This window comes from Perissodus microlepis, chromosome 3 (assembly GCF_051167445.1).
Source record: "Perissodus microlepis isolate ML-2025 ecotype Zambia chromosome 3, ASM5116744v1, whole genome shotgun sequence".
NCBI lineage: Eukaryota > Metazoa > Chordata > Actinopteri > Cichliformes > Cichlidae > Perissodus > Perissodus microlepis.
Genome location: NC_140463.1, coordinates 6,221,759 through 6,364,426, shown reverse-complemented (window position 1 = coordinate 6,364,426; position 142,668 = coordinate 6,221,759). Strand labels below are relative to the sequence as shown.

The following is a 142,668-nucleotide window of genomic DNA, read 5'->3' as shown; positions in this document are numbered from 1 at the left end:
AGCCCATTACAATCATGGAGAAAAATACTTTGCGACTGTTTCCAGTAAGAATATTTTATAGCGCTTTAAAGTTCAATCTCTCAGGCCTGGATTAAAGAGCTGATTTGTTAAATCAGGAACTCACAAAATACCAAAATATCACCACCGGTGGATCACACCTCTCAGATGTTCTTATTTCAGTGCACTGTAACAAAAGCAAAAACAAACGTAACCAATAAAATACTAATAAAGTAACAAATACTGGGGCCCATTGCAAACATGTCCAAGCATAAAACCATCTTTCTCTCTCTTAGAGAAAGAAAACAATCCAAACCTCACTGATGAAATCAACCTAGTGTTAAGCAAAACCCAAAAATCAACCAAAACTTCACCAGAAAGTTTTTCTCCCTCCTGGAACAATTATTGTGTAGGAATACAGGGACCGTAACTCCTTTTTGCACTGACAAAAAACATGTTGGATTTACTTGATTCAATAGTGGACACTGGTTGCACACAAATGTTTTGCTTTGGCAGAAACTTAAACAACTGAGTTAAATCAACACAACCTTTTCATATTCAGTAAACCTGTGCATTTTGTGTTCATAAAACACGATTGAACCATGTTCAGATGGAGTAAGTTGAGCTCCTGGAATATTTTAATCCTTCACAATTCTGTCAGTTTATTTCAACACTATTCAGTAACTTTTATCCAACTACTACTTGGTCACTTAAATACTACATGTTGTCTTCATATCGCATACGGTTCAACAAAGTCTAGATCCTGGTTACCATAAAAACTGAATGGGTCTACAACAACTACCATCCTCCTATCTTTATCCTGGTTGCAGCAGGGCCGGGAAATAACCCTGAAGTAATAGGTTGCCAGGCAGGGTACACCCCGGACAGCTGACCAGTCTATCAGATAGAAACAAACAGCCATTCACACTCACAGTCATGGATAATTTAGAATCATCAATTAACCTAGCTCTAATAGCTGCATGACTTTTCACTGTGGCAGGAAACCAGAACACCCAGAGAGAAACCACTGCAAACTAGCCAGACTGTGGACCTGCACCCAGGACCTTCTTACTGTGGAGCAACAGCACTAACCAGCATGCCAACAATGTAGGAAATACAGGAAAGCTATGATTTCCTGTATTTGATGCAGAATTCTTTTGTTCTTGCCCTTGACAGGTTAATCCACAATAAATAGCAACAGCATGCATGTGGTGTGTGTGTCGCTGTCTGCCTCTTATAACTCCAGTGATTTTCCTGCAGTTTGAAATCTTATGCGGTGTTGTGAATTCCGTGAGTTGAGCAACTAACCACTCTTATTAGATTGTATCGTGTCATCTCAATGAGAACAAATTGAGTTGTTGAATTTCGTACAGATCTTTAAAGCCTGAGGCAATTGTGTTAAACACACGCAAGATGCTTATGTAAATCCAAGGGCTGGCCCCCTCTTTTTCTTTTTTTCCTTTTTTTTTTCCAGTGTGTTCCTCCTTCAACTAAATCTCAATCACAAAAAACGTGGCGCTCCGAAATAAAACTCACAACGTTAATTCATCATTTTCACTCTGTACCACTGCTCCTTATCAGGCTGTGTGAAGCACAGTAAACAATTCAGTCGAGGCCTTGAGCCATAAACAGACATCACGCACAGACATTGTTTTCATAACCAAACTGCTTTAGACCCTGTCCCCCAAATCTACACAAACGCCCTCTGGGTGACATGAAATGCATTTAACCAATAAACAATCAATGGCTTCTTGTTGTTGTAACAGATTCTGTATTTGGATGTTTGTGTGCAGCATTTTGCGTGTCAGCATAAGCATTTGTTAGTAAAGCATTCTTCATTGCATCAGCGTGTGTGTGCATCACTCTTCATTGCACAAGCGTGTGCATGTGTGTGTGTGTGGATCACTTCTCAGTGAATTGAATCAGCATTTCGATTTGTGTGCGCGTGTGTGTGTGTGTGTGTCAGTTCTCAGTGAATCAACTAGTGCATATGTGTTCATATGTGTGTTTCTCTTCATTCTGAGTCAGTGCTTGCAGATGTGTGTGTTTGTGTGTGTTTGTGTTCATCACTTTCCTGTTCTGGTGTTCTGGGTAAACCACGGCCTGAGGCGTGCCCTGGGGTCCTGCCCTCCTCCATTTCAGTCTGTTTGCATCCATTGGTGCTGCTGCTCAAAGTTCTGTCCATACTGGTTCTGGCCCCAATTGAGGCAGTCCTTTTCTCCAGTGTCCTGCATCTTCTCCTTGTCCAGCTCCTCCTTAACTTGACCCTTTTGCTTCTGTAGCTCCTTCAGGGCTTGCTCCTGCTGTTGGAGCTTCTTTTCCCGTCTGGTGACCTCCTGCTCCAGCAAGCTCCGGCCTGATTTCAAGTCCTGTGTCTGGGACTCCCAGCCTGACTGATGGGTTCGATTATCAGCCAGCTCCTCCTGAGCCATGCTCAGTTTCTGCTCTGATGCCTTGAGCTCTTACTGAGGGCAGAAACCTCAGAGTCTTTTCCGTACACGTCAGATTGAAGTCCATTGATGTTTTCCTTGCTTTGCTTCCACGGCCTTCTGCAGCTCTGCTGTTCGGCTCTTCTCAGAGGTCAGCTCCTGGCCGAGCCCCGACACCTGTGCCTTCAGCTTATTTTCTTCTTGTGCTTTTGTCCATTCTGAGGTGCCTCCTGACCTCAGTTACTCCTCCTGTCTCTGGCACGCCCTTTTTGCTGCCCGATCATCCGTGTTGGTCCGTCACTGTCCTGCACAGTTTTAATGCAGAGTTGTTAAGGTCAGCCTTCTTTTGCTCGTCCTCACTTTTCATCCGGGCTTAATGGGCGTCTCGTCACAGCTCTGTCAGCTGAAGCTGTCTGGAAATCTCCCCCGTGTAGTGAAACGGGCCTTGGATTTAACGCTCTCCGTCTCCGCTGCATGAGATCGCTTTCCTGCAGCACTGTTGACATTTTCAGGTTGTTGTTGTGGGTCCAGCTGCTGCAGCACTTGGTCAGGGTCACATCAAAGATGGTAGAGGAGAGAGCAAAGATGGTAGAGGGGAGAGCAAAGATGGTAGAGGGGAGAGCAGGAGTCCAGGTCAGCCTCGGCAAAGCAGCCTGTAATCAAGCATAAAGAGAAAAAACAAAACAAAACAAAAACAGACGAACAGGAAAATGATGTTGTGTTGGCTGTGTTATTCAGAGAGGGGAGAAACACCGGGCCAGGCCCTGTGTCAGCCTTCTCTCCCCCTTTTTTTGTTTTTTCTCACCATATAATCAACTCATAACCCACCAAGCTGACAGGACAACACAGGTACATGTTAAAATTCTTAAGATCATGTTTAAAAGCCCAAAAAAGGAATTTCTTTCATTCAGTAATCACTTGTATTAATCAATCAGCAGAAAACATGTCACAATTTGAATCTTCTAACCACTAAATTTGTCGTGTCATCACTGGTTGGTCAGACCAGTGTCTTTTTTTTTGAAGTTAAGTTGTTGTCCTGCAACCCAGAGAGTTTATTTGTTAGTTGTGGATAAACTTTATCATTCAACAACAGGTGTATGTTAAGTTTCGCTGCTTTAGCCTTGCTGGAAAATCTTCACGTGTTCATGAATGTAAGCTGTTTCTTCATTGCGTGTGTGTGCGTTTGCAGGTGGGTTAATTTAACTTTTTTTGTCAAACGAGGAATTTCTCTAACACGTGCCTTTCTCATATATTTCTTTGGTTGTGTGTGTGTTTTTATTTTGTTTCCCAAATTTTGATTTCCCACCTTAAATAACAGCATTTCATGTCTTCAGCCAGGAGTTAGAGCTTGCTTGTGAGATTCAGGGACACATGGTGCCAACAACAATTCAGTCAAAAACTTGCCTGAAAATTTCCAGTGATGGTAACCGATAACTGGAGGAGAAGATGTCCTTTAAGCTTCTTTTCCGTGTGGGGACAAAGCTGGGGTCAAGCTGTAAACTTTTGAGCCAAAGCTTGGCCTGTCTGTCGTCCCAATTCTGTTTATGCTTTTGCCGCTGTACTCAGGTTTCCAGGTTGAGAGAAATCCACCTGTATTCACACTAAAACATTCACTTACTATTTCTTTTCTGAAAACATTCACTTACTATTTCTTTTCTGAAAACATTCACTTACTATTTCTTTTCTGAAAACATCCATTCGCTTCATCTGCCTAGATTTTACTCTCTCTCTCTCTTGGTGCATACTTCACACAGTCAGGCCGTTGCCTTCTATGGGCATGCAAAGTTCCTGTCACACACACACAGCTGAAATTCGTGCTTGATCACACCCTATATTATGATCAAACCAACAGTAAATCAGATGTAACCGCTTATATTATTGAACTGAAACAAGGACCACTTAAAAAATCTTATAAATCCTGCTTCACACCACAAAACTGAAACAAATCACAGCTGTATTTATCACTCAATCTCACTCTGCCGACTGAAGTGTCGGTCTAAATCATGCACGATTTGTCTCTTCTATATCAAAACCCAGCCAAACATCAAACATTCACCCTAGTCATTCAAAACCTTATTTGTAATATTATAATCAGCAAAATCAGCGTTTCAATTACAGGCATGTGTCATTGTTTGCAAATCATAATTATAAAACTCAATAACACGCTAAACAGGAAGCAAAAGTCCTCTGTGTGCTTCACAGCAGCCACCTCATTTGCATGTTCACACACCGTCTAAAAATAGCTCGCAGCGCTGCAGCGCGCTGTCGTCACACACAGTCTCACACACAGCTCTATTATTTTATATTACAAAGACGTCTTATATTTACAATCACTCTCAGGCCTGACAGATTTAGCGCCTACACAATTTTGACAAATTTAAGTTAACGGGTCCAACCGAAGAAAGTCCAACTTTTTTGTGATCAATTAACCAGTATCTGTCCAACAGTCTCTGGCCTCATCTCTAAAGTCCCTAACTCAATTTAAAAGTGTCCAATACCCAAGGTCCAACCTTTTCTGCCCAAAAAAGCACAGATACCGTTCCAAACGGTAAGGAGCCTCTAACTCCTAGCTTATTCCAGGATGCCCTGTACCCCACAGTTAAGCCAAACTGAACTAACCCTGTCGCGCGTCCACGGCCAGGAGGGAGCGTAACCTCCGGGCTATGCGCTTCTTAGCAGTCCAACTGCCGTTCTCGAAAAATTTATAATACTTTGAAACAACAGTCAACACCCCAGAACAAGTGTATGACTGACGCAGGTCCAACCTGTCTGACCAATGGGGACTCTAACCCACAAAATGACCAATTCCCTATCAAACTAAATTCACTCAGCAGTCCAACTGCTTTAAATGCACTTTCAACGTTTCATTATCATTACTTCAGCTTCAGTTCTCATGAGATTTTTCATCAAAATCAAAACAGACATCTACCAGTAATTTCAGTGAGTAGACTTTTAATTTAATCATGTCCAATTTGGCACACTTTGGAAATAGATTCAACAGGTAGTGCCTTACCTTTGTATAAGCCGGCTTATGCCCACTCACGTCAGACCACTGGCTTCTGCCTGTCCGTTCGACAACCTCGGACCGTCCAAACCTCCAACTTCCACCCCAATACCACAGGACGAGCCCCCAAACTGTTACGGATTCAAATATTGGGGATGGATACAAGAGGAAAAACCACAATAACAACACTGGTCTGGCCGGGTTGAGTCAAACGATGATTTTAATGATCACACGCGTGGGAGATGGACACCGTACGCAGACAGCATCAGATCTCAAAATGGTGGAGCATTGATCAAACTCTTATAGCCTCTAGTGGCCCCCACCTAATCATAAAAGCCTAAACATTCACATTCTTTCTCTCACACAGTGCCTAAGCTACAACCTTGGCTCCCTGTTTATCTGCTCCTGCTGAGATGGGGCAGAAAACTCCAGTATGTTCTGTTCTCTTCTAATCAGACAAATAAGGCGATGACTTTCTGCAAACAGTATTTCTTATAACTCAGCAGTATAATGCATCATATAACAATATCATTCATTCACAATAAATCAGCAGTCTAATGTAATGCAAATCAGTTTAACAAATGCAATAGTTATCACCTTCTTCTAATTCAGGAGAATAATGCAAACTAAAACTACATAATAATTCACAATCTTTAATTAAGGGTCTAACATGGCATAAAATAATATTATAATCTCACAAAACCCTGACGAGAAGCCTGGGTTTGGGAGAGCTCGCGACAAGACATTATAGACATCTTTTCGGAACCATGATAACAGGGTTCTTGCTGATTGGCGCTGGCTTGGCCCTGGCTTATTGAAGAATAAAGAAAGCGGAAATGGCTGTTCAAATCCCCACAAGGCTGCCCGCTATGTTGATTGGAATGATTGAGCGAGCCGTGGCTTCTCAGAAAGAGCTCATCAGATGCAGCACAGATGACATCTTGGAGAAGCTTGCGGCTGCTGTGAGTACTGAGACTCTGACAATCCGACAACATCTGACAACATCTTGGACAGGCTCACAGCTGTCGTAAACACTCATGCTCTATGAGCAAACTGGATAACATCTCGGTATGGATGGATAACATTGTGGAGAGGCTCACAGCTCTCCAACGGGAATGGTGAGAGAGCAGTGACGGACATTGGACTGTAAAATTGACATGCAGTGGTTCGCACTAAAGAAAGAACACCACCATTATTTTATGCGGCTACCAGCTGCGGTCTCAAGGCTGGAACTGAACATAACAAATAATCTCTCTCTTGATAACAAACTGTGTTTACACTCTCCGTTCCAAACGCCTTCGTATGCTTATCTCCAAGGCCGAGTTGGACAGCGGGTCTGGGCCCAGCGCTGGCAGGACCTACACTGGCTCTCTCTTACCCTTACCCACCCCTGTTGCTTGTCTTGTGTTTCTATGGTGTATTGAAAGTCATGTGCTTTTGTGCTGGGATGTTTTTTCTGTTCTAAACTGTTCTCCCATTAGGAGCTCAGTCTGAGTGGAGCTTTTTTTTCTCCTCCTCTTGCCTCATGTTATATATTTTCATTGTTTTTTCCTATCAGCCTACCTCTCTGACATGTCTTCTCAATGTAATGTTTGTGTAAAGTTTGGTCAGAAGGTTCCTTTGTAAGTGTGCATGCGCCATTAGCATGCTGCCTGCTGTAACCCATTTTTTCCTTCGGGATTAATAAAGTATTCTAATTCTGATAAGAATCTGAGATGTTGCTTCAGACGTCAACTACACATGCACTTCTTGTTGTAGAAACAATTAAAAAATATTCAACTTAAGGTAAGTCAACCACTTCACTACAAATTAGTTTGGTTTGGTGGCATCCTAGTGTTCATGCAATGCGATACTTTTTAAGGTGCAATACTATGTTTTTCTGCCCAGCCGCTCGCAGGCGGGCACCGGCCTCTGGTGGAGGTGAGGCCGCTCTGCTCAGCCCGCTAACCTCGGGCTATGGTGGTGCGGACTCCCCTAGCACGGGCACCTCCGACTTATCCCGCGGCTTCTCCACCCCTCCCAGCTGGAGCAGCTCCCCGCACTGCGCCTCCACTGCTGCCTGCTCCTGCTGCGTGGCTGCCAGCTCGGCCACCATTCTCGAAAGCTCCTCCCTCTGCTGGCCCACTCCTGGATCTGCCGTGCCTCCCGTCCTGGGTTTCGGCACCACTGTAAACGACCACGGCAGACCTGGTGACATCAACATGCTTTGCAATCCTTTTATTGACACACGGTTGCTGTTTACAAGCCACACAGAGCTGCAGCTCTCCCGCTGCCAGCTCAACATAACGACCACAACAACAACGCCAACCACAAGACCCAGTACAATATTTAATTCGGCGGGTCGTGATTGCGGATGCCGTGCAGGTGCGTCCGCCTCCTCTGCACGGCACCGCAGGCCACGCCCACCACAGACACCCCGGATTTACACCAGCGGTCCCCAACCTTTTTCGCGCCACGGACCGGTTCATGCCCGACAATACTTTCACGGACCGGCCTCTAAGGTGTCGTGGATAAATACAACAAAAGAAAACTAGTACCGAAAAAAAGAAGATTTATTCATAACACACGTGAAATCACCAAGGAAAACCGAGTTAACGATAAAAACGATAACAAAATAACGCTAAAAAACGATAAAAATCCTGAAAACCATACATTTCACACCTGAGCCTCAACTCTCGCGGCCCGGTACCAAACAACTCACGGACCGGTACTGGTCCAAGGCCCAGGGGTGGAGTGTTAAGATATTCATTGTGTGTACTCATGTTGTACAGTGTTTAACTGCATTATGGTTACTGTGGTTTAACAGAGACAGTATTTTAGTTGTCACCACAAGGAGGCACTGTTTCATTGTAAGAGCACGGATGCTGCGTCATCACGCCCCTAAGAAGAAAAAAGTATACCACAACGAAAATGGCACCCATGAGGAAAGTTTTGCCGCGTGTTGATGTGGAATAAAGTTCCCAAAATATTAAGGACATTTTTGCCTCCGTCGTCATTTTCCTTCGAGTTGATCGCTGTCGATGCTGCAATACTGAACATGGAGGACTGCTGATTTACACTATAATAACCTGCCTGGAACATCAGCATCTGTCCTCTGGGAAGCAGGGAAAGCTGTGATGAGGTAAAATAATTTCATTTTATTTTACAAAGAAAAAAGAAAACAAAAATATTCAAGCATTGGAAAAAAAAAACATAAAATCCTTTAAAGAAGCCTATGTGTCCCACCAGGAACAGGAAATACTGAACAAAATACATAAAACAAAACTAAAATTAAATGAAATCACTAATTTGAGAAAAACACAATTCTTTGCACAAAGACTTTGCTTGCAAAATTTTGAACATGGTAACAAATCTCGTCAATTTCTAGCTAACCAGTTAAAAATAAATACTAAAAAACAACTATAAGCAGGGTTTCACATAAGTGGTCCGCAGGTGCGCATGCGCTGTCAAAATAAAAAATGTGCAACGCGCGTTGTGTACATAAGATTTTCTGGAGGAGGACAGACATTTGTTTAGAACTCTTAAAGATGTCGAAGAACCAAGCTCCTTTAAGCAATTACTTTGGTGTTCCTCCACCTCCAAAGAAATGTCAGAAGGAGTCCGAACCGCAAAAGAAGCGCCTATTCTCAGAAAATACGCCAAAGTAACTGCTGGTAATCTGGTGTGCGTTTTTTGTTTTGACAGTGCATGCGCACCTGCGTACCACTTATGTGCACCCCTGACTAAAAGTTCTGTTAAAGATTTATCTGGGAACACAGTGTGTGTGTGACCCTGAAAGAATGAACAACACTGTTAGGGATTTTTACAACTTCATATTCAATACAAAGTAAACAGACATTGAGCAATAACACTGGATTCACCGCTGATATCAGGTGAACTCCAGCAGGAATTAGACAACCTATAGTGATTGAGGGCTTAAGATGCAAGAATGTGGAACATAAAATCAGTCTTCAGGCAGATGATGTGTTACTTTTTCTCCCAAACTCCCAAACCTCTCTCTGGGGTAATTACATTAATAAACTCTAATTCATTGTTTTTTTTTCCAGATCATTCGATGAACTGCAGTGATGGGTCGATCACGACCGAAATTGCTCTTAGAGCCGGATCTTTGAAGTGAACGACAGGAGCCGGTTCCTTAATTGGAGCCATGTTTGTTTGTTCTTTCTCTTACTCTCTCACGCTGAGCCTTGTGTTTGCACTGAGCAGAGGGGGGAGGGGCAGTAGTTACACAGCAGCAGTAGCTGAGGAACAGACCAGGAGAGAAAGAGAGACAGGGGCAACAACAACAGACAACATCGACACATTAGAAAGGTATAGCAAAGAAAACAAGTGACACCAAGAAAAGATGCAAAATCTGGCACCATTTCAATTTTATTGACAAAACAAATGGCAGAGTGTAGAGTCTGCAAGAAAAGGAGCTGACATAGAGTAACTCCACAAACAACCTGCACTGACACCTGAGAACAGTCCACCCATCAGTGCACTGGGAAGATAAAACACAGTCAGTTATGTGTGATATGACAGAGAATGTGCATCACTGCGAGAGGGTTAAAAGAGCTACAGCAGTCTGTCTAACAACTGACAGCTGGACATCCCAAACCACCACATCCTTCTTGTCAGTTATGTGTCACTTTATTGAAAATTATAAAACAGAGTTCTGTCTTCTAGATTGTTTTGAGATCAGCAACAGACACACTTCTGAGAACTTAGCAGAACAGCTCAAAGTGGCAAAAGAGTGGGATGTGGAAAACAAAGTGGTTTTGCTGGTGGTTATAATATACTGCTGAATTTTGAAAAAACAAACATAAATAACTTTGAGACTTGTTATTTACCCTTTTTCAGTCATGTCACGGCCTCCAAATTGTTGTGCAAGGGTCTGCAGACAGTGAAGCTGAGCGTCAAACCAGAGTATCTACAGGAAAAGTGAAGTAGTTGGTGGATGCTCTCTGTGCACCATGGACAGAAAGTTCCACAGAATGGAATATAACGCTGTTCTCTCTGAAACCACCATTCTTGATCCAAGATTCAAGAAGCTGGTCTTTAATGACAACAGAGTGGTTGATGAAGCTCTTCAGAGAATAACTGCAGCAGCAAGATCCAGCAAACCAACTCCACTGCCAGGGGACCAAGAGGGAGAAGAGGGTAAACAGAAGGAGCAACAAGCATCTGCTCTTTGGAGGTTCTTTGAAGAACAAGCAAGTACAGACACTACCAGAAAGAATCCCTCAGCAAATGCAATACTGGAAGTGAGATCCTACATTGATGAGCCCCTTTGCCAGAGAAGTGCAGACCCACTGAGCTGGTGGGATACCAGGCTTCAATTTATCCAGGTTTTACCAAAGTGACGACACGGACACTGTGCATTGTGGCAACATCGATACCCTCTGAGAGAATCTTCTCCAAAACAGCATTTTATCTATTTATACTTGTATGTTTTGACAGTGCCCTTAGGACTATTGGGATGCTGATTGAAAGAATGTCAGTAAGTCGAATGCAGATTAAAGCCCAACTTAGGCATTCATTAAGTGGTTCCACAACTCACTGTTGCTGTATCACAGGACACTTTATTAAAGTGGATGAAACAGCAAAGCACAAAAAACAGCACTGCAATCAGTGAACTTGATTCTGAATGTAATGTGAGGTATTTTAAAAGCCAACTGTATAAAAAAAAGTGAAAATTAGAATGTTTTGATCATTGGATTGTAAAAGACAAGATGCCTCTAAAACCAACATCACACAATAAGAATGATTATACATGTGGTATGGGTTACCATACTGGGTCCTGCACTGGAATGGAAAATCCTTTTTATGTCCTTGGGTTGGCTGGTTGCACATTCTGCAAATGGGGAGGTTTTGCACCCATGACACTTCGGCTCCTACATCTGAGGGGTGAGCCCTCAGGTTACGCTTATACTGGGTTGCCCTTGTCCAGACTGAAGCCCTGCCTGCAGTGTCTAGATTGCTAATTGTGGGTGTTATGGCCACTGTGGAAGAGAGTGATGTAGGAGGGCCACAATCACCAGGGTTGGTCTGACTGCAGGATTTTTTTGGCAGTATGGAGGGTCCAACAGTCTCAGAGGTTGATGTACAAGCAGCCAGTGAAGACAAAGGTCTGGTGATTGTAGAGGTTGTGGGGCTTTTACCAAGTGGTGGTGGTGGGGGCGGTAGTGACACAGGTGGAAGAGGTGGCTGAGGCTAGGAGACTGGCATCAGCAAGTCTTTCCTTCCCCTCAAAACCTTGGTCCCTGCAGTGCTGGGTGTGGGCACATAATTCAACAGGGGGTAGTCTGAAGGACTGAGAACTGCTGGCTGGTGTGGTGCTGGAGGTAGGTGTGCAGATGAGATGGAGGTGATCTTGGTCAAAGTTGATGCATGTTTTGTTGCATGCAGATTAAGAATAGCTTCTTGCTGATGGTTGAAGTCCCGCATAGTCTTGATGTTCATTTTACAGAGAAATGCATATTCCACCAGAACCAATGTTCCCTCTAATTTTTCATGTGTCTGAGCAAACACACAAACTCCCTGAGCGATCCCTTGGACCACTGTGAGCGACATCAGACGTGTGCACTGTGGTCACGCCAGCATCTAATCCATCCAAGTTACATGGTTTATTAAGATAATCTAATTACAGCATTTACATTTATGTTAGACTACTTTTAATTAACTGCTTTAGCCCACTTACAATGAAAATGTAAAAGAAAAATGTAGTCATTGACCTGTGTAGTGTGTTAACACTATTGGAAGTAAAAATAACTTGAACTCCAATTTTGAAAACACTTTTTTTTTTTATAAAGCTCTGACTTGTATTATGAGTATGAGTCTGTGGTCTGGGAGAGAGTCCTGTAACTCTCTGTCTGCAAAATATAGTATATAATGACCAATGTTGGGCAATTAATTATATAGTTATTTCTTCAAAAAAGTAACTCAGTTTGGCAAACAACAAAGTTTTTTGCAGCTATTTTTTTTTTTAATGCAGCCAAGGCGTTTTAAGATAAACATTTCAAACTATTTACAGAACAATCAGGTGTTCTGCATCAAATTATTTGTGCCACTCCAAAAAATCATTTCTGTCCACTATGAGATAAAGGAGAACAACAGCCTGATACCTGCAGGCCTGTCAACAGCAGATGTATCACTGCTGTAACACCTGTAACATTCAGCAGTCGCCTCATTGTTCTGACACACACAACAAAACTATTGACACACTAACTACACAAGATTTGTGCTAAACGTCGCAAATCTCTCACATCTCAAAACACCGCCGTAACTCCTAAAACTTCCCCCCGTTTCTTAACAACTTGCCATATCATTTTTTGATTGGTCGACATGGTACTTTTTTCGACCAATAGGAAAGGGTGGGGGTGTTTTTGTTTTTTGCTCACAGGCGGAGAGTGCTTTCGAGCCTTTCTTCTTGTAAAACGTTTCGTCCCGCAGGAAATATAAACAACGACAGTATTCAGGAAGAAAACCAAACATTGCAGATATTTTTATCATAACTCTGGTTTTACGTGGCCTATCAACACAATTTAAAAACTGGTATAAAGTCCACACTTTTTCCGTCAATTGTTCCGTCTGTCCTGCTCACATCTCCAATGTTTGTACACGTTGTCATTATCGTGGCTTCACTCCACATCAGCCACGCCGCTTTGCTAAAACACCGGTGTCGGCACATAAGTACGCTGTCATAGCCTATCGACGACGTTGATTAGCTGCGTATATACGAATGTGAATCGCATTATTGGCTGGACTATGGAATAAGGTTGCATCGTTCTAATCCCATACGGGAAGCAGCCAGTCACTTACTGACTAACACTGCAAAACAGAATTGTTGAAGTTTTAATTTTAATTTCAATTCAAGTTAGATTTTTTCTTTGTGCGCAACGCAGATTTTCTGTGCGCAGAGACCATGCCAGCAGTGCGCAATTGCGCACGTGCGCAGCTTAGAGGGAACATTGACCAGAACCCAGTGCTGGATTCGCTCACAGGCCTTTAAATTGAATTTCTCTGGACTGTTGTGAGTACCCCGAGGTGAGCGGAACCACAAAAGCTTAACCAGAGTGTTGAGTTTTCTTCTTTGGCCATGTTCTCTCAATAATGCACACACTTGATTTGTTGCTTACTAGTCCCATTTCTTTTATTGTCAGCAACACCGGAGGGAAAACCATACATTAATTTTAGCAGTTTGCGCTTCACAACATACGGAACAGGAAGTGAAGTCACCTATAATCACCAAAATAAAATCATTACCAAAATAAAATGACAATCAGAAAACGTCTTTTTCAATATAAGATAAATTCATATATTTACTCATGAGAACACAAATCTACCCCCCCGTTCTCATGCTGGTTAAACCATAGCATCTTATGCAATTCTAAAGAACAATTTTTGAAACTTTCTGATCACTCTCGTAACTGGTTTTGTTAGTACCGACCGACCACAGTATGTGAGGACTCAGGGCTGTGTGTCGGACAGGGTCGTCTGCAGTACGGGGGCCCCACAGGGAACGGTTCTGGCTCCGTTCCTCTTCACCATCTACACTGCAGACTTCTCCCACAACTCCACCCAGTGCTTCCTGCAGAAGTTCTCTGATGACTCTGCAATAGTCGGCCTCATCACTGATGGGGACGACAAGGAGTACAGAGGACTGACTCAGGACTTTGTGGACTGGTGCCAGCTGAACTACCTCCAGATCAATGCCAGTAAAACCAAGGAGCTGGTGGTAGACTTCCGCAGGCACAAACATCCTCCACTGCAACCACTGAACATCCAAGGTATGGACATTGAGGCTGTGGACAGCTACAGGTACCTTGGTGTTCATCTGAACAGCAAACTGGACTGGACTCATAACTCAGACGCCCTCTACAGGAAAGGGCAGAGCAGGCTGTACCTGCTGCGGAGACTCAGGTCGTTTGGAGTGGAGGGCCCACTCCTGAAGACCTTCTATGACTCTGTGGTGGCCTCAGCCATCTTCTATGGTGTGGTCTGCTGGGGCGCAGCATCTCTGCTGGGGACAGGAAGAGACTGAACAGGCTGATCCGAAGGGCCAGCTCTGTTCTAGGATGCCCTCTGGACCCAGTGGAGGTGGTGAGTGACAGGAGAATGGTGGCTAAGCTGTCATCCCTGATGGACAACATCTCCCACCCCATGCATGAGACTGTGACAGCACTGAGCAGCTCCTTCAGTGGCAGGCTGCGGCACCCATGGTGTGGGACGGAGAGATTTCGCAGGTCTTTCCTCCCCACTGCTGTCAGACTCCACAACAAAGACTTTAACTGATCAAACACACACATCCACACATGTGCAATAACACTAATGTGAAATAATCTTTTCTGGCATCGTTGTATTTTTACTCAGTTGTATACAGCATTTGTATTCTATTTTTATCTTATTGTATATTTTATTCTATTTTATTCTACTGTATATAGTATTTAATTTTATTCTATTCTGTACAGTTGTGTACTGTATTTATTCTTATTTTATTTTATTCCAATTTTTGCTTCATAACTTTTGCACTGTCCACTTCCTGCTGTGACAAAACAAATTTCCCACGTGTGGGACTAATAAAGGTTATCTTATCTTATCTTATCTTATCTTATCTTAGTATGTCTGCAGCCATTTCTTCTGATGGACAGTGTTCAATGCGGATTTTCCCATCATTTACCACTTCACGAAGTGATATTTCACATCAATATGCTTTGACCTCTCTGTTCACTGGATTTTTACTTAAAGCAATGGCCCCTTGGTTGTCCCCAAGCAGTTTAGTACATGTGTACCTTATTCTGTCCATGCCGTTTAACAGTTGGGTTAAGTACATGCTTTCCTGAGTAGTGGTTGCAACGCCAATGTATTCAGCTTTGCATGTTGAGAGTGCCACTGTAGGCTGTTTCTTTGTTTTCCAAGATATTACTGGTCCCTCTTTAGTAAGTGCAAAACAGTAGCCTGTTGTACTGCGTCTGTCTTTTACAGAGGATGAACAGTCAGAGCCACTGTAAGCAATTAGATCTAGATCCTCACTGCTTTTCTTAAAGATCAGTTCAAAGTCATTTGTGCCTTTTAGGTATCTGAGGACTTGTTTTGCCGTTACTAAATCCTCTCTCGTGTGTTGAGCTAGTGTTTGAGATAGTCTCCTAACAACACAGCTTATATCTGGTCTCGTACACGTTATGGCATATATCAGACTGTCCACTATTTCTCTGTACTCTCTTGAGTTAACTGTCTCATTTGCATCACTTCCTCCACATGTAGTAGTGTCCGTTTTTAGTTCACACGGTGTGGATCTGGGTTTGCATTCTGACATCCCAAAGCGTTCCAACATTCTTTGAATGTACCTCTTCTGATTCATCCTGATTTCACTCTCTTTTTGTATAAACTGTATCCCAAGAAAACTGGATATTTTTCCCAGGTCTTTCATGTTAAACTTTGACCTCATTGTTTCTTTGAATGTGTTTAACAAGTTAGTATTGCTAGCCGCAATGATCAAGTCATCTACCCAGATGATAACCAGTAGTTTCATGTTCAATGTCCTTCCTGTATACACAGTGATCAGAAAGGTTTCTTTCAAAGTCATTTTGTTCAAGGTAGTCATTCAAGAGTTTGTACCAGTTTCTACCTGATTGTTTAACCCGTAAAGGGATTTCTTTAATTTGTACACCAAACTTTCTCCTGACTCTTGTGTTGATAGGACTTATGTGGGTTAGTTCAGCTTCACCACTAGGGGGCTGTCTAAACCAAATTGTGATATATACTGTGTCGTAGAAGCAGCGGCAGGTTATGTTTACATGCATGGATGTGAGCCACGTTAAAATAAAGAAGCTTGCTCACTACTACTGATGTTTTATTAAAACACGACAACTCCGTTTGCTCAAAACCTTCTGGTTGGTCCATGTATATTTCTTCCTCAATGGGAGCATGCAAATATGCAGTTTTAACATCTATTTGGTGGGTAATAAGATCATTCTGGACTGCTATTTGCATTAGGGTTCACACAGATGTCATGTTTGCTGTTTTATGCAAATGTCTCTTGGTAGTCTATTCCTTGTGTCTGGTTGTAACCTTTTGCTACAAACCTGGCTTTGAATATTTGTCCTTGTTCATTTTCCTTGAGGGCGTAGACCCATTTTCCTCCAATGGTATTTCTACCAGTAGGTAAAGTAGCCAGTTTGAATGTGTCATTCTCTTTCAGAGAGTTGATTTCTTCTGCTATTGCCTGTTTCCACCTTGGTGCCTCTGGTGACATCAGCGCCTCTTTATAGGTTTGGGGGATTCCACAGGTTGCTCTGTAACAATAATCAACACTTACAGAGGTTACATTAGCTAACTCTTTGCAGTTAGATATGTAATCCTCTAAATATTTAGGAGGTTTCCTTTCTCTGTTAGGATAGCGTTCAGTTTGGTTTTGCTCATCACCCTCATTTCTTTCTATGTCAGGGTTTGGTTCATTTGTGTTGGTTTCCTCTTCTCTAGGAGGTCTGTTCTCTGCTGCATTTTCATTTTGTTGTTCTGTACTTTCTTTTGAAGGCACTACATGCTCATCAATCTGAATTTCTGTGTCATATTCATCAGTCTGTGTTTGTTGTTCAACAGTGTTCTTCTTGATAAATCTCACGAGTCTGTGTTTTGACACTTTTCCTGTGTGGGGGTTATAAACCAGGTATGCTGGGCAATTTTTACTATAATCCACAAATATTCCCTTTTCACATCTGGGATCAAGTTTCTTGTGATCATGTATGTATGCATAACAGTCTGACCCAAATATCCACAGTTTTGAGAGATCTGGTCTTTTCCCTGTTAACATCTGATAGGGTGTACTTTTAGTCCTGCTACTGTAGCATCTCTTGTGGGTGTGTGCTGCATTTTGAATGGCATAAGGCCATAATCCTTTTGGCAGACATTTTTCTAGTAAAAGACACCTCCCCATTTCAAAGACAGTTCTCCATTGCCTCTCAGCTGTGTGTGTAACTGACACTGCCCCTGACAAATCATCTGTGAATAATATAGCATATTTATAACCACTTTGGCCACTTGGTTAAAGGGGGCTGGCTAGATCAGTGTGCACCAACTGTAATGGCTCACTCGCTTTTGGGTCGCTTTGTCTGTTTCTGTTGTTAGTGAATTTCCCTTCTGTGCACACATTACAATCTAACATGCCACTGCCTGTGATTTTCATGCCCTCTACAACATCAGGTAGCTTTAACACATCGCTAACATTACAATGTTACAATGTACATTACAATGAATGTAAAATTTCGTGCCATGTTTTCACATCACAAGTCAGGCTGACAAAAAGTCAGAGCTCTACTGAGCCAACCATCCCTTTAACGTTAACTAGTAATGACTTCATGAACTTCTTCACAAATAAAATTTTTATCATTAGAGAAAAAATTACCAATAATCATCCCACAGATGTAATATTATCTACAGCTACTTTTAGTACCATTGATGTTAAGTTAGACTCTTTTTCTCCAATTGATCTTTCTGAGTTAACTTCAATAATTAATTCCTCCAAACCATCAACGTGTCTTTTAGACCCCATTCCTACAAAACTGCTCAAAGAAGTCCTGCCATTAATTAATTCTTCAATCTTAAATATGATTGACCTATCTCTAATAATTGGCTATGTACCACAGGCCTTCAAGCTGGCTGTAGTTAAACCTTTACTCAAAAAGCATCTCTAGACCCAGCAGTCTTAGCTAATTATAGGCCAATCTCCAACCTTCCTTTCATATCAAAAATCCTTGAAAGAGTAGTTGTCAAACAGCTAACAGATCATCTGCAGAGGAATGGTTTATTTGAAGAGTTTCAGTCAGGTTTCAGAGCTCATCACAGCACAGAAACAGCTTTAGTGAAGGTTACAAACAGTGTTGGGACTAACGCGTTATTAAGTAACGCGTTACAGTAACTACGTTATTATTGTGGTAACGAGCACGGTAACTAGTTATTATGCCAAAACCAGGAACGCGTTACTCGTTACTGGGATTTAAATAGGCTCGTTATTCGTTACTTCGTGTGGTGGCATCGCGGAGCTTCCACAGATTCAATAACATTAGCAAGTGGTGGAGGCCAGCAGGTGGATGAAGGAAAAGGGGGCCAAGAGGAGAGACCCGAAGCAGCCGCCAGTCCGAGTATCAGGTGAACTGAACTTCAGGTAAGAAGTTATGACCTGCAGTGTATCTGAGTCACATATAAATCAAGTTTAGGTGGAGTTTATTTTCGTTATGCTGACTTTTTCGTACTGCGTACTAGCTAGCATGACGGAGTTTCTATACAGCTGGGTGGGTGCTATAGTACTGATGTTGAACTTTATTTTGTTCATAGGTTAATTATTAGAGTTGCCAACCGTCCCGTAAAAAACAGAATTGTCTGGTATTCAGAGAAAATATTAAGGGTTTCGTATTGAGGTGAAAAGGAACATTTTGTCCCGGACTTCAGCTACAATGAAAAAGACACAAAGCTGGATTTATTCTGTGTTTACGCTGCACAGCTGCCTCTTCTCCTCTCATTCTCTCCCCCTCCCTCTCCTGTTTCTACTTCAATCATGAAACTGATCAATGATCAGCTAATCGGCTTTTCTCTCTTGTTTATTTATCGCCCACTTTGCGCCAGAAAGAGGAAACCAGCGGGTGTCGCGCTAAACAACAGCAGCACGTATAAGCTTGATCAGCTGTTGTTAGAATTTATTTAATATTACTTTCTACTATCAGCTGATGTTTGCTGGAGCCACAGCTGTAAAGCTGCTGGTCATGATGTCGGTTTGGATATGTGGTGAGAGGGAAACATGCAGATGAAACCAGGAGATGTCCTTACTGAATCATCAGAGCTGAACAGGTGATGGAGAAACAGGTTTACCTTTTAGGTGACATGAATGAGTTGAAGGGAAGTTATGAACTGTTTCTGAGAGACAAATAACACCAGGATCCTTTTTTTTTACTTAGCTGACAGCTGGTAACTGTGCAGGGGCGGGTCTAGCAAAGTGTTGCCAGGGGGGCAGGTAGGGCATTAACAGGGAGAGGTGGGCACAAGGAAATACTTTTCTTTCTTATTCTCATTTAAAATGTCTCGCTTTTAAAAAAATAATTATCTGAGTCTTACAACAAACGATTGATAGATTAATGCATATATACCATCAGAACAGTGTACATCACTGTCACAACAGCGTTTGTTTTCATTCAAAGGCTTTATGATTTTTCCTATAATGGTGGGCCGGTCTCTAGTCAAATTCCCCGGGACGATTTTTTTTTTTGTCCCAGTCCAGCCCTGTAAGCAGCTCATCTGCAGTCTGGTGTTACCTACATCTTCCTATTCAGAAGGCAGAATTTCCGAGTTCTGAGTACAATCGAAAGCACCACGACTGCAGTTTTTGTGTTGGATGTAAAAAGCAGGCTAGAATCATGGCGGCGGTCAACGACGGTCCAGGCGTGGGATTTCTCTCATGGAAGTGTGCACATTATTTTTTTCCTTTCTATTGGTAGGTGGCACAGTGCACTTGTGGCAAGTAAGCAAGCTAGAAGACTGGCAGTCTGGCTGGGTATCCAGTTACGGAAGCAACACATTAACAAGAGAATTCTGAGTAAAACCAAAGTTACTTTCCCTAGTAACTAGTTACTCTGAAAGTAACGAGTAACTTGAAGTAACTGAGTTACTTTTGATAGAAGTAACTAGTAATGTAACTAAGTTACTAATTTAAAGTAACTTACCCAACACTGGTTACAAATGATCTTCTTATGGCCTCTGACAGTGAAGTCATCTCTTTGCTTGTCCTGCTAGACCTCAGTGCTGCGTTTGATACTGTTGACCATAATATCCTATTAGAGCGATTAGAACATGCTGTAGGTATTACAGGTACTGCACTGCAGTGGTTTGTATCATATCTATCTAATAGACTCAAATTTGTTCAAGTAAATGGAGAGTCCTCTTCACACACTAAGGTTAATTATGGAGTTCCACAGGGTTCAGTGCTAGGACCAATTCTGTTTACATTATACATGCTTCCCTTAGGCAGCATCATTAGAAGACATAGCATACATTTACACTGCTCTGCAGATGACACGCAGCTCTATCTATCCATGAAGCCAGATAACATACACCAATTAGTTAAGCTGCAGGAATGTCTTAAAGACATAAAGACCTGGATGGCCGCTAACTTTCTGCTTCTTAATTCAGATAAAACTGAGGTTATTGTACTCGGCGCTGAAAATCTTAGAAATATGGTATCTAACCAGATTCTTACTCTGGATGGCATTACCTTGGCCTCCAGTAACGCTGTGAGGAACCTTGGAGTCATTTTTGACCAGGACATGTCCTTCAACGCACATATTAAACAAATATGTAAGACTGCTTTCTTCCATTTGCACAACATCTCTAAAGTTAGAAATATCCTGTCTCAGAGTGACGCTGAAAAACTAGTTCATGCATTTATTACTTCCAGGCTGGACGACTGTAATTCATTATTAACAGGATGTCCTAAAAACTCCCTGAAAATCCTTCAGTTAATCCAAAATGCTGCAGCAAGAGTCCTGACAGGGACTAGAAAGAGAGAGCATATTTCTCGTTTTGGCTTCCCTTCATTGGCTTCCTGTTAAATCCCAAATTGAATTCAAAATCCTGCTCCTCACATACATTGTCTTAAATAATCAGTCCCCATCTTATCTTAATGACCTTGTAGTACCACATCACCCTATTAGAGCACTTCGCTCTCGCACTGCAGGCTAAAGCACAATATAACATATACAATGTTTTCCTATCCAGAAATTGTTTTGCTTTCCCCAAGACAGCAATGCCCCGAGCTAACTTTCCCCTCACATAAGTCAAATGTCATTTCCAACAGGCCTTATGATCAATGATCACACCAAGAGATTTTATGGTATTAACCCTTTCTAGATATACATTATCAATACAAATTTCTATTTTAATGTTTTTACTTATAATTCCCAAATAACATAAATTTTGTTTTATTTAAATTTAATGACAATTTGTTTTTATCAAACTATTTCTTTAATATCTTTAACTCCTGTGCCATCACGTCCATAATCTGTTGGAATTTCACACCTGAACAAAGTATATTGGTATCATCTGCAAAAATTACAAACTTTAGTATCGTAGATACTTTACAAATATCATTTATATACATAATAAACATTTTTGGACTAGAGGTACTCCACATTCAATATCCATCAATTTAGATTTAAAGTCATTTATTTGTACATACTGCTGTCGATTCATCACATAGCTTTTTATACAATCCAATACCACACCCCTAAACTCATATTTTTCCAGTTTGATTTTTAGAATTTCATGGTCAACAGTATCAAATGCTTTTTTTTAGATCTAGAAAGACTCCAAGTGCATACATCTTGTTATCCATACATTCGGTTATTTCTTCCATTAAATCCATTAATGGCAAAACTGTTGATCTATTATTTCAAAACTCATATTGCCTGTTTGTCAACAAATCATGTTTATCCACAAAGTTATCAAATCTTTTTCATAAATTGTTTTTCCAGTATCTTAGAAAGCTGGGAGAGTACACTGGTCTATAATTTGTAAAACAATGCTTTTCAACTGATTTGTAAATGGGAATAACTTTCGCAACTTTCATTTCTTGTGGAAAAACCCCTTCCTGGAAAGACAAATTAAAAATATATTGTAGCGGTTTTACAATACCATCAATTACTCTCTTTACCGTTACCATATCAATATGATGACAGTCAGTACCCATTTTGTTCTTAAGTCCACTGACAATATCATATATCTCCTTCTCTTCCACTGCTCTTAAAACATGGAACTTGCATCCCTTTCAATATTTCCACCCGTCTCCCTTTCTATCATATCAACCTTTATTTCCACTGCCAGATTTGGCCCTATGTTTACAAATAATTAATTAAATCCATCTACTACTTCATTCATTTTACTAATAGTCTTTGTCCCTTCCATAAAATACCCAGGGTAGTCATTGTTCCTTGGTCCATTTTTTATTCAACTATTTAAAACCTTCCATATCCCTTTCATGTTATCTTTCTTATCTTCCAACTTTTTGATGAAATATTCTTTTTTACAAGTTCTCATTATGTTAGTTAATTTATTGTTATACTTTTTATATTTTTTTTCAGATTCTATAGTTCTGTTTTTTGTTTTGTTTGTTTGTTTACAGGCATTTTGCAGTCCCTTTGTCATCTATGTCATCCTATTGTTTACATACAATACTCCAATCTTGTTTTATTAACTCACTTTTGAGAGTTGATAATGTCTTTTCTGTTCTGTTGGGGGGCGATCGTGGCTCAAGAGTTGGGAGTTTGCCTTGTAATCGGAAGGTTGCAGGTTCGAGCCCCGGCTTGGACAGTCTCGGTTGTTGTGTCCTTGGGCAAGACACTTCACCCGTTGCCTACTGGTGGTGGTCAGAGGGCCCGGTGGCGCCAGTGTCCGGCAGCCTCGCCTCTGTCAGTGCGCCCCAGGGTGGCTGTGGCTACAATGTAGCTTGCCATCACCAGTGTGTGAATGGGTGGATGACTGGATATGTAAAGCGCTTTGGGGTCCTTAGGGACTAGTAAAGCGCTATATAAACACAGACCATTTACCATTCTAATTCTTTTATATATTCTCTTACGTTCATTTCTATGAGCTTTATAACAACAGTCATAAGTTACAAAAACTGGTAAGTGGTCACTTATATCATTAATCAATATCCCCCCTTTTATATTTTCTTCCATTACAAAAATGGAAATAATATTATCTAGTAGAGTTGCACCATGAGTGGTTATTCTCCTCGGTCTCATTATAAGGGGAAATAATCCCATACAATACATGGGTTCAATAAATCAATATTAAAGTCTCCACAAATAACAATTCTTTTCTGATTCAGATTTGTAAATACGTCCTCCACAATGTCCTTAAAAGTCTCAATCTTTGACCCTGGTGTTCTATATATGCAACTGACAATTATATTTTTCTGTTTTTTCATATTTATTTCCACTGTTATACATTCCATCACTCCATCTACCACCCTCATCATTCTTCTCATTTTTTCAAACCTTAGATTTTCATCAACATAGAGTGCCACCCCACCTCCTTTTTAATTAGTCCGATCTAAGTGGAGGAATTCATATCCCTCTATCTCAAAATCTTCTTTTCCAGTGTTTATCCAAGTCTCTGATATTGATATCACGTCAAATGGTTGATTCGATTGTGCCATATATTCTTTAATAAATTGAAAGCTTGCATATAGACTTCTACTATTAAAATGAACCATCGTTATATTCTTACCCCGCTCTATGTTCCTATTAAATTGTTCCATTGCATAATAATTACAGTCCTTTAACATTTTGGTAAAAAAAAAACAAAAAAACATTACAGTCAGGATCTATATTGCTATCATACCTCAGTGTCCCACTTTCAACATCCATTTGATTTGTTATGTTGTGGGATTTCTCTTTAGTGTATTGTCCTTCGATGTATTGTCTTGATGAAATGCTTTCATGTTACTTAGTTTAGTACGTCTGGTTCACACCTCATTCACGCTGGGAAACAGACGGTGAGAAACTGGTGAATGTCTCCCAGGAGACGGAAGCCAGGAGACGGAAGCTCACCCAGGAAGACTTGACCCCAGAGTGGGGGAGATTCACACAGGTGATAGAGAGTCTTTCTGTTTAGAGCCAAGGTGTGAACTGCAACTGTAGAAGCCTTTTGTTCTGCGACTGTGTATAAAAGGGACCTGAATTGTTCATTGTCAGAGATGACTTTCAGTGCCCCCTGACTGACGTCCCTCATTATGCATGAGAGAGCTGAAATAAAGGTGTTGTTACAACTCATCGTGTCTGCAGGCTTTGGTAATTAAAATTTCCACAACAGTTACTTGAAATTCATCAGACATCTGACTTCATTATACATCTTATCCACACACCATTACCTTTAACAATACTTTGTCTTAGTCAAGAACCACCAAGTTGACAGTGCATTGAAAGTGCCATTGACCAATGCTTTGCCTTACATTTTATCAGCCGTATTTTTCTAATTCTGTCAGCTCTTTAATGACTAAGACCTTTGCCTGCTCCGGTGTACCATTTAACTTAATGAACACCTTACAATCTGTTGTCCAGCTTGACTGTATTTTCTTCTGTTTTCTTGATTAGGTGTTCATTAACATACACATTCGTTCCTTTCAACTTTCTTCCTTGCTTCAGTAGCTCTTTCTTCTGCTTCCTATTAACAAATCTTATAATAATGGCAGGTTTTTAATTCTTGTTTTTCCTTGGAAGAGCATGGCATCCCTCAATTTCCTTAATATCCATTTCAATGCCTTTACTATTGTTGAGAATAGATTCCTTAATATACATGAAAGTTAAAGAGAATATAGTTTGTGATTGCTTGCAACATTATAATATTGCGGTTAATGAGTGTAAGAATACAAAATAGAAAAAAAGGCCTGGGATGGGAACAAAGAACTGAGGTACAGGGCAGGAGGACAATCAACCCCCACCCCCAGGACAGTAGCAAGAGTTACTGAGGGTGAGGAGCAGACAAAGGGCAAACGGGCACTACCATAAAAGGAGATGGGGGTCAGGGTGTCAGCACCCTTGGCCACTGTACTAGTGTATTTCCATTGTGGGGGTGTTTACTGTGGAGGGGAGGAGACCAGAGGTTATAACTGTAACTGTTGTGTGGAGTTCTTTAGATCAGCCTTTAGCATAGGACTGCATAGGAATGCAGTGTGCTGATCTCCAGATGCATCTGTAAGAATAATGGGTAATAAAAGAATTGTGTAAAACATGGAAACATCTCAGCGTGATCTCTACTGGGACCAAAAAAATCACAGAGACCGGCGTTGTCTCAACACTATTGAAAAAGGCCATTACCTGTTCTTCCAGGCAGCGCAACTCTTGCTCAGGTGGCTGCCCTCTCTCTTCTCCTGCTGCCCATGCATATGTCTGGTGCTTGGTTTCCAGACCCGTTTCTATCACATCGGTTATTCTTGAATATTGTTCCAACTCTGCCACTCACCCTTCCAACATAGCAATTTTCTTGTCCTTTTCCTCACTCTGCCTTCTTAATTCTTTAATATCGGCAATTAAGTTTATTGTCAATTTTTGTTGTTTTGCAATGATTGTTATTTCTTCTGACATGAAGTTCAAAGATTTCTTCCTTTCTCATTGACATTGCTTCTTTTAGGCGGCATCTTCTCAATACTTGTGCCCCTTTTTTTTACTGCAGCCCCAATCAATCCTTAGGCTTGTTAACTCTGGGCCTGCCTTTTCCTGTAGCTTCACTAGCTCTTGATGGAGCCTGGTTGCAGCCTGGTGGTTGATGATGGACCCTGGCTGTGGCCTGCTGGCTGATGGCGGAGCCTGGTTGTGGCCTTAACTCTGACTCTCACATATTTAAACAGACTGGGATGCAGCTAACAGTTCAGCATCATCACCTGGTCACAATGAAGGATCACGCCTGGGGGTACTTGTCAGCCGTTGCTAAACAATACAGTTTATTGTGAGTACCTTGATTTATAACATACAAATTTTATTTGCCAAAACACACCAGAAAATAACACATGCACACTTTGACAAGATTATTCACATAGCACTATCTTTAACCAAATCATTTACTGCCCTGTTCTGCTGTCTGTCCTGCTCCAGAGCACTTACTTGTTCCTTGTTGTATTTATATTTTCTGAACCTTGTGATGTGGGTCACCGGTGTGTTCAACCACCTCTTCACAGAACTGTGTGCCCTCTGAATGCTTATCACTGTACTTCTCAGGTCTGTCCTTTTGGCTGCTGTACTCATAGATGCACCCATAAATGTTGGCCTTGAGGACTACGGAGATTCGAGGGAAACTTTCCACACCCCCACCTGCGGCAGAGGGATAGGCCGTTTCAGCCAGCTGCTCAGCCTTAACACCTGACTTTCCTCCGCCTGTGTCACAGTGTGGGTTTTATTAACAATTTTGATGCCTTCTGGGAGAGGAGGCATCTTTTTGGGGCAGACGCGCTCCACCTCAACGCCTGGGGATGCCGTTTGCTGTCCGCCAATTTGGCATTTGGCGTACAGCATTCCCGCACACCGCCCTGTCACTACCCCAAACCGACATTACCTGCTGATCTGTCCGCCACTGACTGATGTCCCCCTGGTCCCAGCTCCTATATCTGTTCCACTTTTAACAGTAATACACTAAACTCTGGACTCGGTCCTCTCTCTCCCACAGTCAACACAATACCCGTCATAATCGCAAACAGAGAGCAACAGAATTATCATAAATCCAGTAACTCCAAAAACATTAATAACCTCCGGCCTCTTCAAAAATGTCAGCATTCATTGAACTCTGTCAAAAATCCACCAGTCTCAATCAGTATGGCACTTTTAAATGTCCGCTCTCTGTTGAACAAGTCTTTTATTATTAATGATTTAATTTTAGATAATAAACTTGATTGTTTATTTTTAACTGAAACATGGCTGGGCTCGGATGCACCAGTTGTTCTCACTGAGGCCTTCCCACCAAATTTTAATTTCTCTTTTTCTTTTTTTTTTTTTTTTTTTTTTTAATATTTTTTTTGTGTCCCGTTTGGATCTTTAGCCATCAGAATTGTTGTCTTAAGGCCAAGAAAGATGCCAAGCGGATTTATTTTACCAAGTGGATCATCATGGCCTTGCCATATTGGTCCATTTGATTGACCTTTATTATAATTATGTATTTATTTTATTTTCGGTTGCTACAAACGGGACAGACGTGACTGGGGGATAGGACAAGGAGAAAGAATGAAAGAAAGAGAGGGAGAGAAAGAAAACCAAAGGGGAGAAGAGACGGTGAGAAGGGGGGGAAGAAAGGAAAAAACAAACAAACAAACAAACAAAACACCTGGATCACCTGTATGGAGAAAAAAAAACAGAAGAGAAAGCAAACAACAAAGAGCAACATAATAAAAACAGCACCATCACAATAAACTAGCTAGCAGTAGATAACAGTAGATACTAAATAATAAACGATATTGTGCAGCACGCAAAGGTTTCTCCATGTAACGATCTGCTAGGGAGTGTGGGGAGCCATAGCCCCGTCCACCAGGGTATGAAGCAGGTATGGAGGAGATCCAGGCCCCAGATATCCAGAGGCCCCAGAGTACAAGGACCCGAGGAGGACCACCAAAAGGGGGGGGGGAACCGTGCCACCCTCCTGGGAAGAGCTGAGTAGAGCCCCAAACGAGAGGTCACCCCGCAGCTACGGAGCAGAGGCCAGAGGGGGTTGCAGTGGCGTGCCCGCGGGCTCCGCCGGCAGCCAGCTGTGCCAGAGAGGACCGAGCTTCAGGCCCAGAGGCCAGAGGCCTGAGGGCATCCCACCCCCCGGAAGGAGCCCAGCCGGGCCGCAGGCGCCCGGCCCCGCCAATCGGCCACCAGGAGTGAGCCGGTACATGCATGAGCGCCCAGCCCCAGATGACAAGGACCACCAACACACCAACGTCTAAGGGCATCAGCCACCGGCAGGGAGTGTGGTGAGGGGAGATAGGCCTCCGTACTTTAGAGGGCCTGAGATGTACCCAGAGAGGTTGAGTCTAAGACCCAACCTGACATATAGACACAGACAAACAGGCACATGCGGACACAGACGTGCATTCCCACCCCCATATGCACAACCAAATACTCGGCACTCACCCAACGTGTAGACAGACACAAATAGACACTGCACAGACAGTCGCACTCCCCAAACATACTCTATATCCCAGGTCCAGGTACCCCCGCCCCCAGAGGGGCAAGCCGCACCTAGACCCAGGAGATATAACCCTTCTCTCTGGGGTGGAGGCAAGCGGACCACCTCCTTATCTGCAGTAGCAGGGAGGCCCCGCATCCCAGACCCCAGTCTGACGGCCAGCACCTCCTCCCAGCCCCCCAGCCCTGACGGCTAACAGAACCGGGGTGAGTGAAGACCTCAAACCTCCCTACGCCCGCTCATATGTAATGTTGTTGTGTGCTGTTCTAAAGTGCATTTAAAACTCAGGAGAGCATAATTTCTCTTTTTCTACTAGAAGTGGTAAGAGAGGTGATGGGACTGCATCTTTAGCCAACAACACACTCACCTCCAAACAAATTTTATTTGACCATTTTACCACTTTCGAATTCCATGCTATTGTTTTTTGCAGCCCTCCAGTTTTATCTGTCACAGTTTATAGACCACCTAAAGACAGCGCTGCTTTTATCAAGGAATTTTCAGAATTTTTAACAAACATACACTCAAAATATAACATGATAATTCTAACCGGTGATTTTAACCTGCTCATAGATAATCCTTCTGACCCTGCATCAAAAGCATTCTTTTTTACCCAGCACGTCACGCAGCGACTCACAACAGAGGACACACTCTGGACCTCGTCACCCATGGGCTGTCCACCAGTGTGTCCTCTGTTGTTGACTTGGTTGTCTCTGACCACTACTGTGTGTTTTTTAACATCACCGGTTTTATTCAGCGGGAGACCTCAGTGCGAACTGTGAGGAGGCGCTATCTAACCTCTGAAGTGGCTGCAAATCTTACCAGGGTTTTAGGCGAATGCCCCCCTGTGATTCTACCTGCACCCTGTGATTTTATTTTTAATCATTTTAACAGCAAACTGAAGAAAAGCCTTGACTCCGTTGCTCCACTCACCACCAAAAAGATTAAGGTAAAACGTGTATCACCCTGGAGAAACGAAGAAGTCAAAAAACTCAAAAGAAATTGCAGGGCAGCAGAAGGGAGATGGAGGAAAAATAAAAATGCATTCAACCATCAAATACTCTGAGAGCAACTTAAAATGTACAATAATACACTAAGGAATTCAAGAAATTCATACTTTGCCAAAATAATCAGTAATAACAAAAATAATCCCAAGGTCCTCTTTTCCACCATAGATCATTTATTTAACCCTGATTTTAACAGCTTCCAAAGAACCCCACAGACTCACTCTGTGAGCAGTTTGCAGACCACTTCAGGGGAAAAGTCAGCGCCATCAGATGTGATATTTTATCTTCTTGTGATATGATTTTAAACACATCTGAGGGCTCGATTGTACCTGAGGAGACACTGGACAGCTTTGTCCTAATGCTGAGAACCTTAAGAAAGTTTTCTCCACAGTGAGACCCACCACATGTCTTTTAGATCCAATCCCCTCTTCACTTTTTAAAACACTTTATGGATTTTTTGAAGCTGAGCTTTTATACATGATGAATTGCTCTCTTCAGTTGGGTGTCTTCCCTGCTGCCTTTAAAACGGCGGTGGTGAGGCCCCTTCTGAAGAAGAGCAATTTGGATTGTAATGATTTTAATAACTACAGACCTGTATCCAACTCACCATTTTTAAGTAAAATCTTAGAAAAACTTGTTTTTACTCAGATTAATGATTTTCTGAATGACAGACAGATCCTGGAGATATTCCAGTCTGGATTTAGGGTGAACCACAGCACAGAGACTGCTCTCCTAAAGGTTCTAAATGATCTTAGATGTAACTGGGACGCCCAAAAGCTCTCAGTCCTGGTGCTACTGGATCTAAGCGCAGCCTTTGATACAGTGGACCATGCTATTCTTTTAAACAGGCTGAAACACATGGTGGGCCTCTCTGGTGCCACACACAACTGGTTCACTTCCTATCTCTCTGACAAAACTTTTATGGTGAGTATGGATACATGCTCCTCTAAGATCCATAAAATTACATGTGGTGTGCCCCAAAGGTCGGTTTTAGGCCCTGTACTTTTTAATTTGTATACGCTCCCTGTTGGCGGTGTCATCAGGAGGCATGGAGTGAACTTCCACAGTTACGCTGATGACACTCAGCTGTACATCTCCGTGTCTCCTGATGACACTGGATGCTCTTTTTAACTGTATTCTAGATATTAAATCTTGGATGGTAGAAAACTTTTTACAGCTTAACCAGGACAAAACTGAAGTTTTAATCATCGGTCCCGAGGCTCAGAGAGAGAAACTCTTGTCTAAATTAGAGGCATTTTCACTGTCCTTCGCTACAACTGAAAAACCTGGGTGTTATTTTTGACTCTGACTTGAGGTCCTCTGGTACTGGCCTTTTGACTGTTCCCAAAGTCAGGACACATACTCACGGAGAGGCAGCGTTTCAGTGGTATGGTCCTCGTCTGTGGAACAGCCTGCCGGAGGAGCTCAGGGCCGCAGAGAACGTACATGTTTTTAAGAACAGGCTCAAGACCCACCTTTTTAATTTAGCTTTTACCTAACGTTTATTTATTTTATGCTTATTTATTCGATCCTGTTATTCTATTTATATTATTAATTTAGGTTTTACCTAATATTTATTGGTTTTATTCTTATTCATTTTTTATCTTCTTACTCTATTTATATTTGTATTGTATCCCGCTCTTATTTATTTTATCTTTTTTTACCCTGTATATATCCTTATTGGGTCATATCTCCAGTGTTTCCTCGGAGGGGGCTCTCTGCTCCGGGGCTGTGATCGACCGTGGCTGCTGGGGCTCTGTGGGTCCTCTCAGCCTGGCTGGGGGCTTCTTTACCTCCCTCCTGCTGTGTGGGGTCTGTGACTGTGTGTGTGTGTGTGTGTGTGGGGTGGGGGGGTGGGGGGGGGTGTATTCATGATCGTTTATGTTAATGAGAGTGTGGGGAGTGAGTTGGAGGGCGGGTTGGGGTGGGCTGCTTTTAACCATGTAAAGCACTTTGTGCTACATTTTTTGTATGAAAAGTGCTTTATAAATAAAGATTGATTGATTGATTGATTGATATCTTTAAAAATATTACTGATCATAACTGAAATGAATAATGGGCTTACTACACTTCCCTGAGGGGTTCCATTTTCTGTTTTATGTGGTTCTGAAACATGTGACCCTATTTTAACTTGAATTCTCCTGTCACATAAAAAATCTAATATCCAGTTAAATATACTTCCTCCTATCCCTGCTTCATGTTACTTAATCATTAGACCCTCTCTCCAAAGCACATCATATGCCTTCTCCACATCAAAGAATACAGCAACTACCACCTCTTTATTAACCTGTGCTTTCCTGATCTTCCAAACATAAGACAGGATCCATTGCCCCTCTTCCTCTACGAAAACCAGTCTGATAAGGTGCTAATATATTTCTTGACTCTAAAAATGGGCCTATAATATCCAGGATCAATATGGTCTTTCCCTGGTTTCTTTATTGGTATAATTAGTGCTTCTTTCCATCGATGTGGGAGACGCCCTACTTTCCATACCTTATTAAATAACATTAGCAATTTATTTGACGCTTCATCAATTAAAGGTTTCAATGTAACATAACATTCCTTATCCTTCCCTGGAGCACTATTCCTGGTTCTACCCAGAGCTCTTTTTTAGTTCTCCAATAGAAAAGGGACAACTCATTACATTTTCAGTACTCTCCTTCCCCCCTAAAGCTTCAAGATCGTATCCTTTAGTCCTCTCTCTTCCTCGTTTACTCTCATCTGATAAATTTCTCCCACTATGTATATCAACAAAAGTAATTGCCAATAAATCAGCTTTTCCCCTATCAGTTACAGCTACTTGATTATTCTTATCAAGTATTGGATAACTCCATTCTCTTTTGTCTCCCCCCATTTTCCTGATCATCCCCCAAACCTCCCCTATTTGAATATTAGGCCTACTACCAATTGTATTAAAGAAATCTCTCCAATATGTTCTCTTTGTTCTTCTTACTGTACTTCTGACTTTTGGCTGTGCTTTTTTGTAGTCAAGGTTCAAGGTTCTTTATTTGTCACATGCATAGTTATACAAGTATAACACACAGTGAAATGTAGCCTGACACATGTAGTCAATTAAATGTTGAAAATTATGATACCGCTTGACCAACTTAAATGCTCCATTTCTTTCTCTAACTACTAGCTTACATTCATCATTCCACCGTGGAACTGATCTCCGCCTAACTTTTCCTGATGTCTTTGAAAAAGCCTCCTCAGCAGAGCTTAAAATACTTTGACTAATTTCTTGATTCATTCTTTCAACACTCAAATGATTACGAACCTCTAAAAGCTTCCTCTCACACAACCTACTAAATTTCCCCCAATTTGCCTTCCCAAACACCCACTTCCCTCCAAACGCTTCAGGTACCTGTATTTGACCAATCCTTACTACCAGATAATGATCACTACCAAATAGCTTATTCTTTACTTGCCACTCACATAATGGTGCTAAAAAACTAGAAGCAAAAGTTAAATCTAATATGGAATCCTTACCAGAGCTAATATAAATTCTTGTCTTCTTCCCATCGTTTAAACATATAAGATTTTAAACATAAACATATAATAAACATACAAGCAGAAATTCTAACACTTTCATTATTATATCTGGAGACTTTAATCATGCCACACTGGATTCCTACGGTGGCCCTGAGAGGCAAACGGACTGCAACTTCAGAAAACACTTGCAAAAAGAAAAACGCTGCAAAAAGAAAAACACCTGCAAAAAGAAAAACGCTGCAAAAAGAAAAACACCTGCAAAAAGAAAAACGCTGCAAAAAGAAAAACACCTGCAAAAAGAAAAATACCTGCAAAAAGAAAAATACCTGCAAAAAGAAAAATGCTGCAAAATGAAAAACACCTGCAAAAAGAAAAACACCTGCAAAAAGAAAAATACCTGCAAAAAGAAAAATACCTGCAAAAAGAAAAACACTTGCAAAAAGAAAAACGCTGCAAAAAGAAAAATGCTGCAAAAGCACACAAGACACAACGGAAATGTTTCTGGGGAGAAAATAACCCAACGGACCAGTTGCATGAACCAAAACATGCTAACAAGTGCACTGGGACTGGGAGACACTTCAAAGAAGTGGAAGCAGGGCGGCCAAAGAGTAAACTTTCAAAAGTAAGTACTAGGGATGGGTATTGATAAGATTTTCACGATTTCCAGCAGTGCAATATGAGTCCTAAGCATCCCAGAAACGACACAGAAAGTCATAAAGTCAAAGATAACTTTTAAAAACACCAGTATAGGCCCTGAGGCCCTGATGGTAAAAAAAAAAACTACATTTCCGCAATGGGGTGTCACAGGGTCCCCAGGGAAAAAATTGTAAATGTAAAATAATAAAATAAATATTCTTCTGTAGCAATAACAAAGTATAACATAAATTATTCTGTAGCAATTACACAAGAATATCCAGTAATCTCCCTGCCTACAATTAAACACATTCACTTACCGGAAATCGGGGCATCTGCTGTGGCAAATGGGTGCAAGCCTTTTACCACAAACTTAGTCACTGCTCGGTGACATTCTGGCCTGAAAGGAGACGCTACCGGTAGACTGCAGCGAAAACTGCCAGCATCTGAGCCAGCCAGATTCTGTCTGTCTCTCTCATCATGGTCACCTAAATGCACAGTAATGGCAGGTTTTATAATAAGGCAGATCGCGCTAACATAATATGCACTGTTAGTTGATTATTTACCTGCCGCATTAACGGGAGAGGACGTGTAAACGTTACCGCTGCTGCTGGGTTGAGATTCACGAGTCCGGAGCGGAATTAAAAAGACGGCATTCATTTAAGGTCACTTATTTATGTGCAAATGTTTAATAATGAAGAACATTAAAACATTAGTGTTGGCCACATGCCGGCAAAGTTATGTGACATTAGCGATGTTTGTACTTTCAGCGTTTACTTTGTTTTAAAGCCTTTACTTTATACGCCGTTCGATAGTTGACCTTAATCTTACAGAGAATGTGATGATTTTGTGGATAATTAAAGTCAGTCATATATCCACAAACACAACAGGCTGAAAGTCAGTGATGCTGCTCAGTTTGCAGTCCTGAATATCACGGCACAAGCAGGATTCACTGCACTGTTAATGTTAGCTATGTTATATTGCTGCCTCTGTTCGGTGGTGTCGAGCCAAACGGACTTTAACGTGTGTTTGAACGAGCTGACGGTTCACTCGTTAAGCTGAAAGAAAGATGCTTTAATCACAGGAGTCACACATGTGTCCACTGTACCATCTGGGAACTCTTCTTGTTTAGCACTCGTAATAACACAAACACTAAATCCTCCTTCTCTTGTGCTGTTTTGTAGCAGTGTATACACCTGAGACTGTCACCTGTCTGTCTGTCCTGCACTCTCTCTCTGTTTCTTTCTCTCTGATTGTGGAACAAAGTATGAACATGTATTTATAAGTTACACTTGTGTTTGAATCCTGCAGCTTATCACACATTTGATTTCCATGTGTGACAACTGCAAGTGTCCAGAGTGAGGACAGACTGAAGGACCCACTGCTGCTTTCTTGCTGATGGTTGAAGTCCTGCACAGTCTTGATGATTATTTTAGAAAGAACCGCATCTTCCACCAGAACCTGGTGCTGGATTCGCTCACAGGCCTTTAAAATAGAGACTTTCTCTAGAATGTTGTGAGTACCCTGAGGTGAGCACAACCACAAAAGTTTAAGAGTGTTTAGTTCAACTGTTGCTCCGAGTGCTGATGTCACATTGTGCACGTCCCTAGCACTTGGTCATCTTTACTCTCTGTATAAGAGCAGCATCAATGAGGTCATCCCTTTTAATAAATAATAATGTATACTTTATTGATCCCCGTGGGGAAATTACTTGTTTTTCTCTGCATTTGACCCATTCACTCAGTGAAGCAGTGGGCAGCCAATAAGCAGGCGCCCAGGGGGCAGTGAGTAGGGACGGTACCTTGCTCAGGGGTACCTCAGGGTAGCTGTTCAGTGGATTCAAACACCCGACCTTCTGATCATGGGGCAACCACTCTACCTACTGAGCTATCCCTCCCTACCCTCACCTTTTAGTGTGGAAGGTGAGGGTGTTGTCCCAGTGGGTCTTGTACAGCTGGATAAACTTATGTGGCTGCTTGTCATGCTCCTCCACACTGAAGGACAGCATCCAGCACAGTGTCGCATGCCTCCTCGTCACTCTGCAATGTTTCATCGGGATCATCTGGCTCGGGTTGCTCAGGCTGAACCACCTCCTCCCCAGGACCAGGTCCATCACTGACGATGTCCTACAGAGAGAAAATTTCAGAGTCTCCTCTGCTCTGGCTGAACAAGTACTCCAGTCTGAACAATTCAGTGGATGTGAGATCAGCTGGGCCACAGATGTTTACTTCTACAGGTTCTCCAACAGCTGCTGACAGCAAGTGTTGAGGCGATTGATCAGTGCTGCAGAGTAAATCATTTACCACCAAATACAGCATCTGAGCTCATCCTTCCACCTTGCAATGCCACTTATCAGTGAGGACCTGAATACAACAATAATAATGGAAATGACGATGATATGACTACAAGTGTAATTTGTCACAAGTATACAGATTACAGCCGTGTACCTGGAATCATGTTAGGAAGTTATTCGTGAAAACCTTCCAGGCTGTTGCTTCCACGCAGACATTTTTAATCGGGAACATCCACGTTGTTTTTTCTTGTGGTAGCCACCCTGTACATGTTTGTGTCTGCTGGGTCCTGAATGCACTCCAGGTGTCACTGCTGTGCTGCCCTCAACAATGACTCCTGGAAATAAACAGACAAACTTTGTGCGATCTTCAGTTTGTCCCAATTTAAATTCATGTTTTAATAACCTTCTGGAATGAGGACTTTCCTACCAGGTGTTTTGAACAGACTCACTCCACCCTCATCCAGCGCAGCTGGACATTTCAGCTCCTCAATAACCAAATGGATGATCCGAAATGTTTCCTGAGGCCTCAGTGTGACCCTCCGCACATGCTGTTTTACCTGTCCCTGGAAATGTAGAGGCAGACAACTTCGGATCCAGACTGCATTGTTACTGGGTCCTTTGCTCTGGCGACCCTTATAAGCAGCTCGAGGTCTTCACGGTTTTAAGGCAGCAGCGCCCCAGCTAGTGCAGACTTAAATGCAGAGTACTTTGCACGAGACTCTGTACGGATAGCTGCGTCAAACCAGGGGATCCAGTGAAAGATGTCCAGACACACAACCATCCCACTGTCCACCCAAGGCTGAAACAAGGCCTCTACTACTGATGGTCCCTTTGCATGACAACAAACACGGTCCACATCCAAAATGTTGGGAACAGGCTGATTGGCCAAGTGAAACCTCTCAATGACTCCACATCACCACGCCTGCAAGGACTGTCACAATTAAGATCTCGATGTTAAATTGAGTGAGCGATTGAAAAATTAAAAAAAAAAAACACGAAAAAAACAAAACTTAAAGCTTTTAAAATACACATGAACATGATGGTCATTTTACTTACTTGCTAGTCAAGATGTCTTGCTTGATGTCCCTCACTGAGCTGTGATTAAATTGCTGAACTCCAGGCGAGCCACCAACCCACTTTTCCTCCTCTGCCACTTCTGCCTTTGTCCATGGTCCGCAGTAGAGGACCTCAGTAAGCATCGTGTACCAGTTGGACACATCACAGATGTGACGTACCTTAAGTTTATAAGGAAGAAGAGGGAACATGTAAACATGAATCCAGGATGGCGTTTTTACTGTTTACATTTGAGTAAAATATTAATGTGAAATTACATGGTGGTGATAGCCAGACTTATATAGGTGAACCTACTCACACTCATCAGCTTGAGGATACTTCTAGGAGCACTTTCACACTCCAACAGAGTGCCACAAAAAATATGCGGCTGTGAAAAAAAGAGCTGTACACTGACCACAGCACCTCAGGAGGTTCTGGTGGGTAAAAACAAATGTGATCTGATTTCATCACAGCCCTCTGTCAGTTCAGTTCAGTTTAGTTCAGTTCAGTTCAGTTCAGTTCAATTAAATTAAATTAAATTAAATTAAATTAAATTAAATTAAATTAAATTAAATTAAATTAAATTAAAATTCTTTATTGTCCCACAAGGGGAAATTAGTTTAGCAGCAGCCAACATAAAAGTAGACAAAACAATAATATAAAATAATAATGACAATAATAGTAATAGAAAGTCACAGGATGGTTATTTGCCATTAAGGAGATGGGATGCAGTACGGATAAAAGAAACCTGGAGTCTTTTGGTCTTCCTCACAGGTACAATAAAACGGCGTCCGGAAGGCAACAACTCAAATAATTTCCCCTAGGGATCAATAAAGTATTCTGATTCTGTAACTCACTATGAAGTGGCTCATACAATTAGCAATAGAATGAGTCAGCAGATGGGATATATTCAGTGTTGGGGAGTAACGGAATACATGTACCGCCGTTACGTATTTAAAATACAAAATATGAGTAACTGTATTCCGTTACAGGTACCGTTTAAAAAGGTGGTATTTAGAATACAGTTACTTTGTTGAAATAAATGGATTACACGGCGGTACTTCCCTGTTTCATATTGTGGCGGGTCAGGACTGTTTGGGTTTTGTTTGACAGCTACGTTCTGTAGTTCCAGGCTTAGCTTCGAGCTAACGGGAGGTCGAGACCTACTACAGCCGGGAGGAACACCGCTTTTCTGGCACATCGTGCCTCGACCTCCCGGTCGGCTTCGAGCGTCCGAAGAATGCGGCTAAAAGTTTTGCGAGATGTCGCAAAAGTTTTGCGAGATCCCGAGTTTGTTTTGCGAGAGCTCGCAAAAGTTTTGCGAGATCCCGAGTTTGTTTTGCGAGATCCCGAGTTTGTTTTGCGAGAGCTCGCAAAAGTTTTGTGAGATCCCGAGTTTGTTTTGCGAGATCTCGCAAAAGTCCGTCTTAATTTTTTTTTCTCCCATGTCCCCTGCGGGGCTCCGTAAAAACAGGAGCTGGAAGCATGTAAATATAATAATAACCACTGCAGCCAAGAAGAGTGCCTGACGAGCCCAGTTGTAAGTAAGCTATTAAAACTCGACTGTACGCTGTGTTCGTGTTTTCCCCCGAAACAATAAGTTCCGTTGGAGCAACCTTTCAACACCTCTCTCTGTCTCTTGCAAGCAGAGTTGACCCACACAACAAAGTAAAGCTATTTTTCGGCTACGAGCCCCACACGGAACCGTGTTAGTCAGAGGTCCCTTTATTACGGTTCGGAGCCGCGGACCTTCAGTAATAGTAATAAATCACACAGCAATAGTACATTCATGTAGTTGTAAAATGCATGATAATATGTTAAGTAATCCAAAGTATTCAGAATACGTTACTCTCATTGAGTAACGTAACGGAATACGTTACAGAATACATTTTAGGGCATGTATTCTGTATTCTGTAATGGAATACATTTTAAAAGTAACCTTCCCAACACTGGATATATTAGGATTTTTCCAGAGACACACCCATCCCTCTGTGAAACACACACAGATAACATAGAGCATAGAGCAACAACACACACACACATACAAATGGTCTAACTGAAATTGTTTGGATTTCAAATAAACAGCACTTACAGGTGAATGACTCAAAGGTAATTGTATGGTATGATCGTGACCCTGGGATGCAGGTGGCTCACTCAGTCCAACTGTGTCGTGTTTTTTGGACCGTAAAGCAGCCTCTGTGGACTCAAAATGTTTGGGCTGCACAGCAGAATTATTTTGATGTGACTGTACAGTGGTCTCTAACTCCTTGGACAGGAAAGCTGAGGTCTGCCCAGTTCCCCGCTTGTCAGTCGTCGCTCCAGAGGTTGACTTGCAGACGAGGAGTGTTGGGACTTTAGTACATCTATAAATGTAATGAACAAGTAGTTTTGTAATTTCGATTACTTTGTAGAAAAAGGTGGTGTAATGATAGTTGCTATTGTTGAAGCTACCCACAGGGGGCGTTCTGGAATCAATAAGATATACAGAATAGAAGAACAAAGTGTTGGTTGTAGAAAAACAATAAACAGCTAGGTGAAGCTAGCACCAGGAGCAATTCCTGATGTTTTATTCACAGAGGAATAAGAACATTACATGGTACAATGAGACGGGTAAAGAATAAGAAGCAATGCAACAAGATGGATGCAATAAAACCGCCAAATCCGTTGAAACTGACTGGAAACGTGGATGCAAGTTGGAGGACTTTCAAGCAGCAGTTCAAACTGTATATTGCGGTAGGGCTGGGTATCGATTTCTAGAATCGATTCGTTTCCAATTCACAAGGTCCCGAATCGATTCGATCCACGATTCAATTCAATTCAATTCAATTCAATTCAATTCAATTCAATTCAATTCGATTTAAATGTGGGAAATTTTGACAGTCAGAAATATTATAATTCAGATCAGTACATTTACATATTTTTGTATCTATAAAAAGGCAGCTGACACACGCAAGACTTTATCAAAGGTGTAAGTGTCACAGCAGATGCCTTTGTGTCAAAGTAGCTGAAGATAAAACACAGAAAAACATGAAGGTGGTTTTCCTGGCCTGGGATTTTATAAAAATATTCTGCAGTACATCAAAAACGAAACAAAACCATTAATCAACATATGAACGTTACCTCTGACGTTACAGCGGTTTTATTAGAGACACGGCTAAGCGTTTTGCATTTTGCATAATGTTAAAAAGTTTAAATTTGTTCAGTATTGAACGGCAGAAATGAGGTTTTCTTTTCAGAAGAATGTAAAAGGGAAAAAAAAACAGCGGCCGACAGCGCTGTAAACAACGGTAGACTTTGCGTAACAAGCAAGCGAATAATGAACAAAACAGATTTTAAGACGGGAAACTGATCTTGAAGTACAGAGAGAGCGAGAGAGAGAGAGAGAGCTGTGCATGACGTGCGATTTTATCGTGGTGGAAGCAAAACAGTAAAAGTCAGAGTGAATTCATGACGATGTTTATGTGAAGCGTAGTTTGGATCTTCTTTTGCTGCTGGTTCAGTCAATATTGTTTGGAGAGAGATAAAACGAACAACTTTAGAATCAGCGCGGACCCGCCAAAACATCAGAATCAGCGAGCTGTCGGCTTTCAGCCCCGACCGTGTCCGTGCAGTTGTTGTGCCAAAAAGTGATTGTCTGCCAGAAAGTGATTGCCGTCCGCGGGAGCGCGCGCAGCCGCTTAAAGCTGCAGCGCCCGTCGGGTGAGAAAGGCGACATCTCACTGATTCTGATCCACGGGTCCGCGCTGTGTTTACGTCCTTGTGCAGAATCCGTGTACCTGCTCTCATTTATTGTCTTAGCTGTTTGGTGGTTGTTGAAATTTTGTGAGGTTTCACCTGAGATTCTGGCGTTTTGGGCAAAATAAATTTATATTAAAAAATTGATTCAGGATTTTAATGAATCGATTTCACGTTATCCAAGCCAGAACCGATTTTTATCGATGAATCGATTATTAAAACCCACCCCTATATTGCGGCTGTCGGAGTGGATCGACGGGCAGATGAAAGAAAAATAGCCATGCTGCTCACCATCGACAGCACAGAAGCAATAGAGGTCTTCAACACTTTTGTGTTCTCTCAGTCCGAGGACAAAGATAACTTTGATGAAGTCATGAAGAAATTTGACGAGCACTGTCTGTCAAAGAAAAATGAAACGTACGAGAGATACGTCTTTCACTCACGCTTACAGCGTCAGGGTGAGTCATTTGATACTTTTCTCACAGACCTCAAGATCAAAGCTCAGTCCTGTAATTTTGGTGATCTCAGAGACTCTATGATACGAGATCAAATAGTGTTTGGAACTAATGAGAAGAAGCTCAGAGAGAAACTGTTGAGAGAAACAGAACTAACGCTGGAAAGTGCTATAACGATAAGTCAAGCCAGTGAGCTAGCACGACAACATGTACTGACTAGGGATGCAACGATACCAATTTTTTCAAACCGATACGATAACGATACTTGGATCTGAGTACTTGCCGATACAGAGTACAAAAACCGATACTTCTACCACACACACACACACAAATACAATTAATTGGAAGACAGGTTTTATTATATTCCCTGCCGATAAAAAATAAAATCTTAATAAAAATGACCACAAAAAAATTTCAAGTGAAAAATAAGCACTTCTGTTAAATTATTGCAGAGTCTCCACATTGTAATTTTACAAAATATCACTGAACTATTGGCACTGTCTCGAGCTTTCAGAATAATAAATAAACACTTTTGTTTGGAATAAAATAAATACAAATTAGGTTTGAGAATAAAATAAACTTTTAAATATTGCAGAGTGTCCATATTGTAAACAAACAAACAAAATAACGAAAGTATTTGGCATTGATCATCAGTCCACTGTGCCGTTAAACTGAGGACTGACATCGCGCACACACTGCTTGTCTTTACCTGTTCAGAAAGTTTTGGCATTATCTCCCTGATGTATGGGCGGTTGGGAATTTCATATGGCATCTCGAGTATGCTGAGTAGACGGTGCAATCCTATGTTTTTCACGACCGGCATTGGCTGGTCATCCAGAGCGATAAAATGAGTCAGAGCCTCCGTTATTTTAACTGCCCGTGGATTTTCTCTTGACATTTTTCATCGCTTTTCCAAAACCTGAGTTAAATTTGGCTGTTCCGGTCCACACTGCTGACATTTTGTTTAGTCTAGCTAGAGCAGCCTCCAGTTTCTCTTTTTTATTTGGAGTCGCCAGTCTCACTCGCCTAACCCTGTGCCTGTTTAGTGCGGGATGTCCCCCTAGTGGCCAATCTAAAAAGCTACAACAGAAATGACAAGCCACCCTCTGATTAATGAAGTAAGTTGGTGTCGGTTCATGGTATCGGTTAACTTTTACGAGTATGAGTACACACACATTTTACATCATCGGCCCCGATACCCTATACCAGTATCGGTATTGGTGCATCCCTAGTACTGACTTTTAGAGAGCCTGTTCAAGGAGCAGTGCAACAAGAAAATGAGGCTAGTGAACACGGTGTCGATTAAAAGAAAGCCATGGAGTAAATTCAAAAACAACGACAACAAAAACAGAACGTGTGACAATGAAATGTTCACTTGCAAGAGATGTGGAGAGAAACACAGACCAAAACAATGTCCCGCATATGGAAAAAAATGTGCAAAATGTAAAGGACAAAACCATTATGCAAAAATGTGTCTCTCCAAGATGAAGGGACAAAAAGTACACACTGTGCAGGAAGACACAGATGACAGTGATGATCTAAGTGAAACATTTTTCATTAAGATGGTGTCACATGAAGAAGATGTCAATGCACAGTCTTCAAGAATTAACACTGGCCAAAGTGTTAGTTCAGTCACAGATGATAAATGGACTGCTCCACTGTTAGTCAATGGGATATTGCTAACATTTAAAATTGACACAGGGACCAAAGCTAACTTGATCAATGAGAAGGATTTCAAGGCACTGACTGAGAAGCCTAGAAGATTTACAGAGAAAGTCACGCCGCTGAAGGCCTACAATAACCAGCCAATACAAACAAAAGGTGGATGCAGACTTAAAGTGACAGCAAAAGGCAAACAGCATAACATTTTGTTCACCATTGTGCCTGATGGACACGAGTCACTTTTAGGAAATAAAACATCTGAGGACTTGGGACTAGTAAAGAGGATCTACCAGATTAATACTGACGCCATGAAAGAAGCCAAACAAGGCAAAAGACTGGAACACCAAGGGCATGAAGGAAGTTCAGACGTTATTAGTAAATTTCCTTCAGTCTTCAAAGGACATGGAACATTGCCTTACACCTACAAAATCCAGCTCAAGGATGATGCTGTGCCTGCGGTGCATGCCCCAAGGAGAGTGCCTGCTCCATTACGGACAAGTTTGAAAAAAGAGCTTGAAAGAATGACTCAAATGGGTGTCATTGAACAAGTGGAAGAGCCCACAGACTGGGTGAACTCTATCACTTGTGTCAAGAAAAAGAATACATGTGCCTTAAGAGTCTGCCTTGATCCCAAAGATCTAAATGAAAACATTAAAAGAGAGCATTATCAGATCCCCAAGAGAGAGGAAATAATGAGTGAAATGGCAGGAGCTAAGTTTTTTAGCAAACTGGATGCATCACATGGATTTTGGCAGCTGAGGCTAGACCAAGAAAGCAGCAAGTACACTACCTTTAACACACCATTTGGGCATTACTGTTTCTTGAGGCTCCCATTTGGAATTAAATCAGTACCAGAGATCTTCCACAGGGCAATGGAGTCCCTGATCGAAGGGCTGGAAGGCACCAGAGTCTACATAGATGACCTCGTAGTCTGGGGAAATACAAGGCAACAACATGATGAAAGGCTGGAGAAACGTTTGTGGAGAGTTAACAAGAATGGACTTAAACTTAATAGAGATAAGTGCCTCTTTGGTGTTTCAGAGATGACCTTCTTGGGAGATAAGGTCACAAGTAAAGGGGTGGGACCTGATCAGTCAAAGGTACAAGCCATATTGGATATGCCAGCACCCACTGACATAAAAGGTGTCTTGCGAGCAATGGGGATGATCAACTTTCTGGGTAAGTTCATTCCTAATCTTACCTCCAAGACAGCATGCCTCAGGGAGCTGCTACAGCACAACACAGTGTTCGAGTGGACGGCCCGGCATGAGAAAGAGTGGAAAAAAATTAAAGGAAACTGTAACTACAGAGCAGATGGCTCAAAAGATGGCTTGGGAGCAGTTCTGCTCCAAAAGAACAAAGACAAGTGGCAACCTGTAGCATATGCGTCCAGATCCATGACAGAAACTGAACAACGCTATGCTCAAATTGAAAAAGACTTTGGGCTTAGTGTTTGGGTGTGGAAAACTTCACAGCTATGTATATGGATTACCAACCTTTACAGCAGAGACTGATCACAAACCTCTCATATCGATCAGAAAAAAGAACCTCAACGACATGTCACCCAGAATTCAGCGCATGATGATGGTGTTGCAGCGCTATGATTTGAGTTGATCTACACGCCTGGGAAATATATGGTACTCGCGAATGCATTATCCCGAGCGCCAGCACCAAGTGGTGACAGGTTAGTCAGCACTACAGCCGAGGAGGCTAAAACACATGTAAACATGGTAACTGCTTCACTCCCAGCATCAGATGTCATGTTGCAGCAAATTGTACAGGAGACGACAAAAGATCCAATGCTGCAGAAAGTATCCCACCATATACAAAACGGGTGGTCAAAGGGAGCCTGTCCAGGGTTCTACTCTGTGCGAGCAGATTTATGCATGGCTAATGGGCTGGTGCTGAGACAAAACCGGATTGTCATCCCTCAATCCATGCGGAAGGACATGCTTCAGCGTATTCATGAAGGACATCTTGGAGTGGAGGAATGTAAAAGGAGAGCGAGAGAAGCAGTTTACTGGCCAGGCATCAACAGGGATATTGAAGAGATGATACAGAAATGTGAAACATGTCTCAAACATCACTACAAACAAACAAAAGAGCCAATGCTGGCAGCAGATCTACCCGCTGCACCATGGCAAAAGGTAGGCACGGATTTATTTCATCTGGATGGCAAGGACTATGTTTTGGTGATTGACTACTATTCTAATTATCCAGAAGTGGCACAGCTTTCCAGTACATCAGCACAGTCAGTCATCACACACATGAAGGGCTTTTTTGCCAGACATGGAATTCCACAGTGTGTCATCAGTGACAATGGTCCACAATATGACTGTAGAGAATTTAGTGACTTTGCAAAGCAATATGGATTTCAACATATCACCTCTAGTCCCTTGTATCCCCAAGCGAATGGACTGGCAGAAAAAGGGGTCCAAATAGTAAAGATACTGTTCAAAAAAGCAAGAGACAGTAAGACTGACCCTTACCTGGCTCTGCTAAGCTACAGAGCTTCATTTCTGGAGTGTGGGGCATCACCTGCTGAGCTACTCATGCATCGCAAGCTACGCACCACACTTCCACACATTTCCAAGGAAAATGATAATGCACATGACAACAAGCTGACCGACAAAAGGATGAAACTCAAGCACAGACAGAAAAGGAACTACGACAAAATAGCAAGGCGTCTGGAACCGCTTCAGGAAAGAGATGTTGTGAGGATTGCAGGTCCAGATTTCTGGGACAAAAAAGCAACAGTTCTCAGCGAAGTAGGGCCCAGATCGTTTGCTGTTCAGACAGAGAATGGACAAGTGTTAAGATGAAACCGGAAAAGTCTGTTAAAGACACAGGATGTTATACATCAGGACACAGAGACTGGAACTGAGCAACGAGGTGCTAACCCTTTTGAGCACCACAGTGAGCCTCCTTCACCTTCCCCAATGTCTGAGTTACTGAGAAGGTCTACCAGACCTAAGAAACCTACAGAAAGGCTCATAGAACAAGTGTGAACTGTTGTGGTAAAGAATTGTTAAAAGGAAAATATATTTTTTTTTAAAAATCACAAATAAATAAATGATAATAATTAATTTAGAATAGTAATTGTTCACACTTACTTGAGACCTGCTGAGTTATAATGTGTTATTGACTGTTCAAGTTGTCAAAGGTGAAGAGTTCTAATGTGCTTGAGGGCTGTATGGGACTCATTTGGTTCAGTGTGGAAAATGTAAGGTATACATTTGGATTTATTTTGTTTGATGTGTGCTACAACTTTTGGTAAAAAAAAAAACACTACTGAATGTAGTTTGTTGCACAACGTATAACATGTTGAATGTTAGACGAGAATGTTCAGATGTTACAGAGTAACAGTACTCTTCGGAATTGTGGTTATACAGTACTACCAACCTGTTTGGAAAGGTGGTGTAATGATAGTTGCTATTGTTGAAGCTACCCACAGGGGGCGCTCTGGAATCAATAAGATATACAGAATAGAAGAAGAAAGTGTTGGTTGTAGAAAAACAATAAACAGCTAGCTGAAGCTAGCACCAGGAGCAATTCTTGATGTTTTATTCACAGAGGAATAAGAACATTACAGGTGGTTCCCCATCTCTCCGTTTCTTAGTGGATTTGTCAGCTCTGTTCTGCGCCTGTCAAGTATGCTGGAATCATGCATACCATCAGCAATATCATCGTGAATGTTACACACTTAAAGAAAGTTTACAACGAGCAACATATGCTGACAATAGCCATACGCTGGTAAATGTGTATTACTGGTTTAGTATCCTGGCTAGTATGATATTAAATATATGATACACTTACTACTTCATATATCCCACATTGTTTGTAACGAGCCACTGAAGCGGTGCCTTTTCATATTGTCCTAATGGCACCACCAGCTCTCCCAAACACTGCTGACGTGGATACAATCTGCTCGGAGAAGCTTCTCTGCGTGAGTCAATGCAGTGATTTGGCTGAGCAGTAGTGATGGGCAGATGAAGCTTCATGAAGCACTGAAGCCTTTCATCCAATTGGTTCACTCCAGCGCAAAGCATCTTGAAGCTTCATTTGCTCTAGTAGGACATCTAGTGAACGTAAAAATATTAGTTGGCATGAATTTGAAGAGTGTGGCATTTTGCACACAGCCTGTAAATGTCAACAACAACAGGAGTGTGTAAAACATGTATATTGTAGTGATGCAGTATACTGTGTATATGTATACTGGCAGTATGGAAAATGATTATTCGGAAATGCTTAAAATGGAAATGATCATTTACTGTGAGGTGAGGTGTGGTTGGGGTGTGGACAGTGGTTGTGCTTTTGTAACGTTGAGGTATGGACAGCTACACACTGAGGCTTTGAGCCTCAGTCCTGCCTGTTCACATTTTAATCTGTAAAAACTACATTTTCACTACTTTTATGACCTTTTTAGTGGGGAGAACATAGCTAGGATTTACTGATTTAACAGATCTTTTAAATCCTTTGTCCTCCACAATGCTAAATGGCTGGGAGTCCTCAATCACCATGCTAACCAGGTCTTCATCTATTGGAGATTGTTCTCCTGAGGAAAGACAATAAAAACAAAGCACAAATATAAATATCACACATGTAACTTATAACAGTTGTATAATATTGTTATATCATTTAGTAACATTACTGCATGCTGTATTATCATGGCATTTGATGGCTCACCTGGTCTTGCTCCACAATCGGTGTTCCCCTTATTCTCATGCAAAGCTCTGTAGTGCCTGAGCATGGATGAGGTGTTCCTGTTATATCCCAGCTCCCTGGCACATAGCAAACACTTCACCTTGTACAAAAGTAAAGACAGCTTAACATAAGTTTTATTGCACCATCAGTATTATGAAAATACATCTTCTGTAGAAATTTACATACCTTGTTGGGAGGAATAAGATCAAAATGTTCCCACACAGGGGAGGACATCCTCCTCTTCTTAGCTGGCTCCATTCTCTCCTGACTTTCTCTCCTCACTCTCCTAAACCTCCAAACTCTCACTAACCGCAACTCTCCATCAAACACTCTCCACATTTTGAATGAAGTCTGAGGGGTTTATATCGCTGTCATAGCTCGTGGTAAAGTTCGAACCACTTCCTGAACCAGTCACGTGGTACAGCTGGGCAGCGAGGCTTCGGACGTCATCATTTTCAGCTCCTCCCATAAATGAAGCAAGCTTAGTTACGCGCATCGCGGAAACGCCCCCTCCATTACTCGACACAAGCTTCGAAGCCTCGATACAGAACATCACATCACTACTGAGCAGCTCCAGTGGAGGTTTGGGGAAGACCATACTTCTCACCCGGTAGTAACGTGCCTCTTTGGTTGTCTTAAGTAGGGCCGAGTGACGATGTGCACGGGCATCGGGATTAACAACTCGAATTTCTGGTGTCGCCACTGAAAAGACTAGAAATGGGAGTAATAGGTTAGATATTGGCCATGAAGTAAAAGGGTTAAAGGAGCTTTTCATCCTCATGTCATTTCAGCTAAATCCAGATCCAAATATCTTAAAGTCGGTAACTTACTGTAAAGATAAAAGAAATGCGACTTTCCAAACATAGCGGAGGTGCCGTTGTTGTTTTCTGGTGACGCAACTTGCGTCGAAAGACGATTGGTAGTCTACAGCCGGCCAGCTCTCCTATTGGTCCACAGTCTGCGGGCGGGGCGAGCTCTTCTAATAATCAGAAGACAGTTTGAAAGAAAAACTGCCAAACAGCTGCAACACTGAGTCATATTTTATTTTCTGAGCTTCACAAAATGTTTCATTTTTGACCTGCGGTGACAGTCTGCGCTCTGCTGTCACACTTACACATTTATTAGAGAAAGTTGAATGACTCACTCAAACGCAATAAAGGAGGAAACTGGCTGTTCTTCTTCCTCAGTAAAGAGAGACGCACAGACGATCAGACTGAGCTCAGACCAAACTAGCAGCTTCCTCTGAGTGAGTCCAGCTACAGGAGAGAAAAGTGGAAAACTCCAACACTGCTGCTTCAAGCTGCTGACGCTCCACACACTGAATGTGAGTTTGAGCAAAAACACGACTCAAAGGAAGTTTCAGTGAAGGTGGTAGAGGAGGGAGGGGAGCCAGGACTGACTGTACTTCCTGTCTGCTGTTTTCAGCTTCACTCACAGACTCAATGGCTTCCAGATCAGAGGAGGATCTCTGCTGTCCGGTCTGTCAGGAGGTCTTCAGAGATCCTGTTCTTCTGTCATGTAGCCACAGCTTCTGTAAAGACTGTCTGAAGAGATGGTGGAGAAAAAAAAGGGAACGTGAGTGTCCAGTTTGTAAGGAAATATCAGTGTATGATCCACCTTTAAACCGAGCTTTAAAGAACCTGTGTGAGTCAACACAAGAAGGAACTTCAGGAAACTCTGGAGCCCTTAAAGAAGAAGTTAAAGGTTTGTGAAGAAGTTCAAGTGAAGTTTGATCAAACAGCAGAACACATTAAGGTCCAGGCCCGACACACAGAGAGGCAGATTAAGGAGCAGTTTAAGAAGCTTCACCAGTTTCTAGCAGAGGAAGAGGAGGCCAGGCTGGCTGCACTGAGGGAGGAAGAGGAGCAGAAGAGTGGGATGATGAAGGAGAAGATGGAGGCTCTGAGCAGAGAGATAGCAGCTCTTTCAGACACAGTCAGAGCCACAGAGGAGGAGCTGAGAGCTGAAGACGTCTCATTTCTGCACAACTACAAGGCTGCAGTGGAAAGAGTCCAGCGCTGCCCCCTGCTGGATGATCCACAGCTGCCCTCAGGAGCTCTGATAGACCAGGCCAAACACCTGGGCAACCTGACCTTCAACATCTGGAACAACATGAAGGACATGGTCTCCTACACTCCTCTCATTCTGGACCCAAACACTGCTCATCCAAACCTCATCCTGTCTGAAGATCTGACCAGTGTGAGACGAGGAGGAGATGAACAGCAGCTTCCTGATAATCCAGAGAGGTTTGATCATTCCTGCTCTGTCCTGGGCTCTGAGGGCTTTAACTCAGGGACTCACAGCTGGGATGTTGAACTTGGAGAAACCAGTACCAAGCTAACACACCCATTTCTCACCAGTACACGGTGAGAAATGGGTGTGTTAGCAGCGTTTGTGCAGAGGAAGGGAAGCATACGGTCTGGATTATGGGGAATAAGGTTCTATCGAGGTAAATACTCAGCACTCTCACCATCAGCTGCTCTCACTGATCTCTCAGTACAGAAGAAGCTCCAGAGGATCAGAGTGAATCTGGACTGGAACAGAGGAAAGCTGTCGTTCTCTGATCCTGATACTAACACACACATACACACCTTCACACACACTTTCACTCACAGGATGTTTCCATATATTCACACTTATGATAAAGTGAAGGTGTTGCCGTTGAAGGTGTCAGTGTCAGTGCAGCAGATGAGTTGAGGATGATGATATTTCTAATGTTGTTTCCTGTCAGTGAGTTGAAGCTGTTAAACTGCAGCTGTCCTCCTGCTGCCTCGTTGTTCCAAAGCTCTTTGTTTCTCTTTTAGTTCTCACTGTTTCTTTCTGTTTCTGCTGTCCACCTTTTCACATGGAAAATCATTTCACTGTTTCTCACTGAATGACTCCCCAAACTAGATTTGAAATTCTATCAAGTTTCTAATCATTACAAGTGATTCATGTTTCTATTTGATGTGTAAATGGAGATGATTTAGTTTGCTGGGATATGGACTGACATGTGTTGAATGGGAGGAGCAGTTTGTTGTTGTCTTCTTGTCTGTTTATGACAACAATAAATATGTTGTTGAAACAATGATTCATGTTTAACTCCATATATGAAATGTTTCTGATCTTTGAATTCTGTTTGATTAAAGACTTTCTTCATGACACAAATGAGATTTCAGTGTATTAATAGAACTAATTAAGCTCAGAGTTGAAAGGCTGGAGTATTATGTACGTGCTTCACTGTCAGTATCTTCAGGGGGATTCAAAGGGAAACATCAAACTGCTGTAATGAGATAAACTAGTTGGGCTGAACACACTTATCTGTAGTTTGTCTCCATCCAGGATCATCAGAATATAATGAACATGTGTGAAGAGCCACAAAATGCTGCTGCCCTCTCAGCATGATGAGCTCCAGCCTTTGTTAACAGGAAAACAGGAAACATGAGACAACTTCCAGAGACAGTAACCAACTGTGGCCACAAGATGGCAGCAGCTGATCTGAGATCCTTTATTGGACAGAACGACTCTGCTCTGCGACGTCATCAGAGAGACGGCCTTCACTTTGATAGATCTGACGTCACGTCTGCACTGCGATGATGAAAGCTGATAAACACATTGTTATTGATCCATGAAATCACCTCTGTCCTCTCAAGTGTAGCTGTTTACAGAGCTGAAGAAGTCCTTCATCATCAAAACAGACAAACATGTATTTTCTGTATTAAGTGACGTCATCCTCACTCTAACCTCTTACATACATTCTGTTCAGTTTTCCTGCTGTAAGAAATAAACTGTGTGAAAATATAAATGCAGGGAAACATCCATTAATCACAGGTGAGCCGTTTGTTTCTGACTCACATTAAATGAGGCTTCAGGTGTAAATACCTCAGAAGTGTTTGTGAGTTCAGTAGAACCAGACCCAGTCAACCATCATGGCATCCACAGCACTACACAATGCAACAGAAAGGCCTTCATCATCTGCTGAACCACCTCTGAACCACGACGCTCTCCCTGCATCTAAAAGCTGTTAGTCAGGATGAGATGCTGCTGTGATCGCTCACAATTTACCTGTGAGATCTTTGTAAATATTGTCTTTGTTTCTGAAGGAAACACCTTTAGTCTGTTTGTATTTGGAGTGCAGATCTGGGCGTCCATCACTTTAACCTGCACACGTTTAGTTATTGAGTGTAGTTGATGTTTGGCAGCATTTTATAAGTGACAGTTCATGAACGGTGAAGGAACAGAGGACGCCTGACCATCCTACCTGTGTCAGTAAGAAAACTTTAATCACAACTTCACAACTTAACACAACTGAAACCTGAATTCAGTGTTGCATAGTTTACTAACAGTGTGTGCTGACACTGAAGTTAGCAGTTTGTTTCCTAAGAGCTGCTGGGACAAACCACAGTGACCGGCTACAGAGTTTAGTTAAGGTGGTTCTAATATGTGACCTGTTGAATTATTTACAGGGATTTATTTTTCATTTAAAGCATCATTTGTGAAGTTTTTATGAAGTTTGGTTCTTTTATGTTCTTTGTGTAACGTTTAGATTTTCTTCTCTTGTGTTTTAACTCTTCAGGTTTCCTGTAACAGAGATGTAAACCACCGTTTTCTGATGGTGCTGCACTGTGACATAGACACTGCCACTTTATTAGGTACACCTTGCTGACTGCAGGTTATAACCCCTGCTGGAAACATCCCCACAGATTTGGATCCTTATTGCCATGACAGCACCACACAGCTGCTCCAGATGCTGCAGGATGCTGGTCAGGGCTCTAACAGTGAAACTTTACTGAAAGTAATAAAACTGAGAGGAAATAAACTTTGGACTTTAGTAAGCTGAGCTCTGAAGCTGTGATGGAGCTCAGTCGGTGTGAAGGCGGCTGCTGTGTAACAAATGTCTGTCTGAGGTGCTGCGACTGATCGTGGTCATGTTTATTTAAAGAAGTCGGTGATGAAGCAGGCTGTGCAGTCCGAGCTCTTCATCAGTTAACAGTCCTCCAGAGCTGCTGCAGGGAGCTGACTGTCCTCCAGGTGGCACTAAGTGAAAACAGTCCAAAGAAATAAACTTGGACTGTTTTTTGAAGCCTAAATAAAATGTAAATAAACTTTATAGATACATTTGAAACCAGCTACTCTGTGACTTTACACACTCACACTGTGACAGAGCTGACGCCTGATTGGAGCAGCACAGAGTTAGTCTTCTTTTTTGGTTGTGGATTGGTTCGTCAGGATTTGCCCCTTTACAGGTTTTTAAAAAAAATCTCTGTTGTTAAATATTTTGACCTCCTTCTTGTGTCTAAAGGTGAAGCAGCACCAGCCTCCTCTGATCCTCATGTTGTAGCTCTGTGTGTCCAGCAGGGGGCAGAGATAAACTAGTGTAGAGGTGTTTAGAGAAAAACATCCATGCTTTATTTTGTTTCAAAAGATGTCTTCCACCCGAAGGAACATCAATTGTTGTACTGAGTGCCAGAAGAAAAGAAGACATTTTTAGAATTTATAGAGTTTAGTTCTTTTATTTTCTTTGTGTAATGTTTAGATTTTCTTTTCTTTTCTTCTCTTCTGTTTTAAGTCTTAATTTGAGGCTAATTAGTGTGATTTGCATCTGGCTCTGCATTTAGATTATGTAATTATTATATATTTTATATTGTGATTTTCTCTGTATCATGGTTTTACTGGAAAGCACTTTGGTGTACTTCGGTCTTTAAATGTGCTATATAAATATATTTGATTTGATTTTGATTTGATCTGTGCTCGAGCTCTTTTGACCTTCAGTTTGTTTGACTGGTGTGTTCACTGCATGTTGGGCCCAGCTACACTTCAATAATCACAATCCACACACACAGGTGTAGATCTACAACACTTCCTCACACAGAGCTCTTCCCAGAAAAATCACTGTAGGTCAGACATTACTGTGCAAAAGTCTTGAGTCACCTGGTATTTCTCTCTAATCAGTTTGTTTATTACAGTTTTTATCGATTGTTTAACCAATGTTGTGAACCGAATTTCGAAACCATAATGCCACTTTCCAAAATGAACACCCATTTCCATTAACTATAAACGCTATGCTCCTGCTTTACCACATGAGTCAGATGTGATGAATTGTTACTGCAAATTTCTACACACAAATATCTAAATTTTTCAGTGCTGACACCATGTGGTCACTTAGAAAGCACTAGCAGTTAATAATGTTAACTCACATCAGTACAGCTTCAGCTAAATTAGCACAATTAATGAAGTGGAAACACTGGGAGTCAAAATGTATCACACACCAATCTGAAACTTTGATGGATAGACAAAACAGCCAAAGTCAGCTTTGAAATAATGGTTCCAAAGACATGCAAATGAAGAGGTGGAGAAGGAGAAGGAGAGGAAGGAGGTCTAGGACACCAGCGAGGAGGAGGTGGAGGAACATAAATGGACATCGAGGTTTTCTAAATCCAGTCCAATTTCATTTATAAAGCACTTTAAAATACCCAGTACAGGACCAAAGAGCTGTGCAGAAAATAATTTAAAAACAATAGAATAACAGAAAACAGCAAAATAAATAAATAAAACACATAATACATAAAGATTAAAACAGCCCTATATTACAGTTTTTCCCAGTTGTTTACACACAATTACTTGTACTTCAGACACAATGACTACAACATGTAACTGATGCACCAACTCCCTGAACCAATTCTGCTAAACCAGAAGCACAATTCCTGCTTTACACTCAAATTGCAGTTAAACACACTTTTTTCAAAACACTACACAAAATTTTCTGCATTTGGCACAATTTACAGGAAGAAAATCTCTTGTTTGCACAAGGAACACACTGTCATTCAACACATGAAACACATGATACATAATACAGACTTGGAGTGGTCTCTATTGTGAAGCATAATCAGAGTATGATTACTGTACAGTACTGTAATTTATACAGTGTTGAGAGTATGCATCAATTGTGGGATTTTGGTTGACTATGTGGCTGTAGACCGTGTTCTGTAGACCGTGAAAATACTGTAAAGTATGTTTTACGTATTTGGGAAATGTATTCCTACTTTGTATTCCTGCACAGGATTTCTATTCACAGTATTTTACAATATACTATTTGTATTGCAGAGCTGAAAGTTTACCAACACGAGGTTGTCGGGAACATCTTTCATATTTCAACATATTTCAAAATATTGATAGGGTCAGCTAATCAACAGTGGATCATTTCTTGTACAGAAATAATCTGAGGATGAAGCAGCTCTACAGGGCGCCATTAGAATGCAATTCAGAAAGAGTCAAAGAATTACAAAACAACTATGTGCACGTAAGTCCCACACAATCCCACAATTGATGCAAACTCTCAACACTGTATAAATTACAGTACTGTACAGTAATCGTACTCTGATTATGCTTCACAATAGAGACCACTCCAAGTCTGTATTACTTATCATGTGTGTTTCAGAGTCCGTCACTGGTTCACTGTCCAGCCACGCTTTTTAGTTGTTTATCTCCCCCCATATTCTCCATTCCTCAATCCTATTATAAAGAATCTTTTTTTGTCTGGAGATGGAAAGTGTATGACCAAAATCCACACACACATATACCCCTGCCCCAAAATATGGAAGACACATGTGGAGATTTACCAGCTGATGCTATTCATGGCTGGATTTGTCCTGCTAGGCAACATTTGCCCTGCTGATCAGTTGCTTGTGATGTGGATGAGGTGCTGTGGCCAGATGGAAACAGAAGAGAGGATGCAGTCTTTTTGTTTTGTTTTGACTGTAAATGTAGTCAGTAAATTCTTCTGTTGTTTGTATATGTAGACCATGGTATGTGCAACTTTGTGTTGGTTGGGATGAACATTGTGTACATTGTTTTAGTGGGAAAAATATAGTAAAATATATTTGGTACCATGTATTTGTCTGTTTTGTATACAAACATTCTGAAATCTTTCATAATGCACTTATGTAGGCCTATGTCCTGTCTTTATAAGTGTAACATTGAACAGAAAAGGTTTCCAGTAACTCTTTAGGATGACTGGAGAAGAAGTGGCCACAGTGTTTTACATTACGTTTTTTTTATTTGTGTGTAGAGTTCTGACAATATGAAGGACGCTTTCAGGAAATGTGTGTAAACAATTGGGAAAAACTGTAAAAAAAAAAAAAAAAAGAAAAAAGAAAACAAGATAAAACAGCATAGAAACAACTAAAACAACTAAAATAAAACTAAAAAAAATAAAAACCAACATGTCACGTGGTGTCAAAGGTCAGGGTAATGAGGTGAGTTTTCAGGAGTGACTTAAAAACAGGAAGGGAAGAGGCCGGTCTAAATGTCCCTGGTCAGCGTGGAGGGAATGTCACTCTGTGTGCAGCCATCAGCCAACGAGGGATGCTCCACCTCCATGCCATTCTAGGACTATAACACTATGCTTCTCCTTGCTTTTATTGATGGTCTGAGACAACATATGATCCAGCGGGACTATAGCGAACCAGCACAGCCAGACAGCCTCACTACGTTGTTGTTTGGGATAACGTCAGCTTCCATCGCGATGCTGTGGTTCATGACTGGATTACCAATAACCCAAGATTGTCTAACATCTTTCTACCTGCATACTGTATTCCGCCTTTCTAAACCCAATAGAGGAGTTATTTTTGACTTGGCGGTGGAAGGTGTACGATAGAGAACCTTATGTCCGTGTGCACCTCCTCCAGGTCATGGAAGAAGCCTGCATAGACATATCAGTAGATGCATATCAGGGGTGGATCAGGCATGCAAGAGGATTTTACCCCCGCTGCCTGGCCAGGACCAATACAGCCTGTGATGTGGATGAGATTCTCTAGCCTGACTCAGATCACAGACGGGATGCTGAGGTGGAATAATGTTTTGGTGTGTGTTGTACTGTATGGTACATGAATAAAAATGTGCCACTGTATGTACATTGGTTACATCATTTGTGTTCATCATGTGAAAAGGTTATTGAAGGGAAGAACCATAAGCAACATAACTCGCCAGTTTTGGGAATATTGTTTAATATTTATTGCACCAATGTGTAGGACTATGTTGTAGTGTGTGTGTTTTTGAGGCCTTGTGTGTGATGTCTGTGGGCAAAGTTTGGTTTTTCAGCAAGAGTGAATGGTTTTGAGTGTAGAGCTTCATTTTGACCTGACAACATGATGTTTGGAAAATTGGGTGACACGTTATGGATTTGTGTTTACTGTTTTGGGAATATGAGGCATAGTTCCAAGAAATGTGTTCAAGCAATCGAGAAAAACTGTAAAATCAAAGATATGTGAGCAGCTCAGTTACACCAAAGGAACATCATCTCTTAGTAAACCTTATTAAACACAAGAATTTGAGGTATACAGAAACAGCAGAGTCTGTATGTGTGTGTGAGAGAGAGAGAGAGAGATATTCAGGTAACATACTGGGTTACTGCACATGCTCACACCTTTTCAGCACAACAGGTGCAGTTTAGTGTATTACTGCCTCCTACTGGAACAATGATGTCATTGTTAGTGTATCACTAAACTATTACTTAAACTTGATCTATGTTACTGTTGTCGTGACACCTGGTGTAGAAAGAGATTGCATTCCCTCCGGTGTCCTTTAAATCACAGCTGAAGGTCTTAATATCTCGCCTTCTGTGAGGAAAAATGGCTAAAACAGAGCTTTTCTCTATTTTGTAAAAATAATTTATTCTTAATCAAAGATAGATCAAAAAATAAGTCTAATCAGTGTATTAATGAGACATGTAGTGGCGTGTGTGGTGCAGGATGGGATGTTTAATATATAAAATGTTTAAATTTAATAAAAGACATTAAAAAAATTCTAAAGTTTCTACATTTTATTTCTAATTTTATTTTTACAACTTTGTCTGGTGACGTTAAACTCCTTGTTAACTCTTTTAATGAACACAGCCTTCCAATTCTCAGTCAGGTCGCTCTGTACAAAACCAGCTTTGCTTTGTCAGTTCCTGCAAACTCTTTATGGTTAAAAAATTAAACTTGTGGTCTTTGATGTTCCTGTGAAAAAGCAGAACATCTATGGAAGTCCACGGGTCTGACTGTCCATCGTGAATACTTCAAAGAGCTTCTTCACTTTTATAATGAGTCAGTGAAAGAGGCAAGATCCTCTTATTTCAATAAAATCATAAATAGTCAGAAGTATTGTTTCTCCTCCACCTCAGCATCCTGTGTTACTGTCACAGTCTGCAGGAGCAGACTGTAGGAATTTGACGTGGAGGACCCAAAATGCAGACACAAGGAACTTGGACCAAAACTTGAGTATCAACAAAAAGTGAGCTGTTTAATAAGGCTGGTAAAAAAGGTACAAAGAAAGGGCAAGGCAAACTAAAGTAAACTAACATCAACCTAAACTGGGAGAACTAAATAAACGCCAAGAAAAACCTAGACATGAAACGTGGCGTGAACAACAGACAACCTGACAAAGAATGAACAGAAACACACAGACTAAATACACACAAGGGTGATTAGGGGAAGTGGAAACACATGGGGAAACAGCTGACACTAATCTGACATAACGAGACACAGGAAGCAAAGCTGACTATGCTGAACTAGGACACAGACTTTCACAATAAAACAGGAAACATGAGACGCAGACATATAAACTTGATAATATAAACTTGACATAACATAAGACATGCAGCTTGAACACATAAAGGGCAAAGGGAGACTAAAACACTGGGGTAGGAGACGCAAGGGGAATCGAAATAGACAAATGAGCTTAGATAATTTAATGAACTTAAAAATAAACCATGAACATCAAACATGAACTAAAACTTAAAACGCTGGGTCAAAAGACCCAGGATCATGACAGTTACTTTCTGATGATGAGTGCAATACATTTCTCAAACCATTTTTACACAAGCTGATTGACTTGAGATCCTAAATCTCCTCCAGTGGCTCCCCTTATGGAGGTGATAATCCTTAGTGTCCTGGGTCATTTACTTTTTCTGGAATTACACTTTCTGCTTTCTGGTTCTGGTGGCTGTAGCTCCAGAGGTGGAGCAGGTCATCTACTGATTGGAAGGTTGCTGGTAGGCTCCCCCTAGTCTGCATGGGCAAGATTTTAACACCAATTTTCTCTGACTTGTGTGTATGTTGTTACATCCCCCTCTGCTAGGCGGCAGGATGGGAGTAACATACACGAGCCGCCACACAAAAACCGAGTAAAATAGAAGGTTTTATTGCAACTTTTAAACAGAAAACCGACAGGGCTGCTCAACAGACTGGGAAACGAATTAACACATGTAAAGCAATGACACAAGCAAACGTAAAAGCTAAGGGATAACTAAGGCAAGGTAGCCTCACAAAATTCTAATCAAAGCAAGCTAGCATCTCAAAACTCTAATCAGGTTTAAGTTCAAGCATGCATCAAGGTTAACACACAAAGTTCAGCATTATGAACAATTCAACACCGTTCAAAGAGGGAGGCACGAAGGGCAAACTGCGTGTTCAGTCCTAACCATTGAGACTGCTCTCTTGAAGGTCTGTAATGATCTTTTAATGGCTTCTAATGCAGGGATTTTTATCTGTAATCATTTTCTGTAATATTGACCATAAAATCCTACTTAATAGACTTCAGGTTTTGGCTGGTGTATCTGGCTCTGTGTTTTAATGGCTTTTACTTATTTCATAGGACTCTGTTAATAGAAACAAGTTCACCTCTAACACTGCCTCCCTGACCTGCAGGAATCTTCCTGTAAAATTAATCCCATAAAAACTTGGTCGGTAAATATATAAACAATTGTCTTTGTTTTCAGACAAGCAATGCATCTTTTAATCCTTGCTTTAATGTACAAACTTTGTCCCTAATGTGAAAAGTAAACCTAGCTACTAACAAAGGCTGGAGGGTGAACCATGGAGGTTATCATTGGTGAGTGTAATGTGGGGAAGGAAAGCATCCAGCACAGGGTGCCACGAAAAGACGCGGCTGTGAAAAAACAGAGCCGTACATTGACCACAGCACCTCAGGTGATTCTGGTGGGTAAAAGAAATGTGATCTGATTTCATCACCCGTCGCCTCTTTAACACACCAGTAGTGTCCTTGTATGTCTGAACAGGGGTGAACAGCCCTCTGTCAGTTCAGTTCAATTAAATTAAATTAAATTAAATTAAATTCAAATTTTTTATTGTCCCACAAGGGGAAATTAGTTTAGCAGCAGCCAACATAAAAGTAGACAAAACAATAATATAAAATAATAATGACAATAATAGTAATAGAAAGTCACAGGATGGTTATTTGCCATTAAGAAGACGGGATGCAGTAGGGATAAAAGAAAGGCAACAACTTAAACTCACTATGAAGTGGCTCATACAATTAGCAATAGAATGAGTCAGCAGATGGGATATATTAGGATTTTCCCAGAGACACACCCATGCCTCTGTGAAACACACACAGATAACATAGAATACAACACACACATACAAATGGTCTAACTGAAATTGTTTGGATTTCAAATAAACAGCACTTGCAGTTGAATGACTCAAAGCTAATTGTATGGTATGATCATGACCCTGGGATGCAGGTGACTCACTCAGTCCAACTGTGTCATGTTTTTTGGACCGTACAGCAGCCTCTGTGGACTCACGATGTTTGGGCTGCACAGCAGAATTATGTTGATGTGACTGTACAGTGGTCTATAACAGGAAAGCTGAGTTCCCCGCTTGTCAGCCATCGCTCCATAGGTTCAGTTCAGTTCATTTTTATTTCAAACATATACATTCACCAACATTTCATAATATCATTCAATGCAGTTGTTTGAAAAGGAGTAGCCAGAATTAGATACTTATTTAGCCCTACCCCCTTAGGTTTACATCTCAATCATTTCCTCATCATCTAAATTTGAACAACAAAAACTTATACAATGGTTTCAACTTAGAACATAACGTCACAAAAAACATTTTCTCATATTCAAAGGAGCTTGCAAAGAAAAGCGTCTGGACTTCTTTAAGTTTACTTGAAGACGTTTCACCTCTCATCCGAGAAGCTTCTTCAGTTCTAAGGTCAAATGGTGGAGAGTCCCAGATATAAACCTAGTGGGAGTATCCCCCCACAGAGGGACAAAAGGACCCCCTGATGATCCTCTAATCGCCTGAGCCAAGGTGTGAAACTGGGTGTGGGTCCCAATCAGCCAGAGTTTCGGGTGTGTTCATTGTGAAACCTGGCCCCACCTTATCATGCGAATTCCTGAGGTCAGATGGCCCAGGATGTGAGTGGGCGTTAAGGCGTCTGGGAAGGGATCTCAAAACTGGATTATAGATGGCAGAGAGTTGGTGTCGTAAACCCCCGCCTCTGTTCAAAGATGGTCGCTCACAGTGGACATAGATGGCTTCTTTCAAACCATGACCTGGATGACTGAGAACCTTCACAGACATATTTTCTCATATTCCACTAAAACTATGTTTAGATTTACTGACTTGCAAAAGAAAATAAACATCACTTCGACTGCTGTCTTGGGGTTAATTACATTTTCTTCATTCTTATACTTAAAACTTCTTTTTTGAGTTTTTTTAAACTCGTTTATATAATAAACATATAAGTAGATATTCCTCTAACACTTTACGATTGTAGTCTGTTTTCTCACTCACCCATAACGAATGGTGTGCATTAAAATGCCCACACCATATAATATTTCCTTTCATGTCTATTTCCTCCAGCTTATATCTTAAAGTCGATAACTTACTGTAAAGATAAAGGAAATGCGACTTTCCAAACATAGCGGAGGTGCCGTTGTTGTTTTCTGGTGATGCAACTTCCGTCGACAGACGATTGGTAGTCTACAGTGGGCCAGCTCTCCTATTGGTCCACAGTTTGCGGGCGGGGCGAGCCCTTCTAATAATCAGAAGAAAGTTTGAAAGAAAAACTGCCAAACAGCTGCAACACTGAGTCATATTTTATTTTCTGAGCTTCACAAAATGTTTAATTTTTGACCTGCGGTGACAGTCTGCGCTCTGCTGTCACACTCACACATTTATTAGAGGAAGTTAAATGTAGCTCCGCCCCCCAACCTGTTTGGAAGGATTTGAAGATGTTTTTTTTTTTCTTTTTGAGCGTCGTTCCAGACCATACTCCATACCAGTTGGTGGCGGTATTGCACCTTTCAATTGTTTGCCAACCGCCAGTACAAATGTAAGAAAGAAGAAGAAGAAGAAGCTCCGCCCCCCCACGTGTTTAACATGCAACAAAGGAGGAAACTGGCTGTTCTTCGTTCTCAGTAAAGAGAGTCGAACAGACGATCAGACTGAGCTCAGACCAAACTAGCAGCTTCCTCTGAGTGAGTCCAGCTACAGGAGAGAAAAGTGGAAAACTCCAACACTGCTGCTTCAAGCTGCTGACGCTCCACACACTGAATGTGAGTTTGAGCAAAAACACGACTCAAAGGAAGTTTCAGTGAAGGTCGTAGAGGAGGGAGGGGAGCCAGGACTGACTGTACTTCCTGTCTGCTGTTTTCAGCTTCACTCACAGACTCAATGGCTTCCAGATCAGAGGAGGATCTCTGCTGTCCGGTCTGTCAGGAGATCTTCAGAGATCCTGTTCTTCTGTCATGTAGCCACAGCTTCTGTGAACACTGTCTGAAGAGATGGTGGAGAAAAAAACGGGCACGTGAGTGTCCAGTTTGTAAGGAAATATCTTCAAAGAAGCATCCACCTTTAAACCGAGCTTTAAAGAACCTGTGTGAGTCGTTCTTACAGGAGAGAGATCAGAGAGCTTCAGAGGCTCTCTGCAGTCTGCACTCTGAGAAACTCAAACTCTTCTGTCTGGACCATCAGCAGCCAGTGTGTGTCGTCTGCAGAGACTCAGAAAAACACACCAATCACAGATTCAGACCCATCGATGAAGCTGCACAACAACACAAGAAGGAACTTCAGGAAACTCTGGAGCCCTTAAAGAAGAAGTTAAAGGTTTGTGAAGAAGTTCAAGTGAAGTTTGATCAAACAGCAGAACACATTAAGGTCCAGGCCCGACACACAGAGAGGCAGATTAAGGAGCAGTTTAAGAAGCTTCACCAGTTTCTAGCAGAGGAAGAGGAGGCCAGGCTGGCTGCACTGAGGGAGGAAGAGGAGCAGAAGAGTGGGATGATGAAGGAGAAGATGGAGGCTCTGAGCAGAGAGATAGCAGCTCTTTCAGACACAGTCAGAGCCACAGAGGAGGAGCTGAGAGCTGAAGACGTCTCATTCCTGCACAACTACAAGGCTGCAGTGGAAAGAGTCCAGCGCTGCCCCCTGCTGGATGATCCACAGCTGCCCTCAGGAGCTCTGATAGACCAGGCCAAACACCTGGGCAACCTGACCTTCAACATCTGGAACAACATGAAGGACATGGTCTCCTACACTCCTCTCATTCTGGACCCAAACACTGCTCATCCAAAACTCATCCTGTCTGAAGATCTGACCAGTGTGAGACGAGGAGGAGAGAAGCAGCAGGTTCCTGATAATCCAGAGAGGTTTGATTCTGCTTGCCTTGTCCTGGGCTCTGAGGGCTTTAACTCAGGGAGTCACAGCTGGGATGTTGATTTTGGAGACAGTACATGGTGGGTACTCGGTGTGTTTGCAGAGTCTGTGCAGAGGAAGGGAAAAATACCGTCTGGATTATGGGGAATAGGGTTCCATGAAGGTAAATACTCAACACTCTCACCATCAGCTCCATCAACTGCTCTCTCAGTCCAGAAGAAGCTCCAGAGGATCAGAGTGAATCTGGACTGGAACAGAGGAAAGCTGTCGTTCTCTGATCCTGATACTAACACACACATACACACCTTCACACACACTTTCACTCACAGGATGTTTCCATTCATTAACACTGGTGGTAAAGTGAAGGTGTGTCCGTTGAAGGTGTCAGTGTCAGTGCAGCAGATGAGTTGAGGATGATGATATTTCTAATGTTGTTTCCTGTCAGTGAGTTGAAGCTGTTAAACTGCAGCTGTCCTCCTGCTGCCTCGTTGTTCCAAAGCTCTTTGTTTCTCTTTTAGTTCTCACTGTTTCTTTCTGTTTCTGCTGTCCACCTTTTCACATGGAAAATCATTTCACTGTTTCTCACTGAATGACTCCCCAAACTAGATTTGAAATTCTATCAAGTTTCTAATCATTACAAGTGATTCATGTTTCTATTTGATGTGTGAACTATTAAGCTTTAGTAAGCTATTATTAAGTTCTTATTTCATCATCTATAAAGCATTACTTCTCCTTACTGTTCATTTCTAAATGTTTATTCTTGATTAATAAAGCCCCATATAACATGTTCATTGTATCATTTTTAAGTAAGTGATAAAGTATTTAGATGCACATCTGTCTGTCTGTCTACATTTATTTATATATATACATATACGGAGCTCCATTAACAGATGAGCTCCATGTTTATGTGTTAATAAATGTTTTATAAATGCTTTTTTTTAATCTAATTTTGTAATTCATTGTTTGCCACAGTTACAAGTTATTAAGTATTTTTTGTGACCTCATCTAAAGTGAAGTGTAATTTTTCCTTAAACTGTTTTTATAGTTGACTCAAAAAAGTCTCACATGTCTTCACAACAGAAAAATGTCACAAAGCACAAAGAGATGTAAAACATTCAAATATTCTTTTGCCAGATTGAAACAAAGCCCACCTGAGGTTTGCAGGAGAAGAGTCTGAGTTTGTAGGAGGAGTTTAAGAGCGAAAGATGCTCTGAGCCTCAGGATAGCCCAGCTTAAAAATAAAATATGAATAATGTTATAACGAAACAATATTTCACAAATAAGTATAAACACCATGAACAAATTATCCATCATGGCATTTGATCGACTTTGTCTGATTATAAAGAAATTGAGATCCTTCTATTGTGGAAGTAATGAGTCAGCAAACTGCAAAATGAAAATGAAATCATGTTTAGGCAAAACCTGTTTAAAAAACAAAAAAAATCAAGTGCTTTCTTTGAACCTTCAGGCGTTTTCTTTTTTGTCCTCTATATTAAAAGTGTTAACATTACAACAATATGAATTGGGACCAATTTAAGAACGCATACATACAGAAACCCATGAAAGTTTAACAGTGTTTGAGAGAGCTCACGAACACTTGGTGGACTGACAGTACAAGCTCTTATGAACTTAACAGGAAGACTTCAAAGTGTAAGAAGCAGTGTGTAGATCACTGGTGCTTACACACTTATCTGTAGTTTGTTACTCATCAAGGATTACGAGAGTTACCAATTCTGAGAGAACTGGGTGAGGTAAGGAGAGGGAAGTGACGGAAAATGCCGTAGGTCACATTAGATGCTGGAGAGTTGACAAGGAAAAAAACCCTAAATGTTAGCTCAGAAAGCTTCAGTTATAGTATACAATCAATTGACAAATAATAAACCAAATTTGTATAATCATCTTCAACAGCCTGGAGCACAGGGAGGAGAAATTAGACGAACCAAGAATACAACGACTTTACTGACATCCTGGAGTCAGTTGATAGGCGATTGTCCAGCTTGGATGCGATGTTGTCCCTGCTGAAGATTTTACACCAGCAATTTAAATCCCTGCGGGAATCTCTGGAATTCAGCCAGAATAAGATGGAAACAGTCGCTGCTAAAAAGTCCTCGCTACGGGACTGAGTTAAGTCTGTAACTGAGAATGTGACCCATCTTAATACAGAAAATAAATGCAAGCCTGTAGTATGAGAGAAAACTGTGTTTTCTGGTATCTCAGAGTCTGCTGAAGAGGATGCAGAAGCAACTAATTAAAAGCTACGATCAAGTCCATCGTCTCAGACCTTAGAGGGTGCCAGGAGACAGCATCCTGTTGTGGCCAAATTCTGACATTTCAAATAGAAAGACCAGCGAAGAGTTGCATCAACGCTAAAGGATTGGACTTCAGCATAAACCACCATTTCCCTAAAGAGATCCTGGAGCAACGCAATGTCCTGTTCCCAGTCTTCATTAATAAGGGCTCTACGTGGACAGACAGCTCTATCGTGACCCTGCATCACGCCCTGGTTATATTAACATCACTGCAGATTAGAATCTGAAATGTTGCTTCAGACGCCAACTACACTTAAAGAAAACAGTTCTGTGAAAATGAATTCTTGCTGTAGAAAAAGTTCAAAAATATTCAATATTCACAGCTTCACTAAAAAGATATTTGATTAAATATGAAGATTTTGTAACGCTGTTGTACTTTGTATGAAAACAAAGTGAAAAAACATGGACGTATTATTATTATTTATAGGTAATTATGTTATGATTGTACTGCTTTGGCCCACTTTACATCTAATTAGGCTGTATGTTGCCCCGTAAACCAAAATGACTTTGACACCCCTGATATACACTATAATAACCAGACTGGAACATCAGCATCTGTCCTCTGGGAAGCAGGGAAAGCTGTGATGAGGTAAAATTATTTATTTCTTCTTTTTTTTTTTAATGAAAAAAGAACAAAAAATATTCCTGAATTGAAAAAAAAAACATCACCAAGGGTGCTAGTTACATTCATAGGAGGAGATCGAGATAGAGAGGGATCCAGGGGCAACAACAAGAGACAACATCGACACATTAGAAAGGTATAGTAAAGAAAATAAGTGACACCAAGAAAAGAAGCAAAATCTGAAACCACTTCAATTTTATTGACAATACAAAGGCAGAGTGTAGAGTGTGCAAGAAAAGGATATCACATAGAGTCAAAGGAGCTTGCAAAGAAAAGCGTCTGGACTTCTTTAAGTTACTTGAAGACGTTTCACCTCTCATCCGAGAAGCTTCTTCAGTTCTAAGGTCAAATGGTGGGGAGTCCCAGATATAAACCTAGTGGGAGTTTCCCCCCAGGAGGGACAAAAGGACCGCCTGATGATCCTCTAATTGCCTGAGCCAAGGTGTGAAACTGGGTGTGGGTCCCAATCAGCCAGAGTTTCGGGTGGGTTCATTGTGAAACCTGGCCCCACCTTATCAGGCGAATTCCTGAGGTCAGATGGCCCAGGATGTGAGTGGGCGTTAAGGCGTCTGGGAAGGGATCTCAAAACTGGATTATAGATGGCAGAGAGTTGGTGTCGTAAACCACTGCCTCTGTTCAAAGATGGTCGCTCACAGTGGACATAGATGGCTTCTTTCACTCCTCTTTCAAACCATCTGTCCTCTCTGTCCAAAATGTGAACATTGGCATCCTCGAAAGAGTGTCCTTTATCCTTTTGACCTTAGAACTGAAGAAGCTTCTCGGATGAGAGGTGAAATGTCTTCAAGTAACTTAAAGAAGTCCAGACTCTTTTCTTTGCAAGATCCTTTGACTACGATGACCTGGATGACTGAGAACCTTCACAGAGATATCACATAGAACTCAAACAACCTGCACAGACACCTGAGAACAGTCCACCCATCAGTGCACTGGGAAGATAAAACACAGTCAAATGAGAGTGATATTAATGAAGGTGCCAGTGTGTCTACTGCAACTGTAGCTGCTGCAGTATCTACAGCATCATGCAGTATACCACCACAACCACCTAAACCAACCCAGAGCTCTATGAGAAAGTTTTTGCAGACGTCTGTGACCCCAGCAAGACAGAACTCAATTGATAAAGACCTGTCCAAAATGATTGCACTTGATTTCCAACCATTTTTAGCTGTGGATGATAAAGGATTCAGGAACTTATTCATGCACTGAATCCTATGTATGTTTTGTTGCATGCAGATTGAGGATAGTTTCTTGCTGATGGTTGAAGTCTCGCATAGTCAAGAGTCTGTTTAGTTTAACTGTTGCTCCGAGTGCTGATGTGACGTTGTGCGGGTCCCTAGCACTTGGCCATCTTTACTCTCTGTATAAGAGCAGCATCAACGAGGTCATCCCTGTCAGTGTGGCAGTAGAGGGTGTTGTCCCAGTGGGTCTTGTACAGCTGGTTAAACTATTGTGGCTGCTTGTCATGCCCCTCCACACTGAAGGACCTTGTTCCTCTGCTCAGTGGTAAGTGATAATTTGTCCTCTATCAGGCTAATCTCCACAAACACAGAGCAGAACATTTCCAGCTTTTCAAATCCAGGATGGCTTTTGTACTGCAGGCATCTTCCTGTAAAATGAATCCCATACAAACTTGGTCGGTAAATATATAAACAATTGTCTTTGTTTTCAGACAAGCAGTGTGTGTTTTAATCTGTGCTTTAATGTAAAAACTTTGTCCCTCATATGAAAAGTAAACCTAGCTACTCACACAGGCTGGTATCATTGGTGAGTGTAATGTGGGGAAGGACAGCATCCAGCACAGTGTCAGATGCCTCCTTGTCACTCTGCAATGTTTCATCGGGATCATCTGGCTCGGGTCGCTCAGGCTGAACCACCTCCTCCCCAGGACCAGGTCCATCACTGACGATGTCCTACAGAGAGAAAATTACAGAGTCTCCTCTGCTCTGGCTGAACAAGTACTCCAGTCTGAACAATTCAGTGGATGTGAGATCAGCTGGGCCACAGATGTTTACTTCTACAGGTTCTCCAAACAGCTGCTGACAGCAAGTGTTGAGGCGATTGATCAGTGCTGCAGAGTAAATCCTTTACCACCAAATACAGCATCTGAGCTCATCCTTCCACCCTGCAATGCCACTTATCAGTGAGGACCTGAATACAACAATAATGAAGGAAATGACGATGATATGACTACAAGTGTAATTTGTCACAAGTATACAGATTACAGCCGTGTACCTGAAATCATGTTAGGAAGTTATTCGTGAAAACCTTCCAGGCTGTTGCTTCCACGCAGACATTTTTAATCGGGAACATCCACGTTGTTTTTTTCTTGTGGTAGCCACCCTGTACATGTTTGTGTCTGCTGGGTCCTGAATGCACTCCAGGTGTCACTGCTGTGCTGCCCTCAACAATGACCCCTGGAAATAAACAGACAGAGAAACTTTGTGTGATCTTCAGTTTGTCCCAATGTAAATTCTTGTTTTAATAACCTTCTGGAATGAGGACTTTCCTATCAGGTGTTTTGAACAGACTCACTCCACCCTCATCCAGCCCAGCTGGAACTTTCAGCTCCTCAATAACCAAATGGATGATCCGAAATGTTTCCTGAGGCCTCAGTGTGACCCTCCGCACATGCTGTTTTACCTGTCCCTGGAAATGTACAGGCAGACAACTTCAGACACAGACTGCATTGTTACTGGGTCCTTTGCTCTGGCGACCCTTATAAGCAGCTCGAGGTCTTCGCGGCTTTAAGGCAGCAGCGCCCCAGCTAGTGCAGACTTAAATGCAGAGTACTTTGCACGAGACTCTGTACGGATGGCTGCGTCAAAACAGGGGATCCAGTGAAAGATGTCCAGACACACAACCATCCCACTGTCCACCCAAGGCTGAAACAAGGCCTCTACTACTGATGGTCCCTTTGCACGACAACAAGCATCCAAAATGTTGGGAACAGGCTGGTTGGCCAAGTGAAACCTCTCAATGACTCCACATCACATTGGTTCCAGCTTGTCAAAGGACTCCTCACAGGTTAGCACAGAGTGTGATTCGTGTGATTCTCTTTATCTGCCGGTTCTGTCTCTCAGAAGGCAACATTCTTATCCACACCACGCCTGCAAGGACTGTCACCATTAAGATCTTGATGTTAAATTGAGTGAGCGATTGAAAAATTTAAAAAAACTTAAAGCTTTTAAAATACACGTGAACATGATGGTCATTTTACTCACTTGCTAGTCAAGATGGCAGGGAACATGGTTTGATGTCCCTCAATGAGCTGTGATTAAATTGCTGAACTCCAGGCGAGCCACCAACCCACTTTTCCTCCTCTGCCACTTCTGCCTTTGTCCATGGTCTACAGCACAGGACCTCAGTAAGCATCGTGTACCAGTTGGACACATCACAGATGTGACGTACCTTAAGTTTATAAGGAAGAAGAGGGAAAATGTAAACATGAATCCGGTGGCGGTTTTACTGTTTACATTGGAGTAAAATATTAATGTGAAATTACACGGTGGTGATAGCCAGACTTATATAGGTGAACCTACTCACACTCATCAGCTTGAGGATACTTCTAGGAGCACTTTCATACTCCAACAGAGTGCCACAAAAAATATGCGGCTGTGAAAAAAAGAGCTGTACACTGATCACAGCACCTCAGGAGGTTCTGGTGGGTAAAAACAAATGCGTATATATATGTCTGAACAGGGGTGAACAGCCCTCTGTCAGTGTCCTTTTTAAGCCAGCAAAAGTCAGCAGATGGGATATATCAGGATCTTCCCAGAGACACGCCCATCCCTCTGTCTCCACCTGAAACACACACAGATAACATAGAATATTGGTTATTGGTAACTTTATTGTCCCTAACGGGAAATTGATTTGCAGTATGTCCGTACAAACAAACAGACAACCAACACATCACATACACACTCCAAAATAATATAATATAATATAATATAAGCCTGAGAAAACAACCTAGATTTTTCATCAAAAAAGTGCAATGTGCAATGGCAACAACACTCATGGTTTAGTGTTATTAACTATGATAATAGCAGTAGGTACAAAAGACAATCTATGTCTCTTTGTCTTCACTGCAGGCACTTTATAACGACGACCTGATGGAAGCAGTTGAAAATCATTAAAGAGAGGATGATCTGAGCACAACAGGACAGAGGTGGCCTTCCTCAGCACCTGCCTGTTATAAAAGTCCACAAGCTGGACCTGAGACCTCCCTGAAATCTTACCAGCCAATTTAACCAGGTTGTTAAGTCTGGTCTTATTATTCAGGGACATATTACCGTACCAAGCAATGATACAGAAAGTTAAAACAGATTCAATAAAACTTTTAGAAAAAAAGAGTCATCATTTCAGATGAAACATTAAAACCTCTCAACCTCCTTAAAAAGTACAGTCTTTGTTGAACCTTTTTCACTGTAGCAGCAAGATGTGACTCAAAGGACAGAGTCTTATCAAGAACAACCCCCAAATACTTATAACTGTCCACCAGTTCAATGGCTGCACCATTTACCACTGTTAGTGCAGGATGGGGGAATGTCTTCCTGAAGTCAATAGCCATGTCCTTGGTTTTCAAGGTGTTAATCATTAAGAAGGACTGATTACACCACGAAACAAACTCATCCACAACAGGCCCATGGGAATCCTCTTCATCATGAAGGAGGCTTACAATGACTGTGTCATCTGCATATTTAATGAAATGCCTGTTGGCCTGTGTACTGCGACAGTCATTAGTGTACAAAATATACAGTAGAGGAGAGAGACAACAACCTTGTGGTGAGCCAGTAGAAGAGTTCAGCTGTTTGGAAAAACAACCGTTTACTCTCACACACTGAGATCTGTCAGTTAAAAAGTCTAAAATCCAACCAATGAGATTAAAATCAAGTTTAAACTGGTTAAGAAGCTTATCAACTAAAAGATGTGGCTGGATAGTATTAAAAGCTGAAGAAAAATCAACAAATAAGAGCCGAGCATGAGCTTTGGCGCCATCAAGATGGCGATAGAGGAAGTTCAACAGAGTGACCACTGCATCATCAACACCTCTACGAGGCCTGTATGCAAATTGTAGTGGGTCTATAAGCTTCCTACTTGCTGCAGGATCTCCTTCCTGACAAGTTTTTCAAAGGACTTCATCACTAAGGATGTTAGAGCGACAGGCCTAAAATCATTTAATGATGTAGGTTTTGTGGTCTTGGCAACTGGAGAAATAATTGATTTTTTCCATACCTCTGGAACCCTCTGTTGCTGAAGAGATAAAAGAAAAATGTAATAAAAAATATTGCATAATTGCCCAGCACATGTTCTAAGCACCTGGCCACATATATTATCAGGACCTGGACTTTTGTTACTCTTACTCATTTTAAAAAGATTTCCCACCCTTCTTTCATCAAAGAACAAAGCTGGGGGGGGGGGCTCTGGTGCTCTCTATTAAGAAATCAAGTGTATTCCTTGAATTATAATTATCATTAAATCTCAAATAAAATCTGTTCAGCTGATTGGCTAACTGAGAGTCTGAACTAAAACCAGGGAGACTTATCTTATTACAGTCACTGTAACAGTGACCAGTCATGTGTTTCATGCCTGCCCAGGCCACCCTTAAGTTATTGCTACCCATCTCCGCCTGTACCTTATCCTTGTATTTTATTTTGGCTTTTTTAATTTCTGATCTGATCTCCTTCCTAATTTCTCTAACTTTCAAGATATTCCCTTCAATAAAAGCTTTTTTCCTTTCATGAATCAGCCTCATAAGAGCTTTTGAAGACCATGGTTTGTTATCAGGGAAAAAATGCACAACCTTTGAAGGAATAATCATGTCTCTGCAAAAGGAGATATAGCTGCAGACAATGTCAGTGAGTTCATTAATGTCTCTACATGATTCTATAAACACCGACCAGTCTGTACAGTCAAAGCAGCCCTGCAGGGCTAAAGAGGCATCGTCACTCCAAACCTTTATGCGGTGTTTCCTCACTTTCTCTCTTCTCAGTACAGTCTTGTAAACTGGCAGAAGATGCACCGTGTTGTGATCCGAGGATCCGAGGGCAGGGCCAGCCACAGATGTATACGCACCTTTTATGGAACCGTAACAAAGATCCAGAGTCTTATTGAAGCGTGTGGGGCAGTTCACATACTGATAAAAACTGCTCAGTGTTTTCTTTAAGTCGCAGCGATTAAAGTCCCCAAGAACAATATTAGGAGCCTCAGGAGAGAGAGATTGTAGTGAGTGGATGACGTTGAAGATGGTGTCAGTCACATTCTTAGGATTTGCTTTAGGGTGGATGTAAACGATGGTGACGTTGATCTGTGGGAATTCCCTCGGCAGATAAAACGGCCTCAAAGACACAGAGAGGAGCTCAATGTCAGGCAGGCACACTTGTCTATGAACGGTCACGATTTTACACCATTTCTGATTTATATACAAACACACCCCTCCTCCTTGCAATTTCTGGGTAGCTCCGGGGTCTCGATCCAAACGTATGGGAAACCCGAAGCCATTTAGTTCCAGAGAACAATCAGGGTCAGAATCCTTGAGCAAAGTCTCTGTGAATGCCATTAGACATATATCCCTGTAGTCACGTAAGTGTGCGACATTCAAATGCAGTTCATCCAAATTACTCCTCAGAGACTGCACATTAGCCAGGATTATTGATGGTAAAGGAATACGATTGTATCGTATTTGCTTCTGCAATCGCTGACCTGGCCTCCCTTCTTACCTCACTTCCTTGCTTTGACTCTGTTAAAAACAAAAGTGCCCCTGTCGTTACTGGATAATCCATAGCTGGGAAACACTGGAGGGTGAGAAGAGGCCAGAGACGGGCCTTTCCACCGAAGATCCACAAGAAACTCCCGTGAGTATGTAATTGTTTGAGAGTAGCAATGACTCCAAACAACCGTCAGGATTGCCAGTAAAACCATGCGAAATAAAAAACCCATCTTCATTAAAAGAAGTTCCACAAACCACAAGCCGATGCTATAGGATTTCCTCAGGCAAAAAATATATATAAAGGAATAAAAGAATGAAATTAAATAAGTTAAAACACTGACACTGACAGAGAGAGACAACCTGCTGGTCGCCGCAAGAGCAGCGCCCCAATACAACACGCACACACACACATACAAATGCTCTAACTGAAATTGTTTGGATTTCAAATAAACAGCACTTACAGGTGAGTGACTCCAAGTTAATTGTATGGCATGATCATGACCCTGGGATGCAGGTGACTCACTCAGTCAAACTGTGTCATGTTTTTTGGACCGTACAGCAGCCTCTGTGGACTCACGATGTTTGGGCTGCACAGCAGAATTATTTTGATGTGACTGTACAGTGGTCTCAAACTCCTTGGACAGGAAAGCTGAGATCTGCCCAGTTCCCCGCTTGTCAGACTTCACTCCAGAGGTTGACTTGCAGACGAGGAGTGTTGGGACTTTAGTACATCTATAAATGGGATGAACAAGTAGTTTTGTAATTACGATTACTTTGTAGAAAAAGGTGGTTCCCCGTCTCTCCCTTTCTTTGTGGGTTTGTCAGCTCCATACTGTACCTGTCAAGTATGCTGGAATCATGCATACCGTCAGCAATATCATCGTGAATGTTACACACTTAAAGAAAGTTTACAACGAGCAACATATGCTGACAATAGCCATTCGCAGGTAAATGAGTATTAATGGTTTAGTAATCCTGCCTAGTATGATATTAAATATATGATACACTTACTACTTCATATATCCCACATCGTTTGTAACGAGCCACCGAAGCGGTGCCTTTTCATATTGTCCTAATGGCACCACCAGCTCTCCCAGACACTGCTGACGTGAAGGCGCGTGGATACAATCTGCTCGGAGAAGCTTCTCTGCGTGAGTCAATGCAGTGATTTGGCTGAGCAGCTCCAGTGGAGGTTTGGAGAAGACCAAACTTCCCACAGTAACGTGGCTCTTTGGTTGTTTTAAGTAGGGCCGAGTGACGATGTGCACGGGCATCGGGATTAACAACGCGAATTGCTGGTGTCGCCACTGAAAAGACTAGAAATGAGAGTAATAGGTTAGATATTGGCCATGAAGTAAAAGGGTTAAAGGAGCTTTTCATCCTCATGTCATTTCAGCTAAATCCAGATCCAAATATCTTAGAGTCGATAACTTACTGTAAAGATAAAAGAAATGCGACTTTCCAAACATAGCGGAGGTGCCGTTGTTGTTTTCTGGTGACGCAACTTCCATCGACAGACGATTGGTAGTTTGCAGCCGGCCAGCTCTCCTATTGGTCCACAGTTTGCGGGCGGGGCGAGCCCTTGTAATAATCAGAAGAAAGTTGGAAAGAAAAACTGCCAAACAGCTGCAACACTGAGTCATATTTTATTTTCTGAACTTCACAAAATGTTTAATTTTTGACCTGCGGTGACAGTCTGCGCTCTGCTGTCACACTCACACATTTATTAGAGGAAGTTGAATGAAGTTCCGCCCCTCACGTCACTCAAATGCAACAAAGGAGGAAACTGGCTGTTCTTCGTCCTCAGTGAAGAGAGACGCACAGACGATCAGACTGAGCTCAGACCAAACTAGCAGCTTCCTCTGAGTGAGTCCAGCTACAGGACAGAAAAGTGGAAAACTCCAACACTGCTGCTTCAAGCTGCTGACGCTCCACACACTGAATGTGAGTTTGAGCAAAAACACGACTCAAAGGAAGTTTCAGTGAAGGTCGTAGAGGAGGGAGGGGAGCCAGGACTGACTGTACTTCCTGTCTGCTGTTTTCAGCTTCACTCACAGACTCAATGGCTTCCAGATCAGAGGAGGATCTCTGCTGTCCGGTCTGTCAGCAGGTCTTCAGAGATCCTGTTCTTCTGTCATGTAGCCACAGCTTCTGTAAAGACTGTCTGAAGAGATGGTGGAGAAAAAAAAGGGAGCGTGAGTGTCCAGTTTGTAAGGAAATATCAGTGTATGATCCACCTTTAAACCGAGCTTTAAAGAACTTGTGTGAGTCGTTCTTACAGGAGAGAGATCAGAGAGCTTCAGAGGCTCTCTGCAGTCTGCACTCTGAGAAACTCAAACTCTTCTGCCTGGACCATCAGCAGCCAGTGTGTGTCGTCTGCAGAGACTCAGAAAAACACACCAATCACAGATTCAGACCCATCGATGAAGCTGCACAACAACACAAGAAGGAACTTCAGGAAACTCTGGAGCCCTTAAAGAAGAAGTTAAAGGTTTGTGAAGAAGTTCAAGTGAAGTTTGATCAAACAGCAGAACACATTAAGGTCCAGGCCCGACACACAGAGAGGCAGATTAAGGAGCAGTTTAAGAAGCTTCACCAGTTTCTAGCAGAGGAAGAGGAGGCCAGGTTGGCTGCACTGAGGGAGGAAGAGGAGCAGAAGAGTGGGATGATGAAGGAGAAGATGGAGGCTCTGAGCAGAGAGATAGCAGCTCTTTCAGACACAGTCAGAGCCACAGAGGAGGAGCTGAGAGCTGAAGACGTCTCATTCCTGCACAACTACAAGGCTGCAGTGGAAAGAGTCCAGCGCTGCCCCCTGCTGGATGATCCACAGCTGCCCTCAGGAGCTCTGATAGACCAGGCCAAACACCTGGGCAACCTGACCTTCAACATCTGGAACAACATGAAGGACATGGTCTCCTACACTCCTCTCATTCTGGACCCAAACACTGCAAACCCAGACCTCATCCTGTCTGAAGATCTGACCACTGCAAGATTTGGTGTAGAGAGACAGCAGCTTCCTGATAATCCAGAGAGGATTCATCATTCCTGCTCTGTCCTGGGCTCTGAGGGCTTTAACTCAGGGACTCACAGCTGGGATGTTGATGTTGGAGACAGTATATGGTGGGGACTGGGTGTGTTAGCAGAGTCTGTGCAGAGAAAGGGAAGTGTACGGTCTGGATTATGGGGAATAGTGTTCTATCAAGGTAAATATTTTGCATTCTCACCATCCGCTAAAACTGCTCTCTCAGTAGAGAAGAAGCTCCAGAGGATCAGAGTGAATCTGGACTGGAACAGAGGAAAGCTGTCGTTCTCTGATCCTGATACTAACACACACATACACACCTTCACACACACTTTCACTCACAGGATGTTTCCATACATATGGACTGAGGATGAAGTGAAGGTGTTGCCGTTGAAGGTGTCAGTGTCAGTGGAGCAGATGAGTTGAGGATGATGATATTTCTAATGTTGTTTCCTGTCAGTGAGTTGAAGCTGTTAAACTGCAGCTGTCCTCCTGCTGCCTCGTTGTTCCAAAGCTCTTTGTTTCTCTTTTAGTTCTCACTGTTTCTTTCTGTTTCTGCTGTCCACCTTTTCACATGGAAAATCATTTCACTGTTTCTCACTGAATGACTCCCCAAACTAGATTTGAAATTCTATCAAGTTTCTAATCATTACAAGTGATTCATGTTTTTTATCTGTCTGTCTATCGAGATATATGGAGCTCAATTAAAACATATGAGTTCCATGCTTGTGTGTTAATAAATGTTTTATATACTCTTCTTTATATATTCCTTATACTACTTTTATAAATATCATTTTGTAATTCATTGTTTTTGACAGTTAGAAGTTATTATGTACATAAACTGTTTTTATATTAATGAAAATAAAAGTAGCTCATGACTCAAAAAAGTCTCACATGTCTTCACAACAGAAAAATGTCACAAAGTACAAAGAGATGTAAAACATTCAAATATTCTTTTGCCAGATTGAAACAAAGCCCACCTGAGGTTTGCAGGAGAAGAGTCTGAGTTTGTAGGAGGAGTTTAAGAGCGAAAGATGCTCTGAGCCTCAGGATAGCCCAGCTTAAAAATAAAATATGAATAATGTTATAACGAAACAATATTTCACAAATAAGTATAAACACCATGAACAAATTATCCATCATGGCATTTGATCGACTTTGTCTGATTATAAAGAAATTGAGATCCTTCTATTGTGGAAGTAATGAGTCAGCAAACTGCAAAATGAAAATGAAATCATGTTTAGGCAAAACCTGTTTAAAAAACAAAAAAAATCAAGTGCTTTCTTTGAACCTTCAGGCGTTTTCTTTTTTGTCCTCTATATTAAAAGTGTTAACATTACAACAATATGAATTGGGACCAATTTAAGAACGCATACATACAGAAACCCATGAAAGTTTAACAGTGTTTGAGAGAGCTCACGAACACTTGGTGGACTGACAGTACAAGCTCTTATGAACTTAACAGGAAGACTTCAAAGTGTAAGAAGCAGTGTGTAGATCACTGGTGCTTACACACTTATCTGTAGTTTGTTACTCATCAAGGATTACGAGAGTTACCAATTCTGAGAGAACTGGGTGAGGTAAGGAGAGGGAAGTGACGGAAAATGCCGTAGGTCACATTAGATGCTGGAGAGTTGACAAGGAAAAAAACCCTAAATGTTAGCTCAGAAAGCTTCAGTTATAGTATACAATCAATTGACAAATAATAAACCAAATTTGTATAATCATCTTCAACAGCCTGGAGCACAGGGAGGAGAAATTAGACGAACCAAGAATACAACGACTTTACTGACATCCTGGAGTCAGTTGATAGGTCCTCGCTACGCGACTGAGTTAAGTCTGTAACTGAGAATGTGACCCATCTTAATACAGAAAATAAATGCAAGCCTGTAGTATGAGAGAAAACTGTGTTTTCCTGTATCTCAGAGTCTGCTGAAGAGGATGCAGAAGCAACTAATTAAAAGCTGCCATCAAGTCCATCGTCTCAGACCTTAGAGGGTGCCGGGAGACAGCATCCTGTTGTGGAAAGACCAGCGAAAAGTTGCATCAAGGAGGTGAAAGGATTGGACTTCAGCATAAAACCACCATTTCCCTAAAGAGATCCTGGAGCAACGCAATGTCCTGTTCCCAGTCTTCATTAATAAGGGCTCTACGTGGACAGACAGCTCTATCGTGACTCTGCATCACTCCCTGGTTATATTAACATCACTGCAGATTAGAATCTGAAATGTTGCTTCAGACGCCAACTACACTTAAAGAAAACAGTTCTGTGAAAATGAATTCTTGCTGTAGAAAAAGTTGAAAAATATTCAATATTCACAGCTTCACTAAAAGGATATTTGATTAAATATGAAGATTTTGTATGAAAACAAAGTGAAAAAACATGGACGTATTATTATTATTTATAGGTAATTATGCCGTGATTGTACTGCTTTGGCCCACTTTACATCTAATTAGGCTGTATGTTGCCCCGTAAACCAAAACGACTTTGACACCCCTGATATACACTATAATAACCTGACTGGAACATCAGCATCTGTCCTCTGGGAAGCAGGGAAAGCTGTGATGAGGTAAAATTATTTATTTCTTCTTTTTTTTTTTTAATGAAAAAAAGAACAAAAATATTACTGAATTGGAAAAAAAACCCATCACGAGGGGTGGTAGTTACATTCATAGGAGGAGATTGAGATAGAGAGGGATCCAGGGGCAACAACAAGAGACAACATCGACACATTAGAAAGGTATAGTAAAGAAAATAAGTGACACCAAGAAAAGAAGCAAAATCTGAAACCACTTCAATTTTATTGACAATACAAAGGCAGAGTGTAGAGTGTGCAAGAAAAGGATATCACATAGAACTCAAACAACCTGCACACTGTAGAAATGTTTAGCTGATTTAGAGTTGAGAAATGTGTTAACATATAATCTAGAATTATTGTAGAGACACTGCCACTGCCCTCAATGTAATAAAGGCCTGATTGTGTCATGAACTTAGGAGTAGAGTATAGGAGACCCTCCCCAGTTGAACTGTGAAAGTAAAACAGAGAGGAGTTAATGCTGAGTGGAAATTCCCCAGAGAATGTTTGGGTGGGGGTCTCAACATTTGACCTGGATAACTGTGGTCTGGAAGGGAGATGGGTTTTTTATGACCTCTAGGGAGTCACCTACACCCACAGTGTTTTAACTGTCACACACACACATCCACACGCACACTCACTTACGTGCACTTACACATACACATAGGTACGCGCATACACTCACTCACGAGCACTCATATAGACACGCGGGAACGCACACATGTAGGCACTCACAGGCTCGCACACACACAAGTGAAAGTATGTAAACATAGTACTTAGTGTTATGGCACCTTGTAGAGGGTTTAGAAGGGGGGTCACTTATACAAAACTGCATGTAACAGACAAAGGAGTTGAGATCTGCAGAGAAAGTCCAGGGTCCTGTACATCTCCCTTCTAGAAGGTGTAATCAATAAGTGTGTATTAATAAAAGTGTTGTTAATTGACTACTGAGTCCCGGTGTTCTTTCTGGAGTCCTGACGAATATACGAACCGGGGTGAAACTGCTTTTGCAACAACAGACACCTGAGAAAAGTCCACCCATCAGTGCACTGGGAAGATAAAACACAGTCAAATGAGAGTGATATTAATGAAGGTGCCAGTGTGTCTACTGCAACTGTAGCTGCTGCAGTATCTACAGCATCATGCAGTATACCACCACAACCACCTAAACCAACCCAGAGCTCTATGAGAAAGTTTTTGCAGACGTCTGTGATCCCAGCAAGACAGAACTTAATTGATAAAGACCTGTCCAAAATGATTGCACTTGATTTCCAACCATTTTTAGCTGTGGATGATAAAGGATTCAGGAACTTATTCATGCACTGAATCCTATGTATGTTTTGTTGCATGCAGATTGAGGATAGTTTCTTGCTGATGGTTGAAGTCCCGCATAGTCTTGATGTTTATTTTAGAAAGAACCGCATCTTCCACCAGAACACGATGCTGGATTCGCTCACAGGCCTTTAAAATAGAGACTTTCTCTAGACTGTTGTGAGTACCCTGAGGTGAGCACAGCCACAAGTGTTTAGTTTAACTGTTGCTCCGAGTGCTGATGTGACGTTGTGCGGGTCCCTAGCACTTGGCCATCTTTACTCTCTGTATAAGAGCAGCATCAACGAGGTCATCCCTGTCAGTGTGGCAGTAGAGGGTGTTGTCCCAGTGGGTCTTGTACAGCTGGTTAAACTATTGTGGCTGCTTGTCATGCCCCTCCACACTGAAGGACCTTGTTCCTCTGCTCAGTGGTAAGTGATAATTTGTCCTCTATCAGTCTAATCTCCACAAACACAGAGCAGAACATTTCCAGCTTTTCAAATCCAGGATGGCTTTTGTACTGCAGGCATCTTCCTGTAAAATGAATCCCATATAAACTTGGTCGGTAAATATATAAACAATTGTCTTTGTTTTCAGACAAGCAGTGTGTGTTTTAATCCGTGCTTTAATGTAAAAACTTTGTCCCTCATATGAAAAGTAAACCTAGCTACTCACACAGGCTGGAGGGTAAACAGTGGTATCATTGGTGAGTGTAATGTGGGGAAGGACAGCATCCAGCACAGTGTCAGATGCCTCCTCGTCACTCTGCAATGTTTCATCGGGATCATCTGGCTCGGGTCGCTCAGGCTGAACCACCTCCTCCTCAGGACCAGGTCCATCACTGACGATGTCCTACAGAGAGAAAATTACAGAGTCTCCTCTGCTCTGGCTGAACAAGTACTCCAGTCTGAACAATTCAGTGGATGTGAGATCAGCTGGGCCACAGATGTTTACTTCTACAGGTTCTCCAAACAGCTGCTGACAGCAAGTGTTGAGGCGACTGATCAGTGCTGCAGAGTAAATCCTTTACCACCAAATACAGCATCTGAGCTCCTCCGTCCACCTTGCAATGCCACTTATCAGTGAGGACCTGAATACAACAATAATAATGGAAATGACGATGATATGACTACAAGTGTAATTTGTCACAAGTATACAGATTACAGCCGTGTACCTGAAATCATGTTAGGAAGTTATTCGTGAAAACCTTCCAGGCTGTTGCTTCCACGCAGACATTTTTAATCGGGAACATCCACGTTGTTTTTTCTTGTGGTAGCCACCCTGTACATGTTTGTGTCTGCTGGGTCCTGAATGCACTCCAGGTGTCACTGCTGTGCTGCCCTCAACAATGACCCCTGGAAATAAACAGACAAACTTTGTGTGATCTTCAGTTTGTCACAATGTAAATTCTTGTTTTAATAACCTTCTGGAATGAGGACTTTCCTATCAGGTGTTTTGAACAGACTCACTCCACCCTCATCCAGCCCAGCTGGAACTTTCAGCTCCTCAATAACCAAATGGATGATCCGAAATGTTTCCTCAGGTGTCAGTGTGACCCTCCGCACATGCTGTTTTACCTGTCCCTGGAAATGTACAGGCAGACAACTTCGGATCCAGACTGCATTGTTACTGGGTCCTTTGCTCTGGCGACCCTTATAAGCAGCTCGAGGTCTTCGCGGTTTTAAGGCAGCAGCGCCCCAGCTAGTGCAGACTTAAATGCAGAGTACTTTGCACGAGACTCTGTACGGATGGCTGCGTCAAACCAGGGGATCCAGTGAAAGATGTCCAGACACACAACCATCCCACTGTCCACCCAAGGCTGAAACAAGGCCTCTACTACTGATGGTCCCTTTGCATGACAACAAACACGGTCCACATCCAAAATGTTGGGAACAGGCTGATTGGCCAAGTGAAACCTCTCAATGACTCCACATCACATTGGTTCCAGCTTGTCAAAGGACTCCTCACAGGTTAGCACAGAGTGTGATTCATGTGATTCTCTTTATCTGCCGGTTCTGTCTCTCAGAAGGCAACATTCTTATCCACACCACGCCTGCAAGGACTGTCACCATTAAGATCTTGATGTTAAATTGAGTGAGCGATTGAAAAATTAAAAAAAAACTTAAAGCTTTTAAAATACACATGAACATGATGGTCATTTTACTCACTTGCTAGTCAAGATGTCTTGCTTGATATCCCTCACTGAGCTGTGATTAAATTGCTGAACTCCAGGCGAGCCACCAACCCACTTTTCCTCCTCTGCCACTTCTGCCTTTGTCCATGGTCCGCAGCAGAGGACCTCAGTAAGCATCGTGTACCAGTTGGACACATCACAGATGTGACGTACCTTAAGTTTATAAGGAAGAAGAGGGAAAATGTAAACATGAATCCAGGATGGCGGTTTTACTGTTTACATTGGAGTAAAATATTAATGTGAAATTACACGGTGGTGATAGCCAGACTTATATAGGTGAACCTCCTCACACTCATCAGCTTGAGGATACTTCTAGGAGCACTTTCATACTCCAACAGAGTGCCACAAAAAATATGCGGCTGTGAAAAAAAGAGCTGTACACTGACCACAGCACCTCAGGAGGTTCTGGTGGGTAAAAACAAATGCGGTCTGATTTCATCACCCGTCGCCTCTTTAACACAACAGTAGTGTCCTTGTATGTCTGAACAGGTTTGAACAGCCCTCTGTCAGTGTCCTTTTTAAGCCAGGAAAAGTCAGCAGATGGGATATATCAGGATTTTCCCAGAGACACACCCATCCCTCTGTCTCCACCTGAAACACACACAGATAACATAGAATACAACACACACACACATACAAATGCTCTAACTGAAATTGTTTGGATTTCAAATAAACAGCACTTACAGGTGAGTGACTCCAAGTTAATTGTATGGCATGATCATGACCCTGGGATGCAGGTGACTCACTCAGTCCAACTGTGTCATGTTTTTTGGACCGTACAGCAGCCTCTGTGGACTCACGATGTTTGGGCTGCACAGCAGAATTATTTTGATGTGACTGTACAGTGGTCTCAAACTCCTTGGACAGGAAAGCTGAGATCTGCCCAGTTCCCTGCTTGTCAGACTTCACTCCAGAGGTTGACTTGCAGACGAGGAGTGTTGGGACTTTAGTACATCTATAAATGTGATGAACAAGTAGTTTTGTATTTACGATTACTTTGTAGAAAAAGGTGGTTCCCCATCTCTCCCTTTCTTTGTGGATTTGCCAGCTCCGTTCTGCACCTGTCAAGTATGCTGGAATCATGCATACCGTCAGCAATATCATCGTGAATGTTACACACTTAAAGAAAGTTTACAACGAGCAACATATGCTGACAATAGCCATTTGCAGGTAAATGAGTATTAATGGTTTAGTAATCCTGCCTAGTATGATATTAAATATATGATACACTTACTACTTCACATATCCCACATCGTTTGTAACGAGCCACCGAAGCGGTGCCTTTTCATATTGTCCTAATGGCACCACCAGCTCTCCCAGACACTGCTGACGTGAAGGCGCGTGGATACAATCTGCTCGGAGAAGCTTCTCTGCGTGAGTCAATGCAGTGATTTGGCTGAGCAGCTCCAGTGGAGGTTTGGAGAAGACCAAACTTCCCACAGTAACGTGCCTCTTTGGTTGTTTTAAGTAGGGCCGAGTGACGATGTGCACGGGCATCGGGATTAACAACGCGAATTGCTGGTGTCGCCACTGAAAAGACTAGAAATGGGAGTAATAGGTTAGATATTGGCCATGAAGTAAAAGGGTTAAATGAGCTTTTCATCCTCATGTCATTTCAGCTAAATCCAGATCTAAATATCTTAAAGTCGGTAACTTACTGTAAAGATAAAAGAAATGCGACTTTCCAAACATAGCGGAGGTGCCGTTGTTGTTTTCTGGTGACGCAACTTGCGTCGAAAGACGATTGGTAGTTTGCAGCCGGCCAGCGCTCCTATTGGTCCAAAGTCTGCGGGCGGGGCGAGCCCTTGTAATAATCAGAAGAAAGTTGGAAAGAAAAACTGCCAAACAGCTGCAACACTGAGTCATACTTTATTTTCTGAGCTTCACAAAATGTTTCATTTTTAACCTGCGGTGACAGTCTGCGCTCTGCTGTCACACTCACACATTTATTAGAGGAAGTTGAATGAAGCTCCGCCCCTCACGTCACTCAAATGCAACAAAGGAGGAAACTGGCTGTTCTTCGTCCTCAGTAAAGAGAGACGCACAGACGATCAGACTGAGCTCAGACCAAACTAGCAGCTTCCTCTGAGTGAGTCCAGCTACAGGAGAGAAAAGTGGAAAACTCCAACACTGCTGCTTCAAGCTGCTGACGCTCCACACACTGAATGTGAGTTTGAGCAAAAACACAACTCAAAGGAAGTTTCAGTGAAGGTGGTAGAGGAGGGAGGGGAGCCAGGACTGACTGTACTTCCTGTCTGCTGTTTTCAGCTTCACTCACAGACTCAATGGCTTCTGGATCAGAGGAGGATCTCTGCTGTCCGGTCTGTCAGGAGGTCTTCAGAGATCCTGTTCTTCTGTCATGTAGCCACAGCTTCTGTGAACACTGTCTGAAGAGATCGTGGAGAAAAAAACGGGCACGTGAGTGTCCAGTTTGTAAGGAAATATCTTCAAAGAAGCATCCACCTTTAAACCGAGCTTTAAAGAACCTGTGTGAGTCGTTCTTACAGGAGAGAGATCAGAGAGCTTCAGAGGCTCTCTGCAGTCTGCACTCTGAGAAACTCAAACTCTTCTGTCTGGACCATCAGCAGCCAGTGTGTGTCGTCTGCAGAGACTCAGAAAAACACACCAATCACAGATTCAGACCCATCGATGAAGCTGCACAACAACACAAGAAGGAACTTCAGGAAACTCTGGAGCCCTTAAAGAAGAAGTTAAAGGTTTGTGAAGAAGTTCAAGTGAAGTTTGATCAAACAGCAGAACACATTAAGGTCCAGGCCCGACACACAGAGAGGCAGATTAAGGAGCAGTTTAAGAAGCTTCACCAGTTTCTAGCAGAGGAAGAGGAGGCCAGGCTGGCTGCACTGAGGGAGGAAGAGGAGCAGAAGAGTGGGATGATGAAGGAGAAGATGGAGGCTCTGAGCAGAGAGATAGCAGCTCTTTCAGACACAGTCAGAGCCACAGAGGAGGAGCTGAGAGCTGAAGACGTCTCATTCCTGCACAACTACAAGGCTGCAGTGGAAAGAGTCCAGCGCTGCCCCCTGCTGGATGATCCACAGCTGCCCTCAGGAGCTCTGATAGACCAGGCCAAACACCTGGGCAACCTGACCTTCAACATCTGGAACAACATGAAGGACATGGTCTCCTACTCTCCTCTCATTCTGGACCCAAACACTGCTCATCCTGAACTCATCCTGTCTGAAGATCTGACCAGTGTGAGAGTAGGAGGAGAGAGGCAGCAGCTTCCTGATAATCCAGAGAGGTTTGATCATTCCTGCTCTGTCCTGGGCTCTGAGGGCTTTAACTCAGGGACTCACAGCTGGGATGTTGATGTTGGAGACAGTATACGGTGGGGACTGGGTGTATTTGCAGAGTCTGGGCAGAGGAAGGGAGTCATAGGGTCTGTTTTATGGAGAATAGGGTGCAGTTCAAGTAAATACTACACACTTTCACCATCAGCTGTCACTGATCTCTCAGTTCAGAAGAAGCTCCAGAGGATCAGAGTGAATCTGGACTGGAACAGAGGACAGCTGACGTTCTCTGATCCTGATACTAACACACACATACACACCTTCACACACACTTTCACTCACAGGATGTTTCCATATATTAACACTTATGATAAAGCTAAAGTGTTGCCATTGAAGGTTCAGTGTGAGTGGGGCAGATGAGTTGAGGATGATTATATTTCTAATGTTGTTTCCTGTCACTGTTAGACTTCTGCCTCACCATCACATATTTCAAACACAACAAGGGTTTCCACAGACAAAAACATGGCTGTGCCATGGGCTCCCCCGTGTCACCTATTGTAGCCAACCTTTACATGGACGAAGTGGAAAGGAAGGCTCTTGGCTCTTTTAAAGGAAGAGTACCCAGCCACTGGTACAGATATGTAGACGACACCTGGGTCAAAATCAAAACACAAGAAGTGGAATCCTTCACTGCGCACATTAACGCCGTGGATAAGAACATCAAGTTCACCAGGGAAGACACAAAGGACGACTGTTTGCCTTTCCTGGACTGCGCTGTGCACATTGAAGAGAATGGCAACCTCAACATCGAGGTTTACCAGAAGCCCACACACACGGACCAGTACCTCCTCTTTGACTCCCATCACCCTCTGGAACACAAACTTGGAGTAATCAGGACCCTACACCACCGGGCAGAACATGTTCCCTCTAAGCCTGAAGGAAAAAAGAAGGAACACACACATGTAAAGGAAGCACTTAAAACATGCGGTTATCCTAAATGGGCATTCATAAAGTCAGCAAAGAGGCACAGAAAAGAAGATCAGACACCAGCGATGGAGGATATGAAGGACAGACGCAACAACATTGTCATCCCCTATGTAGCCGGTGTATCAGAGAAACTCAGGAGAGTTTTCTCCAAGCACGACATCCCAGTGTACTTCAGACCCAGCAATACGCTCAGACAAAAACTGGTTCACCCGAAAGACAAAACTCCTAAACACAAACTTAACAATGTAGTGTATGCTGTACAGTGTAGCGAGGAATGCCCAGACCTCTACATCGGAGAGACCAAACAGCCACTTCACAAGTGCATGGCACAACATAGAAGAGCCACCTCCACAGGACAAGACTCAGCAGTCCATCTGCATCTAAAGGACAAAGGTCACTCTTTCAAGGATGCCAATGTTCACATTTTGGACAGAGAGGACAGATGGTTTGAAAGAGGAGTGAAAGAAGCCATTTATGTCCACTGTGTGCGACCATCTTTGAACAGAGGCAGTGGTTTACGACACCAACTGTCTGCCTACAGAAAAATGTCACAAAGCACAAAGAGATGCAAAACATTCAAATATTTTTTTACCAGCCCACCTGAGGTTTGCTGGAGAAGAGTCTGAGTTTGTAGGAGGAGTTTAACAGCGAAAGATACTCTGAGCCTCAGGATAGCCCAGCTTAAAAATAAAATATAAATAATGTTATAACGAAACAATATTTCACAAGTAAGTGTAAACACCTTGAACAAATTGTCCATCATGACTGATAATGCAGGAGTTTGTAATGTCTTTAGTTGATTCCACTTTCCTCTGGTTTGTAGTCTGTTAGCTTTAGTCAGACAAGACAGCATCCAGTCAGGTTCAGTTTCAAAATGCTCCTGAAGTAAAAGAAATACATGGAAATGATTTAGTTTGCTGGTATTTGGACTGACATGTGTTTAATTGGAGCAGCAGTTTGTTGTTGTGCTCTTGATTCTTTATGACAACAATAAATATATTGTTGAAACAATGATTCATGTTTAACTCCATATATGAAATGTTTCTAATATTTGAATTGTGGTTGTTTGCATTTGATTGACTTTGTCCGATTATAATGAAATTGAGATCCTTCTATTGTGGAAGTAATGAGTCACTTCCCTCTCCTTACCTCACTCAGGTAAGGAGAGGGAAGTGACGGAAAATGCCGTAGGTCACATTAGATGCTGGAGAGTTGACAAGGAAAAAAAACCCTAAATGTTAGCTCAGAAAGCTTCAGTTATAGTATACAATCAATTGACAAATAATAAACCAAATTTGTATAATCATCTCCAACAGCCTGGAGCACAGGGAGGAGAAATTAGATGCTCTCCAAGAATACAACGACTTTACTGACATCCTGGAGTCAGTTGATAGGCGATGGTCCAGCTTGGATGCGATGTTGTCCCTGCTGAAGATTTTACACCAGGAATTTAAATCCCTGCGGGAATCTCTGGAATTCAGCCAGAATAAGGTGGAAACAGTCGCTGCTAAAAAGTCCTCGCTACGGGACTGAGTTAAGTCTCTAACTGAGAATGTCACCCAACATAATACTGAAAATAAATGCAGGCCTGTAGTATGAGAGAAAACTATGTGTTTTCTGGTATCTCAGAGTCTGCTGAAGAGGACGCAGAAGCACCTAATTAAAAGCTGCGATCGAGTCCATCGTCTCAGACCTAAGAGGGTGCCAGGAGACCGCATCCTGTTGTGGCCAAATTCTGACATTTCAAATAGAAAGACCAGCGAAGAGTTGCATCAACGCTAAAGGATTGGACTTCACCATAAACCACCATTTCCCTAAAGAGATCCTGGAGCAACGCAAAGTCCTGTTCCCAGTCTTCATTAATAAGGGCTCTACGTGGACAGACAGCTCTATCGTGACCCTGCATCACTCCCTGGTTACATTAACATCACTGCAGATAAGAATCTGAGATGTTGCTTCAGACGCCAACTACACTTAAAGAAAACAGTTCTGTGAAAATGAATTCTTGCTGTAGAAAAAGTTCAAAAAAATATTCAATTTAATGTAAGTCAACAGCTTTACTACAGATTAGTTTGGTTTAGTGTTCATGCAATGCCATAAATGTTAAAGTGCAATACTACGTTGTCAGTTCCAAATGTCTTTGGCTTAAACTTTTGTTTGTATTTGTGCAACACTTGAATTAAGAAAGCGAAGGTTGTTATGTGTTTTGAAAAGGGATATCTGATTAATATGAAGATTTTCTAATGGACTTGTACTTCTTTGCATGAAAAAAGTGAAAAAACATGGACTTATTATAATTATTGACATTAATAGGTAATTATGTTATGATTGTACTGCTTTGGCCCACTTGACATCTAATTAGGCTGTATGTTGCCCCATGAACCAAAATGAGTTTGACACCCCTGATCTACACTATAAAAATCTGCCTGGGACATCAACATCTGTCCTCTGGGAAGCAGGGAAAGCTGTGATGAGGTAAAATAATTTCATTTCATTTTAAAAAGAAAAAACAAAACAAAATATTCAGGGATTAGAAAAAAAACACCAAATCCTCTGAACAAATACTGAACAAAATATGTAAAACTAGAATTAAATGAAATTATTAATAAGACAGTCAAGCAATAACGCTGGATTCACCGCTGACAACAGGTGAACTCCATCAGGAATTAGACAGGCTATAGTGATTGAGGGCATAAGATGCAAGAATGTGGAACATAAAAACAGTCTTTATGCGGATGATGTTTACGTTTTCTCCAAAACTCACAAACCACTCTCTCTGAGGTGATTATATTAATAAACTCTTTTTCAAGATTTTCAGATTATTCAGTATGTATACTTCTTCTGATTGATTGCTCGTTTCATAATTCTTCTTCTACACCACTGCAGTCTAGAAATATAAACCCACCGCGTGTTATCTTAAAAAAGCTACAAAGGACCAAGGACAAAGAAGGACTAGATCTGCCTAACTTCTTAGCCAACAGGCTTAGGATGGTTAAAACATACCCTTTCAGATGAGACCTGGCTAGACGTAGAACAGGCTCTAACAATAACAGAGAGATTTCGGAACTACCATTTATCAGCTCAAACATCAAATGACATCAATATCAGCTCCTTCCTGACAGCATGGTGGGAGTTTCTAAAAATGATGAGTCTTCATTAATCCCATGCAAACGTTCACCTATCTGGAACAACCCTGACATATTACAAAACAATAATATGATTAACTTCCCAGATTGCAGTTGTAAAAGAATTAAATACTTGTAACATATATTCTAAGGAACAGACTTTATTCCATCTGACAGACTAGTTATACAGTGTGGGATTAACAAGAATAGATTTTTAGAATATCAACCAATTAAATCTATAGTAAAAAAAACAAACAAAAAGGAATTTAAGGCTAATGAAGTTAAATAACAAACACCATCACAATTCCTTCATCTTAAAACTCCCAAAATACTGTCTAAAATATACAGGACAGTCTCCAAAATAGATGAATCCATATCTGTTCCTACTGCAAAATGGGAAGCAGATTTATCAGTCAGTTTAGACCAAAAGTTCTGGTCTCAGATATACGTAAAAATCTTTAAATTGATTAGAAATCCCAGTATAAAACCAATACTACGCAAAACACTACTACTACTACTATGCACTATACAGGTCAATGGATGTTCAGGATAGTTTCTAACAACTGCTCAAATTGTCAAGGGAATACACCTAGCAACAAGATGTATTAGGAGGATACAAATAATTGTCAGGCAAAATGTCCTCAGTTTGATGAAATAATCCCCTCCCATAATACACCTACCATAGCACAACACTGGCTTCATAGACATTTATCCTTTCTTACTTGAACAAATTGATCTGTTGGAGGCTGGATGAGTCACTTTGGTAATACAACTGATAAACAGATGTCTTGCCCAGAGGTGTGTTATAAAACTGAGTTTTGAACCCCCCCCCCCCACCCCCTTAATGAAGTACCAGCTGATCTATTGTGTTATTTGTAAAGGCTAGTGTTTATTTACGGGATGTTTGTGTATATATACATTTTATATATGTACTTTGACATTGGAGTTGTGTCATTTATTTGCTTCTAATTATTTTGTATTTTGAATACTACAATTGTAGTTTTTCCTCTTTATGTTTTACGTTATTGTGCTAGTGATGTTAATGATGGTAACTCTGTCTTCTTCTGGGCTCACTGGTGGCAGTCAGTGTGCAGAGTCAGGGTAATGGGCTTCATGTTAGCAACCGATTTGGTAGTGGAATTATGGACAATTGAGTGCGATCACTGAGGGGCTCCATACTGTTCTGCATCCTCCATCTGTCTCCTTGTTTCCCAACTTAATCTTTAGCAGGACAGGTTGATTTGTTTATCATATAATCAATAAAACCGTGGATAACAGTACAAATTCAATAGTGCTAACCCCTCTTCTTCAGAACAGCTGTTAGTAAAGCAAGTTTACAATGATGATTAACTTCAGCCACAAGATGGCAGCAGCTGGTCTGAGATCCTTCATCGGAAAGAACAATTCAACTCTCAGGTGTCATGAGAGACAGTCTTCACTTTCAGAGATGAATTCATGCCTGCACTGCCTTGTTGGTCGTAAACATGGCATTATGAGGTTCTTTTTCTTACAGAGAAAGCAAAGACAAAGAGGAGCTGGGAGGCGTGTAGAGAAAAATATTGGAGCTTTATTTAGTATCAAAGTGGAGCGTGTCGTCCAGCCGAAGGAACGTCTCCGACTGCTTCACATGGAAACGTCAGCAGGAAGTTTGTAATGACGGAGCTCGTTTCATCAGCTTGTTTTACTTCATTTACAGCAGAAGAACTGAAAGTATGTGGAGGGGAAGGGATTTAAAGGAGCAAAGCGCTGTTTTTAGAGCCTTAAAGAGAAATCACATTTCCAGTCTGAATCCTGTAAACTTCACACGATGATCCAGCATGAACCTGCATTCACGATCACTTCCTGTGTGCTTTAATTCAACGTCTTTTCACCCTGCTGACAGTCTGTTCGTCGCTTCATCTGCACGACGTCATTAAAGCCCAGATTCATTTACTTTAAATGACTTTGGACCTCTGAAAATCTGAGAGCTAAAAGAAGAATTTACGAGGCCCCGTGAGACATTTGTAACAGGCGCTCACAGTTAGAAGATGAAGCTTTGACTTCTTCTTCATGTGATTCATGTATTTCCTGTTTCACACTCACTCACAAAAAAGTGTTGTTTTGGATGAGAGACGTGCTGCTGATAGACGCAATCTGCAGATTTCAACCCTGAGTTCAAAATAAACATTTTATCTGTAACTTAACTATTTCATTAATTCATCACAAATATAACCAATCACAGCTCATACAGGGTTTATTGTGAAGAAGATGCACTAAATGTAAGTGAAAGTTACCAGAGGAGACATTAGAGTAACAGCTGTGGTTGAACCTAAAGAGCTCCAGCAGAAAAGCTAAAATTGCTTCGTTAAAGTAAATGTTTGTCTTTAAACCGTTTCTAATATTAACACTTATGATATGTGACTGAATAATCAGCGGAATGAATTAAACAGCTCCTCAGAAATAAATAGATTTGTTCTTTTTGTTTGTTTCACATTTGAAACACTAAGTAATAAGCAGTCATTAAACAGCGGTTAGCAACAGCACTCAAAATCACATAAATCACTGTGAACTATTATTGACAAAAATACAAAATTCACAACAAATACACTCAATATGAACTGAAACTAGAACAGGTGTGTTAGACTTTTAATTTGGAAGACATTCTTTTTTTTCACATTAAAAGTCTTCCAGGCTGGGCTGCTCTTCTCAGGCTTCAATGTACAAAAAGTTTAAAATCTGAGGCGTGCTGCATGTAAACATCTGTCTGAACCTTAACTTTGTCCTGTTATTACAATGATTCACAGTATGATGGCTGAGTCTTTCTGAGTAAATGAGCTCAGACTGAAAATCACGAGGGTCCTAAAGACTGAGTGACGGTCTGAGAAAGGAGGCGCGTTCGCAGGTTTTATGATTAATGAGCCGACAGCAGGAAGAACAGCGCTTTGTCCCTTTAAACCGGGGACTGAGAAAAGCAGCAGAGACGAGAGAGAGCAGCTGGACGACTGACAGGAAGAGGATTTAAGACTTCATCTGACAGGAACCAATTATCAATATGTGATGGATCAGCTTCATCGACAGAGACGAGAGTAAACAAACAGACGATGTGCTGCAGAGAGAGAGGGAAGAGTCCAGACTCCACAGGTACAAGTGTGTGTGTGAGAGAGTGTGTTGGGGGTGTGTTTTGAAGGCGATGTGCCCCTCCCTCCCTCCATCGGGCTCAGCATCTCTGGGGTCAAAGATCATCACATGCCCTGCCTGATGCTCTGGATGATCTGGAAGATGGCTGCAACAAACACAAAGGAGGCATTAGCAGCAGGTCACATGACACAAAACTAGCTCATCCGTAGACACAGAGAGACGCTGACACCTGTTTTCTTAAACACTCTTAAACTGTATTATTGCTCAGTGAATCAAACTTGGAAATTGTGGCACAAACGTTCAAAAAAAACAACCACAAACGACACAAAGCAACGATCGCTTCCTGCGTTTTACTCCGAGGGCTGGAGGCCTGTCAGCCGCCTGTGTTTGTCACGTAACACTAACTACTGTATTTTAATGAAGATAAATGTTATGAAACGGAGGTACCAAACAACCGTGTGCAGCAGAGATAAGATCGCATGAATCATGTTTGCAGTTTGACGTGTGAACGCGCTTGAAATGATGGCGAGGTGATGTGCTGTCGTTGGCTGCAAATGCAGAAGTCTCTGCGTTATCACTCTGCAGCTGCTCGTGTGGTTTCACACGTGTTCCTCACCAGCTCACAGTGGAGTCTTAAACAAGAACACTAACCGTCCAAAGACTCCGAGCGCACACAGTCATGACTGACGTGTTTATAGCAACGTTTCTGTAAATGTAAATAAAAGCACAGTTTGTGTTTCATAAGCTCCTCGAGTCTGTGAGGACTAACTATGAAGCAAAGACGCAGGGACACAGTGTGGTTTAGGAACCTGTCAGTGACATAAGCACAGGTTTCCACCTTAAACGAGCCCGGGCTCAGAGCTCATTTAAGGTGGAAACCTGTGCTTATTTCACCGTCAGTGTTTCTTCAGGTGTGGATGTTCCTGAGCACACGCAGAATCAGGTCAGTTTCTAATGCAGCGCTGACACCAACATTCACACTGTGCAGCCAAATCCATCAAGTCAAGAAATCTCAATGACGTTATGAACCACATATGATGGAATCCACAAACATCTGTAAGAAAGTTTTTACTGTTCAACTAACGCAGCCACCAAAGATTCTGCTTTTTTCAGCAACACGATGCCAAAGCACATTGTTGTAAAAGAGCCCAGCTGCCACTGACCAGCATGAAGACTTGAACGGTCACCCACTGAACTTTACAAAACCCAACATATGAGCAAAGAGCTGCTTGAATCCTAGATAAAGTGAAAAAATGAAACATTATGGTTTCAAACCACAAGCTTACATCCTAAGATCATGAAAACTTAAAGAGTTACGTTAGAAGAACAACGGCCACAGCTCAGTGGGAAACATGCTCCTCTATGTCTCCATCTACCTACACAGTTACCTTCCAAGATATGTGCAGATCCACCTACTGACGAACCTGCTGCATCCATCTACCAAACTATGTTCCCACCTACTGATCCACCTATATACCAACCCATATCTAACTACCATCATACCCTCTACCTGCCTAAAATCATAGGTAACCCATAGGTAACTATCTATATACTCTCTATCTATGCACCTACCTGCCATTATACCCACCCACCCATTTATCTACCTACTTATTAACTACCTATGTAATGATCCACATACCTACCTACTCATATATGGCTTAATCTACTTTACCAACTGTCCTGTTTATCTTATCCATAGGCAAGTATTCATATACTTACCTATGGATAAGGATGGATGTGCCCACCTATCTACTGAGGTATTACAACTAGAGATACCCCATTAAATTTGATGATCGGGTGCTTTAATAGAGGACTCTTAATAGCTTTTTATCTTCAGAGGCTTTGATTGTGATCGCAGTAATAGTAACGATCGCAGTTAATCCAAAAAGCAAAGCAAACATGTTTTTCTCTCTCCAGGTTTATTGTCATGTTAATGAAGATGTCTGTTTGCCACAACAGCAGAGTGTTGAGCCTTGTAATACTTTTTATTCACACACATGCTCCTAAATAGATGTAGCAATCTGCACATGTATTTTTAGTCGCAAATGTGAAACTTTCACAATGTCCAGCACCGCTAGCATCAACTTCCTGTCCTTAAGAAAAGCCTCTTTATTCCAGTAACTCTAATACGTCTTTTAGTATGAAACAGTCAAGTCTTCTGCTGCTGGTAGAAGCAACATTAATCTGCTTAATGAGCAGGAACATCACGGGAAACCCAAACCGGCTCTATGCCTCAAAGCCACGCCACAAACAGAGATTCTATTGTGACCTACAATTAAAAAACAGGCTGAGAAAAGCAGGAGAGCTAACTCCCATCTATTTAAAGTGACTGTTTTTTGACATGTGTTACCAAACGCTAATTAGAGATGGCAAGTCCTGACTGGCAGCGATAAAAGTGCAATCTGTCACAGGAAGACCTTCTGACTCCATATCCTGCAGGCTGAAGACAAAACTTCTGGGAAAAAATGTGACTCAGAGTTTCGAGAGCTGATAGAGTTCTGCAGAAACGCCACAGAGATAAGATCAGCTGAGCGGGAAGCAGAGCCCGTCTGCATCAGCAGCTGTATCAACATCTGTATCACCTGCAGGGGAGAAACTCACCTGATCCACAAACCACAAAGACGAACAGAGCGAGCAGCCACGGGCCCACCGGAGACTTCTCATCATTTACTGGCCGCTGGAAAACACACAGAGAAACCACGCACCGTTAAAAGCGTCCCGTGGAAGCCTTTTGAGTTTTACTTCTACATAGCACTTGGCTCTTTTTATTCTGATGGTAATGATAACACCTCGTGGTGAAAACAGGCGTCTTTGGTGTTTTCACAACACTTCTCTTATGATACCTTTACACTGTTTACATTATATGCGACTTTGTTTCACACATTTCACTTGCTTAATCCTGAGATTTAAGCTTGTGCTTCATGAAGCCTCGTTTATGCAGCAGGGTGAGTAAAGTAGAGAAACACGAGGTGAGACAGTTCTAACTGGTTTGTCTACTGCAAGGACAGACGAGCTGAAAAAAATGACATTTTGTGACAGGTGAGATGGGAGTGTTGGCAGGTCAACGCTAAGAGAAAACCGAAAGTCTCCAACAAACCAAAGACAACCTGAGAAACCGAACTGTAGACAGGACGAGCAAACAGAACGTGCGACAGCCGCTGAATATTTCAGCTAACATCCCTGCTGTAATCGTCCCGTTTCAAAGACTTCTGCTAGCAAATGAAAAGATTTCTGTGAACAGTCAGTGTTCACTGTGTTCACCTTAACGTCTGGAGGTCATCATTACAGGGCCAAACCCTGGCTGATGAGATCCATTCATGCCTCAGAGCTCCAAGCTCTGACCTTTGATTTATTTTAAACACTAGAACTTTAAAAATGTTTAAATTATGTAACCCTGTTAAAATAAAACCCGTCATGTTACCATTTGCAATATGTGGTATAACAGGAAGGCCAGTTATACCTCAAACCGCTGAAGACGTCACGTTAATATAATAATGAACGCAGCACTGGACATTAATGGCACACGTAGTTGCCTAGTAACGCACACTGTTTACATACATTTTGGCTGCTGTAACATAAGCTAAAGTTAGCTCGATGTGACTGAGCAGCAGGGACCATGTAAAGATGCCAGTATAGCCTCAGCATTGGTTGATTCACGTGGTGCTGCTTCAATGAAATATTTGTTGTGCCAAAGCAGTGCAAATATCACTAGAACTGTAATAAATGTATATTTAAACCATATTTTAAGAGGGGTTTTTACAGGTATTCAAACATAAAATACTTCTTTGTTCATCAAACAGAAAACACAACAAGTAGTTCTGTTATGTACGGTGTGACACCGCCAACTGAATCAAGGCAAACTGTGGTTTTGTCACAGTCGCCCACCACAGACTGTAAATATCCTGAGCTAGCGTGCCTGCTGATGGCACGCTAGCTAAATGTCTCTGAATTTAAGCTTCAAAAGTACAAAGCTGGGTGTTTACAGATGTTTACTAAATCACATCTGTGGCTTCGAGTTCCTCGCGGTCTTCACGGTAATGAGAATCGCCTCACAGTAAAAAATGTTAGCCTGACTCTGTGTGTGTCACACTCATAACTGCTCTCACACACACAGCTTTGTGTGCGCTCACTCTGTTGTTACACCTGCCAAACCAGCCACTCTGCACCAGACTCCATTCAGAAAACAGCTCATTTAACGCTGCCCTCTGTCTGCACGGAGAGAATCGAGCAGCTTATCTTCATTTAAACGGTCCGAAGCCCTTTGTTAAATTCGGCCTGCGTGTGATTCCCTAACATCACCTCCTTTGACACAAATTCTGTTTTAAATGTGCGCACTGAGCCGCACGCCTCCGCCCACTCCCTCTGTTTACACCTCATCACACAGAGGGGATGGACGATTAAAGCCCCCAAAAAGCCCACAAACAGCCAACAGCTTTATGTGTGCGTGCCGATTGAACATCACAAAATAAAACTTTAATATATTAGAATAAAATCGTATTTCTATAAATTACAATCGAGCGGCGCGCTAAAACTCCAGCTTTCCTGAAGGACTCTGGCTCTCTTTAAGCTGACACACTAAACAGCCACTCACAGTGCGCCAGCAGCGGGACCTCTGTTACTATCCCACCATTTCACTGGTTTTTAACAACAATTACATGCGGCATGATGGCGACTGTGATGGTAACAGAGCTCCGTGGCTAACTTAGCGAGCTAGCTGTTTCCTGGATTCGACTCTAAATAAATCAAATAAACGTATTTAAATGCTCACTTCTACACGAACATCACATCTACAGACCACACGCCGGACACAGCCCACAGGCTCTAAGTTAACGGGTCAGCCGTTAGCCCTGGTTTCCCTACCGACGTTTTCTGGACGTGTCCCCGCTGTGTGATCGTCTTGCTGTGTCGCTCGTTTGCCACTTTCATCCGCTGCACTGCCGACATGCTTCAGGCTTATTGACCGGTGCGGACCAGGAGGACGGAGGAAGAGGCGGGAACAGCCGGGATCCAGAGGCAGGAGGCGCGCTGGTAGCGGAGGAGAACGTCCCGGAGGAGAGGACAGTCAGCTCGTTCTGTTTCCGTGTTACCGTCAATGGTTTGCTTGATGTTAGCTGAGCGAGCCCTGACCCCGGAACTACTGACCTCGTCACGTGACAGGGACCAGCCAAATGTCTGCATGCTGCCCCCCAGAGGCGGGAATAATCTGTGCATGTCAGAAATTTCATCAGAAATACAAAAATAATTATATATTCTTAAAAAAACGTAGAAATATTCAAAATAAATGTAATATTATTAAACAATATACTGAAATTGGTTCAGCATGAGGAAGTCTTATGAATGTTTGCAGATAATGTTTTGATCTGTTGGGAGAGAAGGGAGCAGGAGGAGGAGAGAGAAGAGGAAATAAGACAGATAACATGTGTGAGGATGAGGCTAGTGGATAAGTGAACGTGCGAGGGGTAAAAGGAGTGACGTAGATGAGGTTCCTGGGGTCAACCATCCAACTGACAGTGTACAAGAGAGGTGAAGAAGAAAGTGCAGGCAGGGTGGGGAGGATGGAAACGAGTATCAAGGGTGATTTGTTACAGAAGCAGCAAGAGTGAAACAGAAGGTTTATAAGATGTTAGTGAGACCTGCTGTGATGTTTGGTTTGAAGACGGTGGCACTGATGAACAGACAGAAGGCCGAGCTGAATGTGTTAAGAACTTCATTGGGAGTGATCGGGATGGAGAGGATAAGAAATTAGGAAGAGCAGTTTGGAGACAAAGTTATAGAAGCAAGGCTGAGATGGTGTGGACATGTGCATAGGATGTTGAAAATGGAACTGCCGAGCAGATAAGATGCACTGTGGCAACTCCTAAAAGGAGGAACCAGAAGAAGAAGAAGAAGAAAATCGCTTTGAAATGAGTGGTGATTAAATTCAAGTTTTAGGGAACATGTCTTAAAATGTATTTCTGCTTCTCAAGTTTCAACTTAGACCACCTTAATATTAATAATAATAATAATAATAATAATAATAATAATAATAATAATAATAAGAAGAAGAAGAAGAAGAAGAAGAATATGATCTTTTATTATTTCCAGTGAGGCTTTTTCAGTGTGAATGAATGGCATTTTCTCTAACAATGTAATGATAAGATCATTTTTGTATTTTAACCTTTAACCGGTAAAATTATTAACGCGTCACACATTTTATTAGATGTGTTCCATACACCACCAACACTATGAACCATCCACTGATGTAAATGGCACTCTGTTCAGAAAATCCTGACCAAAGAAGAATTATAATTAATTAAGAAAACTTGGTATTTGCACAAGATATTAATATCTATCCAAAAGAACTTCATGATCAACTTTTAATAGAGCTGGTCATATCACTGACTTCAACTAGAAGCTTCAAATTATGAGGTAAAAGAGAAAACCTGATAAATGAAAAGTGGCAGTGGACTTATCATTAGAAAGCTTTAGGAAATATGTAAAAGGAAGTCAAGTGATGTCTTCACTGTCTGTTTCGAAATAAGAGACTTCTGTTACACACCAACAACAGTGACACAACTCCAGTGAACTGTTGCTTTCATTATATGTTTCATAATTATCAGATTTATCGTATATTTGATAGTCATATGTAAAAAACCAAACAAACAGACAAACAAACAAACAAAATGTTTCCGATGTGAAAGTGCAGCACTAACCTGCTACATTTGACTGTGTTGACGAGGACTCCTATATGCCTGGACTTCTATATTATGTATTAAAAAACATTACGGTCAAATCATTTAAATAATATGATTTTTTTTATATATATATAGAAATAATTTGTAACCCTAAAGAGTAATATTTATGTAAAGGTCAGTAAAACAAATAGCTGACCTGTTTATTTATCAGAGGTGTGGACTCGAGTCACATGACTTGGACTCAAGTCAGACTCGAGTCATTAATTTTATGACTTTAGACTTGACTTGAAAAAAGGTTGTAAGACTTGTGACTTGACTTGGACTTTTACACCAGTGACTTGGACTTGAATTGGACTTGAACCTGTTTACTTGAAAAGACTTGATATTTTATAGTGATGGGCAGATGAAGCTTCATGAAGCACTGAAGCTTTTCATCCAATTGGTTCACCCCAGCGCAAAGCTTCTTGAAGCTTCATTTGCTCTAGTAGGACACCTACTGGACGTAAAAATATTAGTTGGCATGAATTTGAAGAGTGTGGCCTTTTGCACACAGCCTGTAAATGTCAACAACAAAAGGAGTGTGTAAAGTATATTTATACTGGCAGTATGGAAAATGGAAATGATCATTTACTGTGAGGTGAGGTGTGGTTGGGGTGTGGACAGTAGTTGTGCTTTTGTAACGTTGAGGTATGGACAGCTACAGACTGAGGCCTCAGTCCTGCCTGTTCACATTTTATTCTGTAAAAACTAAATTTTCACTGCTTTTATGACCTTTTAGTGGGGAGAACATAGCTATGATTTAATGATTTAACAAATCTTTTAAATCCTTTGTCCTCCACAATGCTAAATGGCTGGGAGTCCTCAATCACCATGCTAACCAGGTCTTCATCTATTTGAGATTGTTCTCCTGAGGAAAGACAATAAAGACAAAGCACAAATATAAATATCACACACGTAACTTATTACAGTTGTATAATATTGTTATATCATTTAGTAACATTACAGCATGCTATATTATCATGGCATTTGATGGCTCACCTGGTCTTGCTCCACAATCGGTGTTCCCCTTATTCTCATGCAAAGCTCTGTAGTGCCTAAGCATGGATGAGGTGTTGTTGTTATATCCCAGCTCCCTGGCACATAGCAAACACTTCACCTTGTACAAAAGTAAAGACAGCTTAACATAAATTGTATCAGTATTATGAAAATACATCTTCTGTAGAAATTTCCATACCTTGTTGGGAGGAATAAGATCAAAATGTTCCCACACAGGGGAGGACATCCTCCTCTTCTTAGCTGGCTCCATTCTCTCCTGACTTTCTCTCCTCACGCTCATAAACCTCCAAACTGTCTCCAAACTCTCACTAACCGCAACTCTCCATCAAACACCTACATTTTGAATGAAGTCTGAGGGGTTTATATCTCTATCATAGCTCGCGGCAAAGTTCGAACCACTTCATGAACCAGTCACGTGGTACAGCCGGGCAGCGAGGCTTCGGACGTCATCATTTTCAGCTCCTCCCATAAATGAAGCAAGCCTCGATACGCGCATCGCGGAAACGCCCCCTCAATTACTCGACACAAGCTTCGAAGCCTCGATACAGAACATCACATCACTAATATTTTACCCAAATCTAAAATTTAACATACATATTATATAAAAAGTGTGGACCATTAATTCACTTTATTCATTCATTCTTACCACACCCCGTATGTATGTGAGCGTGAGCTGTAGCACAGCCAATCAAATTAACCAGATTAAAAAAAAAACAAAAACAAAAACGCTCGAGCCAAAAATGCTCCCAAGAGTAATTTCTTTCGGCTACATAAACTACAAAGTAGTCAACAAAAAACGAAATGCAACATGGAAAACATGCAAGAAGAGAATTACAGACGGAGATGGAACAACTTCCAACTTTGTCCGACATTTGAAGTTGCATAAAGAACGGTAGGTGCTGCCTTTTTTTGCTACGATGAGATAGCGACTTAGCTAACTTCATCTTATTAGCAAATGTTCTCCGGGCTACGTTGATGATACTGTTTGGCTTTAACAGGTATGATATGTTTGTCATGCTATTTTAAATCCGGTCCTACAAGCGCATCCAAGAATAACATGCAACTTGTTAGCTCAGAATTGTCGGTGAATGGTGAGCAGGGTCCGTTTCAGAAAGTGGGTTCTGTAGCTGTACTCAGGGAAGAGAGTTTCTCTCCGTCTCCTCCCCATCATTAACCCCGTAGATTTAACCCAGTTTAGACTGACAAATATTTATTTTACCATCACATCACAATTCAAAATCACTGTTTAATTTGCAATTAGTGTATGGTCGTGTTTAACTTTTGCATGTCTGAGCCAGGGAAATTTTTTTTTGGTTAGAAAATATGGCCCACCTTAGTGTGTAATTGAATAGTCCTGCTATATATGGCCTTTTTCTTCTGTCATTTATGTCAATACATCAAATAAAATACTTTGATCTTGTGTTATTAGCTGTTGTTTATTTGCAAAGGTCAGTTATTCTTAACAGGGATGCTTAACATTGCTTATTAGAACTGTATGCAGAGTTTTGAGAAAAGTGTTTTAATAAATATTGTTTATATATTTTTTATTTATATTTTTTATTGTCTGAAAACTATGAGGGTTTAAGTGTTAATAGTTATTTAGGATTATTAGGATCAACTTAAAGTCAAATGCAATTCATGAATGGCTGTAATGGAATTTCTGACATGAGTCTAATATGCTTACCTCTATCAGATTTGAAGAATACCAGATGAAAAAGAGGATCACAAATGAACCTCAACAGCCTTCCATATCACAGTTTATGGACACTTGTGCTGGACAGTACAGCATGACTCATCCACAGCAGAAAGCTATCACGAATGCATTATTAAGTGACTTGATTATTGGTTGCAACCTGCCCCTTTCTATTGTGGAAAACAAGAATTTTCGGCACTTTCTGACGGTAGTTGACAGAAAATACAGCCCGCTATGTCGCAGAACAATTATATCAAAAACAGAGAACCTCGCTGCTGAGAAACGTTCAATGTTAAAAACTCAGTTGAGCGAGACTGATCATGTTTCAGTCACTGTGGACATTTGGTCAGACCGAAGGATGAGGGGTTTCCTTGGTATCACTGTGCACTGGATACAGAAAGAGACAGAGAGGATGCAACTAAAATCCAAACTGCTGGCCTTTGACCGCTTCAAAGGTTTACACACTGGTGAAAGAATCTGTGAGAAATTAGAAGCTATATGTGACGAATACAACATCAAAGATAAACTAGACTACATTATTAGTGACAATGCTGCCAATATGCGGAAAGCATTCACTGTGTGCTTCCCCACTGAGCAAGGTGAGGAACATGATGATGATGGTGATCATCTTGACGACCCAGAGCTCTGGCATGACTTAACCTTGGAAGATCAGGAAACAGTAGGTGCTGCTATGGCAAAGACACAGCACCTGCAGTGTTTTGCGCACACACTTCAGCTGGTGGTGAAAGATGGTTTGTCAGAGACCAAAGTGGCATCTCCTTCACTTTCAAAGTTATCTAAGCTCAGCTCTCTACTGCACACAAGCACAACATTCAAAGATGTGTTTGAAGCTGAATTTGGTGAACAGAAAGCGATCCCTGCAGCTGTAATCACAAGATGGAATTCAACACTGAGACAAGTGAAGGCAGTTATCCAATGTGAACATCTAAAACTCTGTGCTGTTCTTGAAATGGCTGGGCACAAGGAGTTATTATTCACAACACGAGAGTGGAACCTGTTGAAGGAGATGGTGGACATCTTGAAGCCTTTTGGAGAAGCAACAGATTTGACACAAGGTGAGAAAATAGTCACGATTAGTGCTGTTGTTCCATCCGTGCTGTCCCTCAATCACCACCTTGAGAAACTGAAGCCTCAAGTCCGTTTCCTGAATGGTCTGGTCAGGAGTCTCCAAGCATCTTTGAACAAAAGATTTCTTGGAATCTTTATCAATGTGCGAATGGCTAGAGCAGAAGATGGGATCACTGCCCCCTTTTCAGATCCAGTGTACCTTAAAGCAGCTGCTTTGGATCCAGCATTTTCTCTGTTGTGGGTGGAACAACATGTGTTGGGCAGTTGTGACATAAAGACAGAGGTGACACAAAAAGTTAAAGGTAAAGATTGAATATAGTTTATATTTTTTCTGTATTTTGTTGTCTAAAATTGTAATAAAGGCTCTTTTGCTGTTGTTAATTTGTTTTGCCAGATCTGATCCTGCAAGATGCGGCAGATCCTGCAAAGTCACCAAGAGGCCTGTGAAGATGGAGGACTCTTTGCTGCTTACTGTAAGAGGCAGAAGAAGGATGTGGGGAAGAGTCCAGCTCTACAGCTAAGTCACTACCTGGATATTGCTGATGGACAGAACAAACTCTTGTTCTGGGCAATGAACATGCAGACTCTTCCTTCTCTGTTTCATGTGGCCACCAGAGTTTTGGCAGTACCTGCATGTAGTGCTCCTGTGGAGCGAGTTTTCAGCTATGGTGGCATCATTCTACGGCCTCATCATACACAAATGATTGACAGACTTTTGGCCAATTTGGTCTTTTGCAAAAGCAATGCAGAATAGTTAATAGTTAACTGAAATAGTTAACTGAAATAACTTAAAGTGCACATTCTTGCACATTCTTGTTCATTGTTCATATATATATATATATATATATATATATATATTAGATGAGAGAGAGAGGACAAGCTAATCACACTGCACTAAATTTACTGCGATGGTTCATTGTTTTGTACATAAGGAAATCTCAGCACTTTTTGTTTCAATAGGAAGTTCTGCTTTTGCATTTTTCACTGAATGTTTATTCTGTGAATTTGTAATTTAGAGGAAGACTATTCTTGCAGCAAAGTTTAATTGAGCTGTACAAGGTGCAATTTCAGAATTAGTTTGTGCATATTTTGTAAGTTACTTGTTTCATCAGGTGATGAGATAAATACAGATTTAAAAAAAAAGAACACACGGTCTATTATTTACACCTAACATATAACTGCAACATTGTTTTTAAAAAAAGACTTGAAAGGACTTGAAATTCAAAGTTTCGGACTTGGGACTTGACTTGAAAGTTGTCTGTCTTGACTTACGACTTGACTCTGACTTGCTTGACTTTACGTGAGACTTGACTTGTGACTTGAGGATAAAGACTTGAGACTTACTTGAGACTTGCAAAACAATGACTTGGTCCCACCTCTGTTATTTATCACAAACAGGTTTATGATAAATTAATTTGAGGAATACTCAGGCACGCGTTTTTAAAAACACTTCTTCCTTGTTCCAGCTTGGTTTTAGTGAAGCGTGCGGTGCGCAAACTTAGGTAACTGCACTCACTGGCATCTGCCACATGAGGGCGCACTAATAACACAAACTAAAGGAGTCTCACATGGAGACAAGGTAATAAACCATTTCCTAAAGAAACAGATGAAATGAACACAGGGTAAAATAATAACTTTCATTACCTTAAACATCACAAAGCATCTTATAGTCTGCTATAAGTTTAAGTTGTGGCAAGGCTAATAAAAGTCTCTCCTGTTTTCTTGCTCATTTGCTGTGATTCTGTCTTTTCTGTTAAACTGCATATATAACTCACTTTGCTAAATTTCATACAATGGGATAAACCTGTAAAAATAATCCCAGTGAGCCAAAAGCTCAGGCTTCAGACTTGCTAAACAGTCACCTTACACATTACTGTTTACTTCATAACAGCCTGACATCATCTCAGTGGAGTAAGTAATTACAGTAAGGTGAAAACAGTTGAAATTAGGCTTTTATTTTAAAAACCTAGCATTGACTATTATTTTGGTCATCTCATAACATTAATGCATCTTCATAACATGCTTGAAGAGATATTTTGAAACTCAGATGTCAAAACTTGGGAGCGATGTCCCTCTTGAGTTAGCGAGTTCTTAAAAAGTAGGTTTTCTTTTGGTTCTCAGAAAGGTCGAGCGGTCCTGCGCAGTATCTTAGCTGTTCCTAGGACCGTGGTCTTCTGGACAGAGATCTCCGATGTTGTTCTTCTCAAGCTCTTCCCTGAGCCCTTGGTATTTCTCAAGTCTTTAACCTCAACATGTTTTCCTGGTTAAACAACAGATAAATACATTCCTGCTGATACAGAGCCATAATAGGCGTTCCTATTTAGGATTCTTCCCTGTTGGAAGCACCATAATGTCACCATAAACAGGAAGTTCACACAGTAAAAACTGAAGCTTTCATTAATATTAATGTTGTAATAAATATCTGTGTGATGTTATTTACCTGTTGAATCAAAGCAACATAAGCCCAGTGAGGTTTTCTCTGTAGTTTATTGTTGCCTGCAGTCGGTCCACACAAACACACACATACCTGCATGTTTAACACATGGTCGTCTATTAAGCTGCTTTCACACATGCCCCACTGTGATCAGCTTTCCAGTACATCACCCGACAGAGACGCATGTAAAAGCGCAAAAATGTGCAACACTATCAGATTGGACATTCATCTGTCTTTAACCTGCCATGTCCTGCACACATTATCCAGACTCCGCCCCTCACTGGAGCAACACAGAGTACTTCCTGTAGTGAAAAGGCCTGTGAAGCGGATCATTTCCTGCTGTCAGCTAAATGCCTAATGTTCTTACACACACAAATATATCTACATGTTTAAAACATGTTCGTCTCTCACACACAGTCCTGCTGGCTGCACTGGAGCCAGGTGTCAGAGGTCAGAGGTCATTAGTATGACTCTCTGTACGTTTCCTTTAGTTCTTTATTAGTAAAGTTCCAACATGAAATCTTTGCCCAGTGGAAAAAATCATCCTTCTGGAGGTCAGAGGTCATGCAACGTCAGGCGGAGCTTAGGTCGTAGTGTAGTTACCATGGTGACACATATGTCTAACAGCCCAGACCACTCATGGACCCAATACGGTCCATCTTCATCCCAAAGCATCCTCTCCCTCCCATCATCGACTTGCGGCTCCACCTCCTCATCTTGGTCTGTCGCTGCAGGAAGTTGAGAAAGAACTGAGGGACTGCCTCAGTTCTGCTGTTCACTCGCTTTGCAAGGGCGTGGCTCACAGGCGGTACTGCAGAAGGAGTTGTGGAGGCCTTGGTGAGCTGTCCGGCTGATCCCTCTGTGATGTCATCAAAAGTGGGAGTGGCCAAGATGAGAGTTGAAAGACGAGAGCCAAACAGAGAGTGTAAAACCTGAAATACAGTCAGTAATCATCTGTGTAATTCACTGCCTTTTCTAGTGAATGTTGATAACTGTACCTCAAGTACACAGAGTAGTCAAGTAATCAGATTACTTGTTTTAAAAAAGGAAAGACTCAAATATGGGGCAAAGGTTAAAGGACCCTTGTAACGATGGGTCCATTAACCTTTGCCCCATATTTGAGTCTTTCCTTTTTTAAAACAAGTCTTTAAAACATCAAACAGATGACATTTTTTTAAGCGTCACATTAATCTTCCTATTATGTGTCACTGATCTGTGGAGCCCTGAAAAATCTTGCACAGACTCACCTATGCTGATGACACCAGGTCACTGAGTTGTTAATCTAAGATCATCTCTGACTATGCAACAGCCAGTTAAAAAAAATGAACACTTTGAATTTCACAGCTCATCAGTGAGATCTGTTTCATTGTATCTCTTTATTAAGGCTGAAATAATTAATAAAAAGAGCAGAAACTATAGATGAAGACGATGAATGAAGATAATGAGGACAAAGATAATGATTAAAATAAAGGGTGTAAAAAGAGAATGAAGGTAATGATGAAAAGGAAGTTCTCCACTGACCTGTTTGTTGTCTCGTTGAGGTGACGGTTTTAACTCCGCAGCAACAGCGAGGAAGAGGAGGAAGATGAGGGAAATGAAAGGAGATGAAGCAGCAGCCATCTTTGTTTGTAAAAAAAAAAAAAAACACACCACCATGACTGTTTTTAACCTATAAGCTTTAAGAAGAACATGAAATAGCTGAGTTAAGTGTAGCTCTGACTGAAGGTTATTAAAGCCTACAGCGCCACCTATTGGTCAGAGGATTGTTGTGACTTGATAAAAGTGAATATTGTGGTGAAATAACCTGATCAGGAGATAAAAACTGATTGGGTCAAATTTTGTTGTGGTATTAAAAAAGAAACAAAAATATATTTTTAACACAAATTTGAATTTATTTGTGCATCTTAACAAATTTGTAGCTTTATTCATGTTTGTACAATTCTGTTTTTTTACAATGTGGTCATGAATAGTTTTTTAAATTGATTATTACAGTCTTAGATTACAGATGTAGATTATAGTCTACCAATCTGAAGGTGTTTAGATTTTTATTATTCAATTCAATTCAAAACAATAGAGTTAAAAACATTTTTAAGTAAAAGAAGGCTAGTTAGAAAATTTAGACTTAAAATAAATTTGGATTTTTGTTATTTTATTATTAGATATGAATAAATCTTCATTGGGTTATGGGTGTTATTAAACTGGATCATTTAGTAAATTTAGATTTAGATTTTCTTTAATTTGATGAAATTTTTTTGAAGTTTAAATGTCATTTTCTGATGTTTATGTATTAGTAAATTTGATGAATAGGATAATAAAGAAGCAGAACTTACTGACAAACAGTTTCTCAAAAATATTCCAACAAAAATCAAAGTCAAATAAAGATTCTGCTGGTCGTCCGATCGTCCGAAGTGTTTTTCTCCAATCACAGTAATTGATTATCAGTCTCAGAAGAAGTCGTAAAAGCTTTTGGTTTTTCTTTCTTTTCTTTTTTTTTAACTATCACTGGTGTCTGTCCTGTCTCATCTCAGGACCAGTCAGTATCTGTGTGCTGGCGGCGGGCTGACACTTTTATACGACTCGGCGCTATGATGTCACACATTCTTAGTGCTGTCACCCCAGACAACGGGTTCATACACTCACAAAGATGCACACACAGATGAATGTGGACTCAATGGATGCATGTGTTACAAAAAACACTCAAAAAAACTAAATAGATAAAAATATTCAATCGACAAAGTTTAACCATGAAGTTCTGGAGGAAGTTCAAGGAATCCTTGAAGAGGCTTCTTTGGTTTGAAATAGTTTCCTTTGGTGTTTTAAAAGCATCTCGAAGTCCTTGTGGTGTTTCAAAGACCATAGGAGTGTTCACAAGTTTCATGAGGGTCTCAGATTGTCCTCATTGTGGCTCCAGGGTCTTTCCTAGGTCAGTTTGAGGTGTCTTTACAACATTCAATAACTGAAAGGGTTGTCATCTAGTGACCTGTAATAGAGCTAAAAATGTCGTGGCTTTGAAAGCTTTCCAGGTGAGACAAACCCTCAAAACTACTCTCAAACATCTAGATGTTCTTGAAGAAGGCGAATTCTTCCATGAGTAATTAAGAAAGCACTAAATGGAAAGGAACAGGCTCATACAGTCCTGGAAATGTTTCAGGGTTCTTGAAAAGTTTCCAGGAGTCACAAATAGGTGCAAGTGGTATTTGAACATGTTCTAAAAGTCATGACAGGAGACAGAATGGGCCTCCTTCTACTGTAGTTTCAAGTGTCTATTGTTGTCATTGAGGAAGTTCCAGGAGCACTTTCAGAGTTTCTGGAAACAGATGTTGTTAAAGACGCGATTGCAGTAGGGTTAGTTGGAAATAGGTTGTCTGATTTAGTCACTAAAGTACTAAAAGTATAGTAAAGGAGTATAGTCTTCGAAATGTTTCAGGGCTCTTGAAGATTCTGAAGGTAAAAAAACAAAACAGAAAACTTTCTAGTTCAGGGGAGTCAAACATATTTTATTTTGTGAATTAACAAATAGTTTTTATAATTATAATTTTATAATTAAAGGTCAGTCTGGACAATGAGATACCAGAACTTTATTTTTCCAAACACATTTATTTCTAACAATTTAAGCCCAAAGAGTTGTACTGAGAAATTTCCTTTTTTACTCTGAAGAACTTCTAGGAGATTCTGAAGAGCTTTCAGAAGAGAAATGATCCTGCAGGAGGTTTAGGTATTCTTTGTAGGCTAGTTCCACACATACTTGACAAAATTCATTGAGTTAAATGGTTTATTGGTTCAAGGTTTCCAGGAAAAGTTTAGTAAGTTACTGAAGGTGTTGTAGATGTTCTTGAGAGAAAGCCAAAGGATGTGATTGTCCTTGAAGACGTTCTAGGAGGTCACGAGGAGTTCTAGACTTTCTTGAGAACTAAAAGTCAGTAAAGATGTTCATGCAGACTAAAATATATTCCACAAGTCAGCAACTTGTGGAACATTTTAAGGTACATCGAGATTCTCCAGCAGTTGAAAACAGAGAATCGAGCATGGAGAGAATCAAATAGATCTTGACCATGGTCCTCAGGGTCCTTAAGGGAAAATTTGATTTCACTTCCAGGATTCTTCCAGATAGAATGAATGACTCAATCAGTCTTTCAGGGGCTTCCGGGATTCCTGGAATGGCTTGGGTCTTTTAAGTGAGATACTTAAAATCTTCCAGGGGAATATGAAGATAATCCTGGAGTCCCAGATTAAGTTCCAGATGTTGAGTTGAATCCTAGAATATTCGGGAGCCGCCATTATAACCGCACCCAAAACAAAGGATAGCTTCGCCTTTCCCTCCGTCTCCTTGTGACCCCTGACCCCAGTCGTCCCGTCAGCTCGTAAAGCATCACCGTGGAGACTGAGTCGTGGTTTGCAACTATTTCCTGTGGAAGGGGGCGGGTTCACATGCTCCGAAGGATAGGTGTGTATGCATGGGTGTGTGTGTCTGTTTAATGACCCCCTGCTGTCTTTGTCCTCATCAGACAAAATCCCGCCCCCCATTCAACCTCACACGTCATCAGCCACGCATAAAACACACACGCACACAAGGGCGGAATAACAGATCATCAATCACCTCATTAGAGAGGAAGATGGATTATTATGTGTGTTTGTGTGTGTGTGTCAGCATGACAAGCAAGAACTTTCAGTGCATTTCAGCACGACCAGTGTTGTAGGGCTGCAACACTGCACTGTAACACACACAGCTGCAGTTTTGCTGTTCTTACACAGCGATTGTAAAGTAACAAGTAATTATTTCTAAATGAGTTTTGATCGTTTTCAGAGTGAACTTCGGCAAGGCTCCTGCTCATATCCAGGCAACAGGCTGCCTTCAGCCTAAACTCCTCCACCAATCAGCATTGACGTCACACCAGCGTGTGTGTGTGGACATGAATAGTGGACTCCAGTTGAGTGTGAGAAATCTGCCCTTCGTTCACAAGACTGAACACATAAATGTTTCACCTCTTTCTCACCACAGGATTTTATTTAAAGCTTATTTTCATATTAAAGATATTTACCACTCTAACCTATTTAAAAACCTTCCAGAATAACCGGAAGCTATCAGCAGACCTAAGAGACCTGATCATGGGCCAAAACAGGCCCTACAATGATGCTTGGAAGGGGAGGAAGAGGAAATGCAGATGGAGAGAGGTATTCTAATGAAGGCCAAAGACCCTGGAAAGCACCAAATGCTGCAGGAAAGAAAACTCATCTTTAAAGACAGAAATTTCAAGGAGCAAACGAGTTGCTTTCCACCACTGGAGACTACCCTTAGAGAATAAGTGACACTGAACTGGCATAATGTCCTTTTAACAGAGGCTGTTTGTAGCTGTGGGCAGAGCTGAGCCAAGTGCACTGAAAGAGTTCAAAGATTTTTAATGTTAAATGTTCAACTAGGAAGTCAGAAACAAAAAACACACTTTAGCTGCTCGTAAATAAACAGTGATCCACACACTGGCATATACAAACTGCTTTGAATCAGTTGGTTATTCTTCATTGTGAAGCATGGGAGTTTATCTGATGTAGTAAAACAGTCGTGCCTCCTGTTACACTCGTCGCACACGTCTCATTTGCATCTTTTCTGACTGCTGCAGGAAGCTGAGAGGGAACCTGCAGCTCTGCACATCCACTTCCCCTTTAGATGCATTGCTCAATCCTTATGTACTTTCATGGTATAACAACACTGAATGTGCAGCCTAATGGCATGAAAACCAGCCCCTTACCTAACACTCAAAGCTTATCTGTAGAGATCACGCAAGTTAAGATATTCACTGATGCTTATATTTCTATTTTGACAAACACACAAGGGTTTTAAATGTTTGTCTTAATCTTATAGATAAGGACCGAGAAACGTTTTCTTTTTAAATCTTTTAGTTTGTAGCACAATAAAAATCACATGTGTAACAAGACGGAACTTTAATTCATTACACAAACATTATGTAGGAATATTTCTAAATAACTGGACATGGATAATGACATGATATAATATACTACACTACACTATTTCTAACCAGGAAGCTTATTCTCGTGTTTTAGGCTGAACGCGAAAGGTAGATGTGAAACCTTAGAGGTCAGCTCATGTGTGACATATTTGAATGGCCCTACATCAGTCCCTGTGTCGTCAAGAAGAAACTGTTTTAAGTAGCTCTGTAGCATTATCACCTTAACCTTTCGAGTCGATCAGAGCTTGCAGGAGGTGTCAATTACACTTTAAAGTACTTCATGTTGATAACACTTTTTCTTTTAAACCATTGTAGTTGTCTAGTTATAAGGCATTTGTCAGTTTGACATCACCAAGTAGTCTTTGAAGACCTTGTTGGATGATAGCTCCATCTTCAAATTGTCAAAATGATCGTACAGACCGAAAAAAAACCCCCAAAAAAACCAAAAAAAAAAAAAAACAACCTTAGACAGGAAGTAGATTCACAGATGTTGATTCCAAAATGAGTTCTTCAGCCTTTTGGATCCATTTGTGTCAGATCTCATTAAACAGATGCTGATCAATTACCTAGCCAAGCCCAGAGATTGTCTGGTCCATGTTGGTCACTATGAGAACGCCTCACGGCTGGAATCAGCTTTGGTAAAAAACCCCATTACTGACTGCTCGATTATCCAGGCTGCCTTTTTACTGATGTAGTTCAGATAATTGTTGGGTGGCTAAAAATGCTTATACACATTAACCAAATAGAACTGTCAATGGGAGGGAGAAAACTAAAGAACCCAGCCAACAAGGAGACATGAACCCAGAACCTTTGTCCAACCAAAAATTAATTTCTGAGTAGTTTGGCTTGATAACTTCCATTTGATTTGTAGGAGTTACAGAAACACACCTGAGGATTTTGAGGTGGAAAGCTGAAGGAAAACTTCAGAATATCAGTCTTTCTTATTAGGAAACGATGAGTTGTTCACGTCAAGCAGAAGCCTGTTCTGAATGAGTTTTGTTCACCATTGCTGGTGAGGATCTGTACATGCATGATGCATTGAAGAGCTCAGCTCTTTAAGGAGTTTGAATGTAAAAAGACTATAAAGCAGCTTTAATAAATTAAACTCAGAAATGTTTCCTTTTCACTCTTTAATGTTTGTCTTTTGTATAGAAAACATCATTAATGGAATTACATCTAGAAAGACAGTCAAGCCCACTATGACCTCTAACCCCTCACCCCCAGTGGAAAGGGGTAAGAGCCTTCTGGGGTCATCAGGTGTCAGTCAGTTGCCACAGCGACAGGAAGGCAGCATGGTGCTTTAGTTGATCTTTGGGTGGCGGAAGTCTTTGCCAGCGAACTTGGCCTTGTCTCCAAGCTCCTCCTCAATCCTGCAAGTCAGAGGTCATGATTAGCTGTGCTTTGTTTTTCTTCAACGTCTACTAGCCTGAGAATGACAAAAATCATCAAGTTCTTACCTCATCAGCTGGTTGTATTTGGCCAGACGTTCTGACCTGCAGGGGGCACCGGTTTTAATCTGAAAGAAACAGTAGAATGAGGTTAGCACTGAAGTTGTGGTTTGTTCCCTGTAGTGACCCAGTTTCCTACCCAGCAGATTTAATCAGAAATAGGACCAGACAGTTTAATAGTGGTTGCACTGCTTTTATGTAACCACTTATTTAAAGAGGCACAAGTCACATTTATTCTTCTGCCTGCAACTGACCAGTGATTTTCCCACAGAACTCAAAACTTTGGGTCTTATAAGTACTGATGCACTTTAATTTTCATTTTGAGTCAGACCTCTGTAGATAATCAGTGTTTATATCAGTCCTTGATTATCAAGGCATTTTGCACACACCCAGCAGTTAAGATTCAAGTGATTTTCTTACAATTTTGGTTCAAAATGACCTTAAATCTTTCATTTAAGCTCAAATACATGAAGCAGTAGATATTTAAAGAGCTCTGAACAGATTATCTATTGTGTAGAATCTGTTTAAGAGAGGACCGTCTTGAAACTTTCCTTTTCAGTTGTAGTCTAGTTATTGACCAGCCATGTGTGAGCAGTCTGGCTTTTTCAAATGACTTTAAGGGGAATAGTTTATAATCTCAGCATTTTTTGTTTTTAAAGAACAAAAACTTGCAGACATTCAATTATTCTTTGTGAACAGATTAATCTCACTGAGACTGTCTGATGAAGTTTAAATACCTGTCCAGTGCAAAGTCCAACCACCAGGTCAGCGATGAAGGTGTCTTCAGTCTCTCCGGAGCGATGGCTAACCATCACACCCCAGCCGCTGCTCTGAGCCAGCTTACATCTGACAGGCAGATACATTTAATTAACTTTACGCAGAAAATGTTAATGTGGACTAAAACAACTCCGATTGGTGTCTTACGCCTGGATGGACTCCGTGACCGAGCCAATCTGGTTGACTTTAAGCAGCAGACAGTTGCAGGCCTTCTTGTCCACTGCCTGCTGGATCCTCTTTGGGTTGGTGACAGTCAAGTCATCGCCTACAATCTGATTAGAGCAGAAAAACCGATGTGTTACTATAGTAACACTATATTCCCGTTACTGAAGGTTTTCCTTGCGTTCTTCCAGGAAGAACCAGCTTGTATACTTGAGATTCCAGAAGGCTAACAAACGTCTAGGGATGCCAATCATTGTGGAAAAGAGAAAAAAAAAAGAAAGAAAAAAAGAAATCGAATGACCGTGAGGTTGTGTCACATGTCTGCATGCCTGTCTGTGCACCTCACCTGGATGTCTACAGAAGAAGTGAATTTAGCCCACTGCTCCCAGTCATCCTGGTCAAATGGGTCCTCAATGGACTGGACTGGAGAAAGAGAGACACTGAGGAGAAAGTTTCCACAGTAGAAATGCCACAGACACCCAACAGGCTCAATGATGCTACGGTGCTTAACAGTTACATGAATTCAATTGGAAATGTGCACACTGCACAAATCTTTGTGGTTCTCCAAATTAATTTCATCAGTTGAACATCACACATTTTTAAATGGAAAAAAAGAAATTTAGAACCCCTCTAGAGAGATTTAAGAGCTTTCCTGCAATGAACAAGAAGGCAGCCTGACCACTTCCTGAACTCAAAAGGCTTATTTCACTCCCTCAAGAGCTCAAGTGACATAAACCAACTAAACATTTTGAATACTTCTGATCCAAGTATTCAAAAAGGAATTTGAGTTTCATACTTGGCAGCCTTGTTTGAAATTTAAATGGTAAATGGCCTGTATTTATATAGCGCTTTACTTGTCCCTAAGGACCCCAAAGCGCTTTACATATCCAGTCATCCACCCATTCACACACTGGTGATGGCAGCTACATTGTAGCCACAGCCACCCTGGGGCGCACTGACAGAGGCGAGGCTGCCGGACACTGGCGCCACCGGGCCCTCTGACCACCACCAGTAGGCAACGGGTGAAGTGTCTTGCCCAAGGACACAACGACCGAGACTGCCCAAGCCGGGGCTCGAACCAGCAACCTTCCGATTACAAGGTGAACTCCCAACTCTTGAGCCACGATCGCCCTTAAATGCTTTAAGAGACCAATATATTCCCTTCCAAAGACACTCAGTTAAACCACAGACTCAAAGCAAAGTGTAGCTACAGAATTCGTTGTGTTTCCTAGGTTTTTGAAAGACATTTGAAGACCATAAATCAAAGTCAAATCTCAAGATCAATTTGACTCATCAGTGCAACATTGGTTTAGTTGTCCAAATTCACTGCAGTTTCTCATAGGTCATGGCTAAACACATTTGAATACATCTTGTCTACATTCAGGATGCGAACAGAGCATCACTGTATGTTCTGAAGTCATTCAGTGGTCATAGCAGCAGTTCTAGTCAATCTTACCAGGGTAGTTCTTGATAAAGCTGCGGTAGAGGTCACCCAGCTTTTCACCAGAAATGTGTCTAGAGGGGTCATCGGGGGACTTGAAGTCCAGGTCGTACTTTCCATTGCGGAAGAACTCTGAGGCGGCCACGTCCATGCCAATGATGATCTTGTCGGGGTAACCGGCCTTCTCGATGGCAGTCTTCAACAGCTCCAGAGCTGTGAACACAAAAAACTCTCATTGTTAGAAGTTATAATAACTTAAATCTTGAGTTGTGTCAAATGTGTATTATTAGTTTTCTAGTAATCAGCTCAACCACTGGTTAATTTAACTGTCTGGCTAACTGAAGCAGCAATACACACAAGTCTGCTTTAAATTCTATTGCATCAGCAGTCACATCAGTCCCAAGATAAACTACATAATGTCACTGCGTGGTCACGTGCAGCTCTCACCCTCATTATTCTCCAGGATGTTTGGAGCGAAGCCTCCCTCATCTCCCACGTTGGTGGCATCTTTTCCATATTTAGCTTTGATGACATTCTTCAGGTTGTGGTAGACCTGAAAACAAAGTATTTAAACAGTTAGACATCGGTTTTACCGTTCATAGCAGAAACATTGCAAGAGGGCAGGGTTTAAGTGAACCTCAGCTCCAATCCTCATGGCCTCGTGGAAGTTGGAGGCGCCAACTGGCAGGATCATGAACTCCTGCATGGCCAGTTTGTTTCCAGCATGGCTACCACCATTAATCACATTAAAGGCCTGCAGAAAGAAAAAGATTCTAAAAATACCATCCATATGCAAACTACCCAAACATAAGTTACAAAAGACCTCTGGAGCTTAAATGAAACCACTGAATTGAAAATAAAAATCTGGTGCACAATAAAAATTGTCCAGAGGCTCACTAGAAATTTCACAGACTTGCATGTTAATAGCAAACTAAATAAAAAAAATATATATATATAAGTAAAATCAAGTTGAGTCAAGAAGTTTTGGTCTTTAAAGCCAGTTTTCCACTTCACTTAAGCACAAGCCCCTCCCACTCACAGGCACAGGTAGGATGACATCTTTGTGTCCAGCAAGGTCAGCAATGTGGCGGTAGAGGGGAACTCCTTTCTCTGCTGCTCCAGCTTTACAGACAGCCAGCGACACACCCAGGATGGCATTGGCACCAAACTTGGCTGCAAACAAAGAATCAGACATGCATCCTTGCTTCAAAACAATCTGCATAAAGTTGCACAGTAGGGCCAAACTACCAGGTAAAGAGGGTCAAGAAATCCTCCAAGTTGTTTGAACTCATCTGAGTTTCCCCCAAAAGTTAAGTATAAATATAACATCTGAATACATTCAGTATATGAATGAAGCATGAAGAGTGTTAAACCATGACTCAAAGGATGTCAATTGACTTTCCTTTACACGATTTGAGGGTTTCTCAAATATAATTGTGGATTAAAATATTCTTCTTGCTAGTGAAGAGCTGATTTTAACCTGCCACTAGAAAGGTTAAACAGATTGTCGGAGTCCATGGACTCAGGTTGAAGTTAATACAGTCATTTATTAAAGTCCCATCCTTCAGTACAAAAACTTGGCAGACACAACTTTAAGTGCAGTGGAATTTCTTAATTTCCTCATGCCCAGCGAGTTAACATGAAATGGTGTCAATGGAAAATTGTACTTAGTAGTCAGTATAATCTTTTAATGATATAAGTTTGCATATGGTAGAATACTGCATGTAATCATTTGTGTTTAGAAGTATATAGTTGGTGGCATATTGAAAGAATGTCTCATCCTAGGAGGTCTGTAACATTCCAGGGTGTTCTGGCGTTCACCCCCACATCCTAGGAGCATGGGAGAGGGCGTACCTTGTCTTATTGTTTTATGGTAGGATAAACGTAGCTATATCAGTTCTAGTCTAAGTGCTTTTGGTTTGATGAACTGCTGGACTTCGAGACCAGCAGGTGTAGGGAAGTCATTTATGGGGCCACACGCACGCACACACGCACACTCCAATGTAAGGAACAAACGCTCACTGAAGCATATAAATAAAGACCAGGGCAGTCCTCAGTGCGAGTCTCAGTTCTGGAGGCTGCCCTTGCTAGCAAGAAGTTCTGTGTGTTTCTCTTCTCTGAGTCTCTACTGAAGAAGTGTTTTAGAGTATATCTCTTAACAAATGGTGATCCTCAGAGAGTCCATACCAGGTGTTCACCTGAATCAGTTACAATGTCAGAGGATGAGAAATCTTAATGAAATATTAAGAAATCTGTTAGATGGCACATTTATTTCAGGCTATATAGACGGGTGCACCAGTATACCTGTATAAATGCCAAAGAATGCAATGCTTCCAGCTTTGTTTTCATTCTTTTTCTACAATTCACTTCAGCAGTTCTTTTCCTGTTGAATATTTTGTTTACCCAGTTCTTATAACCTAATATTGTTTGGACTGGTTTTAAAAGAATTTGCCATTTTACATCGCCACCCTTCCATGTTTTCACATAAAAGAAACAAATCTTAAATTCAACTACTTTTATGAGGCGAATTTCTAAGTCCTTACATTTGTTTTCAGTGCCATCCAACTCCAGCATGAACTTGTCGATCTTCTCCTGCTCGACAACGCTGAATTTCTGTAAAGATGGGATGAAGTACCATTAGCCTGCAGTGAATCCCTGCAGTAGTTAAACTGTATTAGCATCAAGCTAACATCAGCGATCCAACTTAACGGATACCTTCTCAATCAGCTTGGGGGCAATCTCCTTGTTGACATGCTCCACAGCCTTAACGGTACCTGCAGGGAAACACAGGTGTTAGCAGCTACGCTAAAAGTAGCATTAATGCTATCCCCAGCCCCACACACTTGACTCCTCCCACCTTTGCCCAGGTAGCGGCTCTTGTCTCCGTCACGAAGCTCCAGAGCCTCATGGACTCCAGTTGAAGCGCCGCTGGGAACAGCAGCCCTGAACAGACCTGAGATGAAGTTTGACCGTCAGGTTACTGAACTCGCTGCAAACAGGAAGTGCGTCATGGTCAAAGTGACAGCTGCTCACCTTTGGCTGTCCACAGGTCCACCTCCACTGTGGGGTTTCCCCTGGAGTCCAGAATCTCACGAGCGTGGATCTTGGTGATAGACATCCTGACTGAAGGGGGAAGAGAACCAGGTGATTAGTTCAAATACAAAGAAAATCTTTTATAAAAGTGTCATCTGCACTGGGTCAACAAACATTTGTTTAATCTGAATTTTGACATGTGACTAAAAAATAAATAAATAAAAAACAACAAAAAAAAACAATCCATGTGAAGAGGTCAGATTGAGTGAGAGACCTGCTGCAGAAATCCTGTTTAATGCCATTATGACCTTTCTTATCAGACTCCACCCACACAACCAATCACAACCCTGCACTCCTGACTGACAGCTACACGGCTCAACAGAAGAGCGGGACAGACCATTCTGCAGGCACGAGGGGGGGGTATCATAGTCTGGCTGGGTTATTTATACCAACACCAGCCGTGTGGGAACCTTTGACTTTTTCCCTGACCTTTCTGCAGAGGTCATGACTTCCTCCCTGCTGTTCTTGAGTTACACAGACTCTTATTAATGCTTGTGACCTTTGAAGAGGCATTTGTGACTGAGCTGATATTAGCCTCCACTGTGCATGACCCACTTCACCTCACAGCTGAAGGACTGGGCTTTATCTGGTTGCTAGGTGTCAGTGGAAAATTGTATTTAGTAGTCAGTATAATCTTTTAATGATATAAGTTTGCATATGGTAGAATACTGCATGTAATCATTAGTGTTCAGAAGTATATAGTTGGTGGCATATTGAAAGAATGTCTCCTCCTAGGAGGCCTGTAACAACGGTACATTCTTCTGGCATTCACCCCCACATCCTAGGAGCATGGGAGAGGGCGTACCTTGTCTTATTGTTTTATGGTAGGATAAACGTAGCTATATCTGTTTTAGGCTAAGTGCCTTTTGTTTAGATGAACTGCTGGACTTCCAGACCAGCAAGACACACACACACACACACACACACACACACACACACACACACCTCACTCTGTGTGTGTGAGTTCTGGAGGCTGCCCTTGCTAGCAAGAAAATCTGTGTGTTTCTCCTCTGTGATTCTCTGCTGAAGAAGTGTTTCAGAATATATCTCTTAACACTAGGTCTCATACAGTAAGCTCTTCTGATTCTGTGCACACTGTAGTAAAAGTGTTCTGGTCCAACTGTGTGAGCAGGTTCAGAATGTCCGTCACATCTGCTGTGTGTTAAGTGTGTGTTTGGGCAGATGCCATTTGAACAGCTGAGCTCTTACAGTACACTCCAAACCCCTGATGGCTTTTACAAACACTGTACACCTGCTTAGAGTTGGCTGCAGATGAGTGTGGGTCAGCCAGCCTCTTTCAGAATGAATAAATGGACTATAACAGCAGCAGTCTGACAAAGTCGGTTAAATACGAGCCACAGCAGCTCCAACCAAATTCTTAAGTCACTAATACTTCGAAGTATTAGTGTTTTTCCTGTACACAGGTTGGGTACATCTGAGCACCTAGATGTTGTTTTGATCCCATGTCAAGTCCAAACAGATGAGTCACTGAAGTCTTTAAACTTTTAGGGGAAATCTGTTAAAACCCCGTTTTGTTATCATGAGTCTACCGTTAAACGTCTCAGGCAGATGAAACGAGGCCTGTTCATGCTGGGTGTGCTGAAAACTGAGCGAATTAAAGCTGACTGAGGACACTTAAATGCACACCAACTACTCATTTCACACAGTCTTCTCACGTTCCTTTAAAAGGCAGTCACAATAACGCTGACCACTAAAAACAGTTTTTAGGTAGCTTTGTTCATCAGGACTTTCAGCCGTCAAACCCAAGACACTCACCTCTGCAGCTTTTGGCCTTAACAGCATAAAGAGGCTATAACTGACTCTCACAATGCAAAGCCAATCATATTATTAGAGTCCATCTTTGTAAGGATTTCTTATTCCTTTATGGACTCTCTCCTCACCAACCCCAGTTTGACCCCTGACAGGTTCACTCACAGGTTTTGACCGGCTCAGAAGAAGAGTGAGCAGGCTTGGACAAACCCATTTAACAGTTCTGTAAGTGGAGTTTAAGTCACTCAAGCATAAGTGTGTTTATCAGTTTATGGTTAGAAATAAAATGATGAGAAAGGAAACTTCATTGGTTTTTACTACATGCAGGCCCAGCAAGTGGCCAACATGCTTTCTGGTGTTGGCTGTGAATACATTCAAGTCTAGTGAGTAACAGAACAGCTCACACATGAGATCAAGCATGTGGCACCACGGGTCTGTGAGCTGCTTCTGCTCACTGTTGGTCAGCTGTGGAGAAGCATGAGTTTTAACATACAAACTGGTTCACCAGTATGTAATATGTTTTCATCTCACAAACATCAGACCACTGAAGGACGATGGGGAGGGGGCTTCACTTTAACATGGTTCACAGCGATAATTAGCACAATAGCTTTAAGTCCCTGAGTGCTCACATTAGTTATATTTACAGTGATGCATTCAGGGGGACAGACTAGTCCACACATGACTGCTTTGATACAGAAACACCATTTTGAAGGATTAGTGCCCCCCCCCCAGCCCCCCTTAAACCACACCCCTGAGGGGAGGCTACGCCTCATTTTAAGGTGCAGAGTGGCCATTTAGACACCCAGCAGGTCACGTTTAAACCACCTGTGATCATTAGCTTTGAGTGAAGTCTGCTGCTAGACCATGTGGGACGAATGAAAACATCTTTTATTGGCTGAATGAGCCTTAGCAGCGGGGCAGGTTTAGGGACACTTTGTTTCAGCCTGCTAAACAAACAAGAAATGAACCAATAACACAATAAAATGTCTCCAAGTGTAAGAGTTATCACACAGAAAGACGAGCGTTACACTACAGATGAATCAAAGTCACTCAACAAGTAGAAAGTCAACAGAACAGAAGTCTTTTCAAAATGTAATAAAACCTTTTCCTTTAAGGTGAAAAGTCAGATTCAGGAAGTGTTGCTTGGAGTTTATATAACCTGCTTAAATGTGTGCAGATCTGAGCTCAGGAGGACTTTTAAATGCTAAAGAGTCACATTTAAAGCTCCCTGCGAGCACATGGAGGGTGTCCGTCCGTCCACGGACTTTGAGCCTCTCACGTCTGTCTGTCAGCTCTGTGACCTTCAGCCCACCCAAAGTCAAACCTTTCAAACTTTGTTCCCCCTCCTGCCACAAACAGGAACAAAACGAGTCTCCAGAACAGGAACTTATTTAAGTTAGCACCTCAGGAGAAGTTCTACAAACTGAACTTTCAGAGTAAAAGTCTAAAACGCATGCCACCAAACCAGAAGCAGTCTGAACCGGAAACAAACAGGAAGTTACTTAAAAAAATCTCCAAGCAGAGCCCTCAGCTGTCTGCCGTCCCAGCTTACCTGTTCAGAGGCAGTGAGCAAGAAGAGGGGGTCGTCTGTCCGTCTGTCTGACTGTCCGACTGACGTGGAAAGTGTCTGTCTGTCCCCCAGCAGGGCTTTTATAGCCTCTCCCTGCAGCTGCAGCAGAAGGAGGAGGAGGAGGAAGGAGGGAGTGTGTGCATGTGACAGGACGGAGGCAAACAGAAAAACCTCCCTGCTGTAGTTAATCATCAGATCCTCACTGCTGTTTGCCGTCTCAAAACATAATTATAAGAGCCTTAATCTGAAGCTGTGTAAGTTCCTATGAGGACTGCAGTCCTAGTGTAACATGCTCAGATATGTAAATACTTCCGGTCTCTTCCTGAACACACATTTCTAGTGCTTCCCAAAGAGTCAAAAGGAAAATCACCAGCAGCGTAACACAATCCAGGAAGTCTTTAAACTCGGGTACAATGAATGTTTCTGTCCGTCAGTTGCTCTGAAATAAGAGCTTAAAGACTGCAGGGGATGCACTGGACCAACAGTGTGATATAATCTTTATTTAACCCAAAAGTCATTAAGTGCCCGTGTTACTGCAGCCAAAACATTAAACACAGCCTGCAACACCACAAAGCAAAGGCAGGAGAGCTCAGGTAAATAACAAAATACATACATAATAATAATGAAAATGAAATGGAAAAGTCTGAAAATAATGTAAGAAATGTATAAAACCACCTCTTTAACAGTAATAATAAATAATAATCAGGACCGGCTGTGCTGCTTTAAAAGGAACCGCTCTTTGATTTTATATCTGCAGAGACGATTTGAATCCAGGAAGTGCTGCGACTTGAACACTCGAGTGCTATCATCACTGGTTAATTTAATGCTTTCAAACACAAGAATCGTTAAACAAATGTGGCTCTGTGTGCATGATCTAATCTAAAACTTTAAAATCACTGTGGCGCTCACAGCCAGACGAACCCCAGAGCTCGGGCTCATCTGAGGGAAAACATCACATGTTAATTTGTCAAATAAGCAGTTTGTTAAGGTTTAATATATATTCAGAGGAAAACCTAAAGAAACTAAATCCCTAATGACAGAGAGGACGGCCTTTACTCTGAGGAAGCCGTCAGTGTGCTGAGCATGTGGAGGCTAAATAAAAAGAGGCGTTTATTTCGTCTTAGAGGGCACTCCAACTGTTTAGACCGATTACTTTTAAGTAAAAGTTACCCAGTTTAACTCTGTTTTATGTCCCTCATCTTTAAAGGGCAAAGAGGTTTTTCTTATTCTGACTTTCATTAAAAAATACACATAATAAAAAAAACCCTGAAACCTCTTAAATTCCCTTTTTTCAGATTTGATTTCTGCTTTTTTTATGTGTCTTTTTTGTGTGTACCTGATTTAATTGTGCTTAAATGCAAAGATGTTAAAGGTGTTTACACCTCAGTGGTTTACTGCTTTAGTGTTTCAGTCCCATCTGTGATTAGAAAACTTGTCTCTTTGGTTGACAGCAGCAGAAACCTGCAGTCATTTCAGGTACACAAGATTAGACTGGTGAGGTTTAACGACTGTATCTGCATATTTAAATTGCATTAAAGCTTAAAGTTTGCATTTTTACAGGCGTGGCCTCTTTGACTCACAGGTGCATGGCGACACGGGCAGCTGCAGCAGCTGATCACTGAACACAGGTACGAGTTCAGAAAGGTTTCAAAATACAGCCCAACTGTTGAAATCCAGCAGACTGATTAAATAAAACGATTTTGTTCATCATTAGTGCGAACTGGTGTGACATGAACATTCACAGAGGACTTTCCTCTTAAACAAAAGCCACAAAGGAAACAAAAATTTAAATTTCTACCATAATGCGGTGAAAAAAGGCACAAATTAGTCTTTTTGTGGGGCCCAGTTTTACTCTCAGTGTGCTGAATGACTGTTATGCTGTGGGGTGAACAAGAGTGATGGTCCCTAACGCTCACAGAGAAGGTTAAAGTTCATCTAAAGGGGAAATGTGAGACCAGCTCAGCATTCACTGCAAAGGGCAGTAACCCCAGCACACACACACACCTTACCCTTTACGCTCACCTTTAACTGTACTTCACACACACCGAGTGGATACACGGCGGCCTGTCCAGCGTCCCCAGTGCCTTTACTAAATATAACTGCACTTTACTGGAGTGGTGGGGGAGGGGCACACTCTGTATATGACACATAGTGTAAGTTCTCCTGCAGCGCTGCATTTGATCTTACTGTCTGTGTCAGTAAAGTGGAAGTTTGTCACTTAACTTCACCGTGACATGTAACTGTAGTTCTGCAGCAGTACGAGTGGGCTGCAGTACTATAGCAACAAAGTCACATGTTGCACTAGAAGTTCACAATTTTATATTTCAATAACACTACTTTTAGTTTTACTACTCTTAGCAGTAATCATTTATGTTGCCTTTTAACCACATACGCACATGTTTGTTTTTATACACCTGTGGGGACCCATGTTTACAAAGGTCTCCAACTAAAAGGTGAACAGCAGAGTGTTTGTAAGAGTTTTTGGCTGGTGCCATGTTGATCTTTTTAGAGTCAGGCGTGGCCATGTTCGGATGAGAGTTTGGAGTGCTAAGTTATGACCTTATGCCATCTTGCAGGGTTATAAAGTCGCGTCCATGGACTGAATGAGTGCACCACACAGGCACAGATATCTGAATAGACTTATTAAAAGTAGAGCTCAGCCTTTTTGGGCATCTTGTACAAACATGTTTACTTCAGTTCTACGTTTGGACGTTTTAACTTGGGAGATCATGGGGACTGAATTACTGTTGGAGGCCCGAGTGGACATTACAGGAACTGCAGTTTTTAGCATTTCAGCTCTTGTCTACAGGTCAGAGGTCAGCCGATCTCTCCCTATAAAGCACATTCATTACTAGTGTGCCTGCCGCACACATAGGTCTGTGTTTGGTCTGTGTTTTCTAACATTTTATAACCTAAGGTATATTTTCCCATTTCTTCAATTAGATGATATTCTCAGCTGCCTTAAAATAAAATTTTCTTTGAAAGAGTGCATCATACAAAGCTCTTAAGTCAGCCACACCACTTCACTGAGGTAAGACTTTTATTCCCCTTCTGCTTAGTTTTCCTCTAAATTACTTTTAAGCTGTCTGTGCTGATATGTTTTAGGCTAACGAGGTTTCTGTGACAACTATAAGGATCTTTGTGCATATGGGACCTAATTTAAAGGGTGAGTTCAAGAAGAGGGGCTCTGAGAAGAAGTCATTTGTGGGCGGCTATGCTTGGTATATTTTTACCATGTGACTTTTAAATCAAAATAAGAGCACATTTTTACATTATAGGGATATTTCAGAGAGTCCTCATGCCTTTGAAAGACTAAAGAGCCATGATAAGCCTCTAGGTTAACATGTGCCCACACATGTGTAGGATGACACGTGTCTGGGCTTGTACAGTTTTCATTGTGAGAGCCATTTTTAGCTTGACTCCAAAATAATGCGAATGTTTCTACATTATGAGAATTCTTTTCAGTCATTGTCACGTTCACACCCACAGTTAACCCAACACACGTGTTTTTGGACTGTGGGGTGAAGCTGTAGTTCCCCCAAACAAGCACAGGGAAAACAAACAAATTCAGTCTGGCCTGGTTTTGAGGTGGAGGGCATTTTTTCATCCTTTTTTATAAAGCCACAAAAGCCTTTTCTGCTTCATAGTAGAGTGTGAAGGGAAGGGAGGCGGGAGGTGTGAGGGCTCATATCTGGTTTTGGAGTCAATTAGTTTTGGACTTGACAAGCCAGTATGTTAATGTGTACAAAAAGCAATTTGGATGTGTGCATGAACCTGTGCAGGTTTTAAACCAGAATAATGAGGACATTCAGCATGTGATGACATTTATGTATGAAGAGGAATTTTTGCATTTTATGGAAAAGTTGGCCTTTTTTCCTTCAGAGCACTCTTTGAACACACAAACATGGCTTTGAGATTCAGGTTTAGATTGGGGGACTTGATAAGTCAATATGGGTCCCCACTTATGAAGAAAGACAAACGTGTGTGTATTGTTTAAACGCTACATAAGCTCTCACAAGGAGTTGTGCGTAATACTAATACTACAACTTGTTGTGGCATATTTAATCAAATATTAGGTGTGATGCGTGTATATGAGTGCACTAGACTGTCTTATTTTTTAGCTGTGTGTCGCACAATAAATCAGCCCCCGAAGAAGAGGTGTTTGTAGAAAACATTCGAAGCGCACACACACACACACACACACACACACACACACACACACACACACACACATATAAAGACACCCTCACAATGTAAGTATAACCATGTTTGTTTTTATTTCATTCAGGTGTGCAATGAGTTTTCACAGAGCTCTGATTGGACACTGGTCAATCGCCACTGTAGAAAAATAATGGTAACACTATGTTCCTGCGTTAAACATGAGGTGTACTCTCAGGTTAAAAGCTACCACACGGTAACTTAGACCAGAAAAAACACTCTGATTCATCTCTATAGCAGGAAACACACCTGAAGATTGAAAATGACTTAAAAAAAAAAAAAACTAAAGAAGCTGAGATATAGAAACACAGGGAGGAGGGTAGGGGAAGGGAGGCGGGAGGTGGCATCCATCTCATGTGGTGAAGGTGGCTGTCTTGTCCTAATAACCAGCCTTCCTCAGGTACTCAACGATTTTGAACACCTTGCTGGATAGCTGACCACCAGAGGCGTCTTTCGTGCCCTTGGCTATGACTATCGCTGTAGAGACAGACAGGAAGCAGGAGCGTGTCAGCCTCAGAGATTTGGAGTGAATTCAAAGGATAAAAATGTGCTGAGTCAACGGGAACATCTTACCTGTTTTTGCCTTTCCGACACATACGCTGAATGTGTTTCCTTCGGCGTCTGCTGAGGTCTTCAGGTCCAGAGTAAAGACTGGGTCAACGTCCATCTGGTCTCGGATCAGCCGGCACCTTACTCCACCGATGTGAACGCCATTCTGAGTGAAGCTCGACCGGTCGTTAGCACCCAGCTTCTTGATCTCATCGACCTAAAAAAGGGAAACAGAGCGAGAGATAGAGATTAGTGGATCTATTTAACTGAGTCCTCCAAATTCCCAGCCACCTTGAAGTACCCACCATGACCAGCATGGGCTCTTCTCCTTTTACAGCCTGAGTTTATTTAAATCTCACAATAAAAAAGCAGCCGCAGTGTGCGGAGGATCATAAACAAGCGTCGGAATAGGAAGCTAAAGTAATTGAAACATGATTTAATGTGTTGTGATCATTGTGAGCATGCAGAGTAGGAAGTGAGAGAGAGAAAAACGCCATTCTGGCTCACTGGTTTGTGTGTTTCCAGCTGGAATCGGAACAAATAATAACTTTGTTGCGCCGCCCGTTGATACTGGTTTTACTGGTTTGTCTGAGCTTTGTTAGTGTGTCACACTGACACAGCTGACGCACTGGCCTAGTTCAGACACCATCCACTAATCAGAGTGTTTTTACCAGCTCTGAGGTCACAGAAATGTTTTCATTTAATGCATTTATCACAAATAAAGTCATTTTTTCATTATTATGCATCTGTGAGATATATATATATATATATTCTTTTAACTTATTAAAAATGATCTAATCTGGTTTTAGGACTGCATCATATTTACAGCTTCAGGTATTGATTTATCTATTAAATAATCCCTTGTTTTATAAGTCAGTTACCTATTAACTGCATCATTAATACTGCTAATTAGATTATTTTAAATCAGAAAAATAAAAAAATACAGTATAATCAATAATTCTAATAAAAACAAAAGCTTTACTTTATGTTTTTTATATTAAAAATAAAAGATTATTATCATAGTATATAATAATATACACTGTTATGGGACTGCATTGGATTTCTGGGGATTTCAGTCTGGTTTTATTATTGAAATGAAATTATTAATCAAATGTATTTGTTGAAAGTTGAGATGCGGTTGAAGAAGTTGAAGTGTTGACTTGCAGAAATAAAAAGTGATCGCTGCTGTTAAAGAAACTGTCACTGCACTTTGCTCTGAAGCAGCAGAGCTGAATCACATGAACTGTGATGACAGCTAGTTTCACATCATCATGTACGTGGACAGATTTGACCTTTTGAAGTGTTTCTTCTCAGAAGGAAAAGTTTTCACTGCACTTCATTTCTCAGAAAACATGTTTTGTGAGTGAGGCTCAGAGAGGAAGGAGGCCTCAAGTGCCTTCAAACTCACCAGGAAGTACATGCATTGTAGCTTTAAATGCAGTCTGCGTTAGATCTCCATTTACACATATGAACCTGACATGCTTAGATTCAGCATGACTTCCTCTTTCTGAGGCCTTCTTTAACTAACAAACCTGCACACATCCACACAGAACAGCGTCTGATTCAAAGCTGATCACCGCCAACTGTTTTTGATAGATTTAAAGTCAGACGTGCTCGGGGTTCAGCCTCACGTGTAACTGAATTCACACTTCCTGCTTTCTGTCAGCTTTTGCTCTGCAGGTTTCTGAGCTCACACGTGAGATTTAACCATCGCTCTGTTTTTGTGGAGACTTTTCTGAGAAGTGAAGTGAGCTGCAGGAGGATCGAGGAGGAAAGAATGTGAGGACGACAAGTCAAGACATGAACACACACACACCAAAATGCACACGCTGCTGCCTGCACAGGCAAAACCACTTCCCAAAAAACATCAGCCAATCAGAGAGGAGCCCACTAGTGAGTGTAACAAACCCACGCAAATGTACACAGAGTGTTTTTAAAAGCAGGAACGAACTTCTTTAATTTTATAATTTAAAGTTTACAAACTGTAAAAAAGACAAATCCTGCAGGCGTGTGTGTCCATGTGTGTGTGTTTGAGACATTGTGCAACACTCCACTCCTTACCTCAGTGTGTGTGTGTGTGTGTGTGTGTGTCTCAGAAACAAGAAGTGATCGTCTCGTCTTCCTGTATTCGCTGTTTTTCGACATTGTCTCCTTATAAGGTAGTTAAAGCAAATGCACAGCACAAACACCCGGAAACTACCGGAAACTCACAACCGTTACGCAGCCTGCTCTGAGACATTAGCATTCATCTTTTTCCATTTCCATTTTCCAAAATGTGTAGAAAAACGAGCACCTCAGGTGAAACGTTTTTTGTCACACTGAAAGATTATTTTATGGAAATTAAATAAAACCTAAAACCTTGAATGACACGTGTTTTATTTCCAGTTATAATTAACACCATTTCCAGAAAACTACATGTACTGTAGCATGTTTGTGCTTTCTGGCAAAAGTTAAAACGAGGAAGTTTAAACACATCTCCTGAACTCCTGAAATGTTGTTTCTACACCTGAACTCGGATCAAAACTAAAAAAAAAACAAAAAAACATAAAAAAAAACCCATTTCTCTTTGTATTTTTAAAAATTAAAAGCTAAGGGAAGCAGCCAGTGAGCTGAGAATTGTCATCTTGTTGCTCAGTGAGTTTCCCCTTTGAAGCCAAGCTTTAAATTTCTGACTTTTTTTAAAAAACCTGTATGGCACACGTGTTTTCCTGCAGCACCTGAACACAGCACTGAGAGCGGGAAGTGAGCTAGACAGGCAACAAACTGAACACACCCAAAGCTCAAGAAGAAGACACGGACATGCAAAATAAGAAGCTATTTCCAAGAAATTTTCTCATAGCAACAGAAAATGAGCCAAAGGAGTGGCAGTTTGTGCAGGTTGATGTCACCAGTCTGAGCAAGTTTTTGAGTGTGAGGTTGTTTGAAAACTCTTGGCAGAAGCTTTAAAGGAGGAAGTGGACATTTTTTTTACATATATTTAGCAGTTTGTAGAGGCAGGAAGAGGAACAGTGTGTGTGTTTGTGTGTGTGTACCGTGACTTGGATGCCGGGTGAGCTGGCCCAAACGCTCTCCTGCCCAGATGTGATTCCACAGATGGCTGCCTCTGACACCGGGCACATCCCGCTCTGGTCGGGCGTCTTCAAGTTATCAATATAACCTTGCCACGACATCCTGATCAATAACACACACACTGATCAATAACCTGGATTCACAAGCACCAAATCAACATTACCTTTTGCTATGTGTGAAAGAGAGAGAGAGAGAGAGAGAGGTGGGACAGCTCGCTAGCTTACCTGTGCAGGTAGAGTCTTGGGTGTGAGGAAGAGGGGAGAGAGCAGTCGAATGCAGAAAGAAGGAAGAAGAGTTGTCTTTTATACACCCAACCACTCCCAGCCTGCTGGCAGCTTCCTCTCTCACTGTCACTGAGAGAGTCGCCCGACCCCTCCCCTCTCTGTCTCTCTGTCACTCTCTGTCACTCACCTGGGAAGTAAAAAAAAAAGCAAGGAAGTGATTTGATCAGCACACAAACATCCACTCATTTAAACCTTTAAAACATCAGTCCTGTAACCCGCTGAGCTGTAATCGGTCAGTCGGCCTCTCTGTGGAGAGACCTGCATTATTAAATTGAACTGTTAACCAAACATTAACCTCCAGTGCTGAAAAAGGCACGTGCAGTTCCTCTAACATCCACTTGAAGCAGTGAGTCAGTCAGCATAGACTCACGTTATACCGTCCAACTTTACAGCAGATATAAACCCATTTACAGCCTGATTTGATGTAGTTTTCTGACAGGTTGTGGAGTTCCACACGGCTCTATTATCGGTCCTCTGCTTTTTATTCAACTTTGTATTATAGTCTTGTTTTTAAAAGCACATATTAGGGAGGTTAATATGTAACATATTGAAATTGTATTAATACTTAAAGTTACATTAGGGTGTTGCCTCTTTGACGGACAGGTAGGTATAGATGCTAGATTGTAACTCCATCTCTGCTAACTGGACTCCCTGAACTGGACCTCTGGACTGTGTATATGCTGTTGGAGCCGTTTTAACATTTTTTATGCAATTATCAAAACAATAATATGGCTGCTGTGTCAATAATTGTACTGAGAGTACATGAAGCTCCAGTTTTGGTAACATAAATGCTACTGAGCACTAATTAACAGCTGTCATCGTGTGACATGATTGTGTGTGTGCTCCCATACAGCCTGTGGATGTAGCTTTTTAATCAAGCTTGTTAGCATTAGCTAATAGCTGAGTGCACCACTCACCTCTTTTCTAAATTTGGTCACTTCTGGCTCAAAAAATCCCCAACTACCTACAATATAGCAGCAGTTTTGATCAGTAGGATTGAACACAGTGAATTGCGCGTTAACTTGAAATGAGAATTACAATATTTGACAGTGACTGTTGTGTTTTACTTGCTGTAATTTGTGAACTTTTAGTTCTTGTTGAGGCTCTGATCAGACATAATATTAAATACTTATAAGAGTGAACAAATCTCAAAATACACGCCATAAACATGCTTGTTTCAGCTGTAAAATTGGACATCTTAACATGGGAGTCTGTGTGGTCAATATCTTCGAGTGGACATCTGAGGCACTGTAGGATTTTCTGCAAACCTCAGGACTGGCACTGGGGTTAATGGTCAGATTGCACTGTTAGTAACTAACCTATCTTAGTGAGTGAGTGCAGCGGAAGGTTTGTGAGGTGTGAGCAGCTCAGTTAAAACCGTCAGCGAGCAAGAAGCTGCTGAGAAACTTGTTGTCCCACACAAACCACTTCCTCCTGACGCGTTTCACTTCACATCCACTCCCATGGCTGAGATGTAGCTCACACTCAGAGACATTAAAACATGCGACCGTTGTATTAAAGTAAACCTATATTGATCCCCAACTGCTAACCTTAGACATCAGCAGGCTCACCCACAGTTGCAGTGCATTGTGGGAGCTGCAGTTCAGCAGAGGTGAGTACCTAGAAGGCAGATTCAGTGAAAGCCATGGCGTCTCTATCTGCTCCCACATGCTGCATACCTCAGGTTAACACACACACAGACCACACACACATACCTGAGCTAGTTCAGGCCTGTGTGTGTCAGCGGCGTGTTTAAACACGGCGGTCATGCTATCACTATCTAGTACTCCCACCCAGTCACAGTGTGTACTTTTACTACAAACCAACACGAATAAAGTGGTTTTCATGAAATCAGTAACACGAACTGGAGGAGTAACTTCAGGGTTTTGCATCTCTTGGAGGACCGGCTCCTCAGCAGCATGCAAAGTAAGGCCTGGGAAACAAGTCTAACGGGTACAGGGTCTCTTCCTTGGACCTCTGACTCCAGGCAAAAAGGTTTGTGAAGAATGAAAAACATGGTGAAGCATCAGTCAGGTCGAAAGGGAAAAGAAATGTGAGGTGAATTGGGAGGGACAGGTTGATACAGGCCGGCATGTAGAATATGCATACCCTGAGGAAATGCTCTCTTTCTGCCTTTCTGCGGCAGGAAACAGGAACCAAACCTCATTGACATTTTGTTCGATTTTACCTTAGACTGCAGTTTGACAAGACTCTGATCTTCTCTCATTCTTGTTCCCACTCATGTGCTACTAAACTTCATGTCATGATGCTGCCTATGCAGTATCATATCCATCACACCTTGATGCAAATCAAAGTGAATGAGTCACACTGACATGAAGATGAAATGCTCACAGATCACAGAGGAGGGAAGGCTGAAGGATCCGCACTGTCAGAAAGTTCATTTAAAAATCTGTAAAAGAAACAAGTTTGGACACTACAGAGTGACAGAAAGCTGTGCACTATGCTGTGGTTGTTAGCAGAGCTTAAAGTGAGATATGGCGGGTGTGGCAACCCTTAGATTGCCTGCAGCGTGGTGAAAATGATCACTTCACAGAGTAATTTGCACTGTGAGCTCCCGTAGATTCCTCTTTGTGTGCAGGCTGTGGTCAGCTGACTTGCTGCTGCTGCTGCTGCTGCTGCTGAGGTTTCCTGTCCTTTGTGGACAGTTTTTAACCAGCTGAATTCAATAAGTTAAAAATAGATGTTATATGAGCTTCAACAGCCGATTTCCAGCACTGTATGAAGGTGGTATACAAATCAGAATTCAGTGAGCCACTCTAATCAGCATCGTCATCTTAAATTTAGACTGATGTCTGCCACTTGATGTAACCTTCAAGTAACCTTGACCATGAACACCACAGTCTGCGAACGTCACCACAATACTGCAAACTAATCAGTTCAGTCTGCAGTAAACGCCAAACTGTCTCTGTGTTCACGCAACATTTCACATGACAGGTAAGAACACAAACTAAGAAACACATCATATCTGATATCTGATTTAACTCCTTTTAAAGTGTTGTTTTATGGTAGTGACCGCTAAGTCTTCAGCTAAAGCTAACCGCATGCTATTTGGAGACTAAACTTGACAAGTCAGTAGTTTTAAATATGCAAGACAACGTGCAAAACATATTCTGCATTGCAGGCCTCCAAAGATAAGGATCAGAGACTGTTATTTCTGAGAGGCTGATACAGCTGTGGGACCATAGGTCACCATGTGCTGGTGGCAGGGCGCCGTTATGTGTCACTGATTTGCGTTGACAACCAAGAGTCATCCACACTGAGTGAACAGAAAACTGGATTCTTGAGTAGTTTTCAGCTCTCCTGTGGAACGAGGACTTTCCATCGGTTATATTGAGAGCAGGAATCTGGCGTGATGCTCATCTAGAGAATCATGAGCTGATTAAATCAAATTGAAACTCATTCTTTAGGCTGTTTCCTGCGCTCTGACGCAAGAAAGAAGCACGCTGAAGTGAGAAAGCTTTTAGTAGAGACGAGTCTTCGCTCGGATTGATCAGCCCTGATCAATCAGTCAAATCAAAGAGATGCCGGAGGCCTCCAGTCTGCAGCTCAGGCACCATTTATGGAGGTTAAAGCAGAACGTACAACACACACACACACACACACACACACACACACACACACACACACACACACACACACACACACTTCCTCAGTAACTGAACTCTTGCTTTCTGACTCAAGTTGAAAGAAGTCGAAGCGAGTGAGAGAAGAGGAAGTGGTGTTCTCCTCAGTCTCACACACACTTTACTGCACTTTAAGTACTATCAAGTGTGTGTGTGTCCTTATATGGAGAAACACAGTGAAGTGAAGTGTGTGTCTGTATGCTTGTGTGTGCACGTGTGTGATGGCACGCTCACACGTTTAGAGCATGTAAATTGACTTTTTATAGACGACACTTGTCGAGTTTAAGGGGAAACAGAAAATTTAAACTGTGCTCAATGTCTTCTTTAAAGGCCACACCCACTTCCTACCACTAGATCGTTCTTCCCGTGACACACAAACACACATGCACACCTCCTCCACCCTTCCACCTCTGCAGAGTTGAACAGATGCTCTCACCTCATTTAGAGGAGGAGGAGGAGGAGGAGGGGCATCACACTAAGGAAGATGCTTCAAATATGGTGTTTTTTTAGTCTCTTTGTAGTTGCTTGCTGCTTTTTTACTAAACTGTGACTTTCTAGCAGGAAGTAAAGACGCGTTCATGCAGGGACTCAGAGCGAGAGGCATTGATGCAGAGTTTGTACAAGCAGTGAGTGCTTTGTGGTAAAAAACAATAAAACACGGGGAAAAACCCCTGAGTTTAAATGTGTGTGAGGATTGAGAGCTACAGAGATGATGGCGGAGGTTTAACTCTCATTCTGAAGCAAAGCTGCAGTTTTAAGGCCTCTGTGAGCATTGAAATGAATTCAGGATCTCTTTCAAAATATCTGCCCGTAGGTGTTGTTTCTAGAAGGACTTGGATTACATTCAGGGTGAAGACACGGCCTGCCTGAACACGACTGCCCCCTCCCTCCCTCACACGCCCGTGATGATCCAACACAACAGCACATCAGTGTTGAAATGCCCGCTTGTTTTGTAATTTTGTGTCTTAATTGCAGAAGCCATTTCACACCATCCTATCACTGCACAGAAGTCTTGAGCCATCCCTTGAAAATTAAAAATGGGTGCAGTGATTTATTGAAACACCAGCAAACAAGCACGAAATATGGAATATGGGGCAGAAACAGAATTTTTACAGTTCTGACCAGCCTTCTGAGCAGTTCACATAATTTCTTTTAAAACTTTCAATTCTAAGTTATAATAGTGTTCAATTTGAATCCTATTCTAAACATATCTGTCCGTCTTCTATAGCTTATAGTCAGATTCATTTAATCTCCTTAGCTATTGCAACATGTTTATTAACACATTAAATCAAATTTCCTTTTAGTTAGAAAAGGTGTTATTACAACATGTTCCCTTTTTGGGGGGTTTTAATTTGACGTGTCGTAGCCACAGTACTGAGGGCTTCCCTTTTCTTTTTATTAATAAACATTTGGTCTGAGTCACAGCAGCCTTTCAGCCTGAACTCTCTGAGGAGCTTCCTTTAATGTCTTTAAGTATCTTCAGGAATAGTTCTCTGGGTTTTTGAAGAACATTTAAAGCTCTTTTTTGGATGTTTCTTCCTTTTGTTACATTCTGTCAAGCTACACTGACGTCCGGGCTCTGATAGTGTTCACCGCACTGGCGTTGTGTTTGGCATCATTGTCTGAAAATAAAGCTGCTGCCAATCAGATGCTTTCCAGATGGTATTACAAGATGGATTAAAACATGATGGTACTTTTCTGTTTTCATCATTCATCACTTCAACACACCTGTTCCAATCATTTTCACTCCACTTCTTTCCCCTCCTTACTACTTTACTGCCTTCCTGGATTTTTTTCTTAAGGTCATGACTTTCAGATACTTTTCATCTGATGGAGATTTTCAGGCCTCACATTTCTTCTTTATCCTCCACTGGGCCAGTTTTAGATTTTTTTTTTTAGATTCAGCTAAAGAAATTGTACTGAGGGCTGTTTTTGTGACAGGCTGCTCGTACCAAATGACCCAAAGATACAGTTTAAAACTGGTTCTTTGCTAAGTTGCCTGTAGGCACAATGCTGGTTCATTCACTGTGTTGGGAGCCTTGGTTACAGTTGAATAATTCGCAAGTCAGAATTAAACATTCCTGTGAAAATGTTTAGGTACAAGGACTGGACTGAAAATTAGTGAAAAAGCAGCCAGTGTCCAAAGAAGTCATTGACTCCCAGAAAGCTTCAGAATGTGGATTGTGATCACTGAAGCGTAGCTGGGCCCAGCACACAGTGAACACACCAGTCAAACAAACTGAAGGTCAAAAGAGCTCGAGCACAGATCACCCAACAAAGATGGAGGAGAAGTGAAGAGTGATCCTTAAGGTTTGAGCTTAGTGAAAGGGTCATGCTGAGCAGGGATGATGGAGGGTTGAGCTCATGTGACACTGAATTGAGGGCTAACAGGTCATCATAGAAAGACAAAGGTTTTTAAACATGACAGAAACATTTAATCTTTATTAGGACCTTCTATAGGTTTAGGTGATCAGTGTGGTGTTGTCTAACAGAGATGTCATGAAAATTAAAACACTTGACCGATTTTTTATCCTGATCCTCTGTCCAACCTCATTTAGATGACTATCACAGCAGGTGTAAAACACCTTTTCTGAAGCTTTTAATCTGAAACTTTTCTTAGAGCCATTAAACTGTATTTCCCCTTTCATGGCGTCTTAGAAACTTCTTAGGAACCTACTACTTATTTCTTCTTTCCAATGTGTTTTTCTGGGGATTTTCATTGTTTTAAAACTGTTGATTTTCTAATGAACCCTTTTCCAGCACATTTTACTTTGCTTTAAATGCTGAGCTTTTAATTTGAAAGTTGACTTAGAGCTATAACATCATCTTTTCTTCTTCTGTGGTTTTAAATTGTTGTTTTTTTATTTTTGTATATTACATCATATTTATTAACATATTAAATCAAGTTTCCCTTTAATATGAAACATTTCTGGTGTCACTGTCACATGTTCCCTTTTCTGGAGCTTTTAATGTGACATGTTGCAGCTCTGGTACTCTGTGCTTCCCTTTTCTTTTAATATTAAACCTTTGGCTCGAGCCACTGCAGCTTTTCCAGACCACATTAAATAATCACACTGCAGACTCTGACATATTTGGGTTTAATGTCAGGGGATGTTTGTGGATGAAAGTTATGATAGATGAAAGTTTTGGTAGGACACATGATGTGGACAGTCTGGCAATCACAGAATATTTTAGTCTAAAACTCCAGACAGCTCTAGAGAAAGTTTCAAATTAAAAGCCCTGGAGTGTTTTACATGTTATTCTGTTGGATTAAATCTGACGGAGCTGATTTATAAACACTTCACTGCCAGGTATCAGGTGATACCTGGCAGTGAAGGTATCACCTTCACTAATCCTAATAACAAGACTGATCCTACAAAGAGACTGATCCTACAAACTGATCCTACAAACAATCCACATCTCAGAAACAGAGTAAACCAAACTGCACCACAGTGATCAGACTAAACCTTCCTCACATGAACACAGTTCCTCAGTAAAAACTATGAACCAGCAGAGAGACTACACCCAGCAGCATACACCACCTCTCTGACACAGTACACCCTCGGGCAGGTGGTGTCCCCATAAACAGTCTGAGAAGCTCTGATTATTTACTATGTTCAAACAAACTGAGTGTCCACAAACGTCTGAGCTCTCAGTGAGAGCTGCTGGCACAGTTTGGAGGTGTACTGCCCCCTGCTGGACACACAGAGCTACAACATGAGGATCAGAGGAGGCTGGTGCTGCTTCACGTTTAGACACAAGAAGGAGGTCAAAATATTTAACAAAAGAGATTGTTTTAAAACCTGTAAAGGGGGAAATCCTGACGAACCAATCCACAACCAGAAAAAGAAGACTAACTCTGTAATGGTCCAATCAGGCGTCAGCTCTGTCAGTGTACAGTCCCAGATAGCAAGACGACATTGAATTGATGTTGATTTTTCATCCGATCCATCATTATGGTCAGGCTTGAAATGCCACTGTTGTAACAACATTGAAATACTGTGGCAAACCGACTGTGGTAAATCTTACTATAGGGACGTTGTAATGATGTTGATTTACCGTTGTTTTATCTGACCCACGTTAAACTCATGGACTGGACATACACACACCCACAACCACCTACACACACACACACACACAATGGACAACCGTACCCTCAAACACACAATAATAACATGGACTGAACCACCACTCACAACCACTAGCACTTTATATAGCCTCTGTAGAAATTATCCACATATCTCACTTATCTTAACTGCACTACTGTATAGTTCTGTGTAAATAATCATTCTGTACATACGATAATTTTTAATCCTACAACTGTTCATAACTTGCATAGTTCACATTTCTGTATAACTGTATATCTCATATTTCTGTATAGTTTTTTTATTTCATATTTATATCCTGTTCTAAGCCTGTACATAGCTTGTACTCACTACAGCCTGCACATACTTATAGTTATAGAATATTCACAACATACTTCATACCGTGTACATTATAACATACCATAATAGACCCATTTCTGTAATATACTTACATATCTATATTATTGCTAATATATATTGTAATATATCTATATCACTAAAGCACTTCTGGATGGATGCAAACTGCATTTCGTTGCCCTGTACCTGTGCATGTGCAATGACAATAAAGTTGAATTCTATTCTATTCTATTCTATTTTTTTGTCATTGATATTTGATCTATTTGTAGTCGACCAGGTGACAACAACAATGTCGAGAAAACGTCTATTTATAGTTGACCTTCATTCCGCGCTGGCCACCATCAAAAAGCCATCGATTTGTAGTTGAGCGTTAAACTGCTCTGGTCTGACAGCATCGTTAACATCTTTTGTGAGGTCGCATCTGTTTCAAAGAACAATTCTAGAAAGATTAATGGCTTAAGCAGTGAGAGGCGAAAAACTAATATATCCATAAGTGATGGTGTAACATTCTGCATTCAAGTATAAGTTGTTCTAACTGCTAAAAGTGTTTGCTAGTTTTTGCCTGTCACATATATTTGATATTTGTATATGTAGCTTGCCATCACCAGTGTGTGAATTGTGTGTGAATGGGTGGATGACTGGTTGTGTAAAGCGCTTTGGGGTCCTTAGGGACTAGTAAAGCGCTATACAAATACAGGCCATTTACCACTGTTATCATCTTCAATGCCCTGTACCAACATAGAGCAGAGCAGCTATCTGAACGCTACTCCAACAGAGGTCGATTATCTTGTTAATTATTTTACCTCCTCACTACGTACGACTCTGGATACTGTAGCTCCTGTGAAAACTAAGGTCTCTAATCAGAAGTATCTGACTCCGTGGTATAATTCTCAAACACGTAGCCTAAAGCAGATGACTCGTAAGCTGGAGAGGAAATGGCGTGTCACAAATTTAGAGGATCATCATTTAGCCTGGAGAAATAGTTTGCTGATTTATAAGAAAGCCCTCCGCAAAGCCAGAACATCTTACTATTCATCACTGATTGAAGAAAACAAGAACAACCCCAGGTTTCTCTTCAGCACTGTAGCCAGGCTGACAAAAAGTCAGAGCTCTTTTAAGCTTTAACGTTAACTAGTAATGACTTCATGAACCTCTTCACAAATAAAATTTTTATCATTAGAGAAAAAATTACCAATAATCATCCCACAGATGTAATATTATCTACAGCTACTCTTAGTACCATTGATGTTAAGTTAGACTCTTTTTCTCCAATTGATCTTTCTGAGTTAACTTCAATAATTACTTCCTCCAAACCCTCAACGTGTCTTTTAGACCCCATTCCTACAAAACTGCTCAAAGAAGTCCTGCCATTAATTAATTCTTCAATCTTAAATATGATCAACCTATCTCTAATAATCGGCTATGTACCACAGGCCTTCAAGGTGGCTGTAGTTAAACCTTTACTCAAAAAGCATCTCTAGACCCAGCAGTCTTAGCTAATTATAGGCCAATCTCCAACCTTCCTTTCATATAAAAAATCCTTGAAAGAGTAGTTGTCAAACAGCTAACAGATCATCTGCAGAGGAATGGTTTATTTGAAGAGTTTCAGTCAGGTTTCGGAGCTCATCACAGCACAGAAACAGCTTTAGTGAAGGTTACAAATGATCTTCTTATGGCCTCTGACAGTGGACTCATCTCTGTGCTTGTCCTGCTAGACCTTAGTGCAGCGTTCGATACTGTCAACCATAATATCCTATTAGAGCGATTAGAACATGCTGTAGGTATTACAGGTACTGTGCTGCAGTGGTTTGTATCATATCTATCTAATAGACTCCAATTTGTACATGGAAATGGAGAGTCCTCTTCACACACTAAGGTCAATTATGGTGTTCCACAGGGTTCAGTGCTAGGACCAGTTCTGTTTACATTATACATGCTTCCCCTAGGCAGCATCATTAGAAGACATAGCATAAATTTTCACTGCTATGCAGATGACACCCAGCTCTATCTATCCATGGAGCCAGATATCAAACACTAAATTAGCTAAACTGCAGGAATGTCTTAAAGACACAAAGACCTGGATAGCCGCTAACTTTCTGCTTCTTAATTCAGATCAAACTGAGGTTATTGTACTCGGCCCTGAAAATCTTAGAAAAATGGTATCTAAGCAGATTCTTACTCTGGATGGCATTACCTTGGCCTCCAGTAACGCTGTGAGGAACCTTGGAGTCATTTTTGACCAGGATATGTCCTTCAACGCACATATTAAACAAATATATAAGACTGCTTTCTTCCGTTTGCGCCCATTTGGTTCTTTTGCCATCAGAATTGTTGTCTAAAGGCGAAGAAAGATGCCCAACAGATTTACTTTACCAAATGGAACATCCCAGCCTTGACGTATTGGTATATTTGATTCACCTTTTCTTTTCTTTTATTGTTTTTTTTTTTTTTTTTTTTTTTTTTCTTTCTTTTTTTTTCTCTTTTGCCTGTCCTGTTTGGTTCTTTTGCCATCAGAATTATTGTCTAAAGGCGAGGAAAGATGCCCAACAGATTTACTTTACCAAATTGACCATCACAGCCTTGCCGTAATGGTCTATTTGATTCACCTTTTAAGGTTTATTTATTTTTATATTTTTTTTATTTTCACTTGCTAGATACGGGACAGACTTGAATGAGGAAAAGAAAAGGGAGAAAGGAAGAGGGGGAAAAAACAGCGGAGAAGACGGACGGGGATAAAGGGCAAAAAAATAAAAACCAACTAAATAAGCAGACAAAAAAAAATACATATATCAATCACCTGGATCACCTGTTGAGAAAGAAAAAAAAGAAAACAAGCAGAAGAAAACGAGAGCAATACAATAAACAACATCACGATGATATATGGGAATATAACAGTAAATACTAAATATTAAACATTATTGTGCAGCACGTAATATTGACAGCGCACAGTGTGCTTTGAGGTAGGAGCCAAAAAGGGTGTAGTTTGTGTGTGTGAGCACCCGTGTGTACACCTGTGAGCATGGACGCGCTTGTTTTTAAAAGGTTCCTTCATGTAATGATCTGCTAGAGGGTGTGGGGAGCCACAGCCCCGTCCACCAGGGCATGAAGCAGGTATGGAGGAGATCAAAACTCCAGACATCCAGAGGCCCCCAGAACACAAGAGACCAAGGAAGACCAACAGAGGGGCAGCTGCGCCACTATCCCAGAAAGAGCTGAGGAGAGTCCCAGATGAGGGGTCACTCAGCAGCCACGGAGCAGAAGCCAGGGGGGGTTGCAGTGACGTGCCCGTGAGCTCCGCCGGCAGCCAGCTGCGCCCTGCGCCAGAGTGACCGAGCCCCAGGCCGAGAGGCCGAGGGCACCCCACCACCGAAGTGGCCCGAGCGAGCCCCAGGCTCCAGGCCCCGATAAGCAGCCACCAAGGAGTGAGCCGGTGTGTACCTGGGCGCCCATCCCCGGACACAAAGAACCACCAACGCACCGATGTCTGAGGGCATCTGCCACTGGCAGGGGAAGTGGTGGGGGGAGATAGGCCTCCATACCTTAGAGGGCCTGAGATGTCCCCAGAGAGGTGGCGTCTGATACCCAACCTGACATATAGACACAGACATACAGGCGCACACAGATACAAACATCCATTCCTACCCTCATGCTCTCATATGCAATTACTCAACACTCAACCAACGTGGAGACAGACATAGAGAGACGCTGTACACACAATCACACTCCCCAAGCGTACTCTAAGAACCGGGTCTAGGTACCTTTGCCCCTGGAGGGGGAAACTGCACCCAGACCCAGGTGGTGTTACCCTTTTCCCTGCGGTGGGGAGAAGCAGACCGCCCCGACTCCGCAGCAGCAGGGAGGCCCCACACTCCAGACCCCAGTCGGACGGCCAACTCCTCCTCCTGGCCCCCCGCTCCAGCAGGTCGCAGAGAACGGGGGTGTGAGAAGACTCCAAACCTCCCTCCGCCCGCTCATTGTAGTGTTGATGCATGTGTGTTCTAAGGTGCATTTAAAACCCAGGAGGGCATGGAGCTACCTGCCAGAGAGCAGCAGGTAAGCGCATAGCCCCTCCTGATAGCCCTCAATGTCTACGTGTATTTAAAATTGAGAGGTGGGCAACGACGCCAGGGGTGAGGTGTACACCCTGATGGTCTTTTGGAGTCCGTGTAACGTGCCCACCCCCAAGATCCTATATGTATGTGTTATGAGAGTGTGAGTAATGTGAATGTCTAAGTTGTGAGATAAAATTGAGGCACAAGAAGCCAGAAGGGGACAGAGGGGGGGATGCCTCCCCTGCACCCTGGTGACACACCTTTACCCCAAGGCCCTGCATGTGTGGGTGATTGTGGTGGAGCGGGAAGAGGGAGCAGCCGGAGATGGGGAGGGAAGGAAGGGAGGGGCAAGTGACCCCTCCCTGGGGCCAGCTCCCCCGCTGACCCCAGGGAGGGAAGGAAGGGAGGGGCAAGTGACCCCTCCCTGGGGCCAGCTCCCCCGCTGACCCCAGTAGGCACCCCCATACTCCGCAACCCGCCAGGGAAAGGGGGCCCAGGCCCATCTGGACCGGGGCCCAGAACAGCAGCGCCGCCCGGCCCCACAGAGCGCGGGACAGCCCATCTGACCCCACCACAGAGAAAACTGCACCCACCCCATCATCCACTCATCTTCCAGACTACACAAAACAATAGACACCCAGGCTGAGATCTTCCTCCACCTCTCCTGTATCTCCCCCTCCTGCAGAGAGAGTTCCTGAAGAGAGGAAAGCTCCAGCAAGGTGTTACAACCTTCCCCCTCCAGTTGAAGAGCCCCCCAGGTCGCTCGATGCGCTGGTGGCACCCTGCGCCAGGGCCGGGCCCCCATAAACCCACCCGCCCACAACCCCAGCAACATACCAACCAGGACCCAAGCCCCCGAGGCCCAGCCAGGGCCCCAGCCCGGAGACGGAGCGCCCCCAGAACCTCACACCCGTCCCGGACCCACCCAGGGGCAGCCAGGCTACCAGGTCAGTAACCCACGTCCGTCAGCACAGACCCTCCCCTAGCCCCGCTGCACGCAGCCACGAGGAAACCGTCACCTAAGAGCCAACAGAGCCCCTAATTGGCCATGACCGCTACCCCGGGTTCAGCCCCCCAAGGAAGATGCTCCTGGGGAACCCCCCGAGGCCCTAAGCCTGTCCCTACCCCCACACCAATCACAACAGTGAAGGCGGGACCAAACTATGACCCCCCACCCCCACTAGGTGATGGAGCTGATCAAAGGAGCCCAGAGCAATTGATCTGATGTGGAGGCAGAGGCTGTATCAAGACTAATGTAATCTAATAGATAATTTCTATATTGGTTAGAATTAAGATTATTTTTATTTTTCCAGTTCATGAGGACTGTTTTCTTGGCTATGCATAGGGCAGTGAAAACCACATGGGCTATATTCTTATCTGTAGTGACATTATCTAAGCTGCCCAACAAACACACTAAGGGGGAAGTTGGAATGTTA

The 142,668-nt window shown here is 41.8% G+C and overlaps 9 protein-coding genes, 3 long non-coding RNA genes and 2 pseudogenes across 25 annotated transcripts; 5 read left to right on the top strand and 9 right to left on the bottom strand.

Moving 5' to 3' along the window:
- Positions 1-35,326: 35,326 nt before the first annotated feature.
- LOC146389612 (uncharacterized) lies at positions 35,327-36,439 on the bottom strand. The gene is made up of 3 exons (XR_014799764.1): positions 35,960-36,439; positions 35,687-35,867; positions 35,327-35,602 (listed from the first exon to the last, which is right to left on the bottom strand). It is a non-coding gene; the product is annotated as an uncharacterized LOC146389612 (long non-coding RNA).
- Positions 36,440-45,986: 9,547 nt separating this feature from the next.
- LOC146389611 (uncharacterized) lies at positions 45,987-47,614 on the bottom strand. Its single transcript, XM_084922963.1, has 3 exons — positions 47,328-47,614; positions 47,124-47,241; positions 45,987-46,992 (listed from the first exon to the last, which is right to left on the bottom strand). Exons 1-3 carry the CDS (start codon positions 47,478-47,480, stop codon positions 46,832-46,834), a joined length of 432 nt encoding a protein of 143 aa, XP_084779089.1. The 5' UTR covers positions 47,481-47,614; the 3' UTR covers positions 45,987-46,831.
- Positions 47,615-47,659: 45 nt separating this feature from the next.
- LOC146389610 (nuclear factor 7, ovary-like) lies at positions 47,660-50,492 on the top strand (annotated as a pseudogene). Its single transcript, XR_014799757.1, has 2 exons — positions 47,660-47,751; positions 48,329-50,492. The product of XR_014799757.1 is annotated as a nuclear factor 7, ovary-like (transcript).
- Positions 50,493-61,318: 10,826 nt separating this feature from the next.
- On the top strand, positions 61,319-65,259 carry LOC146389609 (nuclear factor 7, ovary-like). Its single transcript, XM_084922952.1, has 2 exons — positions 61,319-61,470; positions 61,572-65,259. The coding sequence occupies exon 2, from the start codon at positions 61,589-61,591 to the stop codon at positions 62,978-62,980; it is 1,392 nt and encodes a 463-aa protein (XP_084779078.1). The 5' UTR covers positions 61,319-61,470; positions 61,572-61,588; the 3' UTR covers positions 62,981-65,259.
- A 419-nt stretch (positions 65,260-65,678) lies between these two features.
- LOC146389608 (uncharacterized) lies at positions 65,679-73,752 on the bottom strand. Of its 6 annotated transcripts, XR_014799763.1 has the most exons (9): positions 73,660-73,752; positions 73,236-73,540; positions 72,686-72,956; positions 69,062-69,319; positions 68,740-68,926; positions 67,751-67,932; positions 67,531-67,666; positions 67,266-67,428; positions 65,679-67,124 (listed from the first exon to the last, which is right to left on the bottom strand). It is a non-coding gene; the product is annotated as an uncharacterized LOC146389608 (long non-coding RNA). The 6 variants fall into 6 exon arrangements; XR_014799761.1 differs by having other exon boundaries at positions 67,266-67,666; positions 69,021-69,319; XR_014799759.1 differs by having other exon boundaries at positions 67,266-67,666; positions 67,751-68,634.
- A 240-nt stretch (positions 73,753-73,992) lies between these two features.
- Positions 73,993-76,133, top strand: LOC146389607 (nuclear factor 7, ovary-like). Its single transcript, XM_084922953.1, has one exon. The coding sequence runs from the start codon at positions 74,287-74,289 to the stop codon at positions 75,670-75,672; it is 1,386 nt and encodes a 461-aa protein (XP_084779079.1). The 5' UTR covers positions 73,993-74,286; the 3' UTR covers positions 75,673-76,133.
- Positions 76,134-78,029: 1,896 nt separating this feature from the next.
- Positions 78,030-83,306, bottom strand: LOC146389606 (uncharacterized). 7 transcript variants are annotated; one of them, XR_014799755.1, is made up of 8 exons: positions 82,986-83,306; positions 82,562-82,866; positions 82,012-82,400; positions 81,302-81,918; positions 80,308-80,488; positions 80,088-80,223; positions 79,809-79,985; positions 78,030-79,667 (listed from the first exon to the last, which is right to left on the bottom strand). It is a non-coding gene; the product is annotated as an uncharacterized LOC146389606 (long non-coding RNA). The 7 variants fall into 7 exon arrangements; XR_014799751.1 differs by having other exon boundaries at positions 79,809-80,223; positions 81,302-81,480; positions 81,577-81,918; XR_014799754.1 differs by having other exon boundaries at positions 79,809-80,223; positions 81,302-81,480; positions 81,618-81,918.
- A 43-nt stretch (positions 83,307-83,349) lies between these two features.
- LOC146389605 (zinc-binding protein A33-like) lies at positions 83,350-86,576 on the top strand. The gene is made up of 2 exons (XM_084922949.1): positions 83,350-83,494; positions 83,596-86,576. The coding sequence occupies exon 2, from the start codon at positions 83,613-83,615 to the stop codon at positions 84,993-84,995; it is 1,383 nt and encodes a 460-aa protein (XP_084779075.1). The 5' UTR covers positions 83,350-83,494; positions 83,596-83,612; the 3' UTR covers positions 84,996-86,576.
- A 3,658-nt stretch (positions 86,577-90,234) lies between these two features.
- Positions 90,235-96,936, bottom strand: LOC146389604 (stress-associated endoplasmic reticulum protein 1). Its single transcript, XM_084922951.1, has 3 exons — positions 96,665-96,936; positions 94,406-94,481; positions 90,235-91,949 (listed from the first exon to the last, which is right to left on the bottom strand). The coding sequence occupies exons 1-3, from the start codon at positions 96,746-96,748 to the stop codon at positions 91,909-91,911; spliced, it is 201 nt and encodes a 66-aa protein (XP_084779077.1). The 5' UTR covers positions 96,749-96,936; the 3' UTR covers positions 90,235-91,908.
- LOC146389603 (uncharacterized) lies at positions 96,758-99,913 on the bottom strand. Its single transcript, XM_084909295.1, has 4 exons — positions 99,713-99,913; positions 99,517-99,634; positions 99,250-99,385; positions 96,758-97,007 (listed from the first exon to the last, which is right to left on the bottom strand). Exons 1-4 carry the CDS (start codon positions 99,812-99,814, stop codon positions 96,758-96,760), a joined length of 606 nt encoding a protein of 201 aa, XP_084765421.1. The 5' UTR covers positions 99,815-99,913.
- Positions 99,914-100,076: 163 nt separating this feature from the next.
- On the top strand, positions 100,077-104,045 carry LOC146389602 (zinc finger BED domain-containing protein 4-like; annotated as a pseudogene). The gene is made up of 3 exons (XR_014799749.1): positions 100,077-100,426; positions 101,228-102,618; positions 102,711-104,045. The product of XR_014799749.1 is annotated as a zinc finger BED domain-containing protein 4-like (transcript).
- Positions 104,046-104,784: 739 nt separating this feature from the next.
- On the bottom strand, positions 104,785-107,273 carry LOC146389601 (C-type natriuretic peptide 2-like). Its single transcript, XM_084917728.1, has 3 exons — positions 107,081-107,273; positions 106,272-106,370; positions 104,785-105,682 (listed from the first exon to the last, which is right to left on the bottom strand). The coding sequence occupies exons 2-3, from the start codon at positions 106,368-106,370 to the stop codon at positions 105,371-105,373; spliced, it is 411 nt and encodes a 136-aa protein (XP_084773854.1). The 5' UTR covers positions 107,081-107,273; the 3' UTR covers positions 104,785-105,370.
- A 4,555-nt stretch (positions 107,274-111,828) lies between these two features.
- Positions 111,829-121,089, bottom strand: eno3 (enolase 3, (beta, muscle)). Its single transcript, XM_084922948.1, has 14 exons — positions 120,957-121,089; positions 117,575-117,664; positions 117,399-117,494; positions 117,257-117,315; positions 117,085-117,154; positions 115,581-115,714; positions 115,179-115,295; positions 114,989-115,094; positions 114,557-114,754; positions 113,447-113,523; positions 113,086-113,210; positions 112,899-113,007; positions 112,171-112,229; positions 111,829-112,083 (listed from the first exon to the last, which is right to left on the bottom strand). The coding sequence occupies exons 2-14, from the start codon at positions 117,657-117,659 to the stop codon at positions 112,014-112,016; spliced, it is 1,305 nt and encodes a 434-aa protein (XP_084779074.1). The 5' UTR covers positions 117,660-117,664; positions 120,957-121,089; the 3' UTR covers positions 111,829-112,013.
- Positions 121,090-125,228: 4,139 nt separating this feature from the next.
- Positions 125,229-129,141, bottom strand: pfn1 (profilin 1). The gene is made up of 4 exons (XM_084922947.1): positions 129,035-129,141; positions 128,774-128,912; positions 125,766-125,958; positions 125,229-125,669 (listed from the first exon to the last, which is right to left on the bottom strand). The coding sequence occupies exons 2-4, from the start codon at positions 128,909-128,911 to the stop codon at positions 125,572-125,574; spliced, it is 429 nt and encodes a 142-aa protein (XP_084779073.1). The 5' UTR covers position 128,912; positions 129,035-129,141; the 3' UTR covers positions 125,229-125,571.
- Positions 129,142-142,668: the final 13,527 nt, after the last annotated feature.

Bases quoted from the DNA above. Each gene is read 5' to 3' on its own strand.
- LOC146389609 (XM_084922952.1), top strand. From the start codon at position 61,589: ATGGCTTCCAGATCAGAGGAGGATCTCTGCTGTCCGGTCTGTCAGGAG.
- LOC146389607 (XM_084922953.1), top strand. From the start codon at position 74,287: ATGGCTTCCAGATCAGAGGAGGATCTCTGCTGTCCGGTCTGTCAGCAG.
- pfn1 (XM_084922947.1), bottom strand. From the start codon at position 128,911: ATGTCGTGGCAAGGTTATATTGATAACTTGAAGACGCCCGACCAGAGC. The intron at 125,959-128,773 runs GTACACACACAC...TCCCTTTTTTAG, and splicing joins CACCCGGCATCCAAGTCACG to GTCGATGAGATCAAGAAGCT. The intron at 125,670-125,765 runs GTAAGATGTTCC...CTGTCTCTACAG, and splicing joins TGTCGGAAAGGCAAAAACAG to CGATAGTCATAGCCAAGGGC.
- LOC146389605 (XM_084922949.1), top strand. From the start codon at position 83,613: ATGGCTTCTGGATCAGAGGAGGATCTCTGCTGTCCGGTCTGTCAGGAG.
- LOC146389601 (XM_084917728.1), bottom strand. From the start codon at position 106,370: ATGGCTGCTGCTTCATCTCCTTTCATTTCCCTCATCTTCCTCCTCTTC. The intron at 105,683-106,271 runs GTCAGTGGAGAA...ACTGTATTTCAG, and splicing joins CTCAACGAGACAACAAACAG to GTTTTACACTCTCTGTTTGG.
- LOC146389603 (XM_084909295.1), bottom strand. From the start codon at position 99,814: ATGAGCGTGAGGAGAGAAAGTCAGGAGAGAATGGAGCCAGCTAAGAAG. The intron at 99,635-99,712 runs GTATGGAAATTT...CTTTTGTACAAG, and splicing joins ATCTTATTCCTCCCAACAAG to GTGAAGTGTTTGCTATGTGC. The intron at 97,008-99,249 runs GTCATAAAAGCA...TGACATGCACAG, and splicing joins TATGTTCTCCCCACTAAAAG to ATTATTCCCGCCTCTGGGGG.
- eno3 (XM_084922948.1), bottom strand. From the start codon at position 117,659: ATGTCTATCACCAAGATCCACGCTCGTGAGATTCTGGACTCCAGGGGA. The intron at 113,524-114,556 runs GTAAGATTGACT...CTCTTTCTCCAG, and splicing joins CTTTATCAAGAACTACCCTG to TCCAGTCCATTGAGGACCCA. The intron at 113,211-113,446 runs GTGAGGTGCACA...TGCTCTAATCAG, and splicing joins CTTCTTCTGTAGACATCCAG to ATTGTAGGCGATGACTTGAC.
- LOC146389611 (XM_084922963.1), bottom strand. From the start codon at position 47,480: ATGTGGAGAGTGTTTGATGGAGAGTTGCGGTTAGTGAGAGTTTGGAGG. The intron at 47,242-47,327 runs GTATGTAAATTT...CTTTTGTACAAG, and splicing joins ATCTTATTCCTCCCAACAAG to GTGAAGTGTTTGCTATGTGC. The intron at 46,993-47,123 runs GTGAGCCATCAA...GTCTTTCCTCAG, and splicing joins CGATTGTGGAGCAAGACCAG to GAGAACAATCTCCAATAGAT.
- LOC146389604 (XM_084922951.1), bottom strand. From the start codon at position 96,748: ATGTCGGCAGTGCAGCGGATGAAAGTGGCAAACGAGCGACACAGCAAG. The intron at 94,482-96,664 runs GTAGGGAAACCA...TGTGTTTTCCAG, and splicing joins GACACGTCCAGAAAACGTCG to CGGCCAGTAAATGATGAGAA. The intron at 91,950-94,405 runs GTGAGTTTCTCC...TGTTTGTTGCAG, and splicing joins CTTTGTGGTTTGTGGATCAG to CCATCTTCCAGATCATCCAG.